Here is a 144179-nt window from a genome sequence, read left to right on the forward strand (position 1 = left end):
TTCTTTTTTCTTTTAGGGTTAAGAGAAATGGCTCTCTATGAAATACTCAAGCCAGTGTATACTAATATGGCCCCCATTCCCATGTTAGATGAAGCAATGACCCAACCTTTCTCTATTGCTACTTAACAGATGAAAAGACTAAAAAGAAATACTAACAACACTTTCTGACACATGAATGCCTAAATAGCTGACTCTGCCCAAATTATTAATAACATGTAGAATCAGCACATGACCCAGGTAGGGACAGGTACATCTGATGAGAGCTGCTATGTGTGTTTTCTCATTTCCTACTCTGTGCGTGTTTCCAGGACATTTGTAGCCACGGAGGTACCTGCACATGATGCACATTGCCCAACCCATTTAGCACTCTGCACGACTAAGAGACAGTTTGAGGGAAGATGGGCTACTTTAAAATGAATATCAAAAAACACATTCCCATACTAAGATAATTACATAAAAACAAAGGCTATGATGTAGGACACAAAGATAAAAAATAAGATGACACAATATGTTTTAGATGGCCCAAATAAAGGGGACTCTGCAACAGTAGATCAACAATTATTGCACTGTCCAGATATTGTAAGAGATAGGAGGGCTACCAGGGTTCTGGGAGAGACCCCAGTTACTAATGTATGGACAGCTATACACATCAGCCAGATGGGATGAAGGTATGCCAATGAGAAAGAGATCCTTCTCATGGGACATCTGCACCCTGTTGCCCTCCTACCTTCTGGCCACCCTCCTTGGGCCCTCTACCCTCACCATCCTGTGCGGCCAAAAACCTTGGGGTCATCGTTATCTCTGCTCTCACTTTCACCCCTCACATCTTGGACCTGGCCAAGATGGTCCACTTCCAACTTCACCTCCTTAGAGGCATTCTCCCTTTCTCCACCTTTCCCCAGAAGCTCAATGTCTCCAGTGCTCTGGTCCTCTGTAAACTGGGCTACTGCAACAGCGGCTTCCTCAATCGCCCCCTTTCCAACCAACGCTCCCTTCAGCTAATTCAGAATAGGTCTGCAAGACTTATCCTTGACCTCAAGCCCAGCGACCATATTTCTCCAGCCCTAAAATCTTTCCACTTGCTCCTGGTGGCTGTGAGGATCAAATTCAAGGCCCTCTGCATCATCCACAAGGCTTTCTGGGGCCTGGCACCATGCTTTCTCCAAGCTTCATCCCTAAATACAACCCTGTTAGAGCCCTCAGCTCCTCTCCTTGTCAAACACTTCTCCAAGCAGAGAGTGGGGGGCAGATCCCTCCCCTCGGCTGGTGCCTCTCTTTGGAACAGCCTCCTTGCCCCTCTCATTCCTGTCCCATACCTCCTTAAGTTTCCAGAAACTTCTCAAAACTCTGCTTTTCTCAACCTCATTCCCTCTTTCCCTTCCCTGCTAATCACCACACTGTCGCTGAGACTGGCAGCCTGGTCCTTCATCTATCTCACAGGTTGCCAGGTCTTCTACCGAGTCAACACAAACACCCCTCTACCCCTCCACACTGCCTGTGCAGGCTCACTGCCTGGCTGCTGTGCATCCCACCCATGGGATCCCTCAACCCAGGCACTTAGCCAGTGGCCTCCTCCCTTGGCTCCGCTAGGCACTTCCTCCAAGGCATCTGCCAGCACTTGTCCTTACTCTGCTCCCTTCCAACCCCCCTCCTTTCCCTATCTCCTGCACTTCTCCTCATTGCATTTAAACGTCTGAATGTCATAAGGCCTAGTAGGACCACAATTTTATATTTACTGTATTTTCCAGTGTTATTTACTCCCCTGTTCCTTCTCCACTTTGTCTTGTGGCGCCTCAAAACACTATTCCGTTGTATAGGTGCATAACAAATGCTCAATATATAAATAAATAAAGCACAAGTACTTCCGTCAGTGCCAGTCGAAGTAGTACAAAAGACAAATGATAAATGCCTCAACAAATGGACCAAATATTCCAAACTTCTCACATGGGTAGAGGATGAGGCAGGCATCCTACCCAAAATTCCTGTGAAAAATACCACATTATGCTTCAGAAATACTGGTCCTTTGAAAGTAGGAGAAAACCAAGGGTGCAAACGTGTTATTGTTGTGCATGGCATGTAAATAGGCACTGCCATATTGATGGACTAGTATTGGGCTTTGGGTACAGAGCATATATGAAGATGGGTCTGAATTGGGGAGAGGTGTGTTCCATAGTGCTGATAAGCATACCCACATTGGTAGTGCCGAAAGTGATGTACACATTGCAGAATTCCCCAAAATGAATGCACACACAAGAAAGAAAAGAGCCCTGAACATCAAACGAGGAAAAAGAAGTAGCAATTATATCTCAGGCAAAATGGAAGAGGCACTTGATGAAATACTGTATGAGCATAGACTATTCAGCAGAACAGGAAAGTTCTTTGCCCCTATCACTCCCAGGGAGCAAACACATACAAATGCCAAGTGGTTGCAGATTACCTGCTGGGAGCTGCTACAAACAATTAACGCAACTGTGATAGGCTTTAATACTATAAAGGAAGAGCTGAGAGCAGTAAGGCTCATGATTCTTTAAAACAGCTGTGTCCTTGACTTGATAAAAGCCATGGAGGGTGGCGTGTGTGCAGAAATTGTCTGTCTTTCTCTACCTACAATCCTGCTCACAATGAGGAAAATGGTATCCTCACAGAGACCATAACGCTGCTGACAGATCTCTACACCAAAATGGTAGAGGAGATGGTCAAAGTAGAGCATGATGACGGCTGGCTCTCTTATCTATGCTCCTGGATCCCCTCCTGGCTGGGTAATGCATTTAAAGTACTTATAGCCATAGTGCTGTTAGCACTTTTATTATTTGAATCCTGAGAATAGCTACACGCCAATGCAAGAACATGGCTAAGAAGTCAGTAGGGATGAAAATAGTGATAAACATGGACACTAGGGTGCATAAGTGCACCCACACCAATGATCTACCTCATTTGGACTTAAGACAAAGTCCCATCGTCCCCCTACGCTAAAAAATGTTTTATCCCTGAGACCATTATAATTACGTGGGACGTTGGGTATTCTGCAAACCATATGAGGAGTGTTGCTCTATGACCTCGAGTGTGGAAGAACACATAAAACATTCGGGTGACATAAGGGGGGTGGCAAAGATATACAACACCAATGTATCCCAGAGAGGAAAGGGACCTCTGAGAGATGTGGTTGAGACCTCGACCAGAGGGGGGAATGTCGAGAGGCAGATGTATGTGTCATTCATAGTGTTGGCCCCTCCCCAACCTCTATACCATGGAAATGAAAGAAGTGCATCATTTATGGCATCTGTCCTCTCCCTGCTGCCATACCACAAGTACAAGAGATGGTATTCACCAAGAGAACCCTACTGATCTTACCCCAGAGCGGTCGAAGAAGAGATAAATCTGCAAGCTCTAGCAGAAATGGACATGCTGTAACCAAAGATGACAAGAGCAAGTGACATCACTGCCAAAACTAACACACATAGACGCGTTACACACAAAGTAGATATGCAATCACCATAAAGTGACACAGACACTCAGTCAAACTGCATTTAAACATGAAGAATATTATGTGAATTCAATAGACACTAGAAAGCATATAATAAATGAATATGCTGAAATGCAGGACTCATGATAAAATGGACGGTGCAGCCATGTTCCAGTGAAGAAGCATTGATCAAGCCTCGAAGCTGCAGAAAGAGTAGGCTTGCTGAATCAGCTAAAACACAAATCTGAGAAGACCAGACAGTAGCTGCACAACTCCTGCCAATGTTATGGTAGGAAAGGGAGGTTTGGAATAGCGCAGTGGAGAACAGAAGATAATTCCCAAGCGTAAGGCACATTTCTCTTAGATTAAGTAAACAAACAAACAGCCCTTGAAGACCAGGTGCACATTAATTAAGACTTTATATTGGAAGAAAGGTAGCTTAAAAAAGTCTCCATCGGATAGGAAGGGTAAAGGCACCTGCATTAAAATGGGATATAATCCTAGTAAAAGATGAGAAGAAGAATCCAAAACATGGTCTCCTCACACGTAATTTATAGTTGGAGAACAGGGGCTATTTATTAACTCCTGACATATATATACTGAGGCCTTTACTCCCCTCAAATTCTCAGAACAACGATACAAGACAAAGCCAAGTTTAAATGTAAAAGTCCTGGCTCGTAGCCTATTAAATCTGAGATGGTGTTTTATGATAAGGAAAAGCTGCACCTTTATGCCGCTCCTCCTTCCACTATTGTTGCTCATGTGCTGATGACCTGCCAAGTAGCCAAGGTTGGTGAAGACAATGCCAACCAATCATCGTTCTCAAACAATGCTGTTTTGCAACTGTTGCATTAACCAATGAAGTAGTGTAGAGATTACATGTATTGACTATTTTCAATTTAGAGGTAGTCTCAGGTGGAGCCATCGGATACACAATGACCAATTGAAAAGGCTAACCCTTATACATTATATACATAGATTATTCCACTCGTCAATGTCAAGCTCAAGACTGATGAGAGTGTGGAGATTTTCCATGTTCATTGCTGTCCATATTTACATGGATTGTTAATAAAATAGGCCTTTGTCCATTACCTTGACTCTTCCATTTTTTGGTGCAAGATTCCCTCTCCGCCCCCTGTGTTACAGTTCAAGCCAAGGACTGGCCAGTCATGGGTTCCTTGGTGTATTTCTCGTGGCCTTGCATTGAAGTTGTAGAGTTTACCTGATCATCCATTCTCTGGCTCCCATCTAAAGGTGGGAACTCTGTGAGTATTTCTGGATGCAAGGCCAGTGTATCACTTGGTTTGGTAGAGATGAGGATTTCTGTATCCATGCAGGTTCATTCCTTGATCTTTCTCTACACACGGCTCATCCAAAGGAGAATACTCTATTCCCACATATATCAGCTTGTGTCAAGCAATATCCCATCAGTAGGATTCCTCCTGGCACCCCTTACACCCTCTCTGACATCCGTCCTCCGATATCCTATGCTCTCTAGCCGCCACTTCTATGATCCATCAGCATCTCTCTCCATGCACTTCCATGATCCAATCCAGCACTTTATTCCCCTTAGACTCTTGGTTTATGAGCTCAGCTCTCAGTGGGGCTGTGAGCTGTTTCAAGCTTTGGTCGTAGAAAGACCCCAGAAGGAACACATGTGTAGAGGGAACAAAGAAAATTATACTGCGCAAAAGAGAATGGTCTTACGAGAAGGCCGAAAGCAGTTATTTTTGTCCCATCATTTTTCTAAACACTTAACAAGTCGGAGGGATGCTCAGCTCAGGCAATGCTTTGGATATTCCACATTTTGTTCTATTAGCAAGCTGGTTGAATTACATTTGGCAAATGTGTGTACCTTTTTTACCACAAATAAATAGATGATGGGCCTCATTCCGACTTTGGAGGTAGCCTTGCCCTTAATAAGGGCATGGCTGCCTCCAAAACCGTGTCCAGGTCCGGGTTCCCTGAATGGGGATTTACCGAGCCATTCCGAGTTTGGAGGGCCCGGTAATTCCTCCCTCGGGGAACCCGGGCCCGGACCTTCCCCATTCCCATTTGAGCCGCCATAGGGCTCAATGTGAATGGGCGCGGGAGCTAACAATGGGCCGATTACGACCGACCCGTTGTTAGCTCCCTGGTCCCCTCGCGGGACCCGGTAAGGACGTCTGGTAAAACCAGACGTCCACATCGGGTCCCGCGAGGGAACCTCGTAATATTGCGGAATGGGTTTAACGGGTCCGCCACCATTAGAGGCACCCGTTAACCCATTCCGCAATTCTCATAATGAGGCCCGATGTGTTTGGGTTAGGTATAGAGAGAAGAGGGGTGAGGGGGTAGGTGAGGAGAGCTGTGAGGGGGCTCCTCCCACATTTTGCAGTGAAACAATCAGTATGAAATTCGAGAACATGTGATTCGACCAGTTAAAGTCTAATACATTTCAAAGATTGCTGCTTTTTAGGGTTTGGAATTTTATATATTTTTCAACTCAATTGTGAACTGATGTTGGATGGGTGGCAGCCGCATAGGACGCTTTTCTGCCTCAATATAATGTCTAACTGGCACAGCATCTCCCACACTAGCTTAGAGGTCTGGCACTGTGTTTATAGGCACACTTAGAGCTTAGGCCAGAAGCTTGCACCTGTGAACTAGCAGACAGCGCTGTACAAGCCTACCCAGCTGTGATTGCCTCAGCAGTCAGCTGTGGTAGTCACGGCCTAAGACGTAAACAGTCATCATTAGTCAAATAAAGGCATCAGCAAACACAAAGGGAGATGATAAGATTTGGATGTGCCATCATGATGACCGCGATCTTGCCAGGCCGAGCACAGTAATACAATTAAGATTAAGGTCTGTAAATCCGTGCTGCAACACAATAATGAGGGATCCAGAGGCAGCTTTGGGTATCATTGTGTGCAGACATATTGTGAGCTGGAGCTGGCATTGTGAACAATTCGAGGTCGGCGGTGGAAGGTGAATATTTTTAGTGGAGGGGCATTAATTTCTGTGAGGAGTTAGCACGAGTGACCGAGCATAGCGAGGGTTAGGTTTGGGAAATTTGTATTCTTCTTTTGTTTTTCCATCTTGTAGCATAGAATGTACCTCTATCGGGCCTCCCGAGTTTGCAATATTAAGGGTTGTAGTCAAGGGCCTTCTGCTCAGGGGTGTTGCTAGGTCTGGAAAAGATCTGGGTCTATGCTCATTTTGGGGCTGTTGGGACTGGGGGCTAGCTAGCCTTTTTGGTTGTAACCCCTTAGCTTCTGACCAGGGCTACAACCAAAAGACCGGGGGCTATAGCTCCATCTGACCCCCTCCCCTCCCCTAGCAACGTCCCTGCCTCCTAAATCGGATTTAATATTCTGTATGTATTGGTTGCTTTTACACTTTTACTTACATTAGCACTGATTGAGATGGCTGATGATTCCCTTAGCCTGAAACTGATTCTTAGAGCTTGATTTACAAAAGCATTTTTCAATGGCGCAATCCCATTGGAAAATGCTTTGTAAATCAGGCCCTTAGAGTTAGTGGTACTAAAAATCTGCATTCAGGTTGTGCAGCTTTCAAAATGTATACATATATACTCAGGCCTGGGCTTGTGTATAAAGTATTGAAACAAATATCTGTCCACTCATTTCAAATCTATTTTCCAGATCAACCGCTTGACAGTTTTCCAACATGGTCTCCTGGGATGGTGTAATCATAAAATATTTAATATAATCTTTGCACTTGATTTATTTAAACGTTAATTTCATGAACTCCATAAGCGATCTAATTAAAATTCCTTACAATTTAATATCAATGTAACATTTTCACAGCTCAATCAAGGTGGACAACAAAGTCATAAGAACAAGGGCCTGATTTACACAAATGTTTTCACTGGGATTTGAAAATCCCAATTGAAAATCATTGGTGTACATCAGGCCCCAAAAAAGTGTTAAAGCACGTGTGAAATGCCCTGTTAGGATCATCAGACTTTGAACACCCTCCTCATATCCCAAATATAGTCAGAACTATATATGAAAAATAACTTAAAATAGAAAGAAAAAAAAACGAAATGATATACACCATAAAAGATGACAATATGGAGAAAAAAGGAAAACAGCCAGAGAAACATAAGTAATGGGGAGATGTATGTCGCACAACATCTGCACCGGTCCAGGGTAAAGTCTAATTTTAACCTCTGTAGTGAATTTATCACTATGTTGTCGATGCTAAAATGGCTACCAAATTCTAGGCACTCAAGAGCATTGCAGAAAAAGAATAAAACTACATCAACGCTCCAGCAATATGATGTAAAACACTACTTCATAAATACAAATATACACGAGCCCTAACAATTTCTTTATAACAAATATGGTAATAAGTGCAATTATCCAGAGTATCTGCATTCTCATAATGCACAAATGTTGCGTAACATGATCTTAACAGCACATAATGAGCTCCGGGCATAAGGAAAACACTTCTTCGGCCACTTGATAATCAATTCCAACAATGTGTTTACACTTCAAAAACCTCCAAATTTGATTTAAGGGCAACCACTGCTTGCTTCCGTCCAGTGATACAGTACTGAATCATGCATAAGCTGCTGTGGAAGCCATGTTGGTGTTACCTTCCATAACATAACATTGGTCTTTTTTCATGTCCACGCGCCATTTGTTTACTACACCTTTCTACATTACTCTCAGATAAACCTCAACCTCAAACGTTTAATGAGCCCATAGACGCTTGGGGTTCAAGGGTCTGGAATGATATACCCCTTTCTATCAGCTAGCTTCCGTCCACTGCCCAATTTAGGAAAGCTTTAAAAACCCATCTGTTCGATGGTTGAGGAACTTAGGTCTCCCTCAGTGTGACTCTAGTTTTAAAGTTTTTAACATCCAGAGTTCAATCAAGTACAGAAGCAGAAACATCAGAAAATCAGTGTTAACTGCGTGTGAAAGGTCTATCATGAACACGTCCAGCATGTAGCTCCTGGCTAAATGTGTGTGATTTCTGAGGTTTACTGCTTAATTGAATCATGGAGCACAGATAGAATCCTCTTTCTCTTTTCTCCAGTTTTATGGAGATCTCAGTCTGGAGGTACCGCGTATTTAGTCTCAATGCTCAACCATATAATGTTGTAGAGAAGAAATAATTAGCAAGTCATGATCACAAATGCAAAGTGGCCCTTTTTATGTAATTCCTCACTTTGCAAACAATAGCAATTTTAATTCAGAGACCTGTAGTTTAGTTGGACTCATTAAAAGCATGTGCCTTTTCCCAGCATGTAAAGACTGAGCGGCCAAAAAAGCCCAGACTGGCTCAAGGTGTCACATAACATTTGTTCACTTGCCAGCAATCGACTATATGAACATGTGTTGTCCTTGCTTAAATAATACAATGCTATTCATAGCATTATCTCATATGAAATTGAAGTTTTGATTACTTCCAAGAGGTTATGTTCTTTCTGTTTTTGACACAGTGTGAACATATTGCCCGTTATTAGAGTACACTACTGTGTGTTTCTACCCTTGTGCCAATACCTATGAGAACATATCAATTTTCTATGTGCCCTTAAATTTGCACCCTGCCTCTTCCACTGAGCATTTTATGTCAGTTTACCCAAACAACGTATTTCCAGAGGTCAAGCAAGGAAGATGCAGCAACTTAAGGTCATCAGTGCTAACTGCTTGTGAAAAGTTATTCCACGCTCCCTTATTAGCACCTGCAGCTCCCTGCTAATTTTGGGTGCTAGCTGCGTTGATTTCCAAACAGAGCAAGAAACCGGTATATATTTCTCCATTACTTTTTCCCATTTTCAGAGTTCTAATTATGTAGGATTGTTTATTTTGCCATAATTCCAAACCATTTAGTTTTGTGGAGGAAATAGTTGGCAATTGATGATCAAAGATGCAAATTGGCCAACCTTGACCCAATCCTTGCTTTTCTGTTAATAGCCATTTGCATTCTGGAGCTTTAAGTTCAATTGTCCTCATTACGCATAGGATACACCTACAGTTGGGCAATGCACTTATTGCAAAGGTGTGTGTGCACCCGAAGGTCTGACCTTTGCTTGCATCATGTGCATGTACAGTTAGAGGTGGGCACAATGAATTCAATAGCTTGAATAATAGTGACACATGCAACATTGGGCTACATGAGTAGCAGTCTATGAAGGGGTGGGGAGAGTAGGGCTGTTGTGCTGTTAGCTTTAGTCCAGTCTGTGTTGGGATACCATTTGAGTGATGTAATATGTGTATCCTCACATCTATTTAATTCACTGAATTCCTGTTAAAAAAAAACATTGGCAAAGCAGAGTGTTGGCTATTGTGCCGGCATTACATCATATAATGATGCACTCACACCATTTGAAAGCTGCTACCCTCTTATGTCAGGAAATACCATTATGTCATTGCCTCGCAAATGTCTATTAAATGCCCATGCCTGCACAAAAGCTCAAACTATTGGCTTTGCCAATCCTTCTTATCAAACTGTGACATTGCAGAAAGGGGTCTAGTCTAATGCAAATCAGTCTTGATACCACAATAATTTATAGCAGTCTATCCAGGACTGTTAGACAAGTGTGCATCTTCAGCAGAACCCAATTATACTTCCTGACTGACCACGGCTGGAATACTTCGCCGATCCCGGCGCCAGATCAGGCCATTAAGCCTCTACCTGGCACCCTGACCTGGGTGGACAGCTGCCTGCCTTGTTACGATCCTGCTTCCACTTCACCTCTGCCTTGATAAAGACTCCGGTTGAAACGTGCGTCGGCTTTTTGTTTTCACCACCTCTGGCTTAATTTGCCACATTTACCTTGTTGGTAGTGTACACCAATAAAACACCATGCCTACAACCTAAAGACTGGACTATTACTAGACAGTAACAAATAGCAGAATTGCTAATTTTGGACCTACGGATCTAGCCAACGCCCACACCTAACAAGGGTTTGTCACCCCAGCAAGCTGTTATTAGAGTACACTACTGTGTATTGGTACCCTTGTGGCAATAGCTATGAGAAAAGATACATTTTCTATGTGCCCTTAAAATCGCACCCGCGCCTCTTCCACTGAGAATTGCATATCAGTTTACCAAAAAAACTTATTTCCCTAGTTCAAGCAAGGAAGATGCAGCAACTTAAGGACATCAGTACTATCTGCTTGTGAAAAGTTATTCCACGCTCCCTTGTTAGCACCTGCAGCTCCCGGCTAATTTTGGGTGCTAGCTGCGTGCCCATTGACATGCTCTACAAGGTTGATTTAAAAAAAAAGAGCAAGAAACCGGTATATATTTCTCCATTACTTTTGCCCATTTTTCAGAGTTCTAATTATGTAGGATTGTTTGTTTTGCCACAATTCCAAACCATTTAGTTTTGTGGAGGAAATAGTTGGCAAGTGATGATCAAAGATGCAAATTGGCCAACCTTGACCCAATCCTAGCTTTTCTGTTAATAGCCATTTGCTTTCTGGAGCTTCCAGTTCAATTGTCCTCATTAGGCGCAGGATACACCTGCTGTGGGGCAAAGCACTCATTGCAAAGGTGTGTGTGCACCCGAAGGTCTGACCTTTGCTTGCATCGTGTGCATGTACAGTGAGAGGTGGATACAATGAATTCAATAGCTCGGATAATAGTGACACATGCACAATTGGGCTACATGAAATAGCAGTCTATGTGAGTCGGGGGGTGAGGAGGGTAGGGCTGTTGTGTTGTTAGCTTTAGTCCGGTCTGTGTTCGGATACTCTTTGAGTGCTGTAATATGCATGTCCTCACATCTGTTTATTTCACTGAATTCCTAGTAAAACAACCATTGGCAAAGCAAAGAGTTTGGACTGTGGTATAGGCATTAGATAATATAACGATGCACTCGCACCATTTAAAAGCTGCTACCCTCTTAGGTCAGGAAATACCATTATGTCAGTGCCTGGAAAATGTCTATTACATGCCCATGCCTGCACAAAGCCCAAACTATTGGCTTTGCCAATCCTTCTTATCAAACTGTGAAATTACAGAAAGGGGGCTAGTCTTATGCAAATCAGTCTTGATCCCACAACAACTTATAGCAGTCTAACTAGGACTGTTAGACAATTGTGCATCTTCAGCAGAACTCAATAACACAGCCACCTTTGGCTTCTTCAACGGCGGGCACATTGATTTCCTATGCGGAGGGAGGAGGGGGCGCAAGGGGCCCAGGTTTAGGCATTTCCTTTTCCACTTAGAGAGACTCTCTATAAACACCAAAAAGTGATAGATGGAAAGCTTTCAATTAATCCTAACCACTAACTAATGTGAGAGAAGCTTAAGTGCATTGTTTTTTAGCTGCAATGTTGGCCCTACAGAGTTTGTACCAGAATCCAAGACTGCCTCTACAGTGGCTGATAACTCAGTAGTGTTCTTCTCTCGCAAACAACGTAGACTCCCAAAAGAGCGGCAATGAGTAAGAAGCCCTGCGAGTTGGCCTCCCCCTTGCCAGCTACCGCTCCCACCAAGAAGGCAAAAAAAAAAGCCACTAGGGCAAAAAAAACGCAAAGCTAACGGCCCAGGAAGACTTACTAGCTGGCTCATTATTCCGGACGACTAGAACGAATCTCTCAGAGACCAGAAGAGCTACTTGATTTGGGGCCTTTACAATCAAATAATGATCTCGAGAAGATCTCCTCAACCCCAAACAAAAACTCTATTTAAAATTCTAAAATAGCCTTCCTGGGGCAGGACAAAGCTAAGCCTACAGCTACAAATATAGACAACCAAAGCTACCACTTAGGCAATCGAGTCTGCAAGTCTGCATTATAAAAAATCTTTATCAACAGAGCGAGTGCAGCTGGCTAACTAGATCCAATCTCATGACCAGACTCCACTCTGTACCTCAGTTACGAGTCTTCAGATCCGAAAATTTCGAGTATGTAGAACCTCTATATGTGACAAACGCCAATGTTCCAGCTGTCCACTGCAAGTTCCTATCCACTGCCCAAATAATGCGAACCCACAGGGATAGTTTACTAGTGGTGGATATAGAGATCGACACAGACCCTAAAATGGTTGATCAGAGCTGGCCCATGACCAACAACGTAGGGCCAGTAGCAAATACTGAAGTCTCTTCCTTACCTACAGGTGAGAACAAGTTCAGCTCGCCGATATCCAGAGAGTGCTATCCTGGCTGGCCACATCCCTTCCTTTGGCCATAAAAAAGCAGTGAGATTATACCATTGTCTCCTGGAACTGTTGTGGCTTTAGTCATTTACTGTCTCCAGATGGGTCTTTCTCTCTTTTAGCCGACTACTATTGCATTTGTCTGCAAGAAACATGGCTCACTTCCCGAGTTATCCTTGAAGGCTATCTAATTTACCAGTCTTTTGCCAAAAAAGGAATGCAGGGAGGACCTTACGGGGACTGATTGTGGGAGTCAGACAGGCCATTAATTTCAGCCAACTAAATACTAGACAAGAGGATATCCATGGAAGTGGAAGGCTCATTTGAAGATGTAACAGAAAGAATATTTTGTATCACCGTAACATGGGAAGAACGAGCAACCCCTTACTGAACTCTACAAGTGCAATGCCCCATGACCTGGCAGACTCTGAAGGTCTAGGCTGGACACATTTCTTCTACACCTGGGATTTGGAACTTATCAACGGCAGGACGCTCAGCGATAACCCTGAGAAATTCACCTGGAGCAACGGTCGGGCGCTAAGCACGCTCGACTACGTACTCGTTAGCCCAGACATTGCTTCCCGAGTCAAAGATATGATTCCCCCGAATACCTGGAGCGACCATTGTTCACTTACTTTAACATTCATTGCCGATGACAAAATTTCATATGTTAAGGCACTGGGCGACATGAAAGTCAATCAGGCAGGGACTCGTATTTGCTGGCACAGGAATAATATCTATAATGCGGCTTGCACTGGGGAAGCTGAGTTAACCTATGTCGATCAACACATTGCTGCATTGACTGTTAAAGAGATTGAAAGAAGGATCGCAACATTTGCATCTTCTCATGCTACAGTTCCTACCAACAGGTTTGCCAAAGAAGGCAAGCCGAGTAAACCCTCCAACAAAAACATACGAGATGCAAAGCGACTCAGGGCAGCGATCCGCAAAGCCAAAATGTCTCACTCAACCCATGACTTCTATAAATTAATGTGCAGGACTCTTAACAATAAATACAATGCCTGGATTAATTCAAAGAGAAGAGCGGAGAAGATCAGAGAAGATCGGACATTGGCAGAAAATGGTCCAAGTCATGTGCTCAAAGAACACCAGAAGCATCTGGGCCCTCCTGGGGGTAGCAAGGGGCACCAGGAAATCCCCTATGATCAACCCAATTGGTGCACAACAGTGGATGGATTTTCATTTAACCCGAAACTCTCCTGTTGACGCAGAGGCGCAGAGATCAGCGACCATTGTTCCTCCGGAATTCCAGTTTACGGTTTCAACTGACCCCCTAATTACAAAGATCAAAGGTCTGAAATCTTCCAGAGCGCCGGGCCCAAATGGCCTGGAAAATGATGTCCTGAGATGTAATCCAGAGTTCTGGGTCCGTCTATTAAAAATCCAGTTTGATAAAATAATGGCTACTGGTCAAATCGCTGCCTCCTGGCAAACCTCTTTCTTAATATCAATTTTCAAGAGAGGATACAAGATGAAACCCAGTAATTATAGAATACTCTGCAGGCTAGACTGTACTGGCAAACTGTTTGCATCGTTACTACTAGAGAAGCTGCAAAAATGGGTCGATGAAGCAGGCATACTGAACTAGCTCCAAAGCGGCTTCAGAAAAAGCTACACAACCGCTCAAAATTTGATCATTCTAGATCTTCTTCGTATTTGGGCAAGAATAACTGCCAACCCGCCACTTTACTCCCTGTTCATCGACTTTCGAGCAGCCTTTGACCTAGTGCCAAGAAATAAACTATGTGCAAAATTGGAATTACTGGGCTGCCTTGTAGAACTCCTACATTATTTTAGGCTACTCCATCATAGCACCACTGCTAGACTCAAGCTGGACTCTCAGGGCAATATGACGGATTTAATCAGCCAGAAGAGGGGAGTTAAGCAGGGCTGCATTACGGCTCCCTTCCTGTATAATCTGTTTACTGATGACATCCCTACAGCAGTATCTGCAGTGCACAATTGTCCTCCTACAATCGGTACTGCACACTGCCCGGTACTCGCCTATGCAGATGACCTAATAATGCTAGATCACACATTTAGTGGGTTAAAAGGTCGGCTAATGCATTGTGGGGATATGCAGAGACAAATGGTCTTATTATAAACCTAGAAAAGACACAACTCATGGTATTCTCAGGAAGAAAGTTTGCTCGCCCCAGATTAATAATACAAGATCACGAAATAAAATATACCTCTGTATATAAATATCTGGGAGTGGAATTTGACACAAGAGGAGATTTTACCTCTTGTATCCTATCATGTTCAATCAGAGATGCTCAAATAACAGTCCATATCCACCAATTCACCATCAAGAACTGTGGATATACCATAAAGGGAGTATGTCAACGATATATGCAGCTCCTTGCTCCCATGGTCGCCAATGGTCTGGAAGCATTGCTGCTCATTGATCTAAAATGGCTCCAAGTGTTGGAGGGTACATTTTGGAGGAGGATACTGGGTCTCCCCCAATGTATACCAATGGTGATCATCAGACTTGAACTTGAACTGCTGTCCTTAAAATCAATCGTGTTGAAAAGGAGAGCTGAGCTGTACCGAAAACTGAGGAATAATCCGGCGAACCCTTTATTGGTCTCCATTTATCAAGACATCTTAAAGGAGCTCATTGAATATCCTCTAAAACTGAAAATGCATCACTTCTATAATGAGATATGTTGGACTAGCAAACGGAGGGGATCCGGCAACTCAACGAAAATAGCCTTGTGTAAGCGGGTAGACCTTTGGGACTGGCTGGAAAACTATGAGCACCTGGGCAAACTAAAAAAATACCAATTTGTACTTTATATGCTGTACTCATCTAAGAACTCACACAATTATATGAACTTGTGCCCTTCCAGCAGACTCAGACGCTTCATTTGCCTTTTGAGGATAGACCATTTACTGGTTCTATCCAATAAAGGATGCCATAGTGAACTGCCCTCTACCGAAAGATATTGTGGGGTGTGTAAAAATGTGGTGATTACCAAAACAGCTGACAGCCTGCCCATCTTTGTCAGAATTATATCGTATGCATTATGGTAATCATGTCCAAGACATAGCATTTGTTGAGGAACTAATGTTTTGGTATCGCAGTGTGAACTCTTACAGCTTGACAATATTTATGTCAATGTATAGAATATGGTTTAGGATTGAAACCCTGTTGAGCATCTCTATCTAGACCAATAGTATTTGGTTATAGTGTCATCTGGCACCTCAGTATCTCTGTCTTTCGCTGTCAATTTCTATTCTTAATTCCCATTTTTTTATGCCACCTTTTTATTTTTATTCTATGTTTAGCTTACTTCTCTTACTATACTTATCAGCTTTGCTTGTCTCAAGTTGTCGAGTAATCTCAAGAAGTGAATCAGGATTCTATAGTTAATATGTGAAAAGTTTATATATAAACTGTACCACATTATTAAAAAAGTTAGCTGCAATGTTAATGTAATAAAAACAATATGATTAAATTGTCTTAAATTTCAAAGCAACACAGCTAAACAAAAAAATTATTTATTACTAAGGGCCAGATTCATGAAATTGATTGCACGGTTCAAAGTGACTTTGCCCTGCTGAAAAGTGACTTTTCACTGCCTACACAATGCCATTCTACGTGCAAAACCCTGTTTGTCAATTCATTGAATCGACTGTGCAGGACTTTTCCTGAACTTGCGTGGACTTCCAACAGGGCTGGCACACCTCTGCAAGCAGTCGAGCGCCTTGTGCGAAACTCCTTGTAGAGTGTGGGTTGGGCCTACGCGGAGTCCAAAATAGGGGGCAGAACATGCAAAATGAGGAAGAACAAGGGAAAATGTGGGCTTGCCAAGGGACGACCTTCCGCGAGGAGATTGCACGCCCACAACTGCTTAGAACAAATCACAGATCTGGCCGCGCAACCTCACATCAGGGAAATGACCATGCAAAGCTCCCGATCTAACCACCACCCGAAGGCAGGCGTACAGACCCTTACGCATGAGAATCACTGTGCAGAGGTAAGATTGCACGTTGGATTTAGGGGTGTGTGCATGCAGTTGGGGCTCCGATCGGACTTAGGGGAGTGTGTAAGCAGTGTAGCAGAGTCGAGGCACGGTTTACCAGGGTTCGCTTGCAGATTGACTGTGAAATTACTCGAGTTACGGAACATGGTGAGCCTCGAGTTACGGAACATGGTGAGCATGTTGTTGGGTGCTGTGAACGGTTTTGGGGGACCCTATGCAGTGTCGCCAGGGTATTGACTTGTTTGCAGGGGCCCCCATGCAGGTTTACCAGGCTGCATGAGTTTGCACCTGAGGACCACGTATAAGTAGGTGTCAGTGGCTACATTTGCTTCGCGGGGGCATGTCAATGGTGTTTGGGCCGCGACTTGCGCATAGGATTACTTTGTTGGGAAGATTCCATGAATACGCGGATCACACACAGGTGCCTCATGCACGAGGCCCCTTGTGAACTTTGCGGGGTCTATACACACTTCTCTATGAATCAGGCCCTTAGACTGCAAAACCATATCTCAAAGGTCATCAAAAATTCAATATTCCCATGGAAATATATTGCAGATCTTAGAAGAGGCAGAACCTATTTGATTAAGGGCCTAATTGACAGAAGTGTTTTATAATGGCAAAACCCCATTGTAAAACACTGTGAATAAGGGCCCAAATCACCAGCCAATTTATGATCTACGTCATCGAAAACTTTGCATCATGATACAGTATTTTTTTTTAATCTGAAAATACAATACTGTGAAGAAGGAACAGTAATAATTTCTTTTTATTTTTTCATAAATGCCATTTTAGCTGATCCAAGGTTTTCCTGTTCCTTTGTTAGAAAATCACAAGGCACTTTATTTTGTATTTCTATACACTATTAGAAACCACTTGTTAACAGCTGGGAAAATGTAATGATACCATGATTGAATAAAACAAACGATTTGAGAGAATGCGTAGGCTACTGCTAGGGTGGACCCCCAGGCTGGCAGAGTCATGCTAAGAGTCCACTGTTGACGAACTCACAGAAGGCCTAACTCCTTCCTTTGCCCAAAGGAACGCAAGGTCCACACAAGTAGCAAGGTGCAACTGAGGTTTATTACAGCCAACAAACCACAAGGATTACATGCGTGGAGGGAAGTCCATGCACATTTTCACAAACTATGGCTTGCAGGCCAGTTTTGGTGACGTGTGACATCACAATTTGCATCACTCTCTAGGCCCTTCTCCAAAACCTATCCCCACTCCTGATATGTTGCTGAGTGGTAGTTCCCATATAGGAGGCTATAGAAAGTGGTGTTATTGCACAAGGCTGCGTCAAGTGTTATGCCTGGACCATCCCCGAAAACTGTTACTCTAGAATTGTTACAGTGAGCAGGCCCCCGTGATTGCTCAGTGACCCCAGCTGCCCACCCCTAGGGGCATGATCTCTGATTGGCTAAGCCACTGGCCCTCAAGCCTGGGACAACCTCATTTCCCTGCCCGCTATGTGTCAGTGCCATAACTGTGCATAGACCAATACTACATGAGAGCGCTCTGTTTCCCAACGCAGAACTGTAGCTTGAGTGTAACGACTTTGTTGCGACCATTGTCTGATCCATAAGACGTTTTGTTCTTCCCAGCCACCAATTCATTGGCTTCACATCAGCTCGGCCGGGTTACATGCTTGGAGACCATGTTTGTGAGCACAGGGGCTCTGAATTAATCTGTATTCGTCGGATAGCACGCCTCTCCTGCAGCCGGTGTTACTTTGGTTCAGGGTGAGAAATGTTATTTGCAACATTGCGACCTTGGCAGTGGCTTTGTTCCCGACGCGTTCTACTTGCACAGCAGTCTGTGAGGCTTGTAGTCTCTATAAGTCGATCAAGGCCTACTAGATTTCCTAATCCATGGTCTGGCTTCTACTGTATGTGTCTTTCATAGTGTCCATAGGTTAGTGTGTCATGGCTGTCAGGTCCCTCGGGTGCTCCTGCCATACAATGGGGTTATTTGCATGTAAGCATCTGCACAATCTCTTCTTGCTTCTTGCGTTCCTGTGCTGCTGTAGCAAGCCTAACGGCAAAATAATAAACATGCAGACAGTATGTATATGTCACCGTCCTCTAACACATAGATCTGTATACCTGTGTTCTTCGTGTAGTTGGGTGTGTGAATGTCCCGTGTTTGCAGATGGCACGTGTGCTTCATGTCTAATGTAGCTATGTCGTTGTGATGTCTCTAACAACTTGAGGCATGACTTCTCGGTGCTTTAGTCGATTCTGTCCATGTAGCTTTCTCCAGCTCCTTCTTGTGTAACGTTGTCTTCTCTGTGTAGAGTTTGTATTGCTGCAGGGTTGTAGGGCCTGCTGAGAGGGTACCTTTCGTGATAGTTGTCCATCGTAGGAGCAGTGGGAATTGATGTGAGCTCACATGATCGGCGGCCATATTGTCTCTGGTGCTTCATCCGGTTGGAGGGTCTTTCGGGATGGAAGGCATATTCTGACCTTCCCTCTTCACTACGCATTATCTTAAAATGTGTTTTCAAATGAGGCAACGTCATATTGTACATTGATCAACTTTATTACTTATTTGGCATTTACAGAGAGTGGGGTGCCAAACTAGCACAGAAGAGCTTGTTCAGTCGGGTAGAACTGACCAGAAGTTAATGTGTCGGCTGTGTACCCAGCAAAGGCTCGAGGATACATTCTGTAGCGTGAGATCTCCTAATGTTCTTCATTTGTCAGGTAGATGGGGAACACCTCAATGTGGGAGGAGCTTATAGAGACTGCGCAACTGCCAGCTGATTGGCATGAACAAATAAGAAAAAGAAAATGTATCCCAAACCATAACTCGAAATGTAATACTGCTCCTGTCTCTGTGGCACAGCAGACTATTGTTTCCACTACAAGAGTCGGTACACAAGCTCATGGTCACATATGTCATTCCCTGCAGGTCCGCTCGACCCGTCATCATACCGAGTTTACGAACACGAGAACCAGTCAATCTTTTCTCAGCTTAGAGCGCCAAGATTACCACTGTGCAGAGCTTGCTTGGCACACATAAGCCTGTTACATTATTAAAAATGCATGAGTCGGCATGGTCATCAACAGCAAAATCTGGATACAGTATGATGCAATTGAGACAACTGAACCATGTTCTTAGGGGCTGATTTACAAACATGTTTTAACATAGGAAAATCCCATTGAAAACATTCGTGTACATCAAGCCCTAAAGGCACTAATGCAGAAACTTAGCAGTAGTGCAAGGGCAGTTAGCTCAGGCATACATTGCTCTAGTGCAAAAAAATGTATTCTCTCAATGCGTTTTACCACCCGGCCAATGCAACGTTTTCCCAAGTCACACTAGCTCAAGCGAAAAATTCACTAAAATACATATTTTTTACACAAGACAAATATTTGTCCTAGTGTTAATTGCACTTGCACCAAATGTCCCTGCAGGCCATATTTACCACAAAAAAAAAATTACAATGGCACACTCCCAGTGCAAAACGCTTTGTAAATTAGGCCCTACATCTTCAATCACTTCTTAAACAGAAAGGAGTCCAAACTATTTCTGCCTTAAAATGAAATGATGGGTCTTGAAAATTCTAGCAGATATGCAACAGCTTGGTTGTCACAATCGTACAAAACGCAGATCACCGCGCTAAATTCGGATATTTTCAGAAAGGGCTACTCAAAGAATTGACAAATCATTAAGCAAGAAAAGTGCCCAGAGGCCAAAACAAAATGCCCCAGCCAAAATGTCCACCTCATAACGTCCACCTCAGCAACCTGTATTCATGGCGTTACCGAATACAAATATATATTCTCCCTCTCTCTGTTTTGCTCTTACTGTGCGTGGCAAAGCTCATTATTGCAAATATCCATACAGCACTTTGAAAAGGAAAGTGCTACCTATGACTCCGAGAAAGAAAATCGTGAGATGTCCATGGCCATACCATTTTAATTGAGCAGTTATGACATGCGTGGCCATTTTTCGATTTTGCGAGCACTCTGACGTACATTGTCACAGCAGCTACTTTTTTACTCCTACCAGTGGGATTCTCATGTCATGAATTCAGGGGATTTCCACACATATCGAGTGACTTGACCACTGGGGTAAACTGGGGCTCATCTCATGTGTCCGAAATAATGCTATTTACCCTCTGTATTCTGCCAGGGGATCTCGCCAGGTGTTCATCACACGAGCTGAATGCGTGTCGCTGCACCAGAAGATCCAGTTGGATCGGATTCCCTTAAACGTGTCCAAACCTACCTGCACAGTATAACACGTGATCCTTCGATATCATAGGGGGAAAAACTGCTCAAGACTGTCTCTGTAAACAGTGTGTCACTCAGAGGGTAAATGCACTACTGCGCTTTCCACAAATCACTCTCGTGTGCATAGAGCTGTTGACAGATGTCTAGATATGGATGAGTTTTGGTTTTCATATAGGTAATGTCACAATTGGATGCCTGTTGTATGACAACTACGTTGTCTGATCGTTTTATAAATAAAGTTTAGAGAATCAGTACTCTGGCAGAATGCAAAGATGGTGGCCATGCTGATGTGGCCTTCACCTATAACCATGACTATGTGCTTTCCACTTTCTTCGTTTGCTGAAAAAAGAACCGTGCGTTTGTGACAGAGTTAAAAACAGAGCTGGCAAACTGAACCCCGAATCTGTGAATACCAGTGGAAACGATGCAAGACCAACTTGGAGCTGCTTTGTAAATAATGGGGTAGATGATAACAATGGGGAAGTGAGCAAGAGGCAGAGCAGTATAGGAAAGGGGTGTGAGTGCTGTCAGCTGCTCAGTAGAGTAGCACTTGCACAGCACTCCCACACTGCGCATGAAATGCGCGCATGCTCGAATTTCATTGGGCTGCTGGGATGTGGAGGCAGTGATTGGAAGAGCACAAATCAGTTGTTATGCAATCACGCGATGCACAGTTTAGCAGTACATGGAAATCCAGGTATTCAGCAAGAGTAGCGAGGCAGACAATGGCTGGGCAGTCACTGCAGCAGAGCAGCACTCGCACAGCACTCCCACACTGCGCATGAAATGCGCGCATGCTCGAATTTCATTGGGCTGCTGGGATGTGGAGGCAGTGATTGGAAGAGCACAAATCAGTTGTTATGCAATCACGGGATGCACAGTTTATCAGTACATGGAAATCCAGGTATTCAGCAAGAGTAGCGAGGCAGACAATGGCTGGGCAGTCACTGCAGCAGAGCAGCACTCGCACAGCACTCGCACACTGCGCATGCAATGCGCGCATGCTCGAATTTCATTGGGCTGCTGGGATGTGGAGGCAGTGATTGGAAGAGCACAAACCAGTTGTTATGCAATCACGGGATGCACAGTTTAGCAGTACATGGAAATCCAGGTATTCAGCAAGAGTAGCGAGGCAGACAATGGCAGGGCAGTCACTGCAGTAGAACAGCACTCGCAAAGCAATCCCATCATGAACAGAACTCATTTTGTTCTTGTCAGAAAAACTGTAATCACTTGAATATCATTTTATTATGTTATTCCAATACCCTGAATTCCTGATAGATTTTCAATTACAAAGCCCACAACAATATTTTCCCACACTTCCTGATTGATTAGTCTGTACCATCTCTTATTTTTAACAAGGGAGTAGAGTGTTTAATTTTGAGTGACTCAAGTTAATGGAAGACGCATGTGGTACAGTGTTCTTTTCAAACCCAAAGTATCAAGCTATATTTAACTGATACGTGAATGGAATTGTGAGTTAATTATCCCTTTCTCATGTGGATGTGATGCTGCAGTGTTTGAATTCCGAAGTGCCTCTCATTCTGATAAAAGAAAACTGTGTGCAGATAGCCACCCCCAGGGTCAGTCAGGTAGCTTCTGGATTTCCTTGGCCATGTAAGGGAAGTTTCCCTCCAGAGAGTCAGTGACGTCACACCAGCCTCTCTTTTTATCTTCCAGGCATTGTTTTAAGTGATAGATTAATAGGTGATGTGCCAAAAACATAAACGTTTCTGTTCAGCAAAAGTTCCCTGTTTATAAATTCACAGGATTTCAATGCTGAGCAATGCGCTCTCTATCCCATTTAAAAGGAGAACTATGTAATCGTAACTATTGTTATTGTAAATAAAAATTAAATAATCTGATGGTCTGCAAACACATAACGATAATTATTTTGTGATTTAGAATGAGTGTGCTTTGTGCCATTTCCATATAGAGCATTTGACAATTCATGATGCACCTTCAAAAGCATATGGAAATATCCAAATGATGCTTTCTTTGTTCAAGACCCTCCATCCATTGTTCTGTATATCTAGAGGGCAAGTGATAAGGAGAAAGAGAGTTCCCAAGGATCTCTGATTTATAAATTCAATGTTTCCACAATTCCGGTAAGATGGCTCTGTGATCTGTGTTGGATCTGTAGGTTCGAATCCCAGCAAGACCAAATCAGTCTTTCATCCTTCCAAGGTCGATAAATGACTACCAATTTTGAATTAGTATTAATAGTAATGTATGTAAATATGTCCTATGTAAAACACTTTAGATTAAAACGTTATATAAAAAACAAATTAATATTATCGTGAATGTTAATGCTTCAGATGAATATTGCATAGTGAAATATCTGAACACATTTGCTCGAATAACTAAACATATTTGTTTATATATGTCTCAATGTTTGTGTACATATGTAAAGTAAATACGAAGGTCAATGTCAATTCAAAATATTAGTGAGACAAAAGTAGGCAGGCCACAAAGTATTCATTATCATGGGAGTCTGAACGTGTATGCTGTATTTTTCATGCCTGTACCAACTTTGTTAATTAGGGACCCACCTATATTTTCATCAATGTATTATGTTTAACTGAACGAAAACATTCTGATTAAAACAGTCTGTTTCCTGTCCTAGATGGCGGAGTGGGATTGCTGCTGTCGGGTGAAATTTACCAGTGTTATTCCTCTGTAATATTAGAACGGCTATAAAATACATTGGAAATCAATTAGGTGAACTCTTACAGAGGGGTTCAGAAGATCTCTTGCACCGGAGGAGTAGGTATGTGATGGTCCATTTAGCTTCAAATGTGAACCAGGCACCTTCTTTTATGGTTGATTTCGAGGGTTATGTGTGTAGAAAGTCTTCCAGTTACTGGGGAGTTCGCATATGTGTACTATAATATTCTTTGAAACATGGGTAGTGCAGATTTCAAAACAAATGTAGTATTTTATTTGCATTGAGTTGGGAATACAGATAAAGGGAAGATGGTTTGGAGACTATCATAAAACCTCATAAAGTATTTCAGGTCTGGGCTTTAAGATATTGAGTGAAAAATTTGGTGATGTTGCCCTTGTAGCTCTTTTAGCAACTCTGACTTAGTAATTCATAGAATTTAGCGCAGAAGCAGCGCACGCAGGCAGCGCAGGGAGGGAGCGTGCGCCAGCCGCGTGCGCCAAAACCCATTTTCACGCACAGCATATTCATGGATACTTACATCCATAACCAGTCGTGGCGCAGAGTGGCGCAGCACCCCTGCAGCAGCGCCAGTTACGCCCCCAACCCCGCCCCATGCGCCAAAAACATTGCACAAATCCCCTACATAGCACAAAGGCCAGTGGACCAGCATACAGCCCCCCAACCATGAAAACACGCTAAAATCACCACTCAGCCCTCACGTGCCAGCGAAATCACGTGTAAAACTCCCCACGCACCCCTGGAATACGTGTACCAGCTCGCGCCAGCAAAATCGCGTGTAAAACTCCCTGCGCACCCCTGGAATACGCGTACCCCACTCGTGCCAGCGAAATCGAGTGTAAAACTCCCTGCGCACCCCTCGGATTACGCATACCTGGCTCGCGCCAGCAAAATCACGTGTAAAACTCCCTGCGCACCCCTTGAATACACGTACACCGCTCGTGCCAGCGAAATCGAGTGTAAACATCCCTGTGCACCCCTGGAATACGTGTACCTCGCTCGCGCCAGCAAAATTGTGTTTGAAACTCCCTGCGCACCCCTGGAATATGCGTACCCCGCTTATGCCAGCGAAATAGAGTGTAAACCTCCCTGCGCACCCCTGGAATAAGCGTACCCCTCTCCCACCAGTGAAATCGCGTATAAAACTCCCCGTGCACCCCTCGGATTATACGTACCCCGCTCGTGCATGCGAAAATGTGTGTAAAACTCCCTGTGCACCCTTCGGATTACATGTACCCCACTCGCGCCAGCCCAATCGCATGTAATTCTCACTCCCGTACCCCCAGATTCATGTAGCAGTGTGGTGAGAAGCCACATGCACCTCTTGCAGCCAGACCACACCACAGGGGTCCACCCTACACCCCTCCCCATGCCCCACAGGCAGCCCATCCACCCTCCCCATGCCCCGCAGGCAGTCCATCCACTCTGACCATGCCCCGCAGGCAGCCCATCCACCCTGACCATGCCCCACAGGCAGCCCATCGACACTGACCATGCCCCGCAGGCAGCCCATCCATCCTGACCATGCCCGCAGGCAGCCCATCCACCCTCCCCATGCCCTGCAGGCAGCCCACCCACCCTCCCCATGCCTCCCAGGCAGCCCATCCACTCTGACCATGCCTGGCAGGCAGCCCATCCACCCTGACCATGCCCCGCAGGCAGCCCATCCACCCTCCCCATGACCCGCAGGCAGCCCATCCACTCTGAACATGCCCCGCAGGCAGCCCATCCACCCTTCCCATGCCCTGCAGGCAGCCCATCCACCCTGACCATGCCCTGCAGGCAGCCCATCCACACTCACCATGCCCTGCAGGCAGGCCACATGGCACCATACACTTGGGAGCCCCAAATAAGGCCCACCCACCCACCCACCCCCAGGTACCTGCCAGCAGGCCCGACTCATGTGTCCCCCACACACCCCCCATTGGCGGGAACCTGCCAGCAGGCCCCGACTCATGTCCACCCCACCCACCCCCTATTGACGGGCACCTGCCAGCAGGCCCCAACTCATGTCCCCCCCACCCACCCCCCCATTGACGGGCACCTGACAGCAGGCCCTGACTCATGTCCCCCCCACAACCCTCCATTGACGGGCACCTGTCAGCAGGCCCCGACTCATGTCCCCCCACCTACCCCCCATTGACAGCCACCTGCCAGCAGGCCCAGACTCATGTAGCTCCCACCCACCCCCCATTGACGGGCACCTGCCAGCAGGCCCCGACTCATGTCCCTCCCCACCCACCCCCATTGACGGGCACCTGCCAGGAGGCCCTGACTCATGTCCCTCCCCACCCACCCCCATTGACGAGCACCTGCTAGCAGGCCCAGACTCATGTCCCCCCAAACACAACATCATAACTATACAGATCCATGGCCCTAATGCCAACTCAAATCCCACCCCCCCACCCCCCCAGTACAAACACCCAACGATCCACTGCACCCACTCCCTAGTAAATTACCCATTCCATGATAGTCTGAAAAGAACCAGCATACCCATCAACAAATGTCCTACAGAGCCACACAGTGGACACATTTGACTGAGCCAATGCTCATGGAGACATGCACGAAATAAATAATAGTAGACCACACAAATAATGAAGATCAAGGAAATGTATTAAAAAGAAAATGAAATGACGAAATGAAAACCACACATGCAAAGAAATAATGATTGCAATATGAAAAATAAAGTAAAATCCAAGGAAAAATAAAAATCCAAATCATGAAAAAAGAAAAGTGGTCCATCCCCAAAGTCCATAGAAAGAAATCCTAAGTTGAAAAGCATAAAAAACATTACTCCATGTGAAGATATAAAAAAGAAAGAATGTACATGTCCGCAAAAATAGTAAATGAAAGTCTGAAGGGTCCATTATGCCAAAACAAAAGGAAACCTACAAAAAAACCCTATCAAAAATACAACTATATCCACAAAGTGGAGCAAAGTCCGTGGACTGCAAATCATAATAAAAACCAAATGAAACCTAAACCTAAATACATATATTCAAAGGCGGCGGGCTAGTCCGACGGCTCATTTTTTGATGTCCCGGGCCAGGGCATCATCGAACTACACGTCGATGTTCCGGAGGCGGGCCTCTTCCCTGGCCTCGAGGTCTCGCAGGGATGCAGACATTGCCTCCTCCAGCTCCCTGCGAGTTGTCTCGAGGCACTCAGCCCGCCTCAAAGCCCGGTGCATTGAGTTCTCTGCCCTGACCATTGTGAGCCGTGCCCTCTCCCCCGCTCCAAACCTATTTGCTGGCCCAACCGCTGCCACACGGAAGACACTCCCAATCCTGGGTCCTCCTGCCCGCCAGCCAATGCCTGCCCCGATGATGTTGAGGGCACCGAGGCCGCATGCCTCCTACGCAGAGCCTTCCACCGCCTTTCTGCTGCCTGCCGCCGTCACCACGACTGCCTCCGGGTAGATGGCAACCCCCAGGGCCGTCGTGCAGGTGCCCTGCTTGTATGTACCTGCACATCGTCCATTGCCAAGGGTGCAGTTGCTGGGGTGACCACCTGTGCTGGGGCTCTGACTCCCGACTGTGGCAGGGATGGGATCTCCACCAGCCTGGCTGCGTTGGTTGGGGCAGGTCCACAGGGGGCCCTGGTGGCATCTGGGCCAGAAGACGCACAGAGAACAACTGGCGTATAGTGTGCACAGAGGAGTAGAGGGTCTCAAGAGAGAGCAACACATGGAGGAAACCCCCGACCATGAGCCCTCCCAATTGGGCCACGTTGGCACACATCTCTTCGTGATGACGTCTGTGGTACCCCCAGGAAGCACGCACGTCATTGCGAATGTCACGTGTGCGCAACGCAACACCAATCCGGACGGACTCAATCCTGTCACGGTTCCCCATGTCCGCAGGTAGAGGAGTGCCAGATGACGCGGACCTCCCCCATACCTGCGGACGGGCCTGGGACGGGGCATCCCTGCTGGTGCATGGTGATGCAGTCACAGTGTCGGGGACAGTGACATGCACAGGCCCCTCCGCGGCGACCTGTGCTGCCTCCTGCCCCTGGACTGCACCACTTGCACCAGTGGTACCCCCCACCAGTCCCCATGTGCGGCTCTTAAGTGGCCTCCTCCTCCTCCGTACACACCACCAACCTGGATGGCTCTGCACCGTCTTCCGCTGTCGCCAACCCATGTGGGGGCTCACCCGCCCCTTCCGCTGCAGCCGTAGTGGCGGACACGGAACCAGTCCCCTTGTTCCCGGATGATGGAATCTCCTGGGAGGGTTACTGGGCCTTGCGTCGCCGGCCGGTGGAGGCATCCCTGCCGCTTTCCTCCACAGCGCCATCTCCGCCCTCTTCTTCACTCACCGCTGTGTAAAGAGAGACATTGAACACAAGCATCAGGGTACTGTATAATAGTCCACTAGACACAAAGCAATAGCACATGAGTGGCACTGTCAAACGTCATTTCCATCATGCCCCTCCACAACACATAGGTCAGTGCAGGGAATACACATGCAGGAATAGGCATGGAACATGCAACAAACATCTGCATCCATGTCCAAGGCACCGTAGAAACATCCAATGGTGGGCTGAAACTCACATGCATCATGGGACATGCTGATCACATGCACACACATCACCAGAGGGTCATGCATCTGGCCCCGTATACCCCCACACACAGTGGAAACAAGGGTGACTAGGCAGTATCAGTGAATCAACATATCGTCACAGACATGTGCCATGCATCCATGGCGTTTACCAGTCACTCACACACTACTCAGACACACGGACATGTACACCATGCATGTCCATGACAGCAGCACCCATCTCTCACACCCCAAACATGTCCAAGTACAGACACAGGTATGCATACATGGGTGCATTCTGCATGCTGCTCCGCATGATGCATTGTAACACATACACCATCCATGTGGGTCACGCCTGACTGGACTCACAAGCAGCACCATCATGTCCCTGCACACACACATCCATACATGACCCATGTCACAGATGCAGCCAAGTAGCTAACTACCACCACACTGCAACATGCACTGTTTTAAACAGTAATGCATGGGCACTTACTGCTCGACTCCAGGCAGGCCTGCATCCTTAGGATCTGGTGGTGAAGCACTGGGCGAATGCGCTCCAGGACCCTCATCTGCTGGGTGGTAAGGAGGCCCCGGCGCCCCACTGCATCCGCTGCGTTCAAGAGGCACCGGGCCTTTTGAGGGTCTTGGACTTGTAGTCCTCCAAGCGCTTCTGGAATTGTTTGATGTCGTGGGTGCCACCCCCTCGGCGTTTATGGCACCCACTATGTCCGTCCAGATCCTCTTCCGTCCTTCCTAGTCGGCGCGCAATGTTGTGAAGAGGGCATCATAATGCCCCAGGACTTGCTCCACCAGGATGCCAACTTCATTTGCACTGAAGCTGGCATCCCTCTGCCTCTCTGCTGGGAGGTTACCACTGGTGCCGGATGGTGTTGTGTGACGTTACATGCACGGGCCTTTCCTTCAGCACAGGTTAAAGCTTGAGCGTGGGCCAGCAGTCAAATGTACGTGCTGTTGGTGGAGACCGACACGTGTTTTTACTCTTCTGGATTCACACGCGATTACTTCACAGCGTTTGAAGTTCGTACCTCTTCTTTTGGCAAGGTGTTGCCTATGCGCACAAGTGAGTGTGTTTTTCTTTTTCTTTTCCACACAAGGCAGACGGTGAGTCGCACACACTATTTTTCCCATTGTGGTTCCTCCTTTGCATCACGTACGGTTTTCGAGGTCATAGTAGCCTGCATGTTCCACGCGTATGTGTTTTTTGTGTCCCTGGGTGCCACACCACACTGCTGGAGGTAAAATCCATGCACATGGGCTACTGGGGTCGCGTGCACATTTTTATTTTGAAATGTTACTATTTTTAAAAAAATATTTCAATTTTTTTTGTAATTTAATTTTTTTATAAAAATGTTTTGGAGGGGCCTGAGCATTGCATGACCCGTCATTTTTCCACAGGGGTCATAGACAGCCTTGCAGGAGCACAGGGGTACCTATTCCATCGAGTACCCTGCCCCCTTCGACCAAATTGGCCTGGACAATTGTTGAGTGCACCTCCCATCGGCTATTTACCATCTGTGCCATGGTTGGGAGGCCACCAAAGGCTAAGGGTGGCAAAGCTGGCCGTCCTCCCAGGGCTGGGCGTGGTCGGGCACGTGGGCGCAGAGACCAGGAGGGACAGGGAGTCCAGGGTGTCCAGGGTGGCTACAGAGGGGGAAGAGGAAGGGGTGCCCCACTGGGGCAGGAGGCCCAGCCACGTGCTGGTGCAGACATGCCACCACCCCCTGTGGCTCCTGGAGATGCAGCTGTTGCATCACAACCTGGTGCCCATATGACCCAACAGCAACTTAAATCTGCTGTCACGGGCCCACCGGTGGTGATAGCTGCAGGTGCAGCTGCGGGGAACACCACCCGGGCTCGAGGTCGGGCAGCGCATGTTGCATTGCATGATGAGGACTCCCAGGACGATTTCCAGCTTGTCCGGAGGTGCGGGTCATGTGTGTCCAGTGTAGCTTTGACTGGGGCACATGTATCTGGGGCAGTTATGACATCTGCTGGCCCACACAGCCAGGTGGTAGTATCTGCATGGGCAGATGCAGCCAACACCACCCCGGCAGTGAGTCAGACCCAAGCCAGACCTTCCGTCCTCATTCCAACACCCACTGCCTTGGTGTCATGATCTCTGCTTCCAAAAGGTCAGGGTTTTCCCAACTCCCTTGGAAGCAGATCCATAACCCAGGTTCCGAGTGCCAACCAGTCCCAATTGGGACCTTTTGGACCCAGTCCTGGCGCCAGTGGCACCAGGCTCATAAATATGCCCAGTCCCAGCGCTGGAAGCGCCGGGCTCATAATGCTTGGGTGGACTTACCTGCAGCAGACCATGCTGCTTACTAGCCTGCCAGTTGAGCCTCTGATCCTCTTCTGTTTGGAACTACTTTTCCTGTTGGGTGGGGCAGGAGCCACTCCCTAGATTCAGAACACTGGAACTCTTCTGGAAAGCAGGAACTCTTTTCTTACCTAGGCGTGGCTGTGGAAGGAGACACCTAAGCACTACAGGAGGCTATTTAAACCACACCCGATGGATGAATCTTGCTTTGCGTTATTCTGCATCCTCTGCAGCAGAACGCTCATCGTGTCTTCTGCATCTGATCCTGGGCCTAAGGAAAAAGGCTTACCATCCTGAATCCAGTCTTCAGCAACACCTATAAAGACAAGAAAGAACCGGTTAGCATTACGGTCTTCAGTGACAGCTCTTCACTTACCTGGTCCATCGGCTGTCACCAACGCCTCGCGCTGCATTCTGGCATCTGAAAGACAAAGGCTTACCTACTCTTCGTGCGCTCCGGAGGTCTTCACACTGCATTCCGGCATCTGAAAGACAAAAGCTTACCAACTCTTCGCACGCTCCGGAGGCCTTCGGCGCTGCATCCCGCATCTGAAAGACAAAACAAGGTGCGTTTAAAGACATTGGGGAACTTTAATACTCACGTGCCATTACTCCTTTCCACATCTAACCCAGTGGGTATTCCGGCACCCTGCAGCCGCTCCGAACTTGTACCTGCAAAATAAAAAGACAGTTAGAGCGCATCGTGAAGCAGGCAACAAGCGCTTACTTACGTGCTTCCAGGCGCTTCTATTCATCACACGGGCTCCATCTTCAACTCACTTCAGCCCGTCATCCGCCATCGCCGGAACCCTGCAAAACAAGAGACATCATTACTAAAGACTTTAAAGACATTAGAATTACTCGAAACTTACCGTTCGTGCAGTAAACGACGGACAGCAGTCCTCTGAAGTCAAGAGGCCCGCTCCCCTTATCCAGTGAAGAAACTGGTTACAGCACCCTACCCCGAGGCAGATGGAGAGCACAGCGTTCACTTACCTAAGGTGAGAGCGTTAACCTTTGGGGTTCTACAGGAGAAGAGAAAGGGAAGAAGAGAGAGACATTCAATAACCCAGTTCCTTAATCCCATATTTTCTATCTGCAGACATCTTACCCTTCGAGTCAAACATACAGTGCACAGAGGTCCAGCCCAAAGAGCCAGCCGTGTGTTACACATCACCTTTGAAGATACGGTATACGCCCAGTCAAGACCGGCGCCTCTACAGGAATCAGGTGAGCGTTACAGAACGCAAAGCCTACCACAAAACTCCCGTCCAGGCGCTATGGAAACCTCGGATACCGACCAGCTAGCCCAGTTACTTGGGGAACTAAGGGCAGAAGTGCATGCAGCCCGTCAGGAAACGAATGCTCTAAGAAGGCAACTGATTATTTCCAAGGAGCGAACAGATGATCTCGCTAGACAATTGCTACAGTCACAAGCCGGACAGGCCCCGTTACCCGCATCTGGGGGAAATCTTCCTTCTACATCCTCTATGAATCCAGTGCAGATCAACCTACCTGGGAATGTACTTCTGGCTCCGCCCGAACGATTTTCTGGTGACCCAAAGAGGTTTGCAGTATTTATCAATCAGTGCCGGTTGCATTTCTTATGCCGGCCAGCAGCCTTTCCAACTGATCAAGCTAAAGTAGCTTTCGTGCTTTCGTACCTTAGTGGCAATGCGGCAGACTGGTCGATCCCTCTAGTAAATCAAGATGATCCGGTCCTCCATGATTTTCAAGCTTTTCAGCTCAGTATGGAAAAACTGTTCGCAAGACATTCACAGGGGCAGGCCTTGGACAATGAGCTTCTTTCGTTGCGACAAGGTAATCAAGACCTTTTGGCTTATATTGCGTCTTTCAACAGACTGATAGTGGAAACTCAATGGCCTGAGGACAAAAGGATTACGCTGTTTTATAGAGGTCTACGTGGAGAGCTTAAAGATGTGTTAGCCCAAGTAGTGAATCCCCCACAAGATTGTTCGGACTATATAGACTTAGTCGTTCAAATAGATCACAGACTGCAGAACAGGAAGGCCGATCGTTCCAAGTTTGATGCTCGAGTATTTTCCAAACCGCCAACTCCTTCCAAAGGAGTAGACTCCGGGGAACCCATGCAAATAGGGGGTCTGAAAGGTCCTCTAACACAAAAGGAGCGGGAAAGGAGAAAACAGTTGCAATTATGCCTCTATTGCGGAAACTCAGGGCACTTTCTTCGAGACTGTCCGGTGAAACCTGTCAAGAAGGCAGTAGGAGCTGCAGTTACCAAAGTTACAAACTCTGAGCAGGGAAACGACCTCGCCCGACAAGAATAGAGGTCCTCTTGCCGAGCGTGAAAACTAGTTCCGTGACCTCGCATTTCGTGATACCTATGGTCCTCATTAGCCCTGATAATCCGGATCGATTACATGCAATTGAAGCTTACGTCGACAGCGATGCCATCGGCAATTATGTGGATCATGAAATGGTTTTGAGAATGAATCTAACTCTTTGTCCCAAGGCTGTAAAGGACGTCATTACTACGGTGGATGGTACGGAGATAGCCTCCGGGCCAGTAACGCATACCACTCAAGAGCTGACGCTAGTAAGTCAAGATGGACACCATGAGAAGATCGTGTTCGATGTGATCAAGGCCCCTCAGTTTCAGATTATTCTAGGAATACCTTGGTTAGAGAAACACAATCCTCTGATCGATTGGCGAGCAAGAACTGTCCAGTTTCCAGAATGTGTCTCTACTTGTCACCCTCCACCTGGTGTTGCACTGGCAGCAATTTCTTCAGAGACTCCCCAGTTACCTCCCGAATACCTAGAATACCAAGATGTTTTCCGGAAGGATCAGGCTAACTCTCTACCTCCTCATAGGTCTTATGACTGCCAGATAGACCTGATACCTGGATCTACTCCTCCTTGTAGTAGAATTTATGCCCTCACCGAGCCTGAGAACCTTCACCTTCGACAATACCTGGATCAATACCTGGCAAATGGGTTTATTCGTCCTTCCAAGTCCCCTGCTTCTTCAGCTTTGTTCTTCGTTCCAAAAAAGGAAGGAGACCTTAGAACTTGTATAGATTATCGCTCCCTGAACCAGATCACCGTTAAGAATAGATATCCGTTACCTTTGATCCCTGAACTCCTGGACCAAGTCAGAAAAGCATGCATATATACAAAGCTGGATCTTAGAGGAGCTTACCACTTGGTACGAGTAAAAGAGGGCGATGAATGGAAGACGGCCTTCCGCACCAAGTATGGGCTATTTGAATATCAGGTCATGCCCTTCGGACTTTGCAATGCCCCGGCCGCCTTTCAATATTTAATGAACGATGTCCTCAGAGAGCTCATAGATGTGTGTGTTGTTGTTTACATTGACGACATCCTCGTTTATTCTTCATCGGAATCTGAACATCGGAAACACGTGAAAATGGTCCTCGAAAGATTGCGTCAACACAAACTTTTCGCTAAGTTGGAAAAATGTGTTTTCAACGTGACTGAAGTTGAATTCTTGGGATTCATATTATCACCTGGCGGAGTGCGTATGGATTCAAAGAAGGTCGAGGCAGTTCTCAAATGGCCATCACCATCCTCCGTAAAAGGTGTGCAAAGCATGTTAGGCTTCGCTAACTTTTACCGCAGGTTTATCCCCGAATTCTCTCGAATAGTCCAGCCCATCACTGCCTTGTTAAAGAAAAACAAACGTTTTGAATGGTCTACCGAGGCGGAACAAGCTTTCCAGGATTTGAAGACTAAATTTATCTCTGCACCAATCTTAAAACACCCTCGCCCCGAACTCCCCTACATCGTGGAAACTGATGCTTCAAGCCTTGCCATGGGGGCAGTTCTATCACAAAAGGACCCGCTAACCAATCAGTTGCATCCCGTGGCATTTTGGTCCCACAAATTCTCGCCTCCTGAAATCAATTACACGATTACTGACAAGGAACTTCTGGCTATCAAGTCTGCCTTTAAGGCTTGGCGGCATTATCTGCTGGGGGCCCGACACACCGTTACTGTGATTACGGATCACCGAAACCTGCAATATTTGAAAACCGCAAAAGCCCAATCCTCTAGACAACTCCGTTGGGCATTATTCTTTGCCGAGTTTGACTTCATAATTACCTATTGACCTGGTACAAAGAACGGTAAAGCTGATGCCCTTTCTCGGATGGGAGTGGAAGAACACTTGATCAACCCTAAACCTGTACCAATCATTCCCGAACAAAGAATTCTGGGTGTAATCGCCACAGAATCCATAGAGGAAGTTAAGGATAAAGCCAGGCAACTTGTAACTCCAGCAGACATACAGAATTGGCATCTGCAGGGAAAGGACTTTGCAGTAAAGGACAACTTATTGTATTTCCAAGAACGATTATACCTACCCAGCACAGATTTACAGAAAAAAGTAATCTCTTGTTATCACGATTCTTTAATGGAAGGACATCCCGGTATGGCCAAGACCTCAGAAAAGATCAAGCGCTACTTCTGGTGGCCGTCTTGGAAAAAAGATATCAGAGACTTTATAATGTCCTGTGGAGTATGCGCCCAAAACAAGAGTCAAAAGGAAAGACCAGCAGGCCTCTTACGCCCTATTGACATCCCACCTCGCCCTTGGCATACGCTTTCTATGGACTTCATGACCGATCTACCTCCATGCTCCGGATACAATACGATTCTAGTAATCGTGGACTTATTCTCCAAGATGGCGCATTTCATTCCGCTCAAAGGCTTGCCAACAGCAGCAACTCTGGCCGAGAATTTCTCGAAAACATCGTCCGACTGCACGGTTTTCCTTCGGTTCTAATTTCGGATCGAGGTAGTCAATTTATTTCTCATTTTTGGCGAAGTTGCTGTCGGTCGGCTCAAATTGATGTGAGACTATCGACCAGTCACCACCCTCAGACCGACGGGCAAACCGAGAGGACCAATCAAACTCTGGAACAGTATTTACGCTGCATGCTGCAACAAACTGAAAAAACTTGGAAAGACATCCTTTGTATAGCCGAATATGCCTACAATAACTCTGTCCATTCGGGAACTGGGAAAACCCCGTTTTTTCTTTTGTACGGCAGTCACCCTCGAACCTCGGAGTTGGATCCCCTCCAAGATCTTGAAACACCAGCAGTAGACTACCTGCATTCTACAATCACCCAAGCCTTTAAGGAAGCTGTTTCTCACCTTCAAAGGGCTAAAGAACAATACAAGAAAGGAGCAGATCAACATCGGAAGGAAGCCCCTCAATATCAAGTAGGGGATCAAGTCTGGTTATCTACCAAATATCTACCTCTAAAAGGGCCACGCACATTCAACCCAAGATACCTTGGTCCCTATTCCATCACTACCATAGTAAACCCAGTAGCGGTCAAGTTGGACTTGCCCCCGCACATGAAGATACATCCGGTCTTCCACGTCTCTCTATTAAAACCTGTGCAACCTCAAACCCGACTAACTAAATCTCCAAAACCTATCCTAGTTGATGGAGAACTCGAGTTTGAAGTCAAAAGCATTCTGGACTCCAAGATCTCCAAATCTAAACTATTCTACCTAATTGACTGGAAAGGCTACGGCCCCCAAGAGAGATCCTGGGAACCTGCTGAATATGTCCACGCTCCTCGCCTAATCAAAAGATTTCACCGAACATTTCCTGACAAGCCAAAACCCCCGGAGAAGCCCGGTTTGGGAGGGGCCTTGAGGGGGGGTACTGTCATGATCTCTGCTTCCAAAAGGTCAGGGTTTTCCCAACTCCCTTGGAAGCAGATCCATAACCCAGGTTCCGAGTGCCAACCAGTCCCAATTGGGACCTTTTGGACCCAGTCCTGGCGCCAGTGGCACCAGGCTCACAAATATGCACAGTCCCAGCGCTGGAAGCGCCGGGCTCATAATGCTTGGGTGGACTTACCTGCAGCAGACCATGCTGCTTACTTGCCTGCCAGTTGAGCCTCTGATCCTCTTCTGTTTGGAACTACTTTTCCTGTTGGGTGGGGCAGGAGCCACTCCCTAGATTCAGAACACTGGAACTCTTCTGGAAAGCAGGAACTCTTTTCTTACCTAGGCGTGGCTGTGGAAGGAGACACCTAAGCACTACAGGAGGCTATTTAAACCACACCCGATGGATGAATCTTGCTTTGCGTTATTCTGCATCCTCTGCAGCAGAACGCTCATCGTGTCTTCTGCATCTGATCCTGGGCCTAAGGAAAAAGGCTTACCATCCTGAATCCAGTCTTCAGCAACACCTATAAAGACAAGAAAGAACAGGTTAGCATTACGGTCTTCAGTGACAGCTCTTCACTTACCTGGTCCATCGGCTGTCACCAACGCCTCGCGCTGCATTCCGGCATCTGAAAGACAAAGGCTTACCTACTCTTCGTGCGCTCCGGAGGTCTTCACACTGCATTCCGGCATCTGAAAGACAAAAGCTTACCAACTCTTTGCACGCTCCGGAGGCCTTCGGCGCTGCATCCCGCATCTGAAAGACAAAACAAGGTGCGTTTAAAGACATTGGGGAACTTTAATACTCACGTGCCATTACTCCTTTCCACATCTAACCCAGTGGGTATTCCGGCACCCTGCAGCCGCTCCGAACTTGTACCTGCAAAATAAAAAGACAGTTAGAGCGCATCGTGAAGCAGGCAACAAGCGCTTACTTACGTGCTTCCAGGCGCTTCTATTCATCACACGGGCTCCATCTTCAACTCACTTCAGCCCGTCATCCGCCATCGCCGGAACCCTGCAAAACAAGAGACATCATTACTAAAGACTTTAAAGACATTAGAATTACTCGAAACTTACCGTTCATGCAGTAAACGACGGACAGCAGTCCTCTGAAGTCAAGAGGCCTGCTCCCCTTATCCAGTGAAGAAACTGGTTACAGCACCCTACCCCGAGGCAGATGGAGAGCACAGCGTTCACTTACCTAAGGTGAGAGCGTTAACCTTTGGGGTTCTACAGGAGAAAAGAAAGGGAAGAAGAGAGAGACATTCAATAACCCAGTTCCTTAATCCCATATTTTCTATCTGCAGACATCTTACCCTTCGAGTCAGACATACAGTGCACAGAGGTCCAGCCCAAAGAGCCAGCCGTGTGTTACACATCACCTTTGAAGATACGGTATACGCCCAGTCAAGACCGGCGCCTCTACGGGAATCAGGTGAGCGTTACACTTGGTCCAGTCCACCAGCGCCACTGCCCCCACTGATCAGGGCCACATTGGCCACTCAGGGTCAGTACCACTGCCCAAAAGGAGGAAGCATGCTCCTGCGCAAGAGGCTGAGACCCCAGACACGGCTCTGACCTCTGGCATGTCGAGGAAGAAACCTTTCAGTAAGCAGGAACTGGACTTCCTTGTGGACTACGTGTCGGCACACCAACACGATATGCTTGGGGGCCCACAGTGCCATACAACGCATCACCAGAGTTGGGTCCACGGACAGCATGTGGCAGATGGTGTGACATCCATGGGATTCCAGGTGCGTAACGCTCAGGACTGTTACAAGCATTGGAATGACCTCCGACACAGTGCAAAACAAAAGCGTGCCACCAATTATTCCATGTCTCTGGTGACTGGTGGTGGGCCAGCACCAGAGGAGGATGAACTCACTCAGCACGAGGAGATCTCTGCAGAGTTCATCCCGGAAGAACAAATCCGTGGAGTGGCAGAGACGATGGATTATGATGCATCGTCCCGTGAGTATTGATGCGTGTTACTCAATTACATGTTTGTTTGGTGTTTGTGACCCTCCGAGCTACAACTTGGGTCCTTCCTTTCATCAATCTCCCTCTCTACCTGTGGTGTTCACCAGGGGTCTGCCCTCTCGGCCTGGCTTTTCAAACAGCACCTGGCAGCTCTCGCCTACTGCATTTTCATTTTCTGCTACAACTTCCAGTGCTATGCTGATGACACTCAACTCATTTCCAGGCTGCCCCTGTCCATCTCTACTCCCTCCCTCATTTCTGATTGCCTCATTGACATTTGAAATTGGTGTACTGCCAACAATCTCTGTTTAAATACCAGCAAAACTGACATCCTTCTCATCGGTACACCTTCACCATCCTTTCCCCTCACTCTTTGGCCGGCCCCCCCTGGCCCTCCTCCTACCCCCACCTGCAAGGCCAACAACCTCGGGGTCACCTTTGACTCCACACATTCCTTTTCCGCACACATTTCTGACGTTTCTTGAGATATATTAACTTCTTGCGTAACCTCCACAGGGGTACTGTGCCTTTCCTCTCGTTCACCTACAAGCTCACAGTCTCTCAAGCTTTGGTTGTCACAAGGTTGGACTACTGTGACAGGCTCTTTCAAAATTCTACCTGCCTCCACACTCCGCCCTCTAACACTAATCCAGTACAGGACTGCAAGACTTGTCCTTGGCCTCAAGCCCTGGGATCCTATCTTACCAGCTCTGAAATCCCTTCATTGGCTACCAGTGGATAGAAGGATAAAACTTTAGACCTGCACGTGCTTAATTTGTAAAAAAATAAGTGCCAGTGGCCAAAAAATCTTGGCCCCCTAATGCCGGTCCCGGCGCCGGCGGTCACCCGCAGAGTGGGCGCCGGGCGGACCGTGCCGGCTCAGTGCTAGACCTTATTAAGCAAAATACATGCAAACCTCATTTGATACTTGGAGGCACCATGGAAGTGACTTTAGAATAAGTTGCCACGAGTAAGCCAAGTATCAAATATAACTGTGGTGCAAACTATCTAAATTGCACGTTTGAACAACTCTATAGTATTTGTTTTTATAATAGCATGATATTTTAACATAAGCTATGAAGTAAATCACTTATGGAGCTGAAGATAAGACAAGTGTGATTAAATTATTTGCCAAGGATCACACACTTTAGATGAAAGTGAAACCGGATGTGGACAATTTAAGCAAATGAACACATTTTCCCAGGTTTAGTTAAGGTTTTGCAGTTCCATGTTTGTGCTTAAATAATACTTTAAATTTCTTGGAAGCAAACCACTTTACATAATTCAATTTACACTATATACATTGTCACAGAAATATGTTGACCAGTATGGCTTTAGTTTTATTCTCCCCATCCTACATGCAAAGTCAAAGTAGCATCATGCATATTAATGTGAGCCTAACAAATCCCCCTAATAGTTTTAAAGTTATAGTAATTATTTCTTAAAGCACGCAGCATATACACCCTTCTCACTTCTGATCTCCCCATCACATGTTTTAACGGAGAAAAGTCCCAGCTAATAGCCCTCCTCCCCCCACCCCCCACACCAGGCTCCCATTGTAATGCTCTGTGGATACCGAGCTACCCGTTAGGTCCCTGGGAGAGCTGCTCTCCTGTCCAGAGAACTATTTACACATGAAAGGGTTAGCCCTGAAAAGGCCGAAATGACAGGGTAGGTCCCCCGTCCTACCGACCCCCTCATAGGCAGCCTGAGGCAAAAGCGGGACCTTTGCCGTCCCGCTGGGGGGTCTGCAGATCGCGGGACTGACCTGCCATTTCGGAACATTGTCTTGCCAACGGGGCACCTCGACTCCCCCTCAGTGCGCCACCTACCCCCAGCTAACAAAGTACTTCAAATTGGCCCTCTCCCAAAAAACACGTGAAACTTCACTGACTGAGCATCTGCCCCACCCATTCGGAGAGTCACTTACTCTGGCGGTAGGCTGCCCTCGCCACAGCGCAAATAAATTACCTCCCTCAGTTACAAAATCACCTTTTTATGCCTAGCCAAACGTTGAAATTGATGGCAGAGGAACAAGGCCACTTGGGTGGACTGACAGCCCACCTGCGTCAGTGAGATTAGGGGAACATTTGGGTTACTTTTCAAAGGTACATGCATTTGAAAAACACAGAACACAACACTGTGTTGTGTTCTGTGTTTTTCAAATGCATGTATTGTTACGTGCAGAAACTGGCGGTGCAAGCTGGCAACGACAAAACAGTACCACACTTGCAGAAACTGGAGTGATGTGCCAGCTTGCAACGAAAAGAAAGTAACCGCAACCGTTTCGAGCTCCGCACAATGGCCACACACCAAGCGCGCCTTATAAGTCAGCAGTACAGTTAGAGTAGCAAGGAGCAGGATCAAAGGCAACGCAAACCCTTACTTGCCCCAAAGCACTCCCCACCTCGCCCTCCTCAGACCAAGTAGCTGGTGCACCTGGCAGCCCTGCAATCCCCTTCCTCAATTGACCGCTTCTCCTGAAAACCACGCCGCCTCTGAGAAGCCACGAATCCTCCCCACACGTGAACCCCTCCTCTCTTGGCACTGTGCACCTGGACACCCTCTGTCCTTCGGGCCCAGGTACCTGCTCACCCTGCCTCCCTGCTGCACTGCCTCCTGTCCTCCCATTGCAATGGGACCTGTACGTGTACCCATACAGTCCCCCACTCTTCTTCTGCACTCATCAGATTTGCCCTATCCAAATGATCTTGCACTTGCCACTTACTGGCTGCACTACCACCTTTTGAATGCCTATTCTATCATTGGACTTCATTTTCATTCTTTGGTCTCCTCTGTTTGGCACGTTCCACTTCTCCCCCTTCCAGGGTCTTCAAACTTTTATCCCTTCTCCATGCACTTGCATGTTCTCAATGTCACTGTGCCCAGTATGATTGATGTTTTAATTTCCTTTTCTCCCTTGTTCCCCTCCCTTTGCTTGGTTGTGCTCTGAGCCACTTGTGTATGAGGGCAATCTTGATGAGATGTCATATCATGTCATATGCATCCTTTGTCCTTGGTGCAGTGTGTCTCACTCTGACTGTGCTGATGGCAGTGGCTCCCCGTGCACATGTGTGCACATTCATGCTCCATGTGCATTCCATGTATGCTCCTAGGTGTCCGTGTCTGCCTGCTCATTGTAGTATGTCTCCAGGATGATCCAAGTGACATGTAATTTGGACAGCCATTTCATGCTCACTGTGGGTCTGTGTGTCATCACGCACAACTTTAGGGTGTTCACATCTGTGTCGTGCACATGGCTCCCCCTGTTACCGGCCCACTGCCTCTTTTCAACTGGTGTTGTGTCTTCTGCATGCATGGATGTACTACTGATGGTTGCTCATCTGTCCTGCATCATGTCCACTTCTCATCGGCAGTAGTGACATTTGACTGACAACATGCAATAGACGCATGCCAACACTGTCTGCCAATGCACAGTTATATGGTGAACCTTTCATTGCCATGCAGTGCCTCCCTGCTATTGCCCAGAGGGTGGGTGTTTCACAGTATCCATGCTACATGGTGCATGCCATTTGCACATGATGGCTGCAATTGCCCTTACACTGCCTTCACGTTTGGAGATTGACATCACTACATACGTGTTGATGTTGGAAGTTGAGGGGGTACACATGCACTGCACTGCACACACCCACTCCTGTGCCAAGTTCAGCCCTTCAACATGCCAACACAACGCTGCTATATGATAGTGACCTGCCATGTATTGTTAAGGATTTCAATCAGGCAATACACTCTGCTATCGGCCTAGTGTACAGCGCAATGGAAAAACTTATTTGATGTATTGATTCAATTATTTGAAAGGTGTACCACTCGTATCACACCCCTTACTTAAAAATACACCGGGTCACGCTGGACCAGGAATCAGGCTGGTTTGTAAAATGTGTTATTTATTTATTTATTTAAGATCAAAATCACAATATATATATTAATAGGTAAACACCAATCACCAATGGGGTGACAGAACACAGAATGATATATTTAATACACTAGGATTAAGTAATGAGCAAAACAAATGCAGCACAGAAAATAATACCTTTGTGTTGGTTTCAGATCAGATAGCACAATGGTTAGAAATTCCCCCTGCAACACACCTCAACCCACCAATAAGCACATTTAAATAAATGTGAGGAGATAGGAGGTATTCAGAAATAGTACAGATCACAGTGTCTCACTTCCCCCTTCCCCCCCTTACCCAGAAAGAGAAAAACAAGGTGGGATTTTCAACTGTCAGGTGACTTTTAAAGTGGCTGAGCAAGAACTCTAAATGTGTGGAAAAATGCTTAAATTGTTGTAAATTCCTATGGGAGCCTCTTTGAACAGTTGCACACAAGCATACACAACGATTTAGTCAGCAGAAAACATTTGCAATCTTAAAATCAAGTCAGAAGCAGTTTAAATCTATTTTACAAGTGTAAAATTTCTCAGGATTTTGAAATCGCGGCAAACTTTTCCGTGCGTGATATTCCTGATAACGGGAGAACCACACTGTTTTGAAATGCGGGGTTGTATGGATGTTAGGTACAAGTAGAAGTTGAAATTTTGTTTCTATCACAAAAACTGAGGGAGTTATCGTGGTTTTAGTAAAGGTCGTTTTTGAGAGATAGGCGCGAGAATGGAAAGAGGCTTCAGTTTTAAAATCAGAAAAATATTGACTATGAACTAGAGCATCCAAGCTAAGCCACCAGGATGGCACAACGTAAGAGCCAGGAGTGATTCACGACTCAGTCCTGGTTCCTTGCTGTCCACCTTGGAGCACTAGGCTGGTCACTCAAATGAAATTAATGAATCAAAGTTGACAAAATGGCTAGGAAAAGGATGCTTTTACAGATAGACTGAATACGATTTCACTACAGATTTAGACAATGTTACTGATTATGGAAGTAAGGATAGTTCAGAGGTTAGGAGGGGACAAGATAATACACAGGATTCAACAGTTTCTAGCTTCCTGTGAATACTCACAAAATAAATGCATTTACGATTCTGGGCCGTCAGGATTCTGGACCGTCAGGATTCTGGACCATTGAATCAGATCTATTAGGGACTGACAGCTGGGCACATTGGACTGGACTGGGTCAGCAAGGCACTCTGGTCACAGCACGCGGCACAGCACAGGATCTGCCCTTCTTGGTTCTGAGGATATTTCAATTCAGCAGGCAAGCAGTAACAGCACAGCCCAGCTGTATTATGATGCTTCCCCTAGGCTTTTTGGGTTCTGTTCTAGAATTTCAGGCCTAGCTGAGAATGTTCAGCTATGCAATAGGCCTTTGCTTTGCCAAGTTCCTGGAGTCTGGAACAAGGAAGATGTAGATTTCAGCAGCAGGGTGCTCCACCAGCATCAGGAAAGTCAGTGGATCTGTGTGTTTCTATGTCTGGTCAGCTGTCTCAATTTATGCTATAAAAATGACATCACAAAGGGGGTGTCTGGGCCATTTTAGCTATGCTAGCCCCTGTGAGCTGGGATTGGACCCCACTTCATCTCTGCCTTGCAATTTGAGTGATTGGATCAAGGCTGGGTGATGTCAGGTTTTATGATTTGCTTTACAGTCCTCAGCGACCTCCCTTTAGCCACTGATCTCAAAATCGGATTTTACATTGAAGACACATTTCTACATTAGTCCCTTTTATACAAATTACAGACAAAGATGCCATATTTTGTGTAGCCTCTTTTCATCGAAATCTTGCAGCTGTAGGATCTTGTTTGAACTTTCTACAGAATTTTGTCCTTTTCGCTATGAACACACTTTCCAATTTTTCTGCAAATTTCCACAAATATGCGTGTTTAACATGGGGACATGCGTGTACATTTTCACAATTCTAACAGTAATACATTTTGCATAAAACCACATATCTTGCCATTCCTGCCCAGAACATGTCACACAGTTCTGCCGCCTCTTCACACGTGCAGCCAGAAATTAAATTAACACCTCTGTCATTTTTATATTTTTCACCATTTTGAATAGCAAGTTATAAGACTTTTAAAATGTGTTCTTTGTTCATGTTTAGCAACAGATGCTTGCTTGGCTCCGTCTCTTTTTGTCTCCCTGCAGTCCAAGGCATCCCCCTCCTTGCTTGCTCCTTCCAGAGGTCATTTACGACCCTGTTTCACACTTCCAATTTCCTGTGCTGCAACTTTGTCATTGTTTCTTTGCTCTCTGTAAACCAGATTCTGTCCCAACCTGAAATTACCACCTCCCCGTGAGTTTCTGCTGAGAGGAAGGCCCTCCTTCTGGGAAAAAACTCTGCTTTTCCAGTTCTTTGCAGCTTCAGCCAAGCTAATTAACTTTTAAACTTAGCAAAAACCACATCTGTTGCATCACATACAAATACATTTCTTTGTTGGCCCTAAAATCTGTGAAATCAAAAACACAACTAAAACCGGTATTCCTTTTTGGCCACAATCCTGTTTATGTTTGCTAATTCAGCAGAATTTTGAGTTTTAGGTCATTTTAAGCATTCTCACTCCTCCTCTGATAGCTGTCAGTCAGGCAGCCCCGGGTACTGCACCCAGATTTTGGCATTGAGGCTGTCAATTTTCAGACTTTGTATGTTTCACAATGTTTCATTTGATACATGGATTTTAGCAGCAGGTAAGATTGTGAATGTTGAAAAGTGTTGTTTTATAGGCATTTTGGTGTTTTTGGCAACAAAGCAAATGTCATTTGTAGGCACATTTTTGGGTTTTATTTGCAAAGTGCTGCTTTTCTCTCTGCACTCTGTTTGCTGGTCATGGAACCCACTGGCACATTTCTGCAGGGTGTGCTCTATTTCCCCTACACATGCACCATGGGTGGCAGGTTGTGCATCCCTCTTTTGGGAGGTTTTTGTAGGTTTTTGGCACGCACAAGGGTTTTGCCGCCATTGTTGCTGTTTCTTTCCCCATAACTGGCAAGAGATTCCGCATAGCACAGCGGATTGGGTCAATACATCCCACAGTATGTACCCATGTCCCTCCTTTCACTGTATCGAAACGCAGTAGCGTAGGTGCCTCCTGTGACACATGTACTCTGCATAGTCAATGGTTGTTGAGTGCTGCACATGAACATGCATGTTAAATGTGTCATGGTGTGTTTGGTATGATTTGCAGCTGTGGCTATTTGTGTGTTCTCACATGCTTATGCTACGTGCCATCTCTTTGTTGCCATCTCTCATTTCTGCCTTGGATATGTGCCTGCTAGAGGTTGTGTGTGATGCAGGTGATGGGCAACATGCAAAACATGTGTTGGCTTCACATTTTGCACACATCCTTTTCTGCTTTTGGGATACCCTTGCATTGCAATGCCACTGGATGCATGTTGGGCTTTGAGTTGTGTGTGACATGTCTGCTTCATGTGTTGGCTGTCAATGTTGTGATCTGTATGTGTGTGGTATATGCTACTGACATGTGTGTTCTTGTTTCTTTTGTTTATGCTGCAGGTGATGAAGCACTGGAGGCAGAGGATGAAGATGTCATCCCAGACATGGGGGTCAGTTCACATGACCATCCAGGCAACAGTGTTAGTCGTGGTGTGGCAGCTCCAGGCCATCGTGTCCAGAGCGGATTCTGAGTCACACTCTGATGTATCCTCTGACCACTATGTTGAGCCGGATCTGCATCATGATGTGTCATTGCCGGTAAGTGATCCAGTGTTGGATGATCCTCTGTCCGCGACACCTGCAGTAGGGGGCCAGGCGGGGTTGGAATGTCCACCTGTGGTGGTTATGGGTGCACGGTCACACTCAACACCAGTTGGCCATGTTCCTGGGGCATCAGGTTGACGGATGGATACAGTCCCGCAGTTGCGGGTGGAACCAACCCAGCAAGGACCACGGCTCCTTGGGCATGGTAGGTGTCGTGTCCGGGAACGCGGTGGCTGTGCGCTACTGGGGTCAACTGAGTGGGAGCATGCCGTTATTGTCATAGCACAGCAACAGGGGGGAGCAGTTGAGATGTTGGCTCAAGGTATGGAAAGTGTGGCCCTTTCCATCCTCCCCCTGAAAGGCAGAAGCAGGCTACGCAGTACACATGCTGCTCACTCAGGCTGGGCATGGCGGCCTCTGACAGGGCGTGCCAGGCTGAAATGGTGGCTCTGTGTCAAGCTATTTCTGCTCAGGCAGAGGCACAACGTGAGGCCCTCAGGGTCGAACACCAAACCCTCCGATCTACTCTGGCTGCTCTCATGATGGATGACATTAGCCGGGAAGAAGATAGGATGGAGCGGCTTGAAAGAACCATCTCAGCTGAACTTCATGCAAGCCGTCACGTGAGTCCTTGCAGGAGGAAGCACGTGTGACACGGGAGGTAATGCATGCAGACCATTGTGTCATTGCCATGACCTAGCTTACCAGACCCGCATGCTTGCTGCCGCTGAGGGGCAAGGCACGGATAGGCATGGTAAGGCAACTGTGCCATGTCCACCTTCTGATTTCCATCCATAGGGTGACAATGACAACCTATCTCCACATAACTCGGGCCTTGGAGGCGCTGAGCCCAGTGAATTTATTTTCTTTTTTTATCTCAACATCTACACATGTGGGTGTTGAGGTGCACCCTGTACCTCCCCCTTCCTGGGTGCCCCCCCACCCGCCGGGTCATATATGGCCATTTGTGATATTTCTTTTTCGTTTTTTTGTTTCCTGCAAGTAGTTTTTTTTTGTCTATTGTGCATTCATGTGACAGTGTGGTGCTTTGTGGCATTTGAAGACATCCACTGTGTGTTCCAGCAGGGCCCATTCAGGCTTGTCTTGTGTAGTTGTTTTGCTTGGGGTCCTGACACATATGCTACTCCTGCTTTCTCTTTCCATCTGCTTGCAAGGATGGCTCGGTGTGACAGCATCTCACACAGGGGCATTGGGCTTCTGTCATATCTGTGGCCAGCCTGCATTCCTACTTGTGTGTACATCCCTAGTGGGTATTCCAGATGGCTTCTCCAATGCATGTCTGCACTTCATTTTGGTGAGTATTCTGTTGACTGTGCATTTCATCATGTTGCTTATGATTTCTTTTATGAATTGACTGTCTTTGTTCATGCACTTCCTGTTGTAGGCGGTACCATGCACCCTTTGGCTGTGTAACACACACTGATGGTGGAAGGGGTCCGTGTGCTGACAATGTTGCATTGGAACACTTGGCCTACAGTGATTTTGATATGCCACATGAACGCTGCGTGCTGAGTTATCCTTGTCACCACGCATTTCAACTACCCCCATTTCCTTGCTTCCCCTGCTTTGGCCATCTTGCAGCCCTGCTTGGTGTTTTGTTGTGCCATTGGAAATATGGCCGCATTGCTTTGCACTTGACTGTCATGTTTGTGGCCTAGGCCTGCTCCCCCCCTCCCATTGGTTGCACTTGGCCCTTGTGACAATCCGGCCAACCAGGAGGCTGGAGCCTGCCACCACTACCAAAGGCCCACAATGGAGGCCCTGTCTACCCCTGTCCACCCCTGCCCACCACCCTTCTGAGTCCCTTGATTGTCCCCCTGTCTCCCCTGCCCCCTGCTAGTCTCCCCTGCCCCTGCCTGTCTCCACCTGCCCCCTGCCAGTCTCCCCCTGTCTCCCCTGCCCCCTGCCTGTCTCCACCTGCTGCCTGCCAGTCTCCCCCTGTCTCTCTTGTCACCACCAGTCTCCACCTGCCCCCGTCAGTCTCCCTCTGTCTCCCCCCTTCTCTGTCACACCCCCTCCCCTTCTGCACCATCTTCTTTCCCTCTGCCCCCTGTGTGTGCTTTCTTTCCCCCTGCCCCCTTCCTACCTTTACACCTTGGCCCCCTCCTCCCTTCTGTCCTCCCTCTCCCTCTCCACCACCCTTTACGCTCCTCCTTGTCCTCTGTCTGTCTTTTTCGGCACTAACCCAATTGCTGTCAGGCATGGTGATAAGTAGCCGCTTGTTCTTTGCAGACACTTCCCCCTCTGCCTCCGTCCATCCACCCCCACCTTCACCTTTTTGAGTTTTATTTTGGCACATACTTTTATCATCAGTCCCTCCACCAATGATTACAGGTCATCTGTTCTCCCTTTCCCTTCTGTGTTTCTTCTCCCCCTCCTCAGCACTATCTTGATTCTTCATCGACCTTCCATAGTTTGTCACTTGTTTTGTTACTCTGTTCACCTCTTCCCTCCTCTTCCTTCACACCCCCTCCTTATGCGACTCGTGTACTGCAACTATTGCCGTCAGGCATAGCAATGATGATGCTAGTTTTGTTTTCTCACATTCGCTCCCTAGACTCTCCCTTATTGTTACAAGCACTTGTACTATGTACTTTGATTTGATAGTTCCTTTTCACATTCTGGACTGTTTGAAGGACTTGTAGGAATGTACTGTTATTCTCCCTTGTTCCCTCTCTCCTTGAGGCGCTTTGAGGCACTTTGCGTGTAAGCCCTATAAGGATGTTCAATGAATTAGTGATTGCTCACTGTCTGCCATTGTCGATGTGGGGTACTCTGTACATGATATGTTCTGCTGGTCAATGGCTGATCCTATGTTGGGTTTGATTTTGAGGTGTCAGGGGATTGGTGTGGTTTAACACACATGGGGGTCCTTGAGTGCATTGTTCACATGTGCTGTGTACAGGACACTGGGGCTCACTTAATTTCACATGCATGTATTCGATGCATGCCCCTACTGACACAAACACTTAGGCAACGCCCCCCCACACCAACTACGGCAACACCATGCACACACGTTCACCCAGATTGCCTTCTCAGGCATGCTGTGTCCCGACAATCCATGTTCACTTTCGATTAATTGATCGTGTACATGCATGACAGGGTACTATTTGGTTGATTGTACTTATTTTTCATGATGCTCATGTGGTTTCCCCAATGCAATGCACACTCACTGTGCTTTCCGGTGAGCGGTGTGTTTCAGGACACACACACGCAGCACACAGTGTTTGTAATGCCAATTTGCTATGTCCAATGTGCATGGCAACAGGTATTCTGACTTTTGTTGCTTGCACCACTGGTGGCATGCATTTGTGCCACCGTTTTCAGGGTGTGAGGTTTTGGTCAGTCATCATTTCTTCAGATTCCATTTCAGGTGTAGTTGTCTGGTGCCTATTTACATTTCTCACTTGGTACTTCATGACTATTGTGTCATGTGTTGTGCATATGGTTTTATGTTTTGCCTTTGCATACCATGGTATGGTGTGGCAGTTAGGGGTCATGGGGGTTGGGAGGGTTTGGATGGCATACCAGTTCTTTCATGGCCTGTTTTGCAGCGGGCAAGGTGGGATATGCACTTTGCATGTGTTCCTTTTGGTCACATGGGATTGGTTGTGTTTAAGTAGCTAGGGATGCACACAATGTGGCACTTCCATGGACACATTCTCAGGTGGTAAGGTTGTGACAGTTAACTGTCCCTTTCTCATCATCGATTGTCACCTGTATGTGCAAGGCCTGTGTGCACTCCGCAGGGGTTGGAGTTTAGGTGAAAAATGTGGCCACAAGCTGGGTACGGGCTGCCTCGCCGCATGCCCTTTCCCCTCCCATGCGCAGCGGCCGTGCCAATTTGTATATGTTTTGCAGCTCTAAAACTCTACCTCTAAGATTATCATGTCAGTTAATATGTATGATTAATATGCTTGCTTAATTGTCTGAACCATAAAGACAATGGAGGACTATTAACAATGTTACCGAGATCTTTATTTGTAAGCAATTCAAATTATGCAACATGTACCTGACTATAACGATCTAGGTATATCTATTTGAAGCGCATGAAATTACAGCAACATGATACTTGCTGTGAAATGGATTACTCCCCAGAGGAGATATTTCTCTTGAATTATGTATGTACATATTTAATCATCATTTTTGTGATTCCGTCTACATTGAAAATAAGTTAATTGAGTAAATTCAAATGTACTACACTATGCAATAGTCAGATACTAGCCATTGAGCCCCCCTATAAGTTTGTTCACAGGAACAGTTCATGTAAGCAACATTTCCCCTGACACCACTCATACGATGCATCTGATTCCGTCTGATTGACATTATTGCATTTGTTCAAGCATCCTTTTCAGGGCTCTGTATCAGCATTCTTACAGTCTTTCATTTTTGTTATCAAACTTTTTACAACTAGCAAAAAGTTTTATCGTTTTGTATGGCACTTTATTTTTTTATCTCTTTAATTTTTTATTAGACTCCTGTTCACTCAACTATACTTTGAATCTCTCCAAGATGGAGGCCCGTTATCCACAGGAGGCCCAGTACCCGCCTCTATTTCCACCTAACGCTAACAATACTTTACAAACATGGCGACTTGCATTCTCAGCTTTGACCGTTTCCCTGGAAACGATTGCGCAGAGACTCTGCAAGCCGCTCCTGTGCACAAGCATCTCGTGTTCCCTCGAGTTGGATTAAGCAAGGTATGTGACATTCTGGTGTTTGAGCCCTCGTAAATGAGCAGATTTATGCCTACACACCACAATAACGTCAGCACAATACTTTTTGTATCACACAGTTCACCTCCTGAACTAGATATACGTCTCCAAGGCAACACTCTCAGGGACCTCCACTGTAATCCCGAGACTCATCACAATGAGGTACTTGTTTCTTCCGTAATGTACTGTATATCCATGTTTACTCACACTTGTCTATTTTTGACACGCTGAGTATACCCTATTGGCATCATAATTAATACGCTCATCAATCTGTTTACTTTTACTAGATTTTCACCTACTTTCCGGGTATGTAAACCCTGTTAGATTAACACGCGAGAGAGACATATTGCCACAGGATATAAGGACAGCACTATCACTTACTGCCAGAAGCTTCATGATGAGGTATTTAGCACTATATATGATCATTTTTACCAATATGTGAAATAGCAATTTTTTAAAAACATTTTTTGGGGCATGTGTAACTATGTTTTAATTCCACAAGTGGCATTGATAACAAACTCTTTGAAATAGCGCCCCTATTATGGGCCGATATACATTATATCAGGAACACTATAAGAATACCCATTCACCTGAATACCCACTCCACTTGTTACTAATCATAGTAGGACCACAGGGGTGTTTGTTACAATTGATATAGCACTGTTGGATGTGCGTTCACGCAAAGACTTCTATAACACAAGATTCTTGCCCCTCAGGACTATTTTACCCTTAATGGTATCTGACTTTGAAGCTTAGGCTTCATGATTCGACGCTCTTCACGTGTTTAGTTGAAGTAGATTCCACCGTTTAGCGGTGAGCTATGTTGCTCATTCACCACTATATTGAGTGTACCATTCCCATTTGTCCAATTGACTCATATAGGTTGCCTTACATAGGTTGCTTAACACTAGACATCTAGAGTGTTTTTTCACCATTAAGCCTCTTACTGATAACTTATCTGATGTCTCTCATTTTCCATACTTGAGTACCTGTTGTCTTCAATTACTCTCTAATGATTACAGTAAAACCTTAATACAGGGTACCTCGACTGCGTCTTTGTCTATATTGGGAACCTACACAATGGACCTAGAATATTGTCAAATAGTCCTCCCCAATTTAGGCTCAATTGCTCTATATCTGACTATTGTATCTATAACTGTGTTTATGTCAGTCCCTTAGAAACATCAACTTACTTTACTTTATTTCTGTTTCTTTTAATTTCAATGACCAGTCCAATTAGGCCCTTTTGAAGACGAGGGAATCCTCGAAACGTGTCGGCCAAAAAAATCATTGGACACCACTGTTTGCATTATGTGTTCTTCTTCGTATCTAATTATATTGTATGCAATAAATTACTGTTTTTTAGCAAGAGTGCTTTTTTCGCAATTCATTTTGTCTATGAAATTGTTGTTTAAACCATGTATGATTTTTGAATATCTAAATATTTGAACGCCCTTAGGACGTATGTAGTAAGTGTGCAGGGGACGGGAGGATCCCAAACCTGGGTCCTCTTACCTTTTTCTGCGTTATATCTTACCTGCGGTGGTGTGGTCAGGTTTCGTATTGGCGTCATCATGTAGGTGCTCAGAGGGTAGGCACTGTCCCCTGGTAAGGTGATAATGGTTGTCATTAGTTGGGCTTGTGTATTTGTCTGTGTGTGACATGCATGCATGTGCACAAGCATTTGTACCCACATAAGAGCCATGTGTCACAATGCTTCCCAGCTTCCAGGCCCCTGCTCAAGACGGACATTCTGTATATGAAACTGTCATGGGTGGAGCCTGGATATTTTGCATATGCAGAGGTGATGATTCCCTTGGCATCGCATACAACCTTCACGTTAATGGAATCCCAGTGCTTGCGGTTGCGGTAGATGTTTACAGTGGCCCTAGGTGGACGTAGGTCCACATGGGTGCAATCTATAGCACCAAGCACTTTGGGGAAGTGTGCCACCCTGTAGAAGTCCAGGAACACGGCCTACCTTTCTGCGGGTGTTCTGGGCATGTATATGTGCCTGCAGACTGAGGGGCATGCAGTGATGATTGGCAACACCTGGTGTCGGCAGCGTGACTGCTCTGGCTGTGAGACGGCCCCCGCTATGGCAGTTGTCCGCTGAAATGAACCAGTGGCCAAAAAATGCAGTACATTGAGCCCCTTCTTCAAGGGGCTCAATGCTTGGGTAAACAGGGTGGGTGATGTGAATTCACCCTCCCACTCAGTGACCAGCTCTAGGATGATATGAGGTGGAAACCTAGACCTGCCATAGACCTGGTCATCAGGCATCCCAAAAAGGCTGGTCCTGGGCAAAAAAATGTGGGGCCTGGCTATTCTTCTCCTCCTGCTGTTAGTCCAGAAACGACCCTATGGTATGTGTAGTATGTATATTATGTTGGCCAGAAACCAATCCCATCATATGACAAACATCGCCAGCACGGAATTGTCAATGTAACCAGAGGGCGTCCATTTTGTGAAATATTCACCATTTGCTTTTTTCTTTTCTGTAAAACCGCTTTGCAAAATGTATTCTATACTTCAAGTTCATGCACAGTGCGAGGCCACTGCCTGAATGCTGAAAGGCCAACACAGACAGGAATGTCAGACGATACAGAAATACATTGTTTTCTTCCCTCACGACGTCCTTTGAGGCGAGCAGCAACTGCATCTAATCAGCAGCCTAGGTGCCGACCTGTCTTGCCTGTCTTGCAAACTCTGTAGCAATAGTCAGTTAAAGCATGAATTATATTCTTTCCAGCGGTACTCTTTCACGGAGCCTGGTATTTTATGCCTCAGAACTGTCTGACCCTTAATACATGAATAGAAATGCACAGATAACATGCTAATGAATGTCTCTCTCCTACGAACATGATATCCTTGCTGTACTAATAGCTCTATCTTCTCCATAGCACAGAACTGTCTCTGCTACTGTTGCTAGAATAAGTATATTTAGACTGAATAAGGACTTGTCATAACGTGTCATAATTGTCATGATTGTCAATCATCGAACCCTAGCCTAAAAGATACATTATGGGCGGTTTGAATTGCCTTCTAAAAGATTGCATGTCATGTATAAATATTGTTGCTTGAGCGTTGCTCGCTCTCTTGCGTCTTACGAGGTCTGGGTACACACGTTGTTAGACGTTAGACCCCAGTCGGCCGAATGAGTATACTTTGAAATAAACCAGACTTGTTTGGAAAAACAAACCTCGTGTCTGTCGTGTCACTAGCATATGGAGATTGTGCCTTAGTTTCCATATGAGGGGTCTTTACGGCCTAGCACTGCGATGTCCCACGATCACTGCTGCGAGGAATGGGACATTCATCGTAGCTGTATATTGTAAGGGATTTCAATCAGGCACACACCCAAGTCTTGCTCAGGATGTAGTGCGCAAATGAAACCCTTATTTATTTTTATCTATAAATTCAATATTCTGAATGATATCCCACTCATATCACACCCTTCTCAAAATACACCGCCCCCCGATCACACTGAACCAGGAATCAGGCTAGTTTGCAACGGTAAATATGTATTAATGTATTTAGTATTTAAAATCACAATACATATTTGAATAGGTAACATCAATCACCAATGGGTGACAAAACAATGCATAATATCTTTAATGCACTGGCAATCAGGCAATGAACACAAAAAGAATGCAGCACAGAAAATAATACTTTTGGGTTGGTTTGGAAGAGATAGCAGTGTGGTTAGATTTTCCCCCTGCAACACCCCTCAGCCCACCAATAGGCAATTTAAGTAGATGTGAGGAGAGAGCAGGTACTCTGGAATAATACAGAACAAACAGAATAACACTCACACCTTTCCCCCTTAAACACATGAGAAAAACGAATTGACGTTTCAACTGTCAGAATGGCTTTGAAACCGGCTGACCAAAAACACTAAATTTGGTCAAAAATGCTTAAATTGTGATAAATTTCTATGGGAGCCACTTTGAACATATGTATACAATCTTAAGCAATGATTTAATCAAAAGAAAACATTTGGAATCTGAAAGGCAAAGTGGGAAATCATTTAAAGGCAATTCACAAGTGTAAAACTTTTGCAAATGTAAATTCGTAGTGACTTCATTTTGACTTGCAGTCGAGAGTGAGTCGGGCGATTGGGATGTTCTTTTCTGTCAATGTGGAGAAATTCAGTTGCTTCTCCCATCAGCGATTGAGGCGACACGCTCTCCTCAGGGGTTTGGGTTGGGATGGGACGATACTCCAGATTCCTTGGATTTTTCCTCCCCTTCCCCGAGTGGTCCTCCTTTGTGATCCTTGGGATTTTAGTACCAATTCCAGAAAACAGAACATAACACGGTTATAAAAATGTTCCCACTACTGTGTCCACACTTCTTCGGGGGATCTCAGCAGTGGGAAAGACACTTGCATTCCCTAACTATTGGCAATATTCCCCATCTATTATTCAGTGATCATTACTCATTTTCTCAGGTGTAATCAATGAATATTTAATAATTTTTCTAAGTGTCTGGATTTTCCCCCTCTGGGTTTTCGGTACGCTCTTCCATCTGCCGCAAAGTATGCCTGGAGTGGCAACTCTTTAGCTGGTTTATGTGGACCCACTTGTCTTCCCTTTCTGTCAAACTGCCCTTGGGGATGCAGAATTCTGTAGGCGACTGGTGAGATTCTGTCCACAATTTCAGAAGGACCCCGCCAAGTTGTGAGGAATTTGCACTCTTTGGCTTGGTTCCTTTGGAAATTGTACAAGTAGACCCGTCTCCTACTTGATATTCGTTTTTAGTTGTCTTAAGGTCGTAGTGGGTCTTCATACTGTCTGCAGATCTTTCTAGATTCCGCTGAGCATACGCAAAAGCATGTTGAAGGTGTTTTCTCAGATTCTCAACATACTCATGAGTTGTTGAGGCATTTATCAAGGTCTGCTCTTAGGTTCTGTAGAGCAGATGCTGGGGTAGCACCATCCTTCGTCTAGTCATCAGCTCAAATTGAGACATTTTTGTTGCAGAAGAACGGGTAGATCTGATGGCCATCAGGACAAGGGGTAACCGAATGTCCCAACTTGGCTCAGAATCTGCCACAAACTTTCTTAATATGCTCACAATAATTTTATTGTACCTCTCAACTCCACCACTAGAGGACTTGCAGTAGGCAATGTGTAGTTTCCTTTTTACCCCAAGTATCTCCCACATCTTTGTCATCACTTAGCTAATGAAGTGGCTACCTCGGTCTGACTCAATCCTTTGGGGTAGTCCAAAATGCGAGAAGATGTGATTCATCATCAGGGCAGCTGCTGTTTCTGCCTTGCAATTTGGGGCCGGGAGACATTCCACCCATTTAGTAAACAAGCACGTTACGGTGAACATGTACTTGTTCCCCCTAGAGGAGCGAATCACAGGCACGATTAAATCGACTTGCAAATCTGACCAAGGCAGTGTCACCCCCCTCTTTTGGAGGGGAGCACGGTGTGTGAGTGATTTTGGGTGTAATTGTGCACACACAAGACACCCCTTCAAGTATTGGTCAAGGTCCTGCCCCATGTGTGGCCAGTATGCAACCTCTCGCAAGATTTCTAATATTGTATGAAATCCCGATGACTGGCTGTGGCTGCATCATGGACGTGACTTAGCATAAGGCTTTGGAATGAGGTAGGGACGACCCACTGGTCATGGCCAGATATGGATCTCCTCACCAACAAACCATCTTGGATTCAGAACATTTTTGGAAATTTCATCAAAACTCTGAGGTCCTCTTTCCCAATGCAATCGGTATCCGTCAGGGGAAAGTTCTCAGGGTCCTCAGTGTGTTGGATAAAACTTACCAATTATTGGATCCCCTTTTTGAGCCGTGACCTCGATTTCTCCCAACAGGGACTCGATCTCAAGTAGATCCCCTTGGAGGGCTCCGATTTTTGCCAGCTGATCAGCTAGGTAATTTCCAGTTTTCTCTGTTCCCTCTAATTTAGAATGACCCTTAATCTTTTTCCAGTAGATGGTCATCCCAGTCGAGGTGACCAGATCATCAATATTCTGTATTACTTTTCCATGTTTTAGTGGTTTATTGTAAGCACATAGCATGCCTCTGGATTTCCAATTAACCAGGTGCTCCACTAACCCGTTCCGTACATAATCTGAATCAGTGATTATGACCAGTTTGTGGAGATGGTGTTGGACAGCAGTGAGGATGGCTTGATGCACAGCCATCAGCTCTGCCACTTGACTACTAAGGGGACCGATTTTGTACCCAACAGAGGGTTCTGGGGCATCATTCACCCGTGCATTCCCCACACCGACCACAAGTTCCTTTTCCCTGTTGTTGTCAACATGGTAGGAGCACCCATCCACATAGACAGTGGGCATTCCCTCACACTTGTCTTCTTCATAGACTTTTTGTGGAGAATTAAGGTATGCCTTCATGTTTTCCTTGATTTTATGACTTTCGTCCTTGAGACAGTTTTCTCTGGCACAATCATGCAAGTCAGCCAGACCTTGCGCGAGGGGACTCTTCTTGTTTTGGCCATATCTGACCTGCACAGGAAAGCCTTGCATTGACAGAATACAGGAAGTAATTCGGGAATTACTCACATTTCCGGCCCGGATTCTGTCACTTTGAAGTTATTGCGAAGGCTGGTGTGGCGTCTCCACTATGATGTGTTCCCCCTGGATAAACCGACGGTAATTCTTCAATGCCCACACCGTTGCCAGGAGTGCCTTCTCACAATTGTTGAATTTTTCCTCCACAGAGGATAAAGTCTTACTCACATAGGAGATTAGTTTATTGACCTTGTCATGCCTTTGATATTATACTGCTGTCAAGCATGTATTTGAGAACCCTGTCTCCAAGAAGAACTCCTTGTTTTTGACAGGGTAAGCTAGGCAAGGCACTTGTGAGAGGCTTCTTATGAGCTGTCTTACTGCCTCGGCTTGTTCTGGACCCCACTCCCACTTGAACACCCACTTCAACAGATGGATCAGGGGTCTTGTGATCTCTGCGTAATCCTCAATGAACTTTCTACTGTAATCAGTCAGTCCAAGGAGGCTCCTTAGCTCCTGCAGAGTTGTGGGGTGTTTTAGTTTCTGGAGTGCTTCTATTTTCTTTTCCTGGGGACAGAGACCCTCAGGGGTTATCTCATGCCCCAAGAAGTTGACACGGGTCCTGCACCACTGTGCCTTTTGGAAACAGAGTTTAGCTCCGGCAGCCCTCAACTGTGTCAGAACATAACGGATCTCTGATATGTGTTCCTCCACAGTTGAGCTTTTGATAAGAGTTCCTCCACAGTTGAGCTTTTGATAAGAACATCATCTACATAGGCCACGTTACCCCTTTCACCGAAGTCGGGCATGGCCTTATGCAGAAATATATATTAAATTCATTGCCGGAGTTGATGTATCCGAAAGGAGTCTGGGTCCAAGTGTACTGCTACCCACGAAGGAAAAGGACAGCTTGTATTGGTCCTCCCTACTGACAGGTACAGTCCAGTACCCATTGGTCAGGTCAATGGCAGTGTATACCTTTGACCCCTGGATCTGGTCCAGCCCTTCGTCAATGTAGGGAAGAGGCCATCCGGAAGTATGGACCCGTTTGTTGAGCTCCCTTAGGTCAGCACAGAGTGTCCACTGGCCATTTGGTTTCAAAATCCCCAGCACTGGATTATTGAAGGTGCTGTGGACTGGACGAATTATCCCACGGGACTCAAGGTTCTTAATTATTTCTGTAAGGGACTCAATTGATGCGAGAGGCAAGCGATATTGCTTCACAAACACTGGAGTCATGCCTGGGTACGTGGGAATTGTTGTTGTATGGATTTTGGTACGACCGCAGTCATATGAGTCCACCGCAAAGAGATCTTGAAAATCTAAGAAAACTTGTTTCAATTTTTGCTTTTGCTCCAGAGTGTCACAGGCATCAGCTAGTTTGACTCTCTCTTCAACCATCTGACTGAAGCCCGGAAAGACTTCTGGTATGGCTATCTCAGCGGCCTCCTCCAGCTGGGCGGAGAAATCCCTGGTCAAAGTACTGACTTGGACTGATGGCTTCAGGTAGTGAAGGCAGTCCTAGTGGACTTGAAAGATCACTTCATCCCTCCTGAAGTCACAGGTCACCTCTTCCTTACCATAAGGGCAGGAAGAGTACACCAGGAAATTCCCCCCATCCCACGTGAAGATCCTGTCTGGTGTTGTGTCATTGTCGCTATCACTGTCAAAAAAGTCATTGGGGATTGGTCCTACCAGATTGTTATCTAAATCTTTGGAAAAATGTCGGTCATCAATCACGATTCCAATAATGGTGCCTGCGCCCAGAGTGATACTCCGAAGGTCACTGTTATCCACCACTATTGGAATGCTGTTGTGTTCTGTATTGACTAGTGGTGTTGGGTTTAACCCCAACCCTTGCTGTTGGAAATGGGCATTGAGGTGAACATTTGCGTCAGGATTTTTCAGTTTCTGTCCTCTTTTAATTTTTACTTTGAGTGTGAATTGTCGGGTCCATTCTGGGATGGTGACTTCGTCTCCAATCTGAATTTCAACTGCATATGGCCGCAATTGAGCTGACCGAAATGCTTTCTGTGGGTCATCAAAGTCCATGGGTTTACCCGCTAATCGGGACCAGGCTCTGAATATTATTAGGTCCAAACTAATGGCAAAGCAATGTAGAATGTCACTGCCTAAATAAAATGCAGCAGGGACATCTTGCATGACCCATCAATTATGGACTATGCTCTTGTTGCCTATAGAAATTTTGAGCATACACCTGCTAGGCAGGACATGTTTAGATTTTGGTGTTTCCAGGTCCATTTCCAATTTGTCTATCAATTTAAATGTGGGAATGGTTGGATCTTTTGGGAGTTTTCAGAACATGGCCTCGCTGATGAAGCTCTTACAGTTGTTCACACACACACGGGCAAGAACAGAGTCCTTCCCCCCATTTAACTGAACGAGGATGAACAACTGTTCTACAATTTTCTGAATGTCAGCCAAGCTTTGAGCTGGTTTCTCATCATTTTGAACTATAGCAGTGGGATTTTCTGATTGTGAATTTGTATAGAATTTCAGAGTATTCCCTTCCAGTGTGGAATGCCACTTGAGACTGGAAGGAAGGTTGATTTTCAGAAATAGAGAGGACTTCCCATCACCAGTTTGTTGTCCTACTGCAATTACTGTCACATCATGATTTGGTGGTTTCGGAAATGGAATTCAATTTGGTCAGGTTTATGTTCAACCATGTGGCATGTGCCATTTAAACTAACATGGTTGACGCTATATTTTAATTTTATTGGTCGGTTAGTCTGGGTCCAGAGGACCTTGCTTACACAATCTATTAGGGGAGACAATCTGCGCAGGATGTCATTCCCTAGAAACATGGTGTACCCTCTGGAGTCACAACTATGACCGGGTGTTTCACCTTGTGTCACCAATTTTAATGTCTAAATATGCAGTCCCCTCGACAGGAATTTCATTCCCATTGAAGTTCTGAAGTTGTCCAGGGAGAGGGGTGAGAGGGATCTGGTATCCCTCCCCCTTCCTGAATTCAGCTGATCAAAGGCCCTTTTTGACAGAAGGGTGGCTTGGGATCCAGTGTCCACCAGTGCCAAAAATGTACATTGCCCCTGTATTTGGACCGGGGCATAAAATCTTCCCTCCTTTTCCTCAAGGGGGCAAAGATAATGTGCATTATGGGCCAATTTGTGGGTTAATTTCTTTGCTCTGGACTCTGACAGAGGGGTAGTTTGGGCAGGATTTTGTTTGGGATCTTGGGAACCTGTAAGAAAAAGGTGACAGTTGGATATTGGGGGAGTTTTGGACTTCCCTGGTTCTGATTCTGGCCTGCCCCCCCTTTTTGGAGGCAGTCACCAGAATTGGTTTGGGCCAGGTGATTTTATGGATGGTCATTCTGGGGTTCAATGACGGGTGGTTTTAACTCAGTCTCCTCAATCCTGGATCAGGATCTCTCGAGACCCATTTTTGTTTGGGAGGAGTTCCCCCATCCCTGAAGGAGAAGATCCTTTTCCTAGACTCCTCTGATGACCCCTCTCCTTCAAATTGGAAGATTCTAACCTCCTCCACAAAATGGGTCTTTTTAGGCCCTTTATTTCTGCTACCCGCCTTCTGTTCCTTAGGTTGCAGACTTTCGGGGGCAGGAGATTTTGGGTCCGGTTCCTGGTTTTCCAGGGGCTTTTCACAAGTTGGGAAGGAAGCTTCCTCTAAGGCTTTACAACCCCTTTCCCCCTGTGCCTCCTCCCTGGGAACCGGTGGGTTGTTGGGGTTCTCTCCCTGTCATTGCTCTGGAGTACCAGACCCTTGATTTGAGGGGTTCTGGCCCGCCATATTCATCTGAGGGTTCTGCTGAGCCCTCAACATGCGACCCAGATCCTGTGCCACATTCTGGACCTGGCGCACCAGTTGGGACACCCGCTCTGGCTGGTACAGGGTTCTCTGGTCCATCCTAGGTTGATCACGGGAAGGGTAACTGTGCCTTCTCCCATAATACCCTTGGTTGGGATAGTTCTGGTACCCCTCCACCCTTGGCCTCCCCTCCCCCGGAATTGGGCTGTCTGGGCTCAGGAAAGTGGGGAAAGAAAGAAGGGTTGTTTTGGGGGTTGATGTTTGGTGGGTACCGGGGAAAGAAACTCTACTCTGCATTTGGGGGATTACTGCCCTCCTGGGGAAAGTTAGGAAGGAAGGTTCCTGGGTTGGCAGCTGCCTGTTGGATCCTCCTCCCTTGGGCTGGGGGAGTCCACACATAGCCCAGGACGGGTCTGCTGCCCTTGTAACAGGGGCTGATATAGTCAGGGGATTTAGGGATCCCATTTGTGGGGTTACCTCCCTAGCTGTTTATAAAGGTAGCAGGCGCCCCTCTCTCAGAAGAACAAGGCTTGATAACCCGTTCAGTGGTTATTAACCACATTGAGAGTTCCCAGCCACTGCTTTTGCTCACTGTGCTTTTCACAGATGGGAAATACCCATTTGCATATCAGTCTTTGTCCCGCCCATATGGGCAGTCCAGCACCGAAATGCAATGGCAATTCCCCTCTGAACGAGAGTACCACCAGCAACCCCATACACGTGTTTCAGCCTTGTTGGGCATCATCAGTGAGGTGAAGCTGATGCCTCTCTAAGCACAGTGAGCGGGAGACCACATCTGGTTGCACCCAGGAGACCCAGGGTGACAAACCACAGGTTCCTTAAAAAATTGTTTACAAAGGTAGCGGGCGCCACTCTCTCGGAAGAACAAAGCTTGATAACTCGTTTAGTGGTTATTAACCACATTGAGAGTTTGCAGCCACTGCTTTTGCTCACTGTGCCTTTCACAGATGGGAAATATCCATTTGCATAGCAGTCTTTGTCCCGCCCATATGGGCAGTCCAGCACCGAAATGCAATGGCAATTCCCCTCTGAACGAGAGTACCACCAGCAACCCCATACACGTGTTTCAGCCTTGTTGGGCATCATCAGTGAGGTGAAGCTGATGCCTCTCTAAGCACAGTGAGCGGGAGACCATGTCTGGCTGCCCCCAGGAGACCCAGGGTGACCAACCCCAGGTTCCTTAAAAAATTGTTTACAAAGGTAGCGGGTGCCCCTCTCTCGGAAGAACAAGGCTTGATAACTCGTTTAGTGGTTATTAACCACATTGAGAGTTTGCAGCCACTGCTTTTGCTCACTGTGCCTTTCACAGATGGGAAATATCCATTTGCATAGCAGTCTTTGTCCCGCCCATATGGGCAGTCGAGCACCGAAATGCAATGGCAATTCCCCTCTGAACGAGAGTACCACCAGCAACCCCATACACGTGTTTCAGCCTTGTTGGGCATCATCAGTGAGGTGAACCTGATGCCTGTCTAAGCACAGTGAGTGGGAGACCACGTCTGGTTGCCCCCAGGAGACCCAGGGTGACCAACCCCAGGTTCCTTAAAAAATTGTTTACAAAGGTAGCGGGCACCCCTCTCTCGGAAGAACAAGGCTTGATAACCCGTTCAGTGGTTTTTAACGACATTGAGAGTTCGCAGCCACTGCTTTTGCTCACTGTGCCTTTCACAGATGGGAAATAACCATTTGCATATCAGTCTTTGTCCCGCCCATATGGGCAGTCCAGCACCGAAATGCAATGGCAATTCCCCTCTGAACGAGAGTACCAGCAGCAACCCCATACACATGTTTCAGCCTTGTCGGGCATCATCAGTGAGGTGAAGCTGATGCCTCTCTAAGCACAGTGAGCGGGAGACCACGTTGCCATAGCATTTCGGTGCTGGACTGCCCTTGTGGGCAGGACAAAGACTGATATGCAAATGGATATTTCCCATCTGTGAAGGTACAGTGAGCAAAAAGCAATGGCTGTGAACTCTCAATGTGGTTAATAACCACTGAACAGGTTATCATGCCTTGTTCTTTTGAGAGAGGGGCGCCTGCTACCTTTTTTTGTATTTTTGAAAGGAACTTGGGGTTGGTCACCCTAGGTTACCTGGGGGCAACCAGACGTGGACTCCCTGCTCACTCTGCTTAGAGAGGCTCAGCTTCACCTCACTGATGATGCCCAACAAGGCTGAAACACGTGTATGGGGTTGCTGATGGTACTCTTGTTCAGAGAGGAATTGCCATAGCATTTCGGTGCTGGACTGCCCTTGTGGGTGGGACAAAGACTGATATGCAAATGGATATTTCCCATCTGTGAAGGTACAGTGAGCAAAAAGCAATGGCTGCGAACTCTCAATGTGGTTAATAACCACTGAACAGGTTATCATGCCTTGTTCTTTTGAGAGAGGGGCGCCTGCTACCTTTTTTTGTTACCTCCCTAGCTACCTGTTTGGGATTGGCTCGAGGGCCTACTGGGTCTTTGGTTAGGAGGATTTTGCGCAGGAATAATTTTAGGCCCCCCATCTCCAGATCTAAAATGGGGGCAACCTTTACCTCCGCCACCTTAGCAGCAGCAGGGGTGTTGGTTGGTTTGGGGGTTTTATTGGCACTTTTATTTTCTACCGGTTTCTGCACTTCATAAATGCGAGTTGCTTTTTTCAATGACCCAGTCTAGTGATCTCTTCTCATGAAAGTCCCTCACCAGCTGGGTCATGTATTTACTGAGTGCATGAAAAAAGGTATTGATGAACTCCCTACTGTCTGTGTGCACCCTCCTGGTGGTCTGCGCAAAGGCACTTTTTAACTCTTGTACAAATTCTTGTGGGGCCTGGTCTTCCCCACATTGTAGATTGTAGGCCACCTTGCGGGCCGCCTGAGGGTTTCTATGTATGGAAAAATGATTTAAGATGGCCGCCCTATAGGTGGACCATCTTGAGTGGTTCTGATCCTCCAGCCCTGCAAATAAGCTGGAGTATTCAGGGGAAAATGTCCACTTGGCATATTGAATGCAACTTTGGCTATAATTCAGGTGGAAAGTATCCATCATTTACACATACAACTCGAGGTGCTCCCAAACTGAATATTTGGCATTTTTATGATAGGGAGTTATGACGCTCCTAATGGCCTTGATTTGCTTCAGGGGATCTTTCAGTAGGGCCCTCTTAATTTTGTTGGCCTTTTTCATTTTAGTCACCCTTGTCCACTCATTCTCTAACTCAGAGGCACTGCTGCAGGAGGTGGCTATCTGATCCTCTAGGCTCTCCCTAATTCTGCGGACTTGGGAATGGCTCGCAGAATGTGGGGGCCTAGTCTCTTGAGACCGGTGGCGCTCAGAAGAGTCTTCTGACTCTCTCTTGCTCCCAGGATTGGCTGAGTACCCGCCCCCCCGCTGCCCTAGCTCGGAAGAGGTTTTTAAGATACTCTTGGTGGGTCTAGTTTCATGGAATTTCCCACCAAATTTGACAGACTGATCCCTTGGTAAACAATATTTTTGAAGATCCAAGTCTCTGATTCTCCCCTCACTGGAGTCTTCCTGACCAGAGAGGCTAGCCCTCACATTTGGGAACCTGTACAGCGATGCCCGCCCATCCATTTCTGGGAGGCGTTGATCTGTCAGTCCCATATTTCCCATTGTGCTGAAGTCTAGCATCCCCGTGGCCATTGGTTCATATGAGCCAGTGGATATGAGGGTGTCCGAGTCCATGGAACTGAAGGATTAAAGTCCCTGATGACAGGTATCTTGAGGTTATGCTCAGGGGTTTCTCTGTCCCTTCTTACCTCATCCCTTTCAGCCCCTATTCCTTGATGACATGCCAAAATCTGACCCTTTTGCTCCTCTATTAAGGCCTTAATGGACTCAATGATTTGCTCCTGTACAGCTATTTGTTTGTGGAGCATGTCATTCTTTTAACAGAGAGCCTCATTGTCTCTCTGTGCTTCCTGACTGGATTGGAAATATAGGGCCAATTTTTGCTACAGGAGACTCACCTCCTGAGTTTGGTCCTTATTGGTTTGAGTGTTCATTGCCAGAGCATCCTCCACCCGCCTGATGTGCTCTAGTAGCTTTTCATAATCAGTTTTAATTTCACTAAACTCCTGAAGGGCCAGCTTTCTTTCCTCTAACTTAGTTTTTAATTGGCTGACTTGCTGGCCTAAGGCGTCCCTCTCCTGAGTTAGAGTGCCCCTCTGCTCAGCCAGGTCATTCCTCTGTTTTTTAATTGCACTAGATTTCTGGTGCTCCTCATCAAACTCCTCTTGAGAGTGGATGTCTTTAATAATTAATGTATTATTTTCCTCTTTCAATGATTCTAGGCAGTTTTGTAAGGTGACTATCTGTTCTGCGCAGACTCTATTATAATTCAATTGATGCTCTGGTTTCTGTTGACTCTGTTGTAGAGAGTCAACTCTCTCTTGATACTCCTCTTGTAGTGTCTGTAATTTGAGATCTTGTTCTACATTCTTTTGCTGCAAGAGAGCCAGATCTTCTTGGAGTTTGGTGATATACTGCCTAGCCTCTGTTTCTGATTCTTTGCTTTCCTGGAGCCTTTGCTCTGCAGAGTCCAGATTGGTCTGGATTTTCTGCAGTGCTTCCCCTTACCTCTTTGTCAAATCTATATTGTCTGCATGCTTTTCCTGTATGGTTCCTATGTGGAAGTACAGGTAGGCAGCTTTTTAGCAATTTGGCACTGCTCCTCTTTTATTTTTGGGGCCATGTATAGTTTGCTAAGCACTTGATGTAATGGACCCTTATCCTGCCAGTTATCAAGGTCGATTGCAGTGACTTGTTGTTTTATTTCTTGCAACCATACTTGTTCATCCTGTTCTGGCCACTCACCCCTGACAAACAGTTTGTGCAGGTAGTGTTCCCTAGCAATATTAATTTCCACTGGGGTTGCCATTCCATAAATATTAATTTCCTTCTGACTTATCTCAGGGTTAATTTACTTTTGCAAACAGGCCCAATTCTTTTGAGTATTTCTTTTTAGGGGTGCTTGTACAGTGTAGCACAGTATGCCAAACCAACTAGGTGTATGTACCCTGCCGGCTAGTATGCCATGTTAGAATGTCACAAATGGTAGGTCAAATTCAGGATCTCGGACCCGAGCCCCCAAGCTGTAAGGGATTTCAATCAGGCACACACCCAAGTCTCGCCCAGCATGTAGTGCGCAAATGAAACCCTTATTTATTTTTATCTATAAGTTCAATATTCTGAATGATATACCACTCATATCACACCCTTCTCAAAATACCCCCCCTCCATGGTCACACTGAACCAGGAATCAGGCTAGTTTGCAACAGTAAATATTTATTTAGATATTTAGAATTTAAAATCACAATATATTTTTAATAGGTAATAACAATCACCAATGGGTGACAAGAACAATGAATACTATCTTTGATGCACTGGGAATCAGGTAATGAACACAAAAAGAATGCAGCACAGAAAATAATACTTTTTGGATGGTTTGGAACAGATAGCACTGTGGTTAGAGGTTCCCCTGCAACACCCCTCAACCCACCAATAGGCAATTTAAATAGATGTGAGGAGAGGGCAGGTACACTGGAATAATACAGAACAAACAGAATATCAATCCCACCTTTCCCCCTTAAACACAAGAGAAAAACGGTATTGACTTTTCAACTGTCAGATGGCTTTCACTCTGGCTGAGCAAAAACACTGAATTTGGTCAAAAATGCTTAAATGATTATAACTTTCTATGGGAACCGCTTTGAACAGATGTAAACAATCATAAGCAATGATTTAATCAAAAGAAAACATTTGGATCTCAAAGGCAGAGTGGGAAATAATTTAAAGGCAATTCACTCCTGTTTCACACGTGTAAAACCTTTGCAAATGTAAATTTGCGGCAAACTTCTACTATGCGATTTTTGATAAAAACGGGTCAATCGCACTGTTTCGCACTGCGGTCTTGTGTTGTGTTTCATTTCTATCTTTAAATCGGAGTGAGTTATGGAGGTTTTAGCGAGAGATGTTTTTCAGAAATAAAGACACATATTTGGACAAAAACTTCAGTTCAAAATCAGAAAATATGGCTTATGCTTCTACTCAAGACTAGAGCATGCAGACTAGACAACAAGAATGGGCCGCAGTAAGCTCTGAGACTGACTCATGACTTCAGTAACAGATCCCCAGTACCTTCCCCGACGGAACCAGTCCACACACTCGAAGTGGGATTTATGGATGAGAGTTACACAAATAAAAATCACTATGAAAATGACGCTTTACCAAATAGACAGAATAAGATAGCACTAAAGATTTTGACACTGTTACTGGTTATGAAAGTAAGAGTAGTTCAGAGATTGGAGTGGAACAAGATCAGGAAAGGTATACAATAGTTCTCTAGCGTCCTATTATAACTCACAACCCACTGGGATTTAAGATTTTAGGCCCGTCAAGATTCTGGTCAATGGATTGGGTCTAACAGGGAAAGACAGCATATCAGGCGTGGGACTGGATCAGCTAGGCCGGTCACCGGAACTGCACAGGATCTGCCCTTCTTGTCTCTGGATAGTTCAATTCAGTGGGATTGTGAGTTCATCAGGCAAGCATTTATGGTAGCAGACCAGATAGTTTCAGGATGCTTGCCTACACCACAGCGCTCCACTGGGTTGTGAGGATTAGTTCAGGATTTGTTTGTTTGTTTGTTTGTTTGTTTATTTATTTGTATAGCGCTCCAGACCCAGGAGTAAAAGGGTGCTTAAGGACAGGTTACAAAAGTACAATATATATATATAGAATTTGCAGTTGTACATTTTGTAGAGGTAATATACAATATATACAGTCAGAGGTAGTTAGATCATACAAATTAAACATTTGAGTGGTATGTACAGTATATGCAGTAGTCATGGTTTTAGTCCGATTTGGGATTGGTTTTATCCAGTAGCCAACCAATGACTAGTTTCCTGAACAGTTGGAAGGATTCGGTTGATTTGATTAATTGAGGGCTCGCTGAAAATGGTTCAGCTACTGCTTGGCCTGGTGATTGGCATTGGGATCTGGAAGGATGTTGAAAGCTGGATGTTGAATGCTGGATCAGAGTGCTTCTCTGGAATCAGAAGAGAGTGTTTTTGTGTTGTCAGCTGTGTCTATTAATCCTATCCAATGACTTCACAAAAATGGGGGTATGGGCTGGCTTAACTAAGCTTGCCCCTGTGAACTGAGATTGGATCAGAGCCTCATCTCCGCCTTGCACCCAAGGGATTGGATCAAGGACAGATGATGTCAAATTTATGGTTTGGTTTTTACAATTCTTAAAAACCTCCCCTAGCCACTACTATCGAAATCAAATTTTGTCCTAAATACATATTTACACATGTGTAACCTCTATGAAAATCACATACAAGGATTACATATTGTATGGAGTATCTGTTCCTCAAAATCCCACAGCTGTGAGACCTTGTTTTGCCTTTCAGCAGCATTTTGTCCATTTCTCTATGAAAACATTTTCCAAACTTTCTCCAAATTTACACCAGCATGTGTGTTTACCACAGGAAGGCGTGTGCAAAGTTTAACAATTCTAGCCTAAATACAGTTCCCATAAAACTACATATATTGCCATTCCAGTTCAGAATATGCTACACAGTTCCACTATGTTTTGCAATGTAGGGCCAAAAATTAGAGTAACAATTTTGTCCTTTTTATATTTTTCACCACTTCTGACAGTGAGTTATAAGTCTCTAAAGCATGTTAATTAAATAGTCTTAGCAGCAAATGGTCATCCTTTTGCCTGTCTCTGGAGCAAGGAGTAGCCCCCACCTTTTTGGGATTTCCTTCTGCAGGCCTAGTTAACTACCCTTTCACATGTCCATTTCCTGATTTGGAGAATCTGCCATTATTCAGTCCTCGGGAGCAGACACAAGGACATCCTACCCCACAATTATCATATGTCAGTGAGCATCTGCTGAGAGGAATGCCCTCCCCTTAGGTGGATACCTGTTTTTCAACTTCCTGCAGGCCCAGCCAGCCTAAGTTAAAATTGAATTTCTTGACTTGAAATCCAGCACAAAACAAACTTGTTGCATCAGATGACATAGATAAATGACATTCTTAGCTTTAAACCAGTGGGATCAAAACAACTGATATCCATGTTCCTTTCAGCAACAGTCCTTTTATATTTGCTGATCTGGCAGCTGTCATTCACAGGTAATCCAGTTTTGCTGAGAAAATGTTTTGCCCTTAACATTTTAGGACTTTGTAAATTCACAGTGCTTCATTAGATTAAATGAATGTTAGCGCCAAGCAAGATTTTGAGTGTTGGACAGTGTTTTGTACAGGCATTTTGAAGTTTCAGCAGCAAAGTAAATGTCATTTACAGGCACATTTTGGAGTTTCACTGACAAAGCGCTGCTGCTCCCTCAGTACCCCATGTTTACTTGTCATGGAGCCCACTGGCACTTTATCTGCGGCGTGTGCTCTGTTCCACCACACATGGACCATGGGTGGCACGTTGTGGAGCCATACTTTTGTGTGTTGAAAAATGCGGGTTTGGAGGATTTGGCGCGCACAAGGGTTTTGCCGCCATTTTGCTGTTTCTTGCACCATAGATAGCAGAGTGAGGCCGCATAGTATAGCAGAATGGGTGAATACATCCCACAATATGCTTGTTTGTTGTTTGCACGCACTTTTATGCTGTGCGGGGGCGCTTCCGTCTGCTTTCATGTGGCAGACGTATTTGTGCGTGTGCGTGTGTTTTGACGTTCGCGGGTTTTCCCTATTTGATTCCATGAATACGTGTTGTTCACTAGCGTGTGGGCATTGCATGTGTTTCCCAGCGGTACTTCCCACATTACGCCTACATTTTCACATGTTATTCCCCATTCCCCGTTTTCCACCCTCTTTTTAGGTGTGTGCACGAGAAGTTGTGCGCTTTCCCAATTCCTGTCGTTCACGCATTTAGAATGTCGCAGTGATGTGTAAGGTAAGCGCGGATTTGGCGCACATCCTGGGAAAACATGCACAGGGCCTTCCATGAATCGCACGTGTGTGATTCGCACACGTGCGCTAGCTTTTTGACGCTTGCGCCTGCTTGCGCCACAAATTTCGGCGCACATTTATTCCATAAATTACCCCCCTAAATGTTTTCACCCTCATACAGTGATTCAAAGTCTTGCATTCAGTCCGTTTTTATGTAGTAAACGTATCCTATCAAGTGAAGGGGACTTTCAAAAACTTCTGAAGATTTTTAAAGACAAATTTAGAGCTAGAGGATATGACAATAATGTGCTTCAACAATCTATTGATAAAGTACCAAAGATCAATAGAAAATCATTGTTAGAATTGAGATCACCTAAGTCACCTTCTAATTGAGTGTAATTTAGTGTAAGTCACCACATATTCAAGACAATCCTATCAAATTAAAAGAAAATTGTCAAGAAACATTGGCTCATTTTTCTACTTGATGAGTTGACAGAGAAATTGTTTGGTGATCCACCTGTCTTTGCATACAGGAAACATTAATCACTACAAGGTTCACTAGGTAAAGCTGATTACCCCAGTGAGCAGAGATCCATCACTGAAAGAGGTACATTCCCATATTTGAATTGCTCAAGCTGTAACAATGTCTTAAAATGTTATAGGATTCAACATAACTATTCTGGGAAAACAATCTATCTGGGAGACTATGGCACATGCAATTCCGGTAATTTGGTGTACGTGATAAAATGTCACTGTACTCTATATCATGTAAGTCTAACTACTAGAAGAGTTAAATTAAGATGGATAGAAATCTAACGTTAGGACTGCCAATATGAAATCACCTGTGGCACTGCATTTTAAAGAGAAAGGGCATACAGTAGCTCAAATGACTTTTGCGATTCTTGAATGTCTTAAACCTCCTAAATGGGGTGGGCATTTATCACCTTTACTAGCTCGTAGACAAATGGGTTGAGAAATTATCAGTTTTAGCCCACAAAGTGCTCAATGATGATTGGAACTTAGGCTGTTTTTTTTGATATTGAGAATATTCTTTGTGAATTTGTATAATCTCTATTAAATAATTGTATAGATTAATTTTCTGTCTCTCACATTATTATCAAATCTATCTGTTGCTTATTTCATAGAAAATTCCAGTAAACTTAAGTCACATATTAAGACTGTAGTACACTGATATTTTAGTCATTTTGCCTTTTAGAATACGCCAGACTATTTTGTATTTGGAGTTTGAGTGACATATATATTTTTGACTATCTTATTATATTGTTACATTATTTATTGTTATTCATTTTCATCTTTTTTCTCATTGGATATATCTTAATTATTTACGTATTTAGAAAAGGTTGCAATGTCACCATTACAATATTTTCTTCACTTTTTTGAGCATCTTGAAATTCCTGTGGTGTTTCAGTATATGTGTTGTACACTGTGTTTCTATACTGTTTAGATTATGTATGTTTTATAATTCTGTTATGATATATGTTTACTTTTTTGTTTAAATAACTGCATTACCATGAAGCATTGTGAATAATAGATAGATGATTTTTGCAATTCATTTGGGATGATATTATGTACCATGTTTGTTCCAAATGGTGACTGTTGTTCGCCATATAGACTCGCTACTTATGGTCTATTTGTTTAATTGGTGGCAGGGAGTGTTACACCCTTATAAGGGGCTTTTGCCATGCTTTGACTTTCATTTTTCAAATGCAGTACTTGAAAGACCATACTTGCATCTACGATAGTTAAGAACAAAATTTTATGATAGGAAATGGAAGGCCTGTAGGAATATTAAGAATATTTCCTTTTCTTGTTTTTTAGCGATGCTCTATTCCAGCACTTGAAAGTCTTCTCCGAATATGTTATAATAGGAAAGTTTATGTGTTTTTCATTAATTTTTGAACTTTTTGATATTATGGATTTCAATCCTCTTTATAGCTCTATATATTACTTGACTGATGGAGTCTCTGGTTTCCTTAACAGTGTTTTCTTAATCAATTAAGAAATCAACTCTTAAGATTTTTAAACAGGTTATCGCCAAACTCGGAAAGAGGCCCAATATGTTTCAATGCAGTTTCTAAGATGAAAGCGAATGCAGGCTAGAAAAGGTAGAAGTAAACATAAACAGATGTGATGGCATAAAGAGGAAAGAGAATGACCTCAATGGAATGCAGGGAGTAAATGTGTTCAATAATGATGGGTTTCCATCAGACCATAGCCTGAAATAGCATTACAGTATACGCGATCAAACACAGTCACATTGATTAATAAAACATTGATGATATCTTAACAAAATACTCAGGTGGAAAGTTGAGGGGCACAGCTCCATAACAGTTTTACAGCAGGTTGTAACAGAAGTAAAAATGCAAAATGAATAAAAAGTGGATTTAATGACTTACCACCAACAGAATGTCATAAAATCTGCATGCATGCATGCATTAAAATCCCCATATTGAGGATTTAAATGCAGTATGTACACTAGCAGATCACACGGCTACTGTAAATTCTTTCTCTGTTTAGAAAAGGGTCTCTATTCACCCTTTCCTATAATAAATGATAACGCATGGTGATCCCCATTTTGAAAGTTCCGCTGGGAAATGTTTTTTTTCTCTCTATTGAAGGGAACTGCTTGTTCCCCCTTTTTGTACTGGAAAACAACGTTTTATAACACGGGGGTGGTGTTTTACATCTCCACGTTTGGGGTTGAGGTAAAGGTTGTGGCATTTACAAGGCTGTACTTCATGTTGTAATCCGGCAGTATTTGCTGCAGGTGGTATTCTGTTGGAATGCCACTGGAGGTGCATCCAATCAGGCCTGTAATGTAGTAGATGCTAAAACAGATGTCAATTGTTAAATACTATCCTTTTGGGGGAAATGGGGCTCTGAAATCAGAATATCTGGTTGGCATAGCAACCAGAAATGCCAAGGAATGAGATGGTCAACTCACTAAAATGTATTTTTCCAAGCTCCTCCAATCAGCAGCTTTGTAAAAAAGCAAGTCAGCCGGGCTTTCCCTTTTCCAGTAGCAGAGCGATTTTCCTATTTGGGCTGTTTTTGGGCTACCTTCGATTAACTTTGTGCCCTTTAAATATTATTTTAGAACACAACTGTAATTTACATATATTGAAAAACGTTGTCCCTATGAGCGTTCGGTGTCAGTTTTTATTTGCAGCGACTTGTGTGAACTACGTGAGCACTTCCTGTCTGTGACAAGAGAAGACCACTTCAGAGGCTTCATAAAAACACATCGCCCTGCGGTTCACCTCCCTCAATGAGTCATCTGGACACATTCTCCACGGGTGGCTTCGATGGTAGAGTGCCGGTTTAGCATGCATAAATAGTGGGATCCATACCCGCGTTCCCCAGGAGGGCTTTCTTTTTTTTTTTTCTTGTACATATTTGCACTGCGTGTCTGCTCGAGACATACATGCATGGAGCGTACTGCATGCAATAAATCCATGTCTCCCGCTGTCACGTGGCAGCAGGGCGCATGTGCTGGGTGTATAATGAATCGGAGTCTTGAGCACACGCTGAACAGTTTTGGAAAGCAACGTGCTGTGTACATGCACCATGAACACATGCTATTTTATTGAATTTCAATAGCATACGCGCGAACATGTTCAATCACGGGAACGAGAATGCATGTCACATTGTGGTAAATATGTGTTATTTATAAAATGTGTTCGATTTATAAATAAATCATATTTTTGGTAAATGTGTGAGTCGTAGGCTAGTGTATGGTACTACACCACGTGTTTTCGCCTACCCCCTTCCCCCGTCTCCAATCTCTCAACCCTACCCCATTAGCCACCCTATACCCACTCTCTCTACAACACTCCCTACGAACCCTACCCCACTCGTTCTCCCCCATGCACTCTGCACCAATTCTCTCTACACCTACCCACCATACCCCCACTCTCACTACTCCTACCCACCCACGCTACCTTCACTCTCTACCCTTACCCATTCTAGCCCCACTCTCTCTAAACTCCCACACTCTCTACTCCCGCCACCCTACCCCACTCTCTCTGCCCCAACCATCCTAGCCCCACTTGTTCTGCATCCACCCACCCTGCCCCCACTCTCTCTACAGCCACTGTACCCCACCCTCTCTACGCCCACCTACCGTAGCCTCACTCTCTCTACCCCAACCCACTGATCCTACCCCACTCTCTCTACCCCAGCCCTTTATACTAACCCCACTCACTACCACCCCCCACTCAATCAGCACCCACCTGCGCTACTCCCACTCTCTCTATGACCACCGACTGACTCTACCCTCACTCTCTCTAGTCACACACACCCTACACCCACTCTCTCTAGCCCCACTCACACACACCATGCTCTCCACTCTCTACTCCCACCCACCCTACCCCCCAGTCTCTCTACCCCACCCACCCTACCCCCACTCTCTCTACCCACTCTCTCTACCCCCACCCACCCTATCCCCACTCTGTCTACCCCATCTCTGCTCCCACGCACCCTACCCCCACTCTCTCTACCACCACCCAACCCCCACTCTCACTATAGCCAACCGCCCACCCTACCCCAACCCTATTGGCATTACCAATACTTGTTTAGTATTTCCATCACTGCTGTAATTAGGCCCTTAAAGCGGTTAAAAGGGAGTCACTAAGATTCACTAATCAAGATATTAAAAATAATGTGAATGCTCCGCCTTTTATCCGACCCATTTTTTCTTTTTGGTTTTTGTGCCGGAGCTAACTAAACCTTCAGAATGCTCACTGAGCAGGGGATCTTATTGGCCTAAATTAGTTTGACTGGAGTCACTGCCTAGCAGAAATCTTAGCCCCATTACTTTAGATCTTTCCCTTAAAAATGATGCCCTCTTGTCTGTTTTTCTATGTTATGGTAAAGATTTTCACACCTGGGATGATAGGAAATAACATCTATATTGCTCGGGAACTCATGAAATGCAACTATCCAGCTTCCTCTGGCTCTTTTCCTATGGCTGCTTCCATGTGGCGATCAAGAGAGATTATAATGGAAAAAATAGTATGGCAGTGATGGTATAATGATAGATTCCTCACTGGTTTGGCCACCTCATACCTGTCAAGCCAACCACAAGCATCAAACCACCTGCAACAGAGTCGCCGACTTGCTGAGATTTGGTCAATAAAAAATAATGGCCGACTAAGTCAGGCTTTAATGCAGACTGGATGAATGAAGAAATGAAGAGGGCCCGGTAACTCTGACAAGCAAAAAAGATATGTACGTTGTACTCTTTCGGACAGAAACAAGCGAGGAACTTGTGCTGCTTTTCATGAAAATGCAAATAACCTGCATTCTAATTGTATTCTACCAACCGAGCCAAATAGCGCTGCAGGGAGACTGTTAATCTTGCACCGAATGTATTTGTATTCCAGTAATACTAATGATAGCGGTCTTCAGGCCAGATTCCACGCGCTACTGAGCTCCGTGACAATAGGTGGTATGTTTACCAGATCTAATGGGACTCCATTCGTGACCTCGGTAGGATGAATGGCTGAGTCGGCCATGCCGGTATTCAAGCACACCAACTGCAGCTAGCCACATAGCTCAAGCACATGTCTAACTGGTGAGCTATACCCGACCACCCCTCACTGATCTCACTGCTAGAGTTATGGGGGCACGAGAGAGGTTACCCCGCTACCACCTCATGGAATATGCAGTATCAATCTTCGAGCCGGGCTGGCCTGCCTCTGGACACACAACCCTCTAGACGTCTGTGTCTGCCTGCTGGCAGTATGGCATAACCATAACCCCTGATTGCCTATATTGTATTTCGGAGGTAACTGTGTTTTATTTTTTAAATACCTCTATTGTGAGTTGTTTCATTATTTATGTGTGCGCTGCTTTGAATGCTGAATTAATGGCAAACAAAATGCGCAGTCAATTATTTTTTCAACAATTCTTTATTTATTTTTTTATTTAACTTTTTAATATCCAGGCTTTGGTTGATTATTTCAATCACGCATTGAACCCAACACAACGGTTCTTCGTCGTATCACCTAGGAGCACTTCCAAGAGCGTTGTGTCCCATTGACAATAATCGCAACGCCCTGCGCAACGCGAAAATGAACAGAGCTAAAATAGAAAAGTGATAATTATGATATCTTAAGGTGCGCGAAGTGTGGAATATTCTATTGCAGGTCTGCAGGCCTAGGGAGAGAACCGCAACACTTTGTGACGCCAAGTGCGACGTTAGCATTTCTATTATGGGCTGGCAAGAAGGTGACTGCACTGTAGTACCATTTTGCCTGGAAGAAAAAGATTGCTTTAAATAAAATTGACATTTTCCTTCAGTGGAAACGTCGCCAAACCGTTGTTAAACAACATTTCGCAATTGCAGCCTCTATGCCGTTAGATCAAAAACTTCTTTTGACTGTCTGAACTTCAGTGCTTTATATTAATAAATAATCAGAGGGAACTTAGAAGAAAAGTAAAACGTGGTTTGGGTATTTGATCAGACCCCCAGTGATATAATATGATATTTATAACACGCTCAATACCCAGAGGTTTCTAAGCGCAACCCGTGTTGCTTTGTGTCGTCTTGTTTCAAAGGCGAGCACGTTGCACCAGAGCTATCCTCCCAAGACTCGAGACTACCACATGTTATTCTTGCAGAAGGCCTCTGCACAGAAAGGAATCTCGTGATCAATTACATGCAGTCCTCAATATAACGAAAGGCTTCCATAAATCGCTTCAAAATGCACATTATGTAAATCACCTGGGCAGAGCAGGGAATTCACATTCCATCCCAAACATAGGAAAGCCCCATGACATCATTCATATTTTTACAGATGTACCATTTACGAGAATGCACATAGACACACATTTTGGGGTGGAGGGTGTTAGACGGATGCCAGGAAAGGCAGAGGCAGAAACACACCTGGTGTTGATGAGTGCAGGTCGGAAGTACCCTTTACTGTGCGCCAAGGTGGAGACGCGTCTGTGTTCTTTGTTGATTGGTATACCAGTGGATGGTTCCCCATACAGCGTTCCCCAGGTTGCCAAGTAATGATTGTGGTGATGGGTGAGGGTTGTTCATAGCAGAGGACACGTAGGAGTCAGCTGGGCATGTAAGACCTCTTAGGACAACTGAACAAGGTGGCACAAGAACTTGCACGATTTTGGTGGAGATTGGTTAGTAGGGAGGTGGGAAACCAAAGGAGGAGGATGGGGGCAAAGTTTGTCATTTCTTGGGATTTGGTTGTGGTGTTAGATGTGGTGAGGAGTTGAGGGGTATTAGAGTCACAAGACAGGTGATTATGAGTTGACATATATCCTTCAAAGGTAACCTCCTATGAGCCTCCTTGTAGTTTCCCCGTAAAAGCGGCCCAACTCTGGAACTCCTTGCCCCCATCACTTAGAGAAGACCAATCCTAGCTGAACTTCACATCAAATATTATCACATGGCTCAAATCCTCTTACCTGTAAACCTGGCGGTATTATTTTCCACCCTATGCCTCTGCAACCAAAATGTAACCTAGTACTACCTACTCCTGATCCGTTGCAAAAAAATGCAAATTTATATATTGTGTATCGTGTGTCATATTGGTAACCCTTCGTTCCTCTAGTCATCATAGATCTATGTATGTACTTTATTTCACTCCATGTAACTGTACTTTATTCCATGGAACTGTATTTCATTCTCTGTAACACTGTAACTAAGCTTTGCATATTCTTGTAACTGTTGCGCCCTGATACCACCGGTCTGGTGCGCATGGTCTGGTGCGCATTACAAATAATAAAACAAACAAACAATCACCAGAAGTAAAGTCCTCAGGGTATTAGGATGAGTCATGATAGAGCTCTAATGTGGATATAACGTAGTGTGATTCAATGACCTATGATCAATATTCAGGAGGAGATTGCTGGAGGAAGCGGATGGACTTTACTGAGAAAGGGCTTAAAGGAGGAAGAACGCAGAGTAAAGTCTGGTAGTGGGTGGGAGGGATCTGCACTAGTGGGTTCAGTGGTGTAGTCTCGGGATTGGGAGTTGCCCTGCTCGTGATGGTCTACTCTTGGTTCCATCAAGGCTTTGACCAGGGGTTCGAGGTGTGTTGTCCATTGTGGTTCCTAGATTCCTTCTTGCCATAAAAGGCAGAGGGCAGCGGCCAATCTCGTCTGGCCAAGGGATTGTGCTGGTGTTGACAGTGGTTGGGTTGCAGAGCATCAGTGTATTTTGGTGAGGTTCAGTTTTAGTCAGTTGGCTGTCATCCACAAGTCCACAAGTGCAAGGCATGTTGTGATGTCTGGTGCACGGGTGTGAAGGTCCTTTATTTTTCAGGTGTTCTTGGATATGCCAGATCTTGTTGTCAGAGTGTCTAGCAATCTGGTGGAATAGTTCTTGGGTTGAATTGGAGTTGTGCAGCATACTGATGGTTTTTATTTAATTATTGGATGATTCTGAACATTTCCTTTTAGCTGTGTTCCACAGACTCAATGCATTCGGGGTAGTGAGCTTTCTTGGCTTTGATGATCTCTGACATATAGAAACGTAATGGCTGCTGGTCAGCCAATTTGCTTGTCAGAAGATCGTTTTTACTCCACATTGTCTTCTGTTTACAATTTTGCTTTTTCAAACCACTTAGCCTGGGTGTGAACTATTAAGGCAGTTTCTTACTTTGAAATATTTTGAATGGTTTCACCAGCACGAAGGTGTCTAGTGTCGAAGAGATCCAGTCATTGATGTTATGGTGTTCTGGGTCTGGAGTGGTGGTATGTCCATCAACGTACAGACTTCATGTCTTTATCTTGCCATTAAAGTGTTGATTTCCATGCTCTTGTCCTCGCCAATGGGCTTGTGAAGGGTGCCACGAGTGAGGGTGACCCTGTGAATATTGTGAAAGGTATTGATAGGTAGTCACCCTATGATATGATACGATAGTCTATTTATATAGCGCCTATACATAATGTGTTTCAAAGAGCTTCAAGGCAAGGGAAGGAACAAGGAAAAATACAATGGCATTCTTACATGTCATGAACATTAAGGATGTGAAATTAACTATCGTACTCGTCCTGACGACATTTCAGATAGTGCAAGCGCTAAAACATAGATAAGGAAGGAAGGGGGAGAGTGGGTAGGAAATGGAAACAGACAGATGACTACCATACTAGGCCTGATGACATTTCTGGTAGAGCCGGAGAAAACAAAAGGTGAGGGAGAGGGGTGCAGAAAGGGAGGGGAGGAACAAAACAAGCGACTATCGTACTAAGCCTGACGACATTTCATATCAGGTGGTGGGGGAGCGGTGGGGGGCAAGTAAGGAGGGAGAGGAGACAGACAATGTTGCTATCATACTCGCTAGGAGATATTTAATAAAGAACAAAGAATGAATGCAATTTCATTTCAGAAGATGCCATCAAATGTTTAGCCAGCAGCAGTGTGGGCAGATCCCCTAACCATTTGCTTTCAGTGGAGTGTGGCAGGATTTGCTTCTAGGTATTTAGCTAGAGGGTTGTCTCCTTTCTCGAACCTGACATTGCAATCTCTGAGACTGGTGAGGCATTAACAATACACCGAATGGTTGGCGGATGCTTCAGCAGGCTTGTCTGCAAACAGTGAGCTATAGGAAGGAGGTCTGTAAATCCATATGAAGCTTAGCGAAGAAGTGTGGGACATGAGCCGGTGAGTGTGAGTGACTCGCAGTCTGGGATGTTGTCAATTGAAGGTGTTGTTACTCTGAAGGTGTCACTATGGACTAGTGCTATACTCCCTTCTATTCTATTGGAGCGAGTTGCACAATGTATCTTGTAACCTGGTTGAAAACTCTCTTGGATAACCAGAGATTGGTTATTGGAAAACTGCATTTCCATTATGAAGAGCAGGTATATTTTGTTCTGTGAGAGAATGCAGAAGATGTTGGTGGAGTGTTAAGAGACAGAGCAAGGAGGAGGCATCTGGTACCTATCATTTGGGATTTAACTACAGTAATTGCTGGAAAGTTGTTGGGCTGTTTTGGGCTGCTTCCTGTGATTTCCTGTGATTCCAGCAATGGTGCTTTCAGAATCAGAGAAGCTGAGGAGATTCCTTGTGGGGTTTGGCTTCTTCTGTGTGGTCTCCCTGAGGATGAGGGTTGGGAGATTGGGGTGCCAGGTGAAACGTGGTATAAGATCGACTTCTCCCCGCAGTTACAGTCGTATTGCAGACAGAATGTTTGCAGAGTTGAGTGAAGACAATGGTGCTGAGACAGTGGGCTAGGCTCTGTCTCTTAGCAATGCTTGATTTGTGTAACTAGTATCAGGTGGGTACTCAGGAGGTATCTCGAGATGCAGGTTGTTACCAGTTTGTTGAGGTTAGACAGCATTATTTGTTTAGTGTCTCTGGTTGACTGGTCTGCGGGCAATGTTATGGCTGATTCCGACTCCTTCCTTCTCCTTCCATCCTTTCTGGTTCTATCTTTGCAGTTTCTAGGCATCATGTTGGTGGAGTTTAGTAATGTTGCAGGGAGAGGGGTAAAGTAGCAGGGGAAGTTGGAAGGGGGATCAGAAGATCTGAGGAAAGATTAAGCGCAGTGATATGTACTCTCTATTTCTGTAAAAACAGACCCAAAGATGTGGTTTGCTTGTTGGCGTGTACATCTCCAGGTTTGAGATGATGATGAAAAGTACTGGTTGTTATGTGTTTAAGTTGTAGCACCGTGCAAGAAATTGATCTATGTAATTGATGTGCAAGCAGAGACAGACAAAGTTAACCAGCTGTGTCAGGCACACAGACATAGTCTAGCGGTGTGTTAGGTGAATATATGGGTGACGAAGGGCAGTCTAGCTCTGACCTGGGAATGCCTGCAGCTGCAGTACACAATCTATTTATGTGCAAGGTAGAAAAGCAATGGAAAAAAACAGCCTGTCTATGTGCTAGGTCTGTAGGTAGACATAATGATCAAGAAGCATACTGGCAAAATATGAAGACAAAAGAAACAGTTTTGCTTAGAGCTACGTGAGTGGTCCAATGCAGTGGACAAGCTATAAGCTAAGTATGCCAACAGACACAGTGAGTTGTATGTAATTACAAATAAACTAGAAATGTACCATGTAAGCATGCAGATGCAAACACGAACAGTCAGGTATAGTGTTAGGTGGATAGGTAGGCACAATAAGGAACTCTGTTTGTGCTAGATAAGTCAGCTAGCTCGGGAGGATAGCTCAGGGGCAAAGCGCTCGCCTTGGAAGCAAGGTTTGATCACAGGTCCACGCTTAGAAACCTCTAGGTATTAAGCATGTTATAAATAACTAATTAAAAGAAAATAAAAAAAAGCTATCATCTAATAATGCATAAATATACAGTGAAATGATTAAGATGCACACTCGGTGTGTATCTAGCCACTATGAAGAAACAACCTTCCTTGGTGCTAGGTGAGTATATGCAGCCAGATAGAGTGGGATAGTCTAGTTCGGTGCACAGTGGAGTTAACCTAGAAATGTGTTGAGTATGCAGACATACAAAGTGAAACTAGTCGTAGTGTACTCAGTGAAATATGCAGACACAGAGATCAGTATCACCGAGTATTAGGTGAATAAGTAGGTGTAATGAAATCATTTAGCTGTGTGATGGTTTTTGCAGAGTGAGTTCAGGATTAATGTATCTACGTGCTAGCTATAATTGCAGACACAAAGAGACCGCCAAGTTATGCGCTGGTTCCGTTGCTTGTGTGCTGTTGTGTCCTAGGTATATCGGCAAGTAGGGAAAAGTGGTCTATCTATGCGCTGAGTGAGTAGGCATGGACAATGGGCAAACTCTCTATGTGCTAGGTATGCATGTGTCATAAAGGAACAGTCTAATAATGTTCTAGGAAGCTAGGCAGACACAGTGAAACTGATGAAAACTATGGGGGGTGTTATACGGTCAGGCGCTATTAGTTAGTCTAGCTTATAGTTTGATATGTAAGCTAGGGCTATCTACTTCAGTGAACACTGAGTCAGGTGTGTGGGGTATTTTAAGCACACAGTGTCTTGCAGGCAGACATATTAACACGCTGTCTGGTTAAGAGTCAGGAAAGGCAGGCACTTAAGAAGAAGTAGCCTAGCTATAAGGTAGATTTGATATCCTGGTCAGTAGTTGTTAAGCTTAAAGGCAAGCAGTGGGAATGTGCTAAGTTTTTGCCATCCAGGAAGATAAGTTTAGGAATAGTCTGTTTGATTGATGTGCACAAGTCAGGGTGTGATAGTCATGATTGACAGCTCGAGTGCTCCAGGTACAGAGCAGAGTGTCTAAAGAGTGGTGTACTAGTATTTTAGCAAGACTTATAGTTGGGCAAGAAATATGTACATTCAATTGATTAATCTCATATGATCCTTGATTCTTCTCTCCGTGGATAGGATCCACCAGTGACAAGGCTGAGGTGCCAGGCAAACAGGAGGAACCCTTACACTCTACCCTTACCCAGCTACCTGGCCAGAGCTGCCTTGGGAGGCTTTCTTAAATGTTTAATGTTCTGGGTCACATGACCCAGTAGGAGCACCTAACTGGGCCACAGGAGGCCTGCGAGTGGAACAGGAGTCGGGTATAAACAAGGAGGACCTGAGACGATGGGGCAACAGGATCAGAAATCGCTCTGTGAACAGAACAGAGGGGAAGTGGGTGGGGAGGACAAATAGGAAACACAAAAGGCTTGGTGGGGAAAAGGTTTTCTTACCTGAGATGGTGCTTGCATAACCCAAAGCTTTGTGCCGCACAATGTCTAAGTGTGGAAGGCTGGGGGAGGCAGGTTTGGTGTGCATTACAGTTCTGAGTCACATGACGAGAAGGAACACATCGCTGGTCTGGCGGTGGAAAAGGAGGTGGGCACAAATAAGGAGGATCTGAGGGAAAGAGGGAAGGGGTAGAAAACGCCCCATGCACAGACGGGTAGGAGATGAGGAGGACAAAGCGGAAACACAAAGGGCTTGGTGGAAGAAAGAGTTTTTTACTTGAGAGGGGGTGCTTGCAAACTCTGAGGCTTTGAGTGACATGGCGCCAAAGCAAGTTGTGTGTGGTTGTATTGACTTGGTTGTTTGGTGTGTGGATGGATAGATGAATGAATAGGTGAATTGTGCATGTGTATTGATGATTTGGTTGATGAATGGGTGTGTTTTAGTGCGTGAGTGCATGGATAGTTGGAAATTGGATGAGTGAGTTTCTGTGTGAAGACGTTAGGGGCTGCAACGGTGAATGGTTGTTTTTGTGCAAATTGATGAATTAGTGAGTGCACTGGGGTGAATGTGTGTGTGTTGTTTGTGTGCACCTCTGTGGGTGTATGTGGGTGTGTGTGTGTGTGTGTTTGTGTGTATGAAAGTATGTTTTAATGGATGAATGGATGTAAATGTTTTGGAAGAGTGTGGATGCGTTAATAGGTTGATGGATTGATTGGTGGGCTGATCAATGAATAGACAATGTAATTTGGGTGTGTAGCTGGATAAATGCTGAGATCGAGGGGTAGTTCAGTTTGTGTTTGTGTGTATGTGTGCAAATGAATCTTTGTGTACAGGAATAGTAAGGAATGGATGATGGGTTTGGGTGGATGGATGGATGGACGGACGGACGGACGGACGGACGGACGGACGGACGGACGCACGGACGGACGGACGCACGCACGGATGGATGGGTGGATGGATTGATCTATGGATGAGGTTTTGTGTGTGGAGTAATTAGTTGGTGTGAGTTTGTGTGTGGATCCTTAACTGAGTGGATGGTTGGATGATGGATGTATGAATGGATGGATGACTGGATGGATGTATAAGATGTTTTGTGTGAATGCATTATGAGTGAATGGTTGAGTGACCTATTGTGTGGCTGTTTTAGTAGGAGGAAGGGTTGATTACTTATTGTGTGAATGCACTGGTGGGTGGATTGATGAAATCGTTTTTGTCTGTTACATGTGGTTGAGTTTGTATGTTCTGATGTATCAGTGCATGGATGTGTGGTTTATATGCATGTGTAGGGATACTCTATTTGCTGGATGAATTGATGGAAGTTTGGATGGGTGTGTGCATATGAATCATTGTGAATGCATTAGCTGGTGAACAAATCAGTGAGTTTCTGTTTGTTGATGTGTTATTAGGTAGATGGATTATAATTCTTTTACATGTAAGGATGTATATGTGTATGGATGTGGTAGATGATTGATGGATTATTGGAGGGGTGAATGTGTTTGTGTGAGAAGTGTTTGGGTGAATTTGTTTAAGCCAATGGGTGATGAGTGGTGAGTTTGAGTAAAGGGATGAATAGGCAGAGAGGATGAGAGAGTTTCTGTGTGTGTTTGTGTGTGAGACAGAGAGAAGGGGAAAGAGAGAAAGAGAGAAGGAGAGAGGGAGAGAGAGAGTTTAGTTTAGTTTAGTTTAGTTTAGTTTAGTTTAGTTTATTTATTTGTAAAGCGCACCTAACCCTTGGGTAACTGGGCGCATGTACTTGATACATGGTTACAAAGCAATCCGCATGACATTCAGGTAGAATACAATCAGAGATGATATACAGGTAGAATACAATGGCAGGCCGACTTGGAGTTACAGAATAGGCGGCGTACAGATCAATACAGGTAAGTGCTATAATTGCCAGTGGTTACAGTTACTTAACAGTGCAGGAGTAAGAGGGGAGAGGCTGTTAATAAGTCTTGTCTGTAAACCAGAGAGAAAGAGAGAGGGGGGAGAGAGAGAAAGCCAAATGGCAAGAGAGGAACAGAGAAAGCAACTGAGAATAGAGTTTTTGTGTGTATATCTAGTGGATGGATAGACAGATATATGAGTGGACAGATGGATGGAGCAATCCCATGTAAGCCAGATGCGGGAATTACAGATGGAATATTGTAATAGCGATAAAAGGGTGTAATTTTAAGGTGTAGCTTAAAAATTAAGTATGATAATTTTTGATCAGACTTCAATTATTATACATAGAAAAAGAGGTACGGGCCCCTCTCTACGAGAATGAACACGGCCCAATGCCCTTTTCAATGGGGAGGTGCCCAATCAAGAGTCTGCAGCCAGAATTGTCTAGCATTTCTGTGCTGCACTGCCCTTGTGGGTGGGACAAAGACTGATATGCAAATAGACATTCCTCCTCTGTGAAAGGAACAGTGAGCTAAAATCTGGTTGTAGACTGGGCACCTTCCCTTAGAACAGGGTTTTTGTCCGTGTTTGTTTTCGGTACAGTGGCTCCCAGACCTCTTTGTGCACTTTTAGAAACTTTGGGTGTCACCTTAAGTTACACAGGGTAATCTCGACGTGGACCCCTTGCTCACTGTGCTCAGATAGGCACAGCTCCACCCCACTGATGAAGCCTGACTCGGCCGAAACACGTGTCTGGGGTTGCTGTTGGTACTCTTGTTCAGAGGAGAATTGCATAGCATTTCGGTACTGGACTGCCCAAGTGGGTGGGACCAGACTGATATGCAAATGGATATTTCTTCTCTGTGAAAGGTACAGTGAGCTAACACGTGGTTGTAGACCATTCTTCCATTCATTTGACGTGGTGTAGTGTCTGTGTGTTTCACATTTCTATGACTTGTTAAGTGGGTGGGACCAGACTGATATGCAAATGGATATTTCTTCTCTGTGAAAGGTACAGTGAGCTAACACGTGGTTGTAGACCATTCTTCCATTCATTTGACGTGGTGTAGTGTCTGTGTGTTTCACATTTCTATGACTTGTTAAGTGGTATGTTTATCAATGTTTTATAATAAGTGCACTGCATCACAGCACTAGAATTATTCATCATCATATAAACTGTATTTGGAAATCAAACATTTCCTTTGAAGTCTTACAGTATTACAAATATAACACAAATATGTTAAATAAAATCACACAAAAGCATCAAAATGGGTCTATAAAATATGCTTATAAAAGCTGGTATCAGTGCAATAAATTCATATTCTTACATCTGAAGAACCATGCACAATCAATAAAACTGACAACTCCCAGCATTACATTTTGGTAGGTAGCCCTTTTGAAAAGTGTCAAAACCCTCCAACGTATTTACAAGTTGGTAATGGGCCAGCACTGGCCAGAGAAACATTCCCCTTGCTTTTGTAGTTGACAGGAGACAATAAAATGTTTCTCACATTAAATCAAGTCAGGGCAGAAAGAAGATTTGCCCAATCTAGTCACATATCTCTTGCCTGTGGCTAAGGGCAAGATACCAATGCCAATGTCATAACAACTAATCTTTTCCTTGGACTTACCAACCAAAATAGGTAATCTTCATATCCTCTTATTGATTCCAATAATAATAAAAATAATAGTTGAAGTGCCTCTTGTTTCTTCATTTAAAAAGTGCCTCAGGGCTAAATCATTAAACCTTTCTTTTAGGTGGGTAAGATGGTTAATTTGCATACTTTGACTGACAGTCATCTCTGCTCCGGAACACAATGCTCTGCACTATTTGCATAAGTAGACAACTGTTCTAGCAATTGCATATTCACCTGATTCTAATTACTATTCAAATGCCATGTAATGCTCTTTTTATTTCCATATTTGCACAGACAATGGTCTTTTGAAGGGCCTTCCAATCCATACCACTTTGACGCCATAGCAATGGCAGTAGGCACTATACAAATATCAAATAAAACATAACGTAGTATAACATGCATCCCATAGCCCATACAAATCTAGCTCAAGTACCTTATTCTTTAACCATTTCCATTCTTGGGATTCTGATGTTCCTATTCATTCCCGTAAAATTGTTTTCTGGAATCTCAGGTAGGTTTCTGTATTAAAACAGAGGCAAAATAAGACCAAGTTACACAGGTATCATCGGTGCACTGCAAGATAATGCTAACATATTTTTCAGGAAAACTGTTTCCTTATTAGATAACAATGATATTGCACTATATCCCCAGAGTTCAGCTCATATAAAATGGCAGCGCAAACCTGGGCTGTATGCACTTCGACCTTTGGGATTACTGCCTTGCTGCCACCATATCTGTATACACAATTTCGAGTAGCACCAGCCCTTTGTGCTAATTTTCACATTCTATGGGCGGTTTGGTCTTTTCATGACTCATTTGCTCTCACCATTAAGCCTAGATAATCAAAATGGTCAACATGGTTACTTGTTTATCTATTATATTTTATTGATACCGTGATTGTTTTAGCAGTGTAGCAAGCCGTCACAGAATGTGGCAATAACCGCTGAGCCGGCGGGCCATTACCGCCTATGGTACCATAAGGCGGTAATGGCCGGCCTACGAGGTGGTTATTGCCATTAGTATTCCGGGGTCTGCAGGCTCGGGATACTAGTTTTCCCGAGTTTGCAGCCCCAGAACATTAATGGCTGATGAAACCTATTCAAGCAGCATTTCTTTTGCCGTTTGGAAAGGTTTCGTCGCACTACGCGTTGGTTCTAGGAACACTAGAACACGCATACTGCTTCATTAGTACGGAGCAACAGGGTGCCATTGTGGCCCAACTTGCTCCATACTAATGAATGGGAAAACATTTTTTCAAAAAAAGGGCACCTTGGAAAAGGGAGAAGGGGCTACGTGTGGTCCCTTCTCCCTTTCTAAGGTTGCCTTGAAAAAAAAAGTGTACCCGGCATGCGAATAACGTTCGTGTGTCCATGGGATTACCCTGTGGTATGGCTTGGAAATGAGCCAATCCACGCAGCATGACGGGTACTAATTTGAAATATTGACTTTAAGACTGCGATCTCTGCAGAAGTTCGACAAAACATTCAATAGCTGTATGTGTTCTTTGTATACTCAGTGAGATCAAAGCCACATCATCAGCATAAAGAAAAATCACAATCTTAGTGCCTCCAGTTTTTGGGGCATCACAATCTACAATACACGTTTTGGACTGTATGGGGTATCGGCCAGAAGACCTCCCTAATCAGTGTTGTAGCACATTCAAATCTTCAGTCTTTTTTATTTATTGTGACTTCTGTTGACACAAAATGTAAACTAACTTGCCCTTTAACCATACTAAGCTATACCCTTGTGAATTACTAGCCCTAGATTGCGCTGATTGCTCCGCTTATCTAGGGTTAGGGGATAGTCAAGAAGGAACTTGCCCTATTACTAACCTTCCAACACACTCAAACGAGAACAATCTGTTGGTTCAAATTAATCAATTAAAAGGCGCATGCCATAACCATCTGTGCATACGTCATCTGCCTTGCAAATGAGAACATTTCTATGTTTTATTAGTTATCTTTGTTTGGCAGATATGATAAAATGTTTGACCGATTAATTTACAAAGAGCAGTCTATTTGATAGAGCACAGGGTATTATTTCCCTTAGTTGTGAATCAGAACTGCTCAGTTTGTATCCCTATTTGTAATAAGGACACACAACTGGGCTAGTTCCCTGTCATGTAGTTATAGACAGGATTGTAGATTTTCAGTATTATTACAACCCCATCAGATCCATAGTCTGTTTTTACTATCTTTATGTTCAGACTATGGTTCGATCTGATACTAGAAAGCGGTAGGAACCTGCATAGTCTCCTGTATAGAAAAGAGCAATTGTGGATCTTTAGACTCAAAACAGACATCACCAGACTTAATGAACCAACTAGTTGGCAGAATTTGGCCACACTGTGAGAACCCCCGCTTGCTACACGCCCATGTGTCAAACTATCAGCAACATCTCCAGACATGCTTCGAGACATGATGGCAACTATGATGCATATAACTTCACCCTAGATACAGATACATACCCCGCCCCTCAATACTCCATAAATTCATTGGTCAAACTTGTTATCATATCTGCCAAACAAAGATAACTAATAAAACATAGACATTTTCTCATTTGCAAGGCAGATGACGTATGCACAGATGGTTATGGCACGTGCCTTTTAATTGATTATTTTGAACCAACAGATTGTTCTTGTTTGAGTGTGTTGGAAGGTTAGTAATAGGGCAAGTTCCTTCTTGACTATCCCCTAAACCTAGATAAGCGGAGCAATCAACGCAATCTAGGGCTAGTAATTCACAAGGGTATAGCTTAGTATGGTTAAAGGGCAAGTTAGACTAGGGCCACATTTTGTGTCAACAGAAGTTACAATAAATAAAAAAGACTGAAGATTTGAATACAGCATCACAATCTACGTCTTAAATAGAAATCGCCAAATACATGATATATGGTAAAAATAGCAGGTAAGCCAGGACACAACCGTTCACCGCCCCCCCACCACCTTGTCATTTTAAAAACTCTGCAGCACTCACCTCTTGGACCATGTCTTATTTCAGCTATATCATTACTGTTAACAAGTTGAATCATTTCAAGCAAGGAATATGGCATACATTTATCTTTTAAGATTTTCCCCATGTTTCCCGATCTAGACTGTCAAAGGCCATTTGGATATCAACAAAGACCAGATGGAAGGGCATCTTTCGTTGGATGGCAGCTTTTGAGATTATAGCAGTAAAAAGGATCAATGCTTCCTTCATTTTGTCTGAACCTACCTCCAAATCTATCAGCTGCACTTGTAGAGTTCACGTTCACCCACAGGGGGTATCTTGGCGCTATTGACAGATAACAGATATTTATTGCTCCCTCACTTAATAGTATTCATTTTATTGACCTTGGAAGGGTGAAGGTCTGAGTGGACCTGTCAGGATTCCAACCTGCGATCATGAGGATACACACAGCCCCCTTTAGGGGATGCATTAGTCCACTGAGCCACAGACCCGGCTTAAACATCCCTCTTATAGGGCAGAGCCCAAAGCTCCCTACTATAACCTCATAAATAAAGCCATGTCCATGTACTTTCGCTAAACAGTGAATGAAGGATATTGGGCGATATTTCTCAGGTTGGTTCTTATCGACTTCAGAATGATTTACACAGGTACTGGCTTCAGTATCTCTGTGGAACTTAGACATAGCATATGCATGGACTCAGTGCCTGATACTAGTAATAAAAAAACAAGGATATGCATTCGTAAAATACAGTATGTCAAAAAGGGGCAACAATGGTGCATAACAGTGTGTACAAGTGGTGCATGGCCATTTGTATGTCCGAAACACTAGTGTACATTACTTCCATGTAATCCCCTGTTTATTAGAATATCTGAAGACACAAGGTGAAGAATTGAGCAGTGAAATGGTAAGAACCATACGAAATGGTTGTCACGAATGGAAAATGGCGAGTGGACATATACACATCAAAAAACCCATGTGGAACATCCCCAAAGAGTCAGCAACAACCTGCAAAAGGGAATTCAGCAAGACTCAGTGCAATCAGAATACAAATCTACAGGCTTGTGTAAAATACACATATTCAGAGCTGGAGTAACCCTATACAAACAGTGCATCATGCCATACTCCAGCTGCAGTCATGGCCCTGTCAGCACGTGTAAATGTGAGACTACGAATATCAAGAGCAAAACAATCCTGCCGGCATATGCCAGCAGCAAGGAACCCTGTCTGGCATGGCTAATGATCAGGTAGTATGTGTATGCCTCTTCCCACCTCACATCATACTGCTATTGGTACATGACTGGTGTACAGAACCACTGTCATCCATTGGCTTAAAGCGCTATATAAATTCAATAAACATAAACATACATTGTGGGGAACCCATTCAGTGCATGTGAAGGTAGTGATGACCCTGCACCTCCTTGCTACTCAGTCTTTCCAGAGGACATGGGGCTTAGTGATGGGCAGTTCACATTCAAACCAGTCACAAATGCCTACTCCAGACTATACATGTCTCACTGCTTGTGCCCCTTAGTGCACATATATGCTGCACACACAGGAATCAGTGGACTTTTACTGCATTGCATGTTTCCCTAAACCAATGGGGTTTAGGGACTGCAGTTATGTCCCCCTGAAACTACCTCAAGAGACAAAATATCTGTCTCGGAACAGGCCTCTCTGGCACTCAAAAACTGCTGTGTTTATGGGTCACCATATTGCCATTTATTACGCACCATTCTATGTGTGGTATATGTTTTTTCATGGCATACGCTTATTTTTGGTACTTTGAAGAACCGGCCCCTTAGCCAGCAGCATAAGCAAATGCAGGTCGGCAATGCTCCATTAATTACATGGCGCAATTCTGGATATTGTAGTCTAGTTTAGTTTAGTTTGTTTATTTGTATAGCGTAGCTGAACCCTGGAGTAACTGGGCGCTTTAACGTTAGAACGGCAGTAGTTGCAGAAGGTGGCACATACATTGTGTGGAAATAGATAAAAAGAGTACAGAGGAAAGTATGAGGGACCAGGTTACAAGGTGGTCCAAGATGAAGCCAACATTAGATTCAGAATACATGCGTCGCGTCTTTGATACATTAGATTCATCATACATATGTTGTATCTTTGCTACATTAGATTCAGAGTACAAGCATTTAATCTGTGATGGTAAGGACATAGTAGGTGCAGGAAAGATAAGTGTCGGTGTATCCTAGGTGTCCACGACAATCTATTGCTGGGATGTGAATAGTTCCTTTACCTTGGCTCGGAATGAGCAGAATAAGGTGTCAGCTCTCATCGTCGCAGAAAGCGCAGGAAAGCTAGCTCCCCCAGCTGATTTGAAGTAGGCAACTACTTCAGCAATCAGGCAACATCTTTCGTAATGTCACCATACATTACAGCACAATCAAGTGAGGGATCTCTTTCCCTGCAATGAATGTGGTACACAATAAAACCGCTTTTTATTTTTACAATCTAGATTCTTTTTAAGGAAGCCTCCAAGCCGTCTTGCACCCAACCTCCACAAGCACCCCGTGTCACAGTAGACTAGGAACCAGGCCGGTGTGTTATCAATGAATATTAGATTAATTTATGATTTAATGGGAAAATAGAATAAACAGTTACAATAGCCACCAAGGTGTGGCAACATAAATTTCAGAGTCCTTTTTGTTCAAGCGGCACACTGAGATACTTTACTTATTTCAGCACTACCTTTAAGACAGTTCACAACATCAGAAAAATGAATGCAGCCCACCGGAAAGTGCATGCGCACACAAATGATTCTTGGGTCCCTGCAACCCTCACCCTCCCTAGACCTCCACTAGGCTTGTCAGCTTTGAATGGAAGGCACTGGCAAGGAAGGGGAACACAAGGTTAAAATCGGATTTTGAGTGGTGCTTTTAGAAACAATATGGGGAGCCAGCAATGAATGGGACAATTTGTTTTTCTGCACCAGGAAAAATGTGTATTTAACTAGTTAGGACAACTGCAGTGGGACAGCACAAAAGGTACTTTGTGCTGCTGATACTTAGAAGATAAATAGGGCTTTAGAACATACCAGCCAGCACACAATAGGAAAATCGATCTTAGAATATGCAACACAAGGGCAAATGGAAAGGGAATTCAATTGGAAATTCATTATCACAATACAGTAGGGGAAGAGGAATAGACTAGGACAAACAGTTTTGAAAAGGTTAAGCTCACTTTCAACGGAAAAGAGATTGCAAATGACATCCGTTTTTACTAAGGCTGCAAATGACAGGCAAGCTCTAGGCAATAGGAACTCCCAATAGGATAGTCGGTTTTTGGTCAAAATGACAGAGGCAAATAACAGGTAGGCTCTGGGCAAAGGGATAGCTCACAATAGGAAAATCGGTTTATAGGTTAGGGTGGCAGAGCCAGGGGAAAATATAGATGCAGATAGAAATTTGTTTTATAGGACACAATTTAAATACATGGACAAATTTGTTTTTCAGCTAACAATGAAATGAAATATTTGGAAAAAGACTTTATAACTATAACGACTCACAATGCACAGGGAATAGATAGTTGGTTTCGAATTCCAACTATCCCAATCCTGTGAAATAAATGTGGGGATTCTTCAATGGGAAATGACAGAAAAGCACATGCAAACAAAAACAATTTAAATGGTAAAATTACTACAATGCACAAACAAGTAAAGGATTTTTCAATTGAAAAATTGATGAATTACACAAACAAATAAGATTGGTGATTTCTCCATGGGGGTATCGCTATGGCAATGCTGCAGAGGATAGGGCTTATTTAATCTATGGCTGGGGATTTCTATACTTACAGGAGAGGGCTTGATGGACATCAGGGGGCATCAGAGCATCACTGCTGGGACAATCAAGGGGTCAGTCAAGGATTCCCTCTGTCCTCCAAAAGGGTCCCAGTCCAGCTACTAAAGCTCCTGGCTCCACTCCAATATTTAGGCCTCACTTTGTTAGTATGGTTCCAGATCTTGTCAGCTGCACAACTCCAGATTTGGTAGGGAGACCCCTGATTTGAGGCAGAGTGACTTATTTATAACGCAAGTGACATCACTAATGTGCCATAGTTCTCGCAGAATGGATTGGGCAGTGTTCAAGGGTTCCCTCCCATCTGTGGGCCGATAGGTCCAGAGAATATGGGAGTGTTTTGGGAAGCCAGGGGAAGAGAACCAATCCATCGTCTAATCCGGACAGGGGGCTCGGCCTGGTTTTTGCACATGGAAATCTCACTGTATGACAAATGCCCTTTCTCTTCATATATGGACATATATGACAGCATTTTTTAATGCTACATGTTGCGGTGAATCGTATAAACTTTGTCAAGTGTCTGTGCGACCTACTGGTGCAAAGCTACAGTATTTTCTCATTTACTCATGAACTATATTAATGAAAAGTATGGTGCTCGGTGGGCGGAATATGGATCATATTTTACATATTTTCCCAAATGTGTATGGTTCTCACATTTATACAGAGAGCCACATCAAGTTTTTCTTCATAACATTTGGTATGCTGGTGTCACCAAAATAGTTTGTGGCTCACCAGAAGCAGCTCGCTGATAGCTTTTCAGAAATCTGAACATGAATAGTGTGCGATCAATATTGCCAAAGATATCCCATACACAGCTTATCTCCCATTTTGTACAATGGTAGTTAAACTAGCCCGACCGTTGGAATTGATCTCTTACTGGCTGTGACGTCAAGAGGGGTTCTTGTGTTTAGATTAGCCCAAGGCTTCAAGGGGTAATGGCCAGCTTTATTTCAGCCTAAGTGGTTTGAGTCATAAAAGCTGGGGAGCAGGGCAATTCCTTATCTCGTCCCCTGCACAAAAATTATCTCTACCAGCCTTTGGTTTATATTTTTAACAGAATGGCCTCATGTTTGAAGGGGTAACCAGACTTCCATTTCCATGACAACAGGCTTTGAAAAAAAGTTTCACATTTGAGGACCCACAGCAGAGAAACAAAATCAGAAACCAATATTTGGGGCCTGCCTCTGCTGAAAGCATTTTACTTTTAACTAACCCTCGAAAATGCACACAATCTGAACATGTAAACCCTTGCAAAAGTAATTTCCTGTAAACAGTGATTACAGAAGGGCAACATAATTATATTTATTTAGAGACTTTAGCTGTACATCTGAATGCTTAAAGTGTTAATTTTAAAGGCAAAATTGCAGTGTCACTTGGGTGTCTGCCGTGAAACCTTCATTCTGCTGCAATTAACAGCTCGTTGTAGATTCTGTGAATTATGGTTTCCTCTGTGATGGGCTCCTGATGGACAGAACTCCATTTCATTTATTACAACTCTTGCACACATTTTGAGGAGCATTTCTTTAACTGAAATGGAAAAACAGATTTTGCATGCAATTATTTGTGCCACAATAACAGGCTCAATTCTGTTGCGCAGGCTTCCACACAATCTTAGCATTTTCATTTAACTTTCTGGACCCTGCTGTTTTCGACAATACGACTTCAGCTCTCCAAGACTTTTTGCAAATGTTGTCTCATGTCTTTCCCTTTTTTAAGGCAATTCACATGTTTAGGCATCTCCATGTTTTGATGCTTAATTTTCCTCCTTTTTTTTGCTTTGAAATTGCATGGCCTTATTTCCATGTTAATTCAAGGCAAGCCTTTCATTTTGGGGAGTCCTCATACTGACTCTGGCATTTAATTATGGCATTCAGGTCTATTTCACCCCCACAGTAAATAAGGGTCTTGGTCAATTTTTAGGGATGTGGTTGGATCACTGGTTGCATTGGCGCCAATACAACTGGGGATCCAACCACATCTCTAACTCTCCTTACCCCACAGGACTTTAAGAGCTTTGTGTTGCAGGAACCCTGGAACGGCTGCAGGAGTCAACTGACACAACTAAACCACTCCATAGATCAGTGCAGGGATCCTCTTTCCAACAAGCTCCCTTCTTCTCAGTCACTTGGGGGATTGACTTGGATTATTTCACACAAACAGCTCAGTGTGGTTGAAATAATGCTTTTATTCAGAGGGTCTTTCTCACAGGACACACACACACACACACACAATAAACCAGTGTTCACTTGTCTAAATATATTAACCCATTCAGTTATTACTGCTTTTTGTAGTGTGTTTTGCGATAATATGTATTTTTAATAGTGATCATCAGTGCTACCCTAGAGCAATTAATCTTCAGGCACTGTTATAGTCTAAATACATTTAGGCATGGATTGCAAGTGGCCTGTGCCTGGCTAGCACAATTAAAGAGAGGAGGCTGTTCTTTGCCTGGATATTCTGATGAATCGTGCAGAGTCCACACAAAAACCCTACCTCAAGTCTCCTCCCAGGTGGCCAGGGGGAGGCAGCCGCTACCTGATCCTGATGCTGGGGGTGGTGTTAGCCAGGAGCATCACCTGGGAGGAGAAGGTCCCTGAGCGAATGGGAGGACTCTGCTGGAAGAGACGCAGTATTTTTCTTCCTCAGAGGAGGATGAGTCAGTAAGGCCGGAATATGTAATGGCTTGCTGTCAGAGGGAGCTATTCTTCGTGCAGCGGTAAACGTCCTATTTACAAGCTTTCTCACTAAAGATCGTGGTTGCAAAGTTAGCGTGGCAGGACGCGTGAAGTTAAGAAGCTTTCCCCCCAATAAGGCAGGCTCTGGCGGCAGGCGAGCACCAGAGACCCTTTGGAGCATGGAACATTCCAGTTTTGATCAGATTGGGCCAAGGAAAACCAAACAAAGCAATTTCCCCCCTCCCTCAATGCCCGGAGCAGAAGAAGCAGGCAACCCGAAGGCAGCTAGGCAAGCAGACCCGCACAGCAAACCCAATGAGTTCACTTGTGTATTGTGACCCCAGAGCACTACGTAACCACCTGACCCAATCCAGGGATTTTGAATACCGAACAAATGAAAAAGGAATGAAGTGGCAGAAACATAAGTGTTAAGTATGTTGAACTTGTGTGAAACAGAAAGCTAATTTGTTTGCATACCAAGCAAAAGCTAAAGGGAGAAAGTGTCAATATAAGAACTTGGAAAGCAAGCCAGCAGAATGTCTTTGTGGGTTTAAAGGTCAGAACAATTGGCAACAGCACAAGCAGGAAATATTATTAGAAACATATATAAACAACCATTGCCAAATCCAAAAGAGTGCAATACCATATGCTCTTAAAAAGAACCAACATTTCGAAAGCCAAAAGGGGATAATCAAGAAACAAGTTGTTTTTAAACCCTGTTGTCATAGGAAGAAAGAAGTAATAGGGGGAACTGACCTTAATTAGCATTGCCTAAACAATAGAAGAGCAGGAGTAAAAGAAAACCATTTCAGCACTTGGTTAATGCAAGAGGGGGAAAACAAGAGTGGCAAGAAGGTGTTCAGGAGGAGAGGAGCATAACCTGCACTGCATGTGGCAATAAAGAGTATGGAACAAACAGCACCAATGTGTCTCTTGGTTTCCCTGGAGAAGTTATCAAAACTAACATTGTGAAGAGTCAAACGACTGTAACAGTTGTGTGAAGTACAACTGTGCCAAAGAAGTACTAGTAGTAGTTTATTAGTCCTGGCAAGGAGTACACCAGGACAAAAGGACCTTTAAGTGTAGGCCTAGCAGGGGAGTGAACTAGGCAGAAGTCTTTTGAAGTGCTGTGGCATGGCCAAAAATGTTAAAGAAGAAGTGGTAAGACCAAAAAAGCTCATGGTGAATTATTGAGAATCATCCTGACAAAGTAATATTGAAGAGGCAAGCAACAGAAGTCTTTTTGTAGATACTGAACTGTGAAAGTACATTTATTTTCTAAGGAGCAGTTAGGTGGAACTCTCTACCATCAGTGGAGAGATAAAAGACTTACTGAACATTCTGAACTGTTGGTCAAGTGCAATTGAGATGCCTAGTGGAATAAGAACTTTAGTAGAACTGTGTTACAAGACATGATGTACGTATTCCTTTGAACTGTTGATTGAAATCCTGATTCAATCTGGGGAAGTTGGGGAAGGGGAATTCACCAAGGTTACAAGGAGGAACAGTTGCCAGACTTTGAACTTAACTGTTAATGTTGTTATATCTGAACTGCCAGCTATTACCTTGTTGTGTTTTTTGTATTGTGTGAGGGACAGAATCCTTTTCTTAGAGTGTTTCCTTTAGTTATTTCGATATGTAGGGAAATCCTTTTTTAGGTTAGGGATAGTGAGGCGTTTATCAAACCTATTGAGTTAATTAAAGTGGCATCCTTTCAAGAACCTTCACAAAGTTGTCTGCCTCACATTTCTGACCCCTCAGAGTGCACAGCCCCTTGTCTCAGTAATAAAATTAAAGGAGAATAAATAAATGCTTTTATGCTAGCTCCCTGTGCACCCTGAATGACCTTGAAGAATAGGTGTGGGTGTGGGTGTGTATGTGTGTGTGTGTGTGAGAGAGAGAGAGAGAGAGAGAGAGAGAGAGAGAGAGAGAGAGAGAGAGAGAGAGAGAGAGAGAGAGAGAGAGGCCACTCACCTAAGGTGCATAAGTTGATTCTGAGAGAACTGTATATGTCTCAGAGAAGCATGCTGGAGCATGAACTACATGCACACCAAATCAATGTGATTAACAGGATTGTTGGCTTCTACATCCCATCAGAACAATAGAAAGATGGGGTGACTATTTAGATATGAAAGTGATGATTGGCAGATGGTGTCCTGTAGGAACAAGTGGTCTGAATTCTGGATATGAACGAATTTTAGCAGAACCTCACACTCCTATAAAAAGTGTATGATGGTGTTGCAGCTGGTGTTTATGGCTTAGCACTGATGTGAGGAACTGATGAGAATTCATACAGCCCAAAGAAAGGTGTGAGAATATTATAGTTTGAATTGATTGAACTAAAGGAGCATAAGTGTAGTGTAGCGTAGGCCCTAACAAATATAATCTCTACTCATTTCTAACCCATTGACAACAACTAACCCTAACATATTAAAATAATTAGTGAGTAGAATGGTGCAAACTATAGGTGCAAACTGGGGGTGTAGATACTGAATGCAGGCACAGAAATAAAATGCACAAATTGCAAATCCATCCAGTGTGTGGACGGGGGGCTGCACGATGAATCATTCTGCATGAAATAGTCCATTGTGTGAACTTCAGAGCAGGAAATTAGAATGCAAGTGTTTCAAATATCCATCCAGGGCCACTGAACTCTGTATAACTTTCACTGTGGAGAATCAGGAAGGCTTAGAAAATTACTAGGGTGTGTGCTAAAGATGGGTAGCACGTTTGTAGAAACATTATACATTACATCACCATTTAGGCAGGAATGAGGGGAAAAGAGGTAAATAATCAATATTGGATATAGGAGCAAAGGGGAAGGCAGAGAAGTGGAGAGGAGGAGTTGACTTGGGCAGATGATCCAGAGGGAGAGTTGAGGAAGGAGGTTCAAGAAAGAAAAGGAAGACAAAATCTGGGATCTGCGGCCTTGCTGGGTGGCTGCATGTGTGCTGAAAAGCTGCAGTATCGAGCTGTGCTGGGATTAATCAGAAGGAGGGTGTCAGGCAATTCTTGGCTGAGTCCAGACTACAGCTGATGAGGGAGACGGCCTGTGCTCTGTAATGCAGAAGAAGTGACATCAATCTCTTGGTAAGGATTAAGTGCCAAACAAATAGAGGTTCTTACATGTTTTAGATAACCTTACACTAATGATCAAAAAGTAAAATTGTACACGAAAGAGGAAAAGCCCTTTCTTCTTCATTCACTGGAGAACAAATGTATGTTTTCCGTACGGAGATAGCTACTTGTAGGAAAGGGGAGTTTATTGCCCACCCAAAGCAACAGTTATATCTCAAGGTTGTTTATTAAAAAAGCGTGCTCTGTGAAGCCTGCAAAAGCAGAGGCATGCTTCACTGGGCGCAGAGGAGAGCTTTTTGCCTAGTGTGAAAGAAGCCAGGGAATTGTAACGGAATGAAATAGCTGTGAATTTGAATACATTGCATTGAAAGGTTGTGAACACAGTATTATCTGCTAAGCTGGGATATGTTTTTTTCCACTATTTACATGCATCCAATGAACATGCATTGTGATATTGCACTCTGCGTGTTTTTATTATGATCTGCAGAAAACTTTAAAAATCAATTAAAGAATCACAAAACCTGCGTTATTTTGTCATCTGTTTATTCTGGTGATGCATAGAGTGTAAAGCTTGGAGGGGCATTTGCTACTGTCAGTGGTAAAATTAGCGTGCACCGCCCTGCACAAATTCTGGTTACTGTATCCATAGTGGACCCCAATAAAAGGCGTTTTGCAGCAAGCTATTCCCCATGTTTTAGATGCATGCTTTAGCAAACAAAGGATTGGAACATTGGTGCACACTATTGCAAGGGGTGAAGGTAATTAGTAGTGTACAATCCTACCGTCCCTACACATATGATAGCATTACTGGTAAATTCTGGGAAGACTTGAGTAAATTATAGAAATGCATTGCATTTGATGCACGTACCCAACTCTATGATGGCAATGTCTGGTGTTTTCTAGCAATACCTGCTTCATGATGTCAATACATGGACATATGGTAACTACACAGTAAACAATTCAATAATAGGCATATGATGAAAATGTCAGGAACGTGATTGCAGTTTTCTAGGAGTCTCTGCAGGTGATGGCAAAGCATACATTTGAAAAATCTGGAATATAGTGGCATTATCTGGTCATATAATGCCACTAGTGTACTTGGTCATATAATGGAATGCCAAGCGATGATGTGAATACCTCAGCATACAGTGTGAATTCATATTGTATACGTTTCAGGCAGTGATGGCAACTCATTGTAAATCTGGGCAAAATATGCCAATAGTTGGCAAATTATAGCAGTACCTGGCAGTATGAGGCAGATTCCAGGGAATTGGTGTGAAGTCAGGGGCAAACTATGGCACTACCTGGCAAAACCACAAACAGATTAAATATAGAAAAGTTACCATTGTTTTCTTTCACAATTCGTGTGTATTTGAACATATCGTTTTGGGCTGGGTCTTCCTGTTTCCGTTTCAAATTCCAAGGTATCCCAACTGGCTGAGAAAAGTCTGATGGGTTTCTTTTATTGCAATACTTAGATTCCTTTTCCAAGATTTTCAATGTAGTGACACTGATGGTTTTACTATGGTTATAATTTCTGTTCCAGTTTTTCTTGTATGTGCAATGTTAACTTTCCTTGTGATTTTTTTGTCTTGTCTTTCTGCACTATCTTGATTAGACTGCAACTATCTTCCCACAATGTACCAGATTGCACATTTCTACTTTGAGATCTCAGCCAATCAAAAGCAGAATCCTTTGTTTGCCGCCGAGGAAATGTCAAAATATCATTCACTCATCGTTGCCGAGAAAGAGATAAACAAACAAACAAACAAACTAACTAACTAACTAACTAACTAATTAACAAACAAAGGGAGGGTGGGAAGGAGGCAGGGGGGAGGGGAAAGAAGGAAGGAAGGAGAGAGGGAGGGAGGGAGGCAGGGAGGGAGGGAGGGATGAAGGAAGGGAGGGAGGGAGAGAGAGAGAGAAAGGAAGAAAGGAAGGAAGAAAGAAAGAAAGAAAGAAAGAAAGAAAGAAAGAAAGAAAGAAAGAAAGAAAGAAAGAAAGAAAGAAAGAAAGAAAGAAAGAAAGAAAGAAAGAAAGAAAGAAAGAAAGAAAGAAAGAAAGAAAGAAAGAAAGAAAGAAAGAAAGAAACGAACGGAAGGAGGGAGGGAGTTTGTTTTGCCGGGGCTGCCACTGTATGGATCTTGGAATGTTCGGAGGGATTCTGGAATTGTGTATATTTTGAACTGTAGAGGCACAGCGTTGTTTACACGACCTTTCACCTCTTTCTCGGAGTGGTGGATGTTCCACTCATTTCTAGGCCTACCGCCCCTTCAGGGAATCCTCCCACAGGAGCATAGCCGTGCAACAGGGCAAGCGCTTGGGCAGAAGCAAGCTTACTTTGGATTGGGAAAATGGAACCTATAGGAAGCTTGGTTAAGGAACCTGCTGGGAAAAGACCTACTCCACCAGGGAAAATGGAAAATCGGAATTACAGTGTTAGTGGTGGGCCGTAAATAAAGAGTATTTAAGACAAACACATTCACTGGCAAAGGGCACTAGGACTTGGTAAAAAGCCTAAAGGTTTCCTAATGCTACGTCTAAATTGTTGGGAATAGGTTTGGAAAGGCACAGTTAAATTGTCCTGTGGTCTTGTTATGACATGCCAAAAAAGGCCACCCTAAAGCTTTTACAACTAAAAGCAGCTGAACTAGAAACATCTGGAGGCTTTTCACTAAGCATTTGTGCTTCCATAAATGGGCAAATTGCGGCAGACGTACATTCAACTGGTTCACAAATCAGAGAGAGAGGCCATCTCCCACTTTGCGTATGCACAATGGGTGTTCCTAGCGAAGTGCCATTGGCTGGCCAGTTCTAATGATGGGTACAAAAAGAGTAACAAGAGCAAGGCACTGGCTCCTTTAACAATTTGCCCGTGTTCCAAACTGGCGTAAGTGAGCTTTAGGAAATGGGCCAACCCAGAAACAAATGTCACATTTTTAAACATTTTTCCCTGAAAGTCTTTCTCTTCCTCTGCAGTTTCCACACTTTCAGCCAAAGATGTTAAAACATATTTTAGCCTCTCCATGTCGAATTCTAATTCCAGTCACTAGTACCCCGTAATTTGTTCTTCGTAAATCATTTGTGAGTGCAAAGTCCAGCAGGAACCCATTCCACATGCATCATATGAGATTTTTGTGGCTGCTTCTGCGTGTGAAATTTGTGGGTGGTCACAAGGACAATGGGCCTCATTACGAGGTAGGAAGTAGCCATGCCGCAATTAGCGCCATGGCTACCCCCTTACCGCATTCCGGGGCCGTGTTTCCCGAATAGGGACTTAACGGGTCATTCCGACCTTGGAGGACCTGGTAAGTCCCCATTACGGGAACCATTCCCCATTCCCATTCGAGCCCCCATAGGGCTCAATGGGAATGGGGATGGAGCTAATAACGGGCCCGCTATTAGCAGGCCCGTTATTAGCTCTGAAGTCCCTTAACGGGTCCGTTCCATAACGCCTGGTAAAACCAGGCGTTGAGGAAGGGACCCGCTAATGGACCTCGGAATAGGGTAGTAAGGGATTACCGGCACCGGTGTCCTTACCGGTGCCGGTAATCCCTTACCGCCCACCTCGTAATGAGGCCCAATGTATATTAAATGCAGTTTGCACACACAAATGGATTTATTATTTGTCGCACTTTGTCCATTAAAGAGACACAACTGTTTCAGAAGCTCCTGCCTGCTTTAAAAGCAATATTTTGAGTAGCTGGTTTTGGGAACTTTGCATGAGAAAATACATAAATATTATTCAGCAAGGATTCTGACTCAGTAATGGGGATCTGAGTTTCAGTGCCTGATTTACATAATGTTTTGCACACTGAATAGTGACTTTCCGCACTAATCAGGGTGCAAAACTCCTTTAATTGATTCATGGAACAGACTTTGCATGCCATTCTTTGGCTTCGCCCAGGCCCTTCACATCTCTGCTTGAAGTCGAGTGCTGTGCGCGAGACACCACGCAAAGTGTGGGACGGGCCTACGCAAGGAAATGAATCGGGGGCGGATCATGCATATTCCCCATTCTCCATGCAGAACGAGGAAGAACAAGGAATGACGTGGGCCACGCAGAGGAACCACACGCCCATTAAAGCACAAACATAACCAAATGTATGGATTTCACAGCGCAACATCACGCTGTGAAAAGTCATGTGCAAACCTCCTGATCTCACTGCCACATGATACTACAAGCAAATGTTGAATGCATGGACAACGTGCACAAGAAACAGCGCGTATAAAAGCACGCAATGCACACCATTCCAACCTCGGTCAGCCACAATGAATGCAGGAATACTGCGGAGCCATTGTAGTTGGGCACAGAAGGAGGAGGAGGATGCAGAGACCCCGGATTTTCCCAATACGCACCACGCTGTTTGGGATGCCAGATGACCAGGTGTATGCAAGGTACTTGTTCCCAACCGCTTTTCATACTAGAACTGGTCAGGGTTTTGGAAGAAGACCTTGCATCGCAAGCTCCTTCCAGCACACCACAGCTATTGTTGGTGGCATATCTCAAACCACACAATCCCGGTGTCTCCACCAGGTGTTGGACTACGTAACATCACATGTGAGTGTGAACATTTACATGCTGTGCACAGTGCAGGAAAGGCAGAGAGTGTGCCAGGAGTTCTATGTGGTAGCACACTTCCCACGTGTACTTTGAGCCATTGATTGTACACATTTTGAGCTACCCCCCCCCCGATTGACGGAGCACATGCACATTTACTGCAACAAGAAGCATTGGCATTCCATCAATGTGCAGGTCATCTCTGATGCAAAAGGAGTCATCATGCAAGTCAACACCAATTTTCCCGGAAGCACACATGACAGTTACATCTATCGCCAGTCACCACTCTTCTGGGGCCTGGCATCGGGAACGTTCGCCAGCAGCTGGCTCCTAGGTGAATATCAACTGTCATGCACATGCATGCACTCATGTGACACAGTGAACAGCAGACCATGACAATAAATGGCAATAACAATCAGATATACGTTTGCAGGGGACAGTGCCTACCTGCTATCAAGATTTCTGCTCATGTCATTCAGGAATCCAGCAACACCAGCTCAGGAAAGATACAATGCAGCACATATAGCCACTAGGGACATAGTATAGGGCACATTTGAGGTGCTCAAGTCACCTTTCTGCTCCCTTTACCACTCAGGTATGGTATTTCTGTATGCCCCACAAATAGCATGTAAAATGATCCTGGCAGCATGTGTCCTGCACAATGTTGCCACACTGTGTGGCATACCAGTCAAAATGCAGGAGGGTCATTGCCGCCAGCCACAGGCACCACCTTTGCCATTGGTTGGCCAAAGGGCACAGAGAGAGGCTGCATGAAATCAGCTCATTCAAACATACTTCTCAAGAAAAACAGACCCCGTGAAGCACACACAGTGAAGCTACATCCCTGGTGCCATTCAATGATGACTTCGGGCCAATCCTACATGCCCATAACAAAACCCTGTGAATGTGTGTCTGGGAGAGGCAAACTGTGCATGGCCACAGCCATAAAATAAACTGCAACAAACACTGGCACCGCCATAGCAACTGTAAACACACCAAAGCACTCAACACAAACAACAAAATACCTGACCACAGTCACATAACCACCACCAACAATAGTGCACGCAGACCCACAACAACACACAGGAGAACACAAGTATGAAGGTACAGCAGAAAATGTAATCAGCAACTAACACTTGTTTGGGCTGCCCTGGCCACCCTATGCATGTCTTTCAACAATATACAGCATGAGTGGCCACCCCATTCCCTGACAATAAGCATTCCCACAATTCCCATCTACATCAAAATAGTCACACAGAATGCAAAAATTACAGGTTCACTACAAGAAAGTTGCACATCTCACATCACATTTTTCCCCTTGTGAGCCTGTTGCAGATTCACCCTGGAATAAATCCTTCCTCCTCTCGGTAGGCTCACAAACCAGCCTACTCTGCTGATGCGTCACGTGCAGGCATTCAACAGCAGTCCTCATAATACCAGCAAACATCTTCCCATGCAGAATGTCTCAGTACACAAAAAACAACACAAGGGACTTCATCACAAGTTGAGTTGTATCCCAGCGGTAAATCCGATGGAATACTGCCCAATGCAATTACTGTTACCACCACTTGGTCTGGCAGTTACCGCCGGATCACTAGTGGCACTGGTGGTGTAAGTCCCCATTTACTTTTTAGCCCATGGAACTCAATGGAGAATTCTTTGCGCAATTACTGTGGCGGTAATTGCACTGCAGTAATTGCACCATAAATGGGCAGAAAGTCAGCAGATTTACCTCCAGCTCAGAGCTGGAGGTGAATCCTCCAACTTTACACCCAACTCATAATAGGGCAGTGCAGTAATACGGCAGTAACGCTATTATCGCTGCATTTCTGCCGCACCGCCCAACTTCTGATGAGGCCCAAGGTCAGAGCAAGTAACACATGCACCCAATTACACTGCAACATGTGCACCCCTGAGTGCAATGCAACACATGCAAGCAAGAACTCTCCAGCCACCGATTACCATGCGTCCCTGAACCCATGCAGCCAGACTGACCACCTCAGGCCAATGCAAGTAAAACACCCCACACAGTGCCACCTTCCCAACCCACAACACTTACACTGCCTGCCGCCTAAGTGCCATGCAGTGAAGTACCAGGTACCACTTATCCCTTGTTCTGGTGAGGGGACATTGTGAACATGCTGATTTGGCTGGAGTCAGAAGGACAGTGAGAGGACTCCCAAATAGAGATCACTGAGCGGTTGGAAACCCAGGGTCCCCTTGGAAGCTCTCCCAATGCCACAATATGGAATCCCCTAATTAACGTGGCATCAGAACAGTGCAGTAAACACTGGCAGGGAAGCTGATGATGGAAAGTCCAAGGCCTCGGTTTGCAAACTTCTCATCAATTGTAGTGAAGACAGGATCCGGCAGAAGGCAGCTGGTCAAAGAGGCAGCAGTCATACAGGAACACTGGGCACAGAGGCAACTGGCATGAAAGAGACAAGCAGAAAACAGAAAGGAATGAGAAATGTAGGTCAAGGAGACTGCCACACAAAAGGAAACAGGCAAGAGGAAGGGAAGGCAGAGTTCATAGAGACTGGACTGAACATGGACCAAAGTGCTGGGAACTAAAGGGAGCATTGAGATGCACTGATCAGCTGTCAATAGGCAGAAAAATATCTGTCGGTGTACCGCGCATGGTAAATGTCCCCATGGCAAACAGCAACACCAGGCCAATGGCATGTGCCTGGTGTTTGGGGTGAACCTGGCATCCCGCAAATGCCCTACAATGCTGTGCGTTGTGTGGATTTGTCTCGGGACAGCACCCCTAGTAGGGGCAGAAGTATCAGGAGTGGATGGCCAGTGTCAGTAGACATTTCATGAAAAAGTGAGTGAACTGGATGTGCGCAGAAGGCAAGACACATGCAAAAACTGCAAGCAATCAATTGCCAAACTCCCATCACCATGTGTCCCTGCACCCATGCAGCGAGACCTGTTCAAATCAGGATAACTCAACAATAAATGCCCTACAGTGACAGCCTATCTCACAACAATCACCCCACAACCAGTGCACCTCTGATTGCCATGCAAAAACCGCAAGCATAGACTCACCAGCCTATCATCACCATGTGTCCCAGCACCCATGAAGCCGGACCTGCTCACCTCAGTCCAAGGCAAAAAGAAAAATCAAGCCACACTATGCCACTTCTACATTCAATAGTGCACTGGGAACATTGACATATGCATCTACTACGAGTGTGCCATACAGAACCCACACTCAGTCACATGCATCAATCACAGAGTTCTCCTCAAATTCAATACTGCACTGTACAAAACCCACTTGCCACACCGTCACAACATGGTAGTCACTGCCACTGGCTGCAGGCTAGCACTGAGTAGAGACGCTAATGCCAGCACTGTCAGTCAAAGCATGGCCCTGCTTTTTTGAGCACTATTCACCCATGAATACTTGATGGTGGGGAGGCTGTGTCTGTGTGAATGTGGACCCCATCTGACATATCATGAGCTGCCTTTGTCATTTATACTACTAAAGGACAATTGTGGTCTGGGAGTAGTACATAGGTGCAAAAACCATTCCCTACATTCATGCATCATCGATAGGAGGTTTTGTTTGGGGCATCTGTCCCTGTCTAAGAGCATCATCATATGATGATATGTCAGTATTCTTGACCATGCATGCTCGAACTGAGAACCAGCACATCCTCATCTACAGACCCCATGACACAAGGAAGAAGTTCAAAAAGGATATCTTGACCTCTAACCCTGGTCTTCCTATCGCCGACACCTACTCCAATACTTCCTCCAGATAGACCCTCACCAACGTCCTCTTTGTTGTTCCTTCGCCAGATCTATGGACTCTTCAAATGATCTCTGTGCTCTGTCCTATCTCCTCCTCTCCCATTAACGGTGGCACTTGCTGGGAAGTTCTCATGGCTTTCTTCGACTCTTCTCAAGTCATCATGAATGTCTACCTTAATGGCACTGTCATGGTCCAAGGCCCTCAGGCCAATCTCCTCCTCTTTGATAGGCGCTTCCCTCACCTCATGAATTCCCTCTCATCTCCTGCTGTCCCCCTTTGGCTACCTTGCCCTCTCTCTCCTGCTCCTCTGCCCCTCCTAGGGCTCTTTCTCCTCCACAGGGCATACCTCTGATCTGTACCACTCCCCAGAAGGTCTTTAAGGGTGGCAACCTTCTTCATATTGCCACTCTCAACTCTCGCTCTGCTGTCAAACACTCCTCTGACATCTGTCACCTCCTTGAAGAACTAGACCTTGATGTCCTTGGTCTTACTGAGACATGGTTCACAGTCAGCTCTGTCACAAGCTTTGACACTCTCCTCCCTGATGGCTACAAGATCCTCTCCGCATCCAGATAGTCCTGGTCTGGTGGGGGGGGGGGGTAGCCCTGATCTTTCCTGAGTGGATTCCTGCCTCTGTCATTCCCACTCAGACCTACTCCTCTTTTGAATGCCTTGTCTGTAGGTCTGTAGGCTCTCTCTCTCTCCTACCCATTCTCTTACTGTGGCTACCATCTACCGGCCTCCTGGTCAAATCACCTAATTTCTCTCTGAGTGGGCAGACCGCTCCTCCTCTCTCCTGGCCTCCAACACTCAACTCCTCCTCCTCAGTGACCTCAATATCCATTTAAACTCTCCTTGTTCCTCCTCTGTACTCTTCCTTGACCTCTACAACTGCCTCTCCCTGTCCATCATCCCCTCTAGCCTGAATCACTCTGCAGGGCACACACTCGATGTCTCGATCTTCTCTGACCTCCCCCTCCCTCTGGCCACTCCTCTCTCCTGGAGCGATCACTCCCACCTCTCCTCTCATTTCTCCCTCTCTTCCCCTCAGGCCAAGCCTACCCCAACACTGCCACCTACCTTCTCGGACATCCGGCCCATGAAGCGTGTGTCAGTTGAGGCTTTCACCACCACCTTCTCCCCCCCGCCACCTCTGGCTGTCTCACATCCTGACACAGTCCTGTCTCTGCTCTACTCTTCAAGTTCTGATACTATTGATGCTCTTGCCCCTGTCATAAGGATCCATTTGAAGTCCAAAGCCAAGTGCAATTCCTGGTATGACTCCGACCTAGCTACACTTAAACGTAAGTGTAGGGCGGTTGAGAGGAAATGGAGGGCTTCTTGTTCATCCTCTGACAAACTGGCCTGTCGCCTGCTCCAAAGGCAATACCAACTCTCTGTCCTCACCAAGAAGAGAGTCCACATTCAAGCTTGTGTCTCTGCGGCATCTAACAACTCGGCAGAACACCTTAAAATCTGCAAGGAGCTGGCCAACCCTGCTACAGTCTCTACCCCTCATGTTGCCTCCCAGGCTATTTGCAATGCCCTTGCTTCTCACTTTATCTCAAAAACCCAGGACATCCTGCACACCCTCTCCATCTCTCCCCCTTCTCCCCCCTCCCTGTCTGTGCTTGCAACCCTCCTTCATACACCCCCACCCTACTTCTTGTCCTTTCCTCTTTTCTCCCCAGATGAGGTCGCAAGGCAAGTTCAATCTATGAAAGCCTTGTCAAAACAGGTTCATCCCTGTTCCTCTAAAACCATCAAGGACAACATTGACACACTCACTCCAGCCTTGCTGATTTGTGCAACCACTCCTTTGCCTCAGGTTCCTTCTCCTCCTGGACCACTGCCTTGTACATCCTCTTCTCAAGAAACCCACAGCTGATCCTTCTTGTCTGGCTAACTATTGCCCAATTTCCATTACTCCCTTTCTGGGCAAACTACTGGAAAAGCAGGCCATCTCTCAGCTTAACCTTCATTCCAATTCTGTTGGCTGTCTCCATGACCACCCGTCTGGCCTCAGAGCTGCCAGAAGCACGGAAATTGTTCTCCTGAACATCAGTGAAGATCTGCTCGCCAACCTTGACTCTAACATTCCCTCTGTCCTCATCCTCCTCAATATCTCTTCTGCCTTCGACACGGTCAACCATACCATCCTGCTCAACTGTCTCCATGATAAACTGGGTATCACTGATTAGGCTCTGGCCTGGCTGACCTCTTTCCACTCTGATCGACCCTCCCAGATCCAACTTGGGTCCTTCCTATCATCTATCATCCTCTCTACCTGTGGTGTTGCCCAGGGGACTAACCTCTCACCCTGGCTTTTCAACCAATACCTGGCAACTCTTCCCCACTGCCATTTCCTGCTCAAATTTCCAGTGCTACGCTGACAACACTCAACTTATTTTTAGGCTGCCCTCGGCCACCTCCTCTCTCATCTCTGAATGCCTAACTGCCATTCAAGATCGGTGTGCCGCCAATGATCTTTGTCTGAATGCCAGCAAGACGGAGATCCTCCTCATCGGCACACCTTCACTATCATTTCCCCTCACTCTCTGGCTGGCCTCCCCTGGCCTTCCTCCTACCCCTACCTGCAGGGCTAAGAACCTCGGGGTCATCTTTGACTCCACACTTTCCTTCTCCACCCACATCTCTGATGTCTCTAAAATGTCAAACCTCCTACTGAACCTCCTCACAGGTACTCTGTCTTTCCTCTCCTTCCCCCAGAAGCTCATGGTCCCCCAAGCTCAGGTTATCCCTAGGTTGGACTATTGTAACAGCCTCTTTCTAAATCTACCTGCCTCTACTCTCCGCCATCTGCAACTAATCCAGAACAGGACTGCGAGACTTGTCCTTGGCCTCAAGCCCTGGGATTGTATCTCTCCAGCTCTGAAATCTCTCTATTGGCACCCCGTGGACGCAAGGATTAAATTCAAAACCCTCTGCATTGTCCACAAGGCTTCCTGGGGCCTGGGTCCAAAATACCTTCAGCTATCCCTCTGCAAATAGCTCCCCTCTCGAGATTTTCGCTCCTCTACCTCTAACTCCCTCAGGGTCAGTTGTTTTTCAAAGAAACGAGCTGGGGTAGATCTCTGTCTGTGGCTGGGGCCTCCCCCTGTAACAGCCTCCCTACCACTCTAAACCTTGACGAGAACCATCTCCGAAAGCACCTCAAGACCTTCTTCTTTGCTTCTGCCTTCGCTCCCCCTCTCCCATGTTGATCTGTTCTCTCTTGGCACCGTGCAGCTGGCCACCCTCTGTCCTCCGGGCCCAGGTACCTGCTCACCCTGCCACCCTCCCGCACTGCCTCTGCACCACCCCTTGCACAGGGGTCTGTATCTGTACCCATACAGTCCCCCCCATTATCTTCCTGCACTTATCAGACCTACCCTATCTGTTGCCTTAAACCCAGCACTTGCCACTTGCTGGCTGGACTCCCACTGTTTGTTGCCTTTATTATTTATTTATTATTATTTATCTATTTCTCCTTTGCTCCGCACTTTCCACTTCTCTCCATTCCATGCACTTTCCCCCTCCCCCTCTCCCAGGCACTTGCGTATTCTCAATGTTACTGGGCCTAGTAAGATTGTTGTTTTGTTCTCCCCTGTTCCCCTCCCCTGAAACACTTGTGTGCTGCAAACAACCTCTGCCTCAATGATAGTAAGACTGAGATCATTCGCATTGGGACTCCTGCTCCCACTTTCCCACTCTCACTCTGGCCAGCCTCCCTTGACCATGTGCCCGCACCCTCCAGCGAGGCCAAAAACCTTGGGGGTCATCTCCAACTCCACTCTCTCCTTCTCCTCTCACATTTCAGACATCTCTAAAAAAGTCTCACTATCAGCTACACTTCCTAAGAGGTACTTTACCTGTTCTCACTTTCCCCCAGCAGCTCACTGTCTCCAGAGCAATGGTTCTCTCTAGGCTGGACTTCTCAACCTCCCTGCTTCTGCTTTGTGCCCTCCGAAACTCATCCAGACTTATCCTTGACCTCAAGCCCAGGGACCGCATCTCTCCGGTGCTGAAATCCCTCCACTGGCTCCCCGTGGCTGCAAGGATCGAGTTCAAGACCCTCTGCATTGTGCACAAGGCTTCCTGGGGCCTGGGACCTACCTATCTGCAACAATGCTTACCTAAATACTGTCCCTCGCGAGCCCTCTGCTCATCTACCTCCAACCTTCTGAGAGTGAGCCGGTTCTCCAAGCAGAAATTTGGAGGGAGATCTTTCTCCTCAGCAGGGGCCTCCCTCTGGAACAGCCTCCCTGCCACCCTCCGTCTTAAACCCGATCTCCTTAAGTTCTAGAAACTCCTCAAGACTTTCCTCTTCTCCTCTTCCCCTCTTCCTTCTCTCTCCCCCTACCCTGACAACCTACCTCTCTGCCCTTTTACTCTCTCCCTCCTTTTTCTGTACAGTTTGTTGACTGGCCGCCTGGTGTACCTCAGAGTCTCACAGGTCGCTGGCACCCCTGTCAGTCCTCCCACACTAGCCTCCGGGTCCTGCACTCACCTCAACATCACTGCACTTATAATGACCCAAGAGAGTGGAATCTCTCTGCACTTACCCCATTCTCCATTGACTGGGTGCACTTGGAACACCCCCAGGACTTGTTCTCCCCCACCAGTTTCCCCCCTGTAACTGTCTTTGCACTGTGCGATCCGATTGCACCATGCTTGAAGATCATCTGTCTGTTCCCCCTTGTCTTCACTCTCTGCATGGTTACGCCTTAATTGCACTTGGAAAAACTGCAGAATCGTTGTGAGAACTATTTTCTGTTATCCCCACTGTTAATTGTACTAAATGCACTTACTCTGCCTGTGCAGACCATTATCGTTCAGAATTTCAAGGGCTCTGAACGACTGTTGTTTCTCCCTTTGTTCCCTCCCTCCTTGAGCACTTTGAAACACTTGCCTTGTCTATAGGCGCTTTACAAATAAACATTACCATTACCATGTCATTACATTTCAAACAGATTACACATGTCTGGACAAGTGTGCACGGCTAAGGTACACAGACAAGCCAATGTTTATGCAACTGTCATCCACAATGATGCGTGGAAGAAGGCATGTGTCTGTCATGCATCGTTTGATGAACACATACAGGCCTTTCATGTTAGACTGGTGATTCTATTATGAACTGGATTTACATATTTAAAATTCGACCATGCACATACATGACATGCAATGCAGAAAGGCACACTCATTGGCATAATTCATGCCCAATACCTTTCACATGGGCTGTCTCCAGATATTTCAAGTGGAGAGCAGCAGACTGGCCACTTTGGCATGATGACCCACCATCACCTGTTTAACACCATGTTTCATCCAGTGTTTCCCCTTGCAATATACAAGTTAAGTTGCATCTACAGAACACCTGCTACACAGGGCAGCGGTCTGTGGTCACTAATGCCCCAGCAGGCTGTGTCATGGCAGGCAGCTTGGATATGCATTCTGACAAGGCATCCGTAAGAGCAGGTGACAGTGCAAACATGCAACTCAGCAGCAAATGATGTGTGTGGTTGACGTAAATCGTCTTTACTTGAAGTACAATGCAAAGCGACAGCCCCAAGAATGTTGCAAAGATCGATCCATGTGAAGTTTTCAATCAGCACGGTATCTCCAGCAAAGAGTTTGGAGTTGATAAAAGTTCAGAAGATCCGATTGATGAATGGTTTCCATCTGTGTTTTGAGACCGACCCCCCTGATGCTTGAGTTGATCTGAAATTAGAGGGATACTAGCGGTCATACATGTCAAATAATCACGTAGCTCATTTCTAAACATTTTTGCTGTATTCTGGGCATCACTTCTACTCCTCAATGGAGGAGTCAAAGGTGTTCACATTCGCCTTCCTGTCACTAGTTCATGGGGTGTGAGGTGGTGGTCCGAACCAGGCTGATTCCTTAGGGCATATAAAGATTAGGGCAGGCAATATAGCCATCCCTTTTTCAGCATTAGCTTAAGCTTGGCAATCCTTCCTTAAGGGGGCTGTAGAGTCTCTCACATATCCCAGTCATTTGCGGGTGATAAGCAGAAGGAAACTTGTGCTTAATACTCAACTATAATCCTATCTGTTCAAATACTTCATTGACAAAATGTGGCCCATTATCGGATCTCAGTACTTCACACACTCCTCATCTTGGAAAGATTTCTCATACTAAAAACGTCCCTCCGCAAGTGACATCATGGTGTGTACATGGACCTGCTTCAATCCACCTGGACAAGGGGCACACCGCCACTATCAAATACCTGTATCCACTGCACACTTTCAGCATATCAACATAGTCAATATGTAAATGCTGAAAAGGACCATTCGGTCTAGGAATTACTCCTATAATCGTTCACAGTGTATGCACAGCAGTAAACCTTTGACATACAATGCAGTTTACTGCATAGAATACATGTTCTAACAGATTTGGACCAAACCAGTCTTTCCGCAATTGTTGCAGCAGGACCTTCCCTTGTTATATGCGCAGGGTAGTGCAGCTGTTCAACCGCTACCCTTAACAAGGCTACTGGCATCGCTGGCTTTCCAGTGCTGTCCTGTCACCATAATGCTTCAGTGGGGGATAAAGAACACCCCCTTTGTTTCCATAATTCCTGCTCTTCCTGCGGTGCACTGCCGTGAATCTCCATTAATTGAGTTCTCGGTAAATGATTAAATCATTCTTTCACTACCATAATCGTGACTACTTTCTCTTTGAAATCTGGAGTATTAAAACTTGAAAACTCTGGTGAATATGCAACCCTTTTGGATTCTGCGTCTGCGGCTTCATTCCCACAAAAAATAAAAAACTGTTTGCTTAGTATGCGCTGCGCATTTAACTATCAATATGGCTACTGGGAGTTGTAGTGCCTTGATAAGCCTGTCCAATAGGGATGCGTGCTGCACTGGAGTGCCGTATGCTCGGAGGTAGCCTTTCATTTTCCAACAGGCTAGCCCTGCGTGTACGGTTGACATCACATAGGCGGAGTGACTGTACACCGTCACTTCCTTCCCTCCTTGATTCCCGAGCGTGACAATGCGCTACCAATTCTGCCACTTGCGCTGAAAAGTGATACAGTATTCTTGCACTTGCTACAACCTCAAACTCATTTGATCCATTTTTGAAGAACCATCAATAAAGAGAATTCCCCTCCTGACAACTCAATGTCCTTCCTATAAATGTGGCAGGGTTCACTACTTTACATCTGACAATTTTAATTGCTGGGTTTGAAATTATCACTTTGTATGCAGATGCTCTCTGAGAGGTCAATGTAACCTTGGGTTTCTCTAAAATGGCAAACAAAGCATGTTCCACAAAAACTGTCATACAATACAATACTTGTGGACTTCTCAATTGGGAACACGGCTCCTGCCAATGACTGTTTGCACCTAAAATGTCCCTTTATAACTGGGTCCCACTATCATACGCTAAAGGCTTATATCCCAATGTAGTCCTCTGTGTGAGCACTGCTGTCATGACTGTCCCATTCCTGTGCGAAAATATGAAAATCTCCTCAGCATAATTGGGAATTCTTAAAACAGGAGCTGTACAAATTGCTTTCTTCAGTTCTTCAAAACCTCCCTCCATTTCCTCAGTCCATTCTATTTTCTCCTTATTTGCCGGTGCTTTCTTTAAAGCCTTCAAAAGGGGTCTTGTGTACGAACTGTAGTCAAACACCCAGGCTCTAACATAATTGCATAGTCCCAAAAACTGTTGCATCTGCTTTGCTGTGTACGATTTTGCATTCTTCATAATCATCTCAGCTCTCTCAGGTGTTACCCTCTTTCCCTCATGTAAAATCAACTGGCCTATGTACAACACCTCTTCTTGACAGTACGGGAGCTTCTCTTTGTGAACCTTGAATCCCTTGTCTGCTAGGATAGTCATCAACTGAATCGAGTCCTGCCTGTACATCTTCTGTGGTGCTACACATTAAAATGGCATCTACATACTGTATCACAGAGCTCTTCAAATCAATATTGCCTAGGTCCATATACAGGACCCTATTAAAGATCGATGGGGACTCACAATACCCTTGGGGCAGCCTAGTATGTTTCAGGCGAGTCTGGCCAAATGTAAATGAAGTCAAGCCTTGTGAGTCTTTGTGCAACGGGATTGAGAAAAACACATTTTTCAAATAGTTCACCATGAAATATCGAGCTTCTACTGGGACACTGCATATTATTGTCGCCGTATTAGGAACTCAAGGAAACTCTGACTCTACAATCTGGTTAATTAGTCTCATATCTTGTATAAATCTCTGCGACCCTCCCTTTGATTTTTTCCCTGGGTACACTGCGGTATTGCACAATGATTCTGATGGCACCAGAATACTTTGTTCCATCAGTGCTGAGATAGTCTTAAAAATACCCTCATCCACCTCTTGAGACTTTGGGTACTGTCTTGCTCGAGGTAAAATTGCTCCTGGCTTCACCTTTATCTTAACTTCTCCTATCCCTTTAATAGGCCTACGTCATAAGGGCCTGTAGTACATAAGGCGCTTTGCACCTTTTGCAAGTCTTCATCAACAAATGTTGAACGCTGCTGCATTATCGCCATTCACTATGGGATTTCCCTTTTCTCTATTCTAATTCAATATGTAATGCTCACAAAGAACACTACTTCATCATCAAATGGATCATCATTAAACATGTCATCATTAGTGATATCAGTAAACCTGTACCCTTCTTCAATAGCTATCACTGTTCTAGATGGCCTACCCTCATCATCTGATCCTTCAAGCATTGCCATTTCCCTTCATACTATGGCTGCATCTAATTCTATAGGCATGGTCTGTCCCCCTTCTTTGTCCAAAGGTATCTGTGGTATAAACAAAAATTAATCAGGTATTCTCATAGTCCTCCCCACTAAGCCAGGTAGACATGTCACCAGAACGCTCACCCCATAAAGAAAAACCTCGGGCTCCATTGGAACGCCTCGCAGAGCCAATTTCCCTGGAATTCCAATATAAATTTGCCCACTTTCATATAATGTATCCCAGGCATGGAACACACTAGCCCTTCTTCAGTAAAAGAAATTATCATGTTGAATTTTGTAATCATATCTCTTCCTAAAATGTTAACTGGTGCCTGCTGTGCATACAACAATGGGACAGACATGTCACACTCTCCTATAGAGACTGGTAATTCATCAGTAAAAGGAACTTGACGTGTAGCTCTAGAGAACCCTTGAGCATTCATTGCAATTCATGACATTGGGCCTCATCACGACCCAGGCGGTAAGTTACCGCCTGGGCCGTGACTTTACCACCATGGCATAACTACGTTTACGCCATGGTGGTTGGCGGACTTACCGCCCCATTCCGACCTTGGCGGGGCGGTAAGTCCCCAATCCCCATTTACCCTTCCCCATTCCCATTTTTGCCCCATAGGGCATAATGGGAGTGGGGAAGGCGTTAATTACGCCACCGTAAATTACGGTGGCGTAATTAACTCCATGGTCCCTTAGCGCCATGGATTTTAACACCTGCTAAAAGCAGGTGTTAAAATCGCCATGGCGCTAAGGGACCTCGTACTCAGGCGGTAAGGGTCGGCGCTGTTTACGGCGCCGTAAACCCCTTACCGCCTGGGTCGTAATGAGGCCCATTGGATATTTTCCTTCTCGTATACATGAACGAGTAGCCCCAGTGTCTACTAAAAATGAAAAAAGATTTGCCTTCTATAGTCACATCGACCCTTGGTTCCTCTTGGGGGTCTGGTGTCACTGACAGTACAGACACATCAAGTCACCCTGTGAGCTGTCCTATTGTGGATACATGCATTCCCCTGTACCCGTGAAAAGATTTCCTCCCACCACAGTGACACCCCCTATTCTAGGTGTCAATAACTGTACCGCATTTGCATTCTGCTGTATCTGCATAGGGGTGTGCTGCAACTGCCTTGCGATGGATTTATTTTTGCTTGCTGTGGTTGCTGTGCCTGTTGCAATTGCGGCATCTGTGTCTGATACTCTGTCTGGTCTTGGGAAAACCCTTCCCAAGCTTGTGAGATTTATGCTAGAGGATAAGCTGTACCCCCTCTTGAGAATTGACCATTCTCTACATACCCTTGGCTCCCACATATGCATGCAATGTGCCCTGTCATCCCACAAGTGAGAGGACCTCTTCTAATTATTCCTCCTTGGTTGAACCCTCCTTGCGCATTATGATTCTCATTCTGTGGGTTCTGAATCCCACCTTGATTGTTTTGGAATGCACCCCTTCCTCTGTAGCACGTGCCTCTACCTCGTGGTACAAACCCATTCCCTCCTTGGTCCATCGGACTCTGATTATTCACCTGCGATGCATCTGCTGCTTACTGTACTCCCAGTCCTTCTCTGCTCCTCAATGCTGCCCCTTCCATGGCATACTTTGACAATTTCTTCTGAACTAATTTGGCTTCCTCAAGTTTCCTAGCTTCGTCTCTCTTCTTGTTTTTCTCCTGTAACTTCCGACAGTGATGCACTATTGCCAACTGTATTTCTGCCCATGGCTATGCTTCGACCCTAACCCGCAATCGGCTCCCATCGTCTGCCTATCCATGGTGGGGACAATGGTTCCTGACCACCTCCTCCCTGGCAACGATCTTAACCTGCTTAACATATGGCAGTGATTCTCCCTTTTCACTATATGATTGTCCTTTGGGGTGCTTTGGATATGCTATGGAATCTGGCGTTCGATCCTTAGGTTGCTCCAGATCAGACCATCTTATTTCCTTTTCCGCTTGCAGGCTTCCCTCTGGGGCACATGCACCTCCTCCCTCTTCCCCACGGAAGGGTTCCCTTTCCTCGTCTGGCATATCTAGCCCCCAAATAGTGTGATTCTCATCCCCTTCAGCCTTATCTAAGTTCTGTCTGCTTAAGGACAAGGCTCTGTGCTGGAGACTAAATGGATTATTCTCTTCACTTCGTGATAAGAAGCCTAGCATTTAATCTCCCTTTCCTCGGCTTCTCGATTTACAACCTTCCCTTAATTCTTGATAGGCTTTATCGATCCTGACTCTGATGCTTTCTATATTGAAGTTATCTTCTAAGGCTCCTCTAGATGGCCCTGACATTGCCCCTGTAACAGGAGGAACTCTTCTATACTGCCCCATTGTATTGCTGGACTTGGCTCCATTACCTCCTTTTGAATGAGGTTAATATCGCGCTCCCCCTGCCTTCTCTTTCATTCTAGTTCTTCATCTAATTCTGTTTGCTTTCTTGCTTCCCATCTAACTCCTTCCGCTTCCTGTTTTATCTCCTCTCTTCTTGTGCCTGCTCTCCTTTCTTCCTCTTCTCTTCATCTCTGTATTCTTTTGTCCCTTCATTTTCCTTTCTTGCCCATCCCGTTCTTCTATTGCTCTTTGCCTGTTGTCATACTTTCTTTGCTCCTCTCCGCTTTCTTCTTTCTTTTGTTGCTCCTCCTGATACATTGGTTCTCGTTCTGCCTGCTCTTTCTTTTATGCTCATCTTCCTTTAATCTCTTTTCTCGTTCCCTGAACATTGTATCCTGTTCGTCCTTATCTTCCTTTTGCCCTCCTTTTGCCTTCTTTCCTCAATGCTTTCCCATTTTAGCTTGAGCAATATCTGTCTATCTGTCCTCCCATCCATTCGTTCTGTATGAGCGTTACCTCATCAGCTTTATCCTTCTCTCCTTTCCATCTCTTAATCTCTCAATCTATGTCTGTCGATACATTGCATCGCTCACTTTTCCCCTCTTGGTCCTGTAATATCTTAAAGACATCCTCTTTTCTCTTACTCTCCTCTGGACTATCGTCACTGCTATAAGCAGGCGGTTTGTATATCGGATTACTATACCCTGTCACCGCTTTCATTTCCTTTAAAGGATACAATCCCATTTCTTCCGTACTATCACTGTTTACTTCCGGCGAGGTCAGTGGATCTGAAGGCTCAACACCTTCCTCCTTACACTGGTGAAGCATCCACTCTTCGAGTGGCAGATCTTCCCTCCCTTCCTGGTACATCTTCCAAAGCTTTAAAATACCTAACCTTTTCTCCAATTTCTTTCCTGTGTACGCAGCGTGCAATATGGTCATGTGTTGCAATACCGCTTTTGACAATGATCCCCCTTGTGGCCATGGCATGAACATTTTATCTGCTGTGCCTTTCACCCATTCCCCACTATACTGTTTGAGCTTGGGCATGTGCTTTGGCAATGTCTTAGAGGAGTGATGTCTCCCATTGTGATGAGTCTCAATTGACTGTCAATACTTACCAGCATTTACAAAATAGCTTTACAAAACAAGAAATATGAGCGTACTCCAACAATCGCGACTCAAAACCTCTATTTGTCCAATTTTTCTCAGTCTACCTCGGGATTGGTACCAACCACTTCCCTAGTTGGATAGTATAACTTCTTAATTTTGTTTTGATTCTCACACAACTGTTCGTATCGCTGGAGCGTGAAACAACCTCATCTAAAACCCCTTGGGTTAGGACTCTTGGGCCTCTTATATCTATTTTTTTATTTTAAAAAATCTTCAGTTACTCCTGTTACTTTTTGTTACTTTCGTTACTTTTTTAATTACCACAACCCATGCCCTCAGTTTGCCATTCCCCTTAGTCTACTCACCATTTGCTTGTTTAGCTCGAGGCATTCGATATCGACTTCCTCCTCCAACTGAAAACTTTCTCCTTCCGTCCGCAAAGTGCCTGTGGAAACCAGGTAGGGATTTTGTCAGAGGGACCCTGCCCACTGTCTCAATTTTCTTGCAAGATTTCTATTCAGCCGTTCTCCACAGGAAACCCTGTAATCTTCCGGCTAGATGGCAGAGTACGTCCAATCGTCCGAAACCCTGGAGTCAACAGTTCGATGGGTCTACTATAAAACCATCCAACATTACTACCACGTGAACCATCGGGCGGGCCCTTAAATCAGTAACACGTCATACAAGGATGGGGATGCAAAGTAACTCTTGCACCTAATAATAAGACTGTCTCAGGAAGTCGGCAAAATGTCTCATCCGGCGTTTTTTTTTTTTATTGTCTAAAACAGGGAGTTCCAATGGACATCAACGGATGTCGCACAGCATTCTCCTGAAGCATGTCATAAACAACAATACTTTTATAGCAAAAACTCATCATGCATGACATCATACTACTTGACAAACTAAGAAAACCTATGGGGTGTTGTGGTTGGTTTAAGGGGAACATCTAAGTATACTTTCTATATAGGGACGGGTTATGATTGGGTCTCTACAGTCAGGTGGGCAACTTATGCCCACCCCTAGTGCAAGTCATCGTCAACAGTTACTAGAGAGACGGTATATTAATGGCACCCAAACTATAAGGCCCTTCATTATAGCGCCTTCTACACTTGGTTGGCATGCTTGTACCCTTCTGGAACATTCAGCTCACTAGCAGCATGTAAGCTGGTACCCCAGGTGTCCATGGGTGGAGTTGACCATGTCTCCCCACCCAATTAGCCCAACATCTCTCATCGCTGATGCTCTCTGCCATTCAGACTGTCTTTGAACTTTTCCTTGCAAAGTAACATTGCTCCTGGGAATAAAAAAGAGTATAGGCACACTCTTATAGCAGTTCAGGTCTGCATACCCAACTCCTATTTCCATCCTTGACTCACGTGACAGAAGACCATATTCCAGCCTGTTTTGCAACATTTAATTGTCTTGAATGAATAGACTTGGCACTCATAGTGTTCTTTCCTCACACCTTATCAAGGGATGATTCAGCTTTTCACGTTGAGTGATCTTCAAGGATAGATAACTGGCTCTTGGCCACTCCATCTTTTGACACCAGGCCAGGCAGCTATCCCAGGCCTTTCCTCGATCTTCAGCTTTTTTCTTGCTGCGACACAGCTTTACGATCCTTCTTTCTTCAAGGGTCTGAGCTTGCTAAATATGTGACACCGATGTCCAGATTATATATAATGGCGGCACCACCTGCAGTCTATTCACTACGTATAGCCAGCCTTTAAGATTACTTAGTCTACTTGCGTTGCTGCATCTGTACAGTTATAAAATGACTTGCATTTTCTGCAGTGCTCTTCGCACATGCACTCTTAATTTCTGAATATGAAAGTTTACTCGATCCTTTATTTCGTCATCAGATTCCATAAGGTCTATGCATCTTCTTCTTTGACCAGTCTTCTAAGTGCATCACGCTTGCTTCTTGTGATGTCTCCAGCTTCTCTTTCTCTCATCCTCATATTCCTTCTGGGATCTCCTCCAAGAAATTGTCATCTCTACAGGGATACATCACATAGGGTCTTCTCAATGGATACCTTTTCTCAAATACTCTCTGTGGAATAGGCACCCTCACTGGCGTTGTGCATGCCGCAATTTCCAGCTTCCAACATATAGGAAGGATGGGGGCGGGACTTCCTGCAGAGGCATTCAGCTGCTCCTCTACAACCTAGCATATGGAGAGTTACATATTAATCTCATTGGTCGTGGATGTCCAACCGTTTAACCAATATATCATAACCTTCATCTTGGGATTCTTCAGTTGAAAGGTAACGTACCATGTTCCTACATTGATCTGAGTCATAGGGTCCTTGAGTCGGGAATGGATGTCCATCTCTTCAAACACTTTGGAAGTGGCCCTGTCACCCACATTTGGTGCATTGTTGTGTCAGGGCCAGACATAGATTTCTGTGTGGGAACAGGAATCAGCATCTGTAGCAGCGACTGTCCTGCAGAGGATCTCATTTTGGTGCCAAGTGAGATATGCACATTATCTGTAGCTAATGGTTGAGTAGTTGGGCATAAGTATGCCTGCTCCCTCATTGGTTGGCGAGTGGCGGTAGGTTTTGGTGACATTGTCGCCACTGCTGCTGTTGATTTTGGAGCCTCAATGACAGCTACTTGTGAGTCTACACGTTTGTACACTCTAGCCACGTCAAGCATTTCTGATAGGGGGAGGGATTTCTTCAACAGTTGTTTTCTGAATGCGTGCACCCTTCGATAATGCGTAGTCTGTTGGCCTCTTCTTCAGAGAATTTGTCAAACTGGCGGTGTGCTACTGGTTTTTGTAGGCAGAAGACATACTCGTCCATTGTCTCCTGAGCCCTCTGCCTGCATTGGTTAAAGGTAAACCTCTCATAATCTCCGTTTTATTGTGCCATAAATGTTTGATTGAGAGCTGCAATTAACATCAGATACTGTTGCTTGTCTGCGTCATGGAGCATCTTCACTACGGTCTTCACTTCTCTGCAAAGTTGGCGAAGATATCCACCATGTCGGCCATATTCCTGTTCCTTACAGCTTTGATAAAATCCGTGAAATCTTCAACCCATTCTAATCACCGCAAACCCCTGTCTGCTTGTGGTGCCAACTCAAATGGCAATTGTTTTCCCCAAGAATGATGCTCTGTTCATATTGGACAGCAACAGTGGTTCTGACTGTTCATCCTGCATGATGATGGGCAACCCCTTTGTGTCCTTGTAAACTTCTCTTGAACATTGGGCCATCATGTGATGTTTAAGCCCTCTTCTCTCTTTTCTTTTCTTACTGGGATGATATGATATGATTGATATGATATGACATGATAGGTTATTTATAACGCGCTTAATACCCAGAGGTTTCTAAGCGCAGACCCGGGAATCGAACCTCTATACCTCTGTGTCGTCTTGTTTCCAAGGCGAGCACGTTGCCGCTGAGCTATCCTCCCTGGATGATGTGGAGCACACCAGAGGCTTCGCCAATATGGATTGCACCTGGAAAATATAAGGGACATCCAATTCATGGAGGATTTTGGATGCTAGAGGTTTGAGGCCCTGAACCTGGGAAGTAAATGGCATCGTCATTGAGGAGCCCTCATTGTGGATTAAGGTGGCCCGGATGTTGGAAAGTAGGGCTGGCTTGCAGGCACTATTAGATGCCTGGACTGCTTGGGCCGGTGCAGCATTTTCGGTTTTGAGGATTGAGGTCCAGTGTGTGCAACCGGATCCATCACCTACCTGCTGCAGATGCGGACACCTGCTATGGGAATCATTGGCTGCACAACTTGGTCCATTTCCTTCTCGATGACGTGTCCCCACTCCCACTGGTGAAAAGACGCAAGAGCAGACTTGGGAGGCTACCTTCTTTATTGGCATATAGGGATTGGATCCTGGATATCTTGCACTAGTGAGTATAATGGAATAAGCAAGGACTTGAAAGCGTGGTTTTGCAAATGTGTAAGTGTCTTACTTTTGAAAAGTGTTAAAAGGTAGGTACAAAAAATAGTGATGTATCATTGGTGACTAACGTAGAGCCGGTGGCCATGGGCAATGGCCTTATTGTTCGAGTCATGGCCTGTGGCCATGGGTAGTGGCCATATTGTCTGAGTCATCGCGAAAGGACATGACTCAGATAATCTGGCTAGTGCCCGTGACCACGAGAGACTGTCAATAGGGTTAAATTGGGCATGGCCACCAGGATCTGGCTATGTGGAGAAGATTTTAAAATTTTTGATAGGTTTGAATGGGAAAATAAATTCTGCCCGTGCCTAAACTTCTGACTGTGGCTACAGCCCGAAGTGCTACACAGGATTGCATCAACAGATCACTGTGACTATTGCTGCATAGACTCTGAGACAATGCTAATCAGCAGATAATTACCAAGCACGCCAACCCAGTTGCCCCGTGGTCCCCAGGCCATCCCTTGAAATCTTTACCCACCCTGATTTGCGACCCTAGTGGGACAAGATATTGAGATTGGATCCTGGACTAATTTCCACAACCTCGAAGCAATGACTGGCCCACAATCCACATGCCTTAAGAAAGACTCTAGAGAGTAAGAGTATGTGTCAGCTGAGTGCTAACAACAAATATAGCATCAAGAATGGTTTTGTAGATTGCTTTATTACGACAACAGTTACTTATTGAATCACCCAGTGCTATTGTAATTGTAATTGGTTATTTATAACGCGCGTAATACCCAGAGGTTTCTAAGCGCGGACCTTGGGATCGAACCCACGTTGCTCTGCGTAATCTTGCTTCCAAGGCGAGCGTGTTGCAGACAGTGCTGAGGTGAACAGTGCTCAATCTCCTATTCCAACCCTAACACTTGAAGAAGGGAGGGCACCTTCACAAAAGAACACCATCACCAGCAGCAGGGTCATCTGTTTAAAGTACTAGATGAAGTGCAGTGATCTACCCATTCTACTGCCCTGCAATTACTTGATAATCATGTACTGTGATTTTATTATTCTAGACGTGGCCTTGAATTATTATAAAAAGTTTGGTGCTGTTTTGTCAAGAGGGAACAAACTTAGAGGGGGGGTCCGAAAATATTGTAAAATCTTATAAATGTGGTGCCGTTTCTCGAATCTGCACAAATGTTTGCAAAACAATGTATGACCCAGATTTGAATGTTTTAGCAAAGTCTGGTGAGATTTTGTCAAGAGGGGGCAAAATTAGAGGGGAGTGTTTAACATTTTTAGGTGGGTTATAACTTTGCTGCTGTTTGAAGAATGTGCACAAAAGATTTTAGAAAGATTATAGACCCAACCTTGAATTTTTCTGCAAAGTCTGAATGGATTTTGTCCACTGGGAGCTAAGTTATATGACTATTTTATGTACTACATTTTGAAACTTTTATAAAAAATAAAACATGGATGGATTTGCAGGAAAGTTGTCCAAGGAGCATTAGCAAGAACTTGAAAGCATGGTTTTCATTAACCTTTTTATTAACGGGCCCGTTATTAGTTCCCTCCCCATTCCCATTGAGCCATATGTGGGTTCGAATGGGAATGGCAATGGGTTCCTTCAATGAGGAATTACCGGGTCCTCCAAGGTTGGAATGGCCCGGTAATTCCTCATTGAAGGAACCCGGACCCGAGTTTGGAGGCAGCCATGGCGCTAATAGCTCCATGGCTACCTCCAAACTCGTAATGAGGCTCTATGTTTGTTAAAGGAGGTTTATAGTTCTTTCATATATGTTAAAAGAGGAATTATTAATAAATAATATACAGTGATGTAACATTATGAAACATTTTCACTTATAAAAACCTATTCAATTGACAGAAAGAACTCTGTTAAAGGGACGTTACGATTAAGATGTACCCACCCTTGGGACTCCTCTGCTCCAGCAGTTAGCTAGGGGCCTCCCATCTTGGGATCCTTTGGCACTTCCCTCCTGGGCTCTGATAAGCACTTGTCTATCTGTACTGCCCTTTTTATTTATGCACTTCTGTCACTGCACAATGCATATGTGCATTTAGAGAACCACTATATGCAGTTCTTTGGTATACATATGGGAAATGTAGATGCAAAGCATTTGTAGAACATTGTTAAGTGGCAGTTGGTGGGTGGAAGTTTAATATGTTGATAGGCTATACATAGAGTTTTGTTTAAGTGATTGGTGGATATGTGTGTGAATGGTTTAAAGCAGGCAATGAGGGAGTGCTACAAACATAAAAGTAAAAAGAGCAGAAGGGCTGTTTTGTGTGATGGTGTGCCTGTGCAATTGGGGTTTTCTAATAGGGCATGGGCTAGACAGGGGAATGCAGAGACTGTGGATAGTTATAAATGGTAATGGGTTTTGGTGTTTATTGTATACTAGAGACACGAATTTTGGACAGAAATATGTTTCTGTGCTTTTTTCTTTTTCTCTAATATACAATTGTCTATTATTTCCAGTAGCATAGTAGAAAATGCTATTGGGAATGTTTGAGAATCTTATTGAATCTAACAACTTTACTGAAAAATGTAAAGTAGATGGAGTCTATACGCTTAATATTTTGTTCTATTTTTTAACTGTGAAAGGTGGTTTCTAAAGAAACCTTTTTTGTTTTTTATTTTATTTATTTATTTATTTTTGCAGGAGAGGCCTGAAAGTAAGGTGGGGAGGGAAATGGGCCAAGGGGCACCAATCACACATATGGAGGGGTAGGTGGACAGGGGAAGATGTTGCGTGTGTGTTATATTTAAGGTAGACAGCAGTGTTTCCCACGCTCTTTGATTACAGCTTCAAAAGCACTTCAAAATTGTCCCCCCCTTCAGGGTGGTGTGTTGCAGTATGTACAGAGTACTGTTGTTTTCGAAAGATATGGATCAACAGCCTCTTTTATTGCTTGCAAGGTAGCTGGTGGCATTTTGTGTCCCAGAGAAGCAGGCTGTGTGGTTACAGCATTGGTTGAGGAAGATGAGCTAGAGGAAGAAAGCCTGCTATGTCCTAAGAAAGATATAACCTTTCTGAGAACATTGTGGTGGTTAATTTGGTGTGGCAGCATATGGAGGTGGTCACGTAGTAGTACTGCCCAGGTTGTCTGCGACTGTTGCACTCAGTGCATTTCACTTTGGTAGCTTTAGCCTTCGGTACATTTGCCTCATCTTCCTGGTCTTCTTGATTGCCTTTTGAAGTATTGCACTTCTTTTGGTGTGTAGGTCCTCCAGCTGGTGGTGGTGGTGGCTCTCGGGGAGGAGGGATGGCAATAGCTGATACCATTTTTAAGATAAATAGCAGTTTTCCGAATATTCTTCAACGTACGCGCTGTGTGCTAGATTTTTCATGTATAATGAGTAAGAATGAGTGTAGGATCTGTACATTTGGAGCTTCAAAGTTCCTAGATGAGTTGAAAAATGCAGTTCCGAACTGTTCGCGAAAGCACAGACCCGTTTGTTCAGATGAGTACATTCTTTAATACATTAAGTAGTTCATGATAGAACTCCCGGTCACCCCGACATCTTGTTACTAGCATTTATTTATTTATGTATTTATTGTTTGCTTGTTAGGCACTTATAGAGCAAGTACATACTGTTTCAAAACACCTGAATTATAAACACAACCCCATTTAGAGACGTTTTATCAAAATTAATGTCATATGTGATATCATCCGTGATGTCATCCATGACATTAGTGATGTCATCTTTGATGTCTTGGCTGTTAGTCTTAGCAGTGGTTGCTTAGCGTGCCATAACTGGCGAATTTCAAGGGTTTTTCGGTGTTACTTGCAACGATAACTTTCCTTTAACAAAGTTTATTCCCGGAATTGTATAGGTTTTTGTTAGTGAAACGTAACCATAACGTCCCTTTAACGATGTTTTGTGAGTGAATATATATATATATATATATATATATATATATATATATATATATATATATATATATATATATTATATACAGATAAGAAGAGGGGCAAGCACACAGCCTTGTCTTACACCTTTAGTTATTTTGAAGGGGTTGGTTGTTTCCCCAGCAAGTCCAAACCGGACCCCCACTGAATTATTTAAGAAGAGGGTTTGTATGTATGAAAGCAAGTTAATAGACAGTTTCCTCTTTTCCAGGACTTTCCACAGGATTTCCCAACACAGCCCTTCAAAAGCAGTTTTAAGGTCCACAAATATAGCATGCAGTTTAACCTTTTTTAGGGCAATATATTATTGGATCAAAATAAATAAACAAAAACTTTGGTCTGTAGTGCTCTTCCCTCTCCTGAATCCAGCTTGGAGAACACTGATTATTCCAGTGTCATCGGCCCATGATTGCAGAGGACTGAAAATTACTTCGGCATAGATTTTTCCCATGCTGTCCAGCAAAGAAATTGGGTGATAATTAGCTGGCTGCCCTCTATCTCCTTTTTTGAAGATTGGAACCATATTTAGAGCATTTACTGCATTAAATAATTTCCAGCGGACCGGGGCCCAAATTGTTGGTTCATCTTTGTGTAAATCAAAAGGAATCCCATCCGGCCCAGGAGCCTGTCCCACCTTAAGTGATTTCACAGGCACGCACATTTCTCCCGACTCTGTCTGAAAGTGGCCCTGTCCCTCCATCTTCTGGGGAGGTGGATATCCCATCTGGATTTCTTCTGGGGGGGGGTAGCCCCTGCTTACATGGTAGAACAATGGTTGTACCATAGGTTGAATGTTCTGCTACAATGCAAAGTTGCATCCCCATTATCCTTGGCTCCAGAATGGAGTTTCCAAAAGGCAGGGCTGTCACCACCCTCATAGGCAGGTAAATGTTCTCATCTGCTACAGACAAAGCTCTCTTTCTACTCTTTGATTTTTTCTTGCGCCTAGCTCTGCATTTCCAAATTTGGGTCTTATCTGCTACTGGTTCCAAAGCTAGGCTAACACATAGTCGCTGCTTTGCTTCTATGCAATCTTCATGGTAACAGCAATCTTTTTTCACAGTGTGTCGGTTTGTCTAAATCTAGTCCTTCTACAGCATGGTAGTCTTTATTTCTAAAAACATAAAAATAAAATAAACTGTTCCCCCACTGAAAATCAGTAGCACTGAACACCATATAGTGAAATTCTCACTCAACTTAAGCCTATGGTGCCTTTTATAAGTTGCACATGATCAAGGCTAAATGTGCCTATTTTCAAGTTCAAATTTCTAATGCAACTTTTCAACCATACAAATTCTTTAAGGTAATTAAACACTATGTAAACCCTTCTGCATTCAACAGTCTATCTCTTTCTATAAATCAAGTCAATGCTTTTAATAAAAATAGCTCCCAATACAGTTCCCACTTGGAACACATTTGCTCCTTTGCAGAATCTTTTTCAGTATTATTTTCATGATGAATTGTTCTTCATAGCGAGCCAATGCTAACCTAGTTTATTTTATCAAAACAATCCCCTTCCTTGTCTCTTCGTTTTAGCCCCCTTTAGTTAATGTATCTTTCAGCCAAAGGGAGTTCCTGGTTTTTCTTAAGTGGCCAGGTGCTCCCTTTGCTGAAAAAGCCTGGGATTGGATCCCCTCCCTGAAATATGACAACTTTTGGTCTATCACTACCCTACCTTTCTCGGAAACATTTCTCAAAATATGTCTAGCTCTCCAACTCTCTCAACACTAATCCAAACACCTATTTTTGCTGGACTATCAATCTGTCCTCCATCCCTGACATAGCACCGAGACAGGTACCCTTCCGGTATTTGATACTGTCATCCATAAGCTTTTGATTAATATCTTGTTCCCCTGCATGGTCATGGATGGTTCTGAAGTTTTCCTCCTTCCTATGTGATCATGCAACTTGCAGGTGGACTCTGCCAGGTCAGAATCCATGCCTAAGTTGTTTTGCCCTTCAGGGTTCGATTTGATCTCCCATGTTCTTTAACACCTACCTGGAACCACTGGGTAATCCGATAACAGGAATGGGGCTGAGGGTCAGTGGAGAAACTTTGCTGAAAATGTTGGGGGGACATGACCTCTGAAGAAAAGGTGCCCCCATTCAAATGAATGGGAACAAAATAGTGTGCCATGAAAGTTGGGCGGACAAACACCCCTTGCCCCCCTAAAATTACACCCATGCTCAGGGTACACCAGTGTGATGATGACACACAAGTTTACCTTAAGCTGTAATCGCTAGTGGACATTGTCCACCATACGGACTGCCTCAGTGGGATCTATGTGATCACTGCGACCACATACAATTGCGATGGCCGAAAATGCTTTTAAAAAAATGTAAACCCCCTTTACACCACATAGATATGCTCACTGCGACCACATACAATTGCGATGGCCGAAAATGCTTTTAAAAAAATGTAAACCCCCTTTACACCACATAGATATGTGGGGGGAGACCCCCCGCCTTCCCCCCATATTACTTTAATATCACATACCCCTCCACACTATAATATATGTCATGTAAAGGGGGTGTTTAAAAAAACAAAAAAGTCTGGCATTTCAGCCGTCGCAATTGTGAGGGCGAAATATTGGGCCATTACCCCTCAGTGGCATCAATTGAGGACCAGTTGTCTTTGCTATCTTGCAAACTAAACTCCACTTAAACAGAATGGGCCTCATTTCAAGAATGGCGGAATGGGTTAACGCGTGCCGTAAAAGGATGCAGACCCATTAACACCATTCCACCACATTACGAGGTCCCGTCGCCGGACTCGCTCTGCACATCTGGTTTCACCAGACGTGCAGAGCGGGTCCCGCGAGGGGAAGAGGAAGCTAACAACGTGCTGGTCGTAATCGGCCCATTGTTAGCTCACTCCCCCATTCAGCCCTATGGGGGCTGAAATGGGAATGGGGAAGGACCCATGCTGCCTTGTGTTAGGTTATGTAACACCTCATATTTCACTGCTGGTTTTGCTCAGTGCAGAGCTCATCAACATAGTTCTGCTTTGTGTCCGGATTGTCACTACATAAGTTACTTTCACTTTCCTGCCTTCTCTTGCCCATTCCATCCTGGTTTTTCCTGTCCCAAATCCCTGCCTGTGAATCCTCCTCGCCTCCAACTTGAACTGATTACCTGGCTCCTTCGACCAATCTTCCATTACGGATTGATCCGCTGGCTCCACATTATTTTGTTCAACACTGCAGGACTGATTTCTTTGTTTCTGTCATGTCTCCTCTATGGACTTGCACTAACTACTTCTTGGCATGTTTGCTCACTCACACTTGGATGGACCCAGTTTGCCCTTTTAGCTACTGCCCCGTGTGAGTACATTGTCACTTGTCTCTATGTGTTGCCACCTTCTGTTTCTGTATCCTTTCTTGTTAAAGAACACTGTTACCAGTGAAGTGCACCCTTCTCCCAGTATATCCTTTGAGCCTGAGTGTACTGTTTGCATTTCTCCTTACCTCTACCCCAGAGCATGTGTTCTTCAATGATCAGACTACATTTCCCCCCAACTGGGATGGGAGGATAGCTCTGCGGCAACGCGCGGGAAGCAAGACCCCGCTGAGCAAACGCAGGTTCAAATCCCGGACCCATGCTTGAAAAAAAATAACTGAGCGTGTTATTAACAACCTGACCTTCCACAATGAAACTAGCGCTTAGATACCTATGGGTTATGTGCGCTGTAAATAAATGGAAAAATAAATAAATGTGTTTGAACATTTGTGAAACATTGTGACCTAGAGACTGTTGAGATTATTTCTCAATCCACAGACCTGTCAGAGATTTTGCTTGCTGTCCGCATTAAGGGGGTAAGAGACTCCCTCCTCTGGGTGCACATGCTGGCGGGTAACACAGATGCTCTGCTCTTCCTTTCTTGCCCCTATGACTACCATCATCAAATAACTCTGGAGAGAGACTGCTATTACTCTACCGTAGCTACTCTACTTATTCTTACTCTACTTATTGATATTTTCAGAGTTGTGTTTTGTATTTTCTTAACAACAGGGTAGGATTTACAGTTTATAAATGTTCACCCCAACTTTTGTGTTCTTTTCCCGGGGTGTCTTTTAATTGCCCAGTGTGTGAATATTGCACAGGGTCAGTGATAGCTAGCTGCAAAGGCACATCCTTGAGATCCTAACAAAGTGATACCTCGATCTCTGTTATTTTCTTCTTCTACAGCATTTCTAGTCAAAGCGCTAACTTTCCCCCAATGAATACAAAATAAAAAAATAAAACAGAACCCTTGAAATTCAGCAAGTGTGTTGAAGCTATGCCACCTTACCTCTGAGCCACTCTTTGCACAGTCCATGGACACATTGATGACATCACTTATTAAATGACTTATTGCATCATTGTTTACATCACTGGAAATTAGAGCACACGGATGACAGCTATGACCTGTTGCCACATTGTCCAGGTCATAGCCTTCTGCCATGCCCCAGGCCTTTCTATGCACCAAAAGTAATAACTGGTCCTGGCCATAGGCAACGCCCATTGGCCACTTTAGCACCAAAGCGGGTCTGTAGCCACTGCGCATAGCATGTGCCAATGGTCACTGGCCACACTGCCAGGGGCAGAGCCTTCGGCATTGTCCCAGACTCCTGCCAGTTCACCCTAATTAAACAGTGGGCCTCACATGCCAATAGGCCCAGTGGTAATTTTACTGCCATAGTGGGTGTGTTGAACTCTGGCCAGGAACACTGGCCACACTGCCTGGAGCATGGCCTTCGCCCATACCACAAGCCTCAACAGGACACAAAAAGTAGTGACTTGGCTTGGCCTGAGACCAGGCCCAGTGGCCACTTTACCCGCATATTGGGGCTTCAAGTATATTGCATCTCTCTTAGAATGCACTACAGATACACCTGCACAATATATTTGTCATGACATACTTTGTTATGTCACCAGTGATGTCATCTGTGATTGTGAAAGAGTTCCATCTGCTAGGGGGCATCTCTCAGATTTTTCGAAATCCGTAGGCTTCACCATTGACAGCAGTCTGCCCTTCCAGAAACACATAGCCAAGAAGACCCAAATAGCCTGGCTCAGAATCTCAACCCTTTAAAAAAAAAAAAACCTTCATCCAACTGTAGGAATTCCGGACCATAGTACAGGCCCTTGTGATCTTGCACATCGAAGGGGGAAATGCTCTCATGACAGAGCTCCCAGCTTCCCACTTGGCTCCCAAAAAGCAGTTCACCACGCTGCAGCACGTCTTATTACAGAAGCATTGAAAATTGACTGAATTACTCCCATCCTATGCAAACTACATTGGCTTCCACTCCAAGCCAATGTAGTGTACAGAACCAAGTTTTTTGGTTATTTGGAAACTGAGAATGCATCTCCCTCTCGTGGGACTTTTTAGCACATGTGTGGTCGCCACCGTTGACCATCCCCTGTGTGTAAACGTAACTTGGAATTGGCCAATTGATGGAAGAGGCTAGCTTGTGCCCCATTGATAATGCATTGCTGTTGGAGAGTTGGCTCCTAATTCTAGTATGAAGGAATTCTGTTTCTCTTTTGATATTAACTGTGGCGCCAGTGTCAACAATGATGCAATGGTTGCATCCCACTAAGTTTAATGTCACTCTTGGTGTTCTTTGTCATCTGGTGATGCATCCATCAAGTAGACATATTTTGTGGTGTAGTGATCACTCGGGATCTCTGATTCAGGTATTTCCTGTTGACTCGAGTCTTCCATTCCTCAGATCACCCTGCGTGAGGTGGAGTCAGGAAATAGTGGCTGTCTTAAAGGCACTTGTCTGATTAATGTGTTTGGGTCTGGCCTTCTTGGTTGAAACAGTCTTTCTTCCCTGCAGATGGACTGAAAATGGTTCTCTCTACCGCACCTAGGGTGTCATTACAAGTTTGCCAGTCTGGAAACTACGGTACAGGTAAGCTTGCTGGTACCGTAGCAAGCATTTGTCTCTCAGGGTATTTGCAGGCATGCATTGCCGGAATGGCTTCCTGCTTCTGTGAAGATTCTATAGCAGCTGCCTGACTATCCACCCTCTCATATATGCGGGCCAGGTCGATAATTACATCCAGTGGTGGCGGCTTCTTCAATAGATGTTAGGAGAATGTAGAAGAAGTGCACCCTTGAATGATGCAAAGGTGAATGGCTCCGTCATCACAGAATTGTGAGAATTGGCAACATAACCTTTTGTCAGAGACTTGTTACAAATCCGTCTAGTGTCTTGTGTGAGAGCTGATGACACTGGTTAAATGCATACCGTTCATAATCTGTCAGGCTAGATGACAAGCTTCTTATTTATCATTTATAATTTAATCATCATGAAGCATCGCTTTGTCCACGCTTCCAAGCATTTAAGAACCGAGAGTCGGACCAACCGCGGCAAAGCCCTGCAGGACAAGGCTGCAGTGTTGAACGACGCAGGTGTGCAGGAGATGCTGCCCGATTACACGTAGCATGCATTGCTATGTCCACGCTTCTGAGCCCTTAACAACCAAGGTTCAGACCCTCTGAGACAAAGCCCTCGCAGGACAAGGCTGCAGTGTTGAGTGATGCAGGTGTTTGGTGGCGATGGGGTAGCAGCGCAGATTGTGAGCGCGGACGACCTCACCCTCGTGTATGCAGCCGCAAGGTAAGGAGGTGCAGGCAGAGTTAGCTTTGCTACACTCCACGCAACCTGCCTGACCTTGTGCCCCTTCTCCCTCTTGCATACAGGTTGTTCCCCCTGCAACTGGTTCTCGCACCCCCCATGCGCTCGCTTGTCCCCTGCACACGTGTGCTCCCTCGCAACTTAGGCCAAGTGCGCTCCCTTGCAACGTAGGCCACGTGTGTTCCCTTGCAACATACGCTGTATGCACACCCTGCTTCTCTAGCCGAATGCGCTCCTCAGATCAGGCCGTGCCACAACCTGGGCCCTGTGCGCTCCCTTGCAACTTAGGCTGCATGTGTTGCCCTGCAACTTATGCCGCATATACCCCCTCGCAACTTAGGCTGAGTGTGACCCTTCACAACTTAGGCCATGTGCACCCCTGCTTCTCAAGCTGCGTGTGCTCCCTCGCATCATAGGTCCCTGAATGCTGTCCACATTCTCCCCCTGTGTTCCTTACCTTCCACTCGCCTCTTAGCCCCTCCCTTCTCGGACCTATTGTTTGTACTGTATTGATATGTTGTTGTGCACTACGGTTTTGGCATTACATTGCATTGCCGCATTATTTACTTCTAGGTTCCTTGTTTTGTATTGTGCTTGTTGATGGTATTGTCTAGCATTCATCCTGAAAGATCACCTCGAGGCCAGACAAATCACCTCCAATCTAGGTGACAACATAGACTCTCTAGCTATAAAAATTGCCCTCTCCCCTAACTCCACCATCACTTTCAACCTAGTCTACCGCCCGCCCGGCCCACTAACAGAGTTCCATGAGAACCTTGTACACCGCCTAACAGAAAACCTAAAACCCACCTCCAAAAGCATCTTTCTAGGTGACCTTAACCTGGGGTATAACGACAAAAAGGACAAGCCCGCTAAATCTCTTGCACTAGCCCTAAAAGAACTAGGCTTCGACCAAAAAATAACCTCACCCACACACAACAAAGGCCGTATCCTGGACTGGATAGCTGACCACAACTGTCACGTCGACATTAGCTCCATCACCCCGACTCCTTGGTCAGATCACCACCTCATTCACTTCTTTATTCCCGCTGTATCTAACACAAACAAACCTAACCCCATTCCCCCAGCACTGGCAAGATGTGTAAAAAATCTCACTAAAGATAAAATTACTCCCCACCTTCACATCCTCTCCACAGACCTCAAGTCATCTGACCCGTCAGAATTAGCAGATATCTACAAGAGCACCATAAGCACCGCCATTGACGCCATTGCCCCCTTGCAGACCAAAAAAGCCAAAGCTATCAAACACTCAAACACCTGGTTCTCCACTGAACTCAAAGAACTCCGCTCACAGAAAAGAAAAGCTCTAAACTCCTGGCAGAAATCGCCTTCCCCAGCCACCCTATCCTCCTACAAAAAAATCACTGCCCAATACAAAAAAGCCATAATCACAGCTAAATCAGTCTCTTATAATGATAGAATTGCTAATGCAAGCTCCGAATCCAAAGAACTCTTCGCCATTTTCAACGAACTCACCACACCGGCCACCAAATCACAAGACATTGTTAAAGACCAAATCTGGTGCAATTCCATACAATCTGCCTTGTTAAATAAAATTGAACTCCTACAAACAAAAATTAAGGAGCACCACAAAAACCTATCACTGCACCTCAAATCTCACACCACCACGAGCCACATGCCCACCCCTAGCTCGGGAACCACATCCACCAAAGCCCCCACTACCCCGTTCAAATTCAGGGAAGTCACAGAACACGAAGTTATTGAGATAATGAACAAGATCAAACCATCCAATTGTAAAGGAGACCCCTGCCCCGCCAGCCTGATCAAAGACTGCACTGAAACACTCGCCCCTTTCCTTAAATCATTCATCAATGCCTCTTTCAAAGCCAACACTGTCCCTGACAGTCTAAAAGAAGCCTGGGTGCGCCCGCTTCTAAAAAAAACCACCCTCGACCCTGAAGTAGCTACCAACTACAGGCCCATCACCACTGTGCCTTTCCTGCTCAAGATTCTGGATAAAATGGCCTACACACAAATCCAGGATTATCTCGAAACCAACCATATCCTAGGAAAAAGACAGTCAGGCTTCCGACCAGGTCACGGAACAGAGTCAGCCCTACTTGATCTGAAAATACAGCTTGCAGACACTATGGATAAAGGCAAACCGGCACTCCTTCTCCTACTGGATCTATCTGCCGCCTTTGACCTTGTCAACCACGATATCCTAGGCATGCACCTAAAAAATGAAGCACACTTCTCCCCGGAAGCCATTGCATGGGTTGCCTCATTCCTAAATGGCAGACTCATGAAAGTCTTCTCAGACACTGCCTCGGCAACCCCTACCACCATCCACTGCGGCGTCCCACAAGGCTCCTGCACCGCCCCCACTCTCTACAATATATTCACCCTTCCTCTCTTCAAGGACCTCGACTGTCGTAACATAGCGTACACCAACTACGCAGACGATACGCAGGTACTACTCCCTCTAACTGGGACCTACGAAGAAGATGCTACTGCATTAACCAAAATCTACACAGCCATCCAAACCTGGATGGCGGCCAACGGCCTCTGCCTAAACGGGGACAAAACCGAAATCCTCATAGTAGGGACCAATGAAATTCTCAACAAACTCCCCCCCCAATACAAATCCTTCAACATTGACAACTCCACCATCTCAGTCTCCAAGTCTGTTAAAACCTTAGGCGTTCACCTAGATGCCTCACTATCTATGTCTCGCCAAGTCAACGCCATTGCCTCTTCCTCAGCACTTACCACCAAGATGATAAATGCTGTCAAGCCGTTTCTCTCCGCCAAAAACTGCCTGTCCATCGCCAGAGCCACTATAGGTACAAAACTAGACTACTGCAATGCACTGTTCCTAGGCACCTCCGCCCACAACCTAAAAAAACTCCAAATCACGCAAAACAATGCGCTCCGGGCAGCACTGTCCATTCCAAAAAGAGAACACATCTCGCAAGCAAGGAGAGATGCCCATTGGCTACCTGTGAAGGAACGCATACTGTTCAAAGCCATGACCATCACACACAGATGCCTATCCCTGGATGCCCCACCCTATCTCGCAGAAAGAATCACACCGAAAGCCTCCATCAGACCCACCAGAGCTCACCGCACCAACATGATTGATGTCCCCACGTTTCAAAGATCCAGGGCGGGAGGAACCAGCTTCCAACACCTCGCACCAAAAAACTGGAACTCCCTACCTACCTCACTAAGGAACGAAAAATCATACCATACCTTCCGTAAAAACCTCAAAACCCTCCTATTCCGCTAAAGTCTGCCACATTCACTCTCATGCTTGCATTGTATCCACAGCATAGCATAACCTTTAAGCTCAATGTTTATTACCAATGTGAAATGTACTATGTAACTCGGTTACATCTGTAAACACATTCCTATGCTTGTGTTCATGACTAAGTCTGCTGTAACAGCGCCACGATGCCCCAGGGCAGTTCTGTGCGCTTTATAAATGCAAATAAATAAATAAATTGACTTTGTGTTGTCCTCTACGGTTTTGACATTGCGCTGTTCCCACGGGTTTGGCATTACATTGCATTGCCTGCATTCTTTACTTCTAGGTTCCCTGTTGTGTATTGTTCCTTGTTGATGGTATTAACTTTGTGTTGTTCTCTTGTGGTTTTGACATTGTGCTGTTCCCACAGGTTTGGCATTACATTGCATTGCCTGCATTCTTTACTTCTAGGTTCCCTGTTGTATTTTGTGCTTTGTTGATGGTTCCGTATTGCATCAGATTTCGCAGGTCCCGTGTTCTTGTTCTGTGTTGTGCTCCACTCCCTTCTGTGTTCCCCCCGTGTGCCTCCTTCCTGTCCTCCCCCCAGTGCTAACCCCTCCCCCGCTTGGGTCCCCTTCTTCCTCCCTGCTCCTTCCTCCCTGCCCCCTCTATGGTGCTCTATGTCCCATGTATCTTCTCTAACTGCTTTTCTATCAACTATCCTATCCCTCTCACTAAGTCGGCAGGAAGAATTTCAAAAGGGACATCCTCGTCTCCAACCCAGGCCTCCTTATCGCCGAAACCTACACCAGTGCCTCCTCCAGACAGAACCTTACTGACATCCTCTTTGTCATTCCATCTCAACGCCTATGGACCCCACATATGGTCTCTGTTCTATGTCCTTTTTCCTCTTCTCTGATTAATGGTGGCACCTGGTGGGAGGCCCTCCTGGCCCACTTCCACTCCTCTAAGACCATCATTAATGTCTTACTGTCCAGGGACCTCAGGCCAATCTCTGCCATTTTGATAGACGCTTCCCGCTCCTTATCAGCTTCCTTTCTTCTCCTGCTAACCTTTCTCCATGACTTTTCAACCACTATCTGGCACCTCTTGCCCACCACCTCGCCACTTTCTGCTCCAATTTTCAGTGTTGTGTTATGACACCCAGCTCTCTTTCAGGCTCCCCTCAGCCAACTGTGCTCCTTCTCTCATACCAGACTATCTGGCCGCAATTCGGGAATGGTGTGCTGCCAATGATCTCTGCCTTAATACCAGTAAGACTGAGATCTTCCTAATCGGGACACATGCTCCCTCCTTTCCTCTCTCTCTCCCTGGCTGCCCACTCTGGGCCCTCTTCCTGCTGCTTCCAGTGAGGCTAAGAACCTTGATGTCATCTTCACCTTCACCCTCTCCTTCTCTCCTCACATCTCTGACATCCCTAAGAAGTCAAACTATCAGCTGCACCTTCTCAGAGGTATTCTTCCTTTTCTCACTTTCCCCCAGAAGCTCACTGTCTCCAGAGCCCTGGTCCTCTCTAGGATGGACTACTGCAACAGCCTCTTTCTAAATCTGCCTATCTCTACTCTTCGACCTTTACAACTTATCCAGAACAGGACTGCAAGACTTGTCCTTGGCCTCAAGCCCAGGGATTGTATCTTTCCAGCTCTGAAATCTCTTCATTGGCTCCCTATGGCTGCAAGGATCAAGTTCAAGACCCTTTGCATCATCCACAAGGCTTTCTGGAGGCTACCTCCAACTTTCTCTTCCTAAACATTTTCCATCTCAAGCTCTCTGCTCATCCACCTCCAACTCTGAGGGTCAGACGCTTCTCCATGCAGAAAGTGGGGGACAGATCTCTCTCCTCGGCTGGGGCCTCCCTCTGGGGCCTCCCTCCCTGCCTCTCTCAAACTTGATCAGAACCACCTCTGGTTCCGGAAGCACTCAAGACCTTCCTTTTTGCTTCAGCTTTCTCTCTTTCTCTGTTCTGCTGATGTCCCTGACTGCTCCGTGCAACGGTCACCTGATCACCCTCTGAACTCAGGCCCAGGCTCCTGCATATCCAGTTGCCCTTGCACTGCCTCCAGACTCCCCCCAGCACTTAAGGGTCTGTATCTGCAACTACAACCCTACATTCCCTTCTCTCTTCATTTATGAGCCACCTCTGGCTGTACTTATTGATTTTCCTGCACTTATCCCTTTCCCTGCCCCCATAGCACTTCTCCCCTTCCTCTTCCCAGCACTTGCATGATCTGACTGGCACTGACTGACAGGCCTAGTAAGATTGTTGTTTTGCCCTCCCTTTGTTTTCCCCTCCTTGTCTTGTCGCACCTAGAAACACTTGTGTACAGGCGCTTTATAAATGTCATACCATATCATATCATTGAGGGTTCCTACAAGCACATCATAGGATGTTTGTTAGGCAGTGTTCTTATTAATGTTTTGATTTCCTTCACTGCTAGATTAGTAAAGATGTCAGCCTGCGTAGGTGTTTTATCATCCCCCACCACCATGATGAAGTCAGAGAAATCTTCCATCCACTCCACCCACATGGGTCCTCTATCTTGCTGGGGCTGTAGTTGGAAGGCTAGGGGTTTCCTAAGAAAAGTGCCCTGGATACAATCAACATCATGACCGGGTGTGGATCTTCAGTGATCTGAGTAGCTTCCATGATGAGGATGGCAGACAGTATGTATGCGTGGATGGTGCTGAGCAGACCTAGGGAAGTCGGTATAGGCTGCACAAATTGCATAGAATATAAGGAGGAGGTGAGTGGTGTTCTTCTGGCATGTACTCACTTTGGGTTCAAGGATGCATTTGGTAGTGGATGCTCAGACTGCCGTATACATCGCTGTACTATGCAGATGTGCACATCGAGGCTGTGGACGCATGCCGGTGAGTGGAGACAGCGTACGGAGGGATGCTTGAGCACCAAAGCACTGTAGCACCACTGCATGTTGTGGGCGCTCAGGCACAGTCAGTCATGGCATTGGTGTTGCACACCTAAAGGAGGCACGGATCGACCGGATGGAGTCCTGTAGATAGGACAGAATGAGGCGCAGTGGGTCCATCGTCGCCAGTTGCTGTGTACGTCTGTAGGCCTACCAGGAACATGGATGTCAAGAAGACACACACTTAAAGGGTGGAGGGGATATTTTTTTTTATTCAGATCACTTTCACAACCTTTCTCCTACTGACTTGTTTCTTCCTTTTATCCCACCCCTTTCCTCACCCACCCCCACCTTCGCTCCCTTCCCAATGTCACTTCCTGTTGGGTGCTGCTTCATGGCTCCTAAAGGCGCAACAACTGAGACAATGGGCTTGATTCACAAAGATTTGCACGGGAGCCACTCAATGTCAGTGGGGTGCCCCCGGCAGCAAACTGACTCAAACTAAAGCCATTACACAGTAAATGAGAGCTATGTACGAAGCAGTGAGGGTTTTTACCTGCAAAAGAGTGAGTGACATGACAGGGGATTGATTGTTTCAGACTGTATTCCACGCAGAACCTTTCAGAACCTCACAGAAGCAGGCAGGAACCTGCATCTACGCGCAGAAGTTAATTTACTTGCTCAGTTAGGAATAGAGTCACAGAGTTCTTGGTTCATTGAAACAAATACGTTTTCAGCTTTAAGTGGCAAACAGCGATCGAGGAGATGTTCTGCAGTTCAGCTGGGAGTGAATTCCAGAGGCGGGCCCACTAATAGAGATGCCACAGTCCCCACTGGTAGCATGATGAGAGAAAGGAACGAACAGGTTTTGAATAGCAGACCGCAGAGCTCGAGAAGGCTGGTACCGCTGCATTCTTGACACCAGTTACAGGGGTGCCATTCCCTGCATACACTTGTAGATCAAGCACAATGTTCTGAATTTGATGCTTTTTCTAACGGGCAGCCAATGAAGGCGTCTCCAGTATGAGGAAATGGGAACCCTTTTTGGTAGATTAAAAACCAACCTAACTGAGGCATTCTGGGCTACCTGAAGACGATGTCAAATCAAAAGGATAAAGAAATAGTCAAAATAAAAAAAACAGCTTGCCATTTTAATTGTTTGTCGACTGAGAACTAAAAAGGAGGTCGGCTGTCAAGGTTCTTCAAACATTTGCCTTTCCAGCATTGTTACACACGATGATAACATGTTGCCCTACCTCCCCACCAAGCTAAAATAAATTAAATGAAACTAAATTCACAAGGCCAGTTAATAAGGTGTTGTCAGAGGTCGTTTTTGAGCTCAGTCTTCAGAACTGCTCTGCGTTCAGAGGCCATTTCCCTAATCACTCCACACTCCAACAGCACACACATGCAACCCCTAGAAGTGCCCCTGCTTAAAAGCCCACAAAGCCCCCCCCCTGCCATTTTGCAATACACAAGCAGCTCTTAGAGAAAGTCTGTCCTCCATGTTTATCTAAGTGACAGAAATACACAGCTGAGGATGATATGCGGAAAGTGAAGTGTAAAAAGTTTGAGGTCAACTCTATGACAGGCAGATGGAATGGGATTGAGAAGATATGGAACCACTGCCCCTTACTTCTCTCTTTCACCACTGAACGCAATCTCGTAGGAAAATATGCATTAAGCCTCCAGTAACCGAAGCAAGGTTAGGATATTTCATCTGAGATCTTCACAGCCTGCTGGAAAGCAAAAGTGATTGAAAAGTATGAAAGTCAACAATCACTTTACAACTTGCTTTCAAGGCCATCTTGCATATCTAGGGGTGATTGCTGAGTGCACTTTCATTTGCTTTATAATGAAAGTCGTTATTATCTTTAAAACAGGGAGATCTTTAATCTGAATGGATGGTCTTAAATCGCATTTAGTGTTCCTCCTTCAGGCTTGACCTGAAAAGAATGTGTGGCTGCTGAATGATATTTTTTGCTATTGAACACAGATCATAGGTTTTCAGCTATGTTGCCGTGTGGTTTGTGATTTTGATCGTTTTGTGACGTCACATTATCCTTTTGAAAGCACAACGTGATGGCTCAAAAAGTCAAAACCAGGTTTTGGTTGTAGTATTACCTCGAGGTTGTAGCCTCAGGAAGCCAGCAAGCAGTAAGGAGTAAAAATGTCCAGTGACTTGCCAAATCGTCCGAATTATTTGTGGTTTTTTGGTTACTTTGAAGTTTTCCAACTGTTCTGGAGGTTTTTCTGGTCAGGTTTGAGGTCAGTCAGGGGTAAATAATAAGGGCCTTTCGTGGGAGAACTGGCTCCTCCAACCTCAGGGATGCACAACTTGTTTCGTTCGAGGGCTGAATGTACCACACGTGCTTGTGGGTGGGGCCTCTGATCACACATTTGAGTTACAAACGTGTTTTAAAGGTGTTTTTTTTATTTATTCGTTTTTTGCTATTAGACATACCTAGCCCTTTCAAAACTGCACAGATCATGACGCAAAGACAAAAACTGTACCACAGAAGCTTCACATTCCTGATATGGCTGACTGACTTTAGGCCAGACAGCACTTCATTAATTCATGTGACTTGGAGGGCCATAAATAACATCCTAAAGGGCCACATTTGGCCCAGGGGCTGCATGTTGTGCACTACAGGGTCCTAAAGCGTGCAACACTGCCCTACTGAGGCATGGCATGCCCCTACAGGGATGTGCGGCATGTTAAGCACTTTTGCTATTTTCACAATTCTTACACTGGAAGTAAAAAAACAAGTATAAGCTATCATTGTGTTTTGGGAGGGGGGGTCATGATCAGCAAAAACCACAGAACAGGTTATCATGCCATGTTCTTTCTGGAGAGGGGTGCCTGCTACCTTTTTGAAAAGATATTAGCAAGGAAATTGTGGTTGATCACCCTGAGTTACCTGGGGGAACCCAGACGTGGACTCCCTGCTCACTCTGCTCAGAGAGGCACAGCTCCACCTCACTGATGAGGCCCAACAAGGCTGGAACACGTGTATGGGGTTGCTGCTGGTACTCTTGTTCAGAAGGGAATTTCCATAGGATTTTGGTGCTGGACTGCCCATGTGGGGAAGTCTCACACTTTCAAAGTGGGAAAAAACCACAGAACAGGTTATCATGCCATGTTCTTTCTGGGGAGGGGCGCCTGCTACCTTTTTGAACAAACAGGGACATATTGTTCATTGTAGGGAGTGAGACTGGGGTGGTTTAGATCTCCAAAAGTGGCCTGTTTACATTTGCAGGTCACTGAACTTTTTTGTCTGTGCTGCATGAAAAGTCACTGTTGGGAAGTTACTCCAGTCCTACTGGAAGGTTATGCTTTGTCTTTCTGCAGTCTAAGGCAGGTAGATGAGTACCAATCTGGTGGCTTAGTATACTTTTATTTTTTAGTAGATAGAGATTGCAAGGCAGGTTGCTGAAAGATGCAATGCAAATATGATATAATTATGTTTAAACTGCAAACCTGTGTTTCTAAATTAATGATATGCTCAGATGTTGCTATCATATACCAAATCCTGCCATCAAATCCCCAGGTACTCGCACTATGTTTCAGTTATTGCCATTCTATATTTAGTCCGTTCTATCGAAGCAGGTGGTACATTAATTTGACGGGATTTTCCATCATACACCCAGTTACTCAAATAATTAATCTCACATTGGTTTAATTGACCAGATATTTCCCATCATATGTGCAAGTACTCTCACTATATGCCATGTTCAACCAAAATATATGTCCACGTAAACCCGCCAAGTGACAGGTGCTGATATCATACATCCCATAGTCTCTCTGTAGGCCCAGTTACCCCCATCATTTGGCAAGTATTCCATCATCTCCACAGGCACTTGCATAATTGTCTGGTTGTTCCTGAGATGTTGAGATGCTCACTTCAAGTGGATGGTATTCCTATCATGCATACCAGGGAATGCCATCAAATGCTCAGATACTGTTTCATGTCACCCAGACTCACATTGTTTTTGCTCCCAGGTGCCTCACTGCAATTCTTTGCCTAGGTGCACCCATCAGGATGCCATCCTTGCTGCAATGTTACTCTTAACTTGGTAAACACTGCTGTCTGCTCCCCTTTGTCTCCTCCTGTCTTTCTCTGCCAGGTGCATGCTCCACTGCTAGGTACTCCAACACATTCCAGGACATCTTAGTACTTCTCTGTACAATTGCCCTACCTATGATGCACCATTACTATGATATCAGCACAGCCACCCTGGGGTGGACACTCAAAACGCCAATTAAATGTCTCCACCGACTGCCCCCTGCACAAATACACCCAGATTCAATTTGATTGGATTAAGAATCGCACTCCTGTCTCAAATACAAAGACTTCAATACCAATCCTTTTGGTCACAAGCGCTCTCGAATTATGGCAGATTACCTCATTAAATGTCCGTCCTCACATTTATGTAATCAATACCTAAGATTTAGGTTGAATTTATGGCCGACTCGAGAGATCATGGTGAGGAGGAAACTTATATCGCCAGATTTAAATTTCTGTCGATTTTGTGCAGACAAAACACAAAAAGAAACCATAGAACATTGTATTATGGTTTGTCCAATGTTGGCACATGTACGGAAAATGTATTTAAAAAAATATCTGGTGCATCCCTATTCCAATATGGACATTAGTGAAACGTGGCAACACATT

This window comes from Ambystoma mexicanum, chromosome 10 (assembly GCF_040938575.1).
Source record: "Ambystoma mexicanum isolate Mex_15411 chromosome 10, UKY_AmexF1_1, whole genome shotgun sequence".
NCBI classification, from domain to species: Eukaryota; Metazoa; Chordata; class Amphibia; order Caudata; family Ambystomatidae; genus Ambystoma; species Ambystoma mexicanum.